Source organism: Salvia splendens, chromosome 18 (assembly GCF_004379255.2).
Source record: "Salvia splendens isolate huo1 chromosome 18, SspV2, whole genome shotgun sequence".
Classification (NCBI taxonomy): domain Eukaryota; kingdom Viridiplantae; phylum Streptophyta; class Magnoliopsida; order Lamiales; family Lamiaceae; genus Salvia; species Salvia splendens.
The window spans coordinates 19691313-19833774 of NC_056049.1; the positions used below are offsets into that span (position 1 = coordinate 19691313).

Sequence of the window (142462 nt, forward strand, 5' to 3'; positions counted from 1 at the left end):
AGAATTACCGATCTGATTCTCTAAAGAATCGTTGATTGCTTGCGGCTTCTCCACGTGATGTTCTTCGTACTCAACCACGAACCTTCTAATCTGTATTCCGAACTCAAAATCCGACCTTTGGGTGGGCAAAGCTTGTCAGAATCGAAAAGAGCTTGATTAGAAAGGAGACAAAACTCTAGTTCTGTGAAGAACTGATTTTTCCGTCCACTCCCACAGGGGAGCACGAAAATTATGAGTAAAAATCACCTTAATCTTCTTTCTAATCTCCTTTTATATAGAGTTATTATGGGCCAGGTTAGGGATCCATGGAGGTTGGACTTGGGCCAAACCTGTTGGACTTTTACTAATTAAATTGAGCCTCAATTTAATACAAGTCGAACATAATATTATTATCAGCCACTATAGTAAAATAATATTGACTGTCCGTCCAATCCCAAATTACGAGTAATCTGGACTTTACCTCTTTAATTTATTATTTCCCGTGTTTAAGATATAAATACCCATCAATTAATTTAAGCCTGCTATTTGTTTTTAATTAATTAATATCTTTTTCCAAGAGTTGTCTAGTTCAAAATCTTTATTTATTATTCTGGAATAAATTCCAACCGGTCGGGTTTTTGAATAATAAAACCTTTTTCGAACACCTCTTGAGGATATTATCAAACTGGACTCACCCAACACACGATTCATTGCAATAACAATACTAGCACCTCTAGACATTAATCACCACTACCCAAGATATCGGGATTCTTGGATTGCGAAAAATCCGCACCATTTGATAAATCAAAGTAGTGCATAATCAATATCGTATGCTCAATGTTATATCAACAATGATTAAGAAATAACAATCACCGAGACCTCGTCTTTTAGTAAATAGTAAGAAAGACTTATCTCAACTGTTAGATCATTCAGTGCTATACCACACCAGTGTTGTTTATTTTCTAAGGTAAGGAAACATGCAGACTGACACTGCAACCTTTCGCGATAGGTAGCCAAATCCTATCAAGGTTGTGAAATTCTATTTCTCTTCTACAAAGGACCGACTGCGTCACCTTCTGTGAACGTCGTTCACGACCAGTCTACTTTGCAGAAGAATTAGACTTATTTGCTTCTTATACATTTAAATGTTTGAGAAACATCTTATAAATGCATAAGCAAACACAAATGCGATAAAATTAATTCTTCTCGCCTTGGGTTAAAAGTGAATTGTAGAGTTTATTATATACAAGCAATTCTATCCGTGCAACATGCTCGAAATATGTTTTTCAGTATACCAATCCTAACACAGAGGTGCCACAAACCAGTCTAAAGCCACGAGGTATTGGAGAGAGAGACCGGCCAAGTTCAACTTCGAACAGTGGGTCGAGAATTATGGGCTGGAGTGAGTGAGAGTTTCGGCTTGGGTGATGGAGGTTGATTGGTTAATTGATAGCTTGAGTGATTATTTAAACTGTACGTTTTTTAGTAGACACATGATGGAAAGTGGACGCAGTTACCTTGTGGCGTGGTATATTTTTAACAACTTGTTATGTGCGTTTTGCTATAAGAAACTAATTTTGAGTCTATGCATTATGAATCAAGTATTTGCCATTATTCAGCAATATAGTATGTGCATTATTTGTTTGAGGCTGTGCATTATGTATAAAGCAGTTGTCATTATTTGCAATATAGTATGCATTACGATAATTATTGTGTATATGTGTGAATTGCTGCTTTTGTCATTATCAGGCGTTTGGTTTTACATTTTAAAGTGTTTTTTACATGGGAGAATAACTCGGTGGAGTATGAATGTGCGCATTAGTTGATTGACGCTGTGTATTGTGTATCAAGTAGTTGTCATTATTTGCAATGTATTAGGCATTATTAGAAGTTTTGTGTATATGGGTGAGTTGTTGTTTTTGTCATTATCATCCGTGTGTTTTTAGTTTTTTAAGTTCTTTTTTACTTTGGAGATTAACTCAGTTATTATCAATGTGTGCATTAGTCAATTAAAAATTTATATTATTAATGTTCTGGGATGCATTGTTTGTCAAGTATTTTACATTATGTGTCTGTCTACTGGCTGGTGTGGGAAAAGTGGTGAATGGAATATACATATGTGCATTATTTGGTTAAGACTGTGCATTATGTATGAAGAAGTTGTCATTATTTTGAATGTTGTAGGCATTACGAAGTAGCAATGGGCACATTGGTACTTCAGTGAGTTAATCTCACATTTATATAGAGTAATTGAAGATATAGAATCCAATAATGAACGAAAACAGTGTACTAATGCAAGAAAAATCATTAGATGAAAACAGGACGACTATGAGCAAAAAAAATAAGTGATTTTGTGTTTATCGAAACTGAGTCAAGCTGGACTCTTGCCATTCCGTGTCTCTTTCTCCATCGCCATCTCTTTAAGCATTGGACAGTTCCTGGAGTCGTGATGACCCATCTCATCGCACGTCTAAGAGGCCTAGTAGCATCCTTTATAGCCTTCTCTCGATTTGAATCAGACGGCTCGCTGAGCTGTTAGCGTGGCCCTTGGTCTTGACGATATCTGGAGGATGGATCTTAATTACTTCAGGCCTTACCATACCATAAAACTCTTCAATCATCCGTCTCTTTTCAGAGGCGGAGGTTGACGGAGTACCAGCTTGAAGAGAATTGCCAAGTTCTTCGACGCCACCTAGGAATGCACGTAACACTTCAATGTCAGTCTCAAATCTTCTAAGAAACCCATAAAACATCGAAATCGCTTGCTTAGACACAGTTTGCCTATCGTCAACACAATATACTACACAATATGTACATTATGTATATCAGTTAAAAAAATACCTACGCGCTATGCATGTGTAACCCCAGACGAATTACTGCAGCTCGTGTATTTGGACAACGTTTTTTAGACTTGGAACATACTACACCCTAGCCCCTAGGCTTATTAAACCCTTAGGAAAAACAAGAAACATTCGCCAAACATCGAAACACGGCACAACTTAAATTAAACGGGTAATGATAAATCTTCATTACATATCACAAATAATGCATTACAGAAACTAAACTACGCATTATACTCTCAATATGTAGATTATGTATATCAGTTAAAAAAACCTACACGTTATGCATGTGCAACCCCAGACTAATTACTGCAGCTCGTGTATTTGGACAAGTTTTTTAGACTTAGAACATACTACACCCTAGCCCCTAGGCTTGTTAAACCCATAGGAGAACAAGAAATGTTCGCCAAACATCGAAACACGGCACAACTTAAATTAAACGGGTCAGGATAAATATGAATCCATGACTATGTTTTGATAGATTTTCATATTTTGATTCTTATTTATGTCTTTATTTCAATCTGTGTTGGTTTTTCTAGGAAACTTAATTCGGGAATGGCCTTAACTTCAATGTCTCTTTAACTTAGAGTAGGAAGCTAACATAGATAAGGAACCCTAGGCTAAAATAGATCAGGAGATAGTCCGGGGTAGATCTTGTGTTTTGAACGTTCCTAGAGGCCCGAGCTTACTATGCGACTGTAGGAGTGAGATGTTGGTGAGTAGGGCCTAGGAGACGTTATCGGCTTATCCTAGGTGTAAAATTCCACGATCAGTGATCAGCTGCTTGAGAGTGTAAAACCAACACGATCCCGATAAATAATGGAAAGTAATTAGACTTTAGGATTCATGTGAACAAGTGACCCGAAACAAGCTAGGAGTAGTCTTCCATCTTTATCGTGATTCTCTTGCATTTTTCCTTCTCGTTACGTCCTTCACTCGCCTCTTGATCATAAACCCAAAATTAAAAATATTTTACTGCTTTTTAGTTAGGTTTACTAGTTTTAGCAAGTAATCTCCTCCATGTGGGTTCGACACCTTTTATACTGCATTGCACGTCTGTATCCTCGCAGAAGTAGTAATTTTAGGGAATTATTACTTGTTTTGTATACTTAAATTACTTTTGTTAACAATACCAAAAAAACAAATACGATTGAGCAGTGAACCTACATAATTACTATAGTATGCGTGACTTTTGTTAACAAAACCAGAAATCACATACGATTGACTAATCCAGCAAATCTGCAATCTGCGAAGAAGTAGCAGTACACAGTGTTGGAAAGAAACAATATGTACCTTCTTCTATCGTTCAATTAATAACAATCACCAATGAGGCACACCCAGAAATCGGCGACGAACGGTTGCAATAGACTGCACAACTACTGTTGCAATATATAAACGAACGGTTTTCTTCAATAACCAAAACCGACAACGAACTTCAGCCTTAATGATATTTGTGGAGTGCAGACGCATAAATTTTTGGAAGATACCACAGAATGAACGTGATCTCAATAGAGAATAACCATGATTTTGGCAGAGAAAATCATGGGATTTTCCATAACAACCACCAATGCATGTACCTAAAATAGCCTTCTAGCTTTTTTAAATGATTTAATTTAACATTAGTTGGCATTATTTGGGACCGTTAGATCTTCAGAATGAATCACCGAGATTGAAAAGAATAATAGAACAAAATATGGAAAAAGGAAATGAATACATTTATATATTAATCTATATATTAATATGCATGTATGCTTGCGGTGGATTTGTGAGAAAACTGATTAGTTTATAGGTGAACTAATTCACAATATCCAAGCGACACATATGTTGGTGGGAGTCGGTTAATGTCTATGCTAAAGCCATGCAGAAAGTTCAACTGTATGGTGGTTATTTATGGAAGAATCGACGCATCAGTTGCGGTTAGTGCATGGCATTATACATATGAAGAGACACCACCTTTCATGGAGAGACATGCATTGCCTATATATATGTGTGCTCACATCACCGATAAAGATACACATACAATAACTATATAGACAGAAAGATAGACACATATATTGTGGAAAAAAATATGTGAGAAATTAGAGGGTCCCAAAACCTTTCCTTTTCTTAAGTCTTTTGCCTTTTCAACTTAAGATAACCTCCAAGTGGTTTATGAGGATCCTTAATGCCAAGACTTTTGAAGTGGTCTCTCCTATCCTATAAATAGATGGGTTTGAGAGATGAGAAGGACACACCAACGACAAATATTCTCTCTACTCTCTCTAGTCTCTACATTCTAGTGTGCATCTTAGGAGCATTGCATTGCTCGGTTCTCGCCTCCAATTCAAGTTCGCTAGTGCCTACGAGTTTGAGGTGCTTCAACTCGGTAGGAGGAAAGTCGTTTCATCTTTGGAAACATTACGCCAATCCGTGAGCACTAGCCGGGGCGTATTTCGTCTTGCGGAGAGAGGGATACCTCGACTCGACTTGAAGAAGACCATAGTTTGCATCTTGTTCTTTTATTGTATTTACTTTGTTTTATTTACCTTCTAGTTTGTTGTTCTTTTGTGACAGCAAAAGTTTGCCCGTGTAAAGGCTGCATTATTTCCAACATATATTTGTATATATACTTTCGGTTCTTGTATATATGTAAATAAAATGGTTGATTCTTTATCCATCAAAAGAATCATTTAAATGTTGAGGTCAAAGAGAAGATAACATCAATTGTGGAGGATCCAATTAACGAGAGGACAAACATCAAATGATGGATTCAACCTCTACATCAAATGAAGAAAGCATGGATGGAGGTTGGTGATTTTATCCCTACTTATACTATAAATGTTGTGGTTGAATTAATTCAAATCTAGAGTTAGATTTCATTATATAAATAATTAAAGTTGAGATATGGCTTACATGAGCTGCCCGACTGTGAGGGAACTGAAGAAATTCGAGCACGAGCATCCCCACCACCAATCCGTCGAGGAAGCTATACACTTTTTCAGATTTTTGACAGCTGCAATTGGAGAGTGTGTACAAAAATTCCCCTTATGCATTTGAGGGCATTTTTGTCTGAAAAAGTGTTAGGCATGTATAAATGGTTTACGAGCAAAATGTACAGTATAGGAACCGCAAAAGTATATTTTAAGGTATAAAAACCTCAAATGTGTATTGGAGATAGTATATCACCTAAAAATGTAATTCAATTTATTTAATATTGAATAAAAAATGGCTTAGAGCTTTACCTGCCAAACAATGAATTGCATCCTGTCATAATTTCAACATATATAAGTGTTTTAAATTTGAGCATAGTTCCAGAGAAATATAAAACAAAATACAAAAAATATGTTAGGGATGTATTGGAAGAAGAATATAATTTTAAATAGTAATTATATTTACCTAAAACATATACCCATTTTTCTGAAATTCTCTTATGAAACATTTGTTTTCTGGCATTAGATGTTATGCAGTGTTGTTTTGTGAGTTAATAAAGAGAAAATAAAGTAAGAGAAATGAAAAAAGTAGAAATTATATTGTTTTCATTTTAGAAAATGTTTCATTTTTATGGAATAACTCAAAGGGAAAATGTTTCATTTTTAATGATATGAAGGGGAGTTATTACACAATTTGACATTATATTTCGTTCAAAACTCCTCAAAAGGTTAAGTGGGACCTACTACTACTCCATTTACTCAGTCAATAGTACTCTCTTCGTCTCATTTAAGATGACGCGTTTTCCTTTTTAGTTTATCCAAAATAAGATGACACATTTCATTTTTTAGAAAGTTTCTCTCTCCAATTAATACATCGATCTCACTCTTATTAAAATATTCATCTTTCTTTCTCTCTTTATTTTAATACTTACACTTACCTTTTTCCTCTCTCCAATTAAACACATTAACCAATAACTCCTAAAGTCTTGTGCCAGCTAAGAAATGTGTCATTTTTGCCGGGACGGAGGGAGTATTATTTAATACTCTTTCTATCCCTGAAAATTTGTCACTTATTTCCATTTTTGTATGTCCCTACAAAATTTTTCACCTTCCACTTTTACCATTTTTGGTAGTGGACCCACATCCACTAACTCATTTTCACTCACATTTTATTATAAAACTGATATATAAAAATAGGACTCATACGTCTTTTCAACCTACTTTCTATTACTCCCTCCATGTTAATTGAGTCATTTTTCTATTTTGGAAAGTTCCAAAATAATTAAGTCATTTCTATTTTTGTCAAAAAGTAACTCTCTCTCGTAGTTTATTCTCTTTTCGCTTCTATGTGCCGAAAAGAAACGCCTCTATTAACAATGAAGGGATGGAGTACATTTCTTAAAACGTGTGCCGGGTTAAATGATGACAAATTATTAAGGACGGATGGAGTAATTGATTTAAATAGTTTCTAAAACCCTAAACCCAAATGATGAAGTGTATTGTACAAAATTGGGAAATAGAAACACGATGTTGATGGGATTGTTGGAGTATATTTTGTAAAGTTGGGATTTGGTTATTCAGGCTCAATTTACCATTTTTCTCTCAATCCATTTCCCCCCTTTCCAAACTGCACAAGTCTTACCTCTATCGGTATCGTGTGTTTAAATTCCCTTGTTGAAATTTTCTCGACAACCATTCAAACCATATCTTTTGATACTTTTGCTTTCTTTTAGTTGCAGAGCTGCTGTGTCATTAATGGCTGGAAATGGAAATGGACGAGCAACCGGAATCGATTGGGGACGCCATATTCGTGTGTGGCAGCGTGGCAGCACGACCGCATTGAGATTATTCCAAAAGATCAAGGACAAAAGACCAAGCTATAAGAGAGAGCGGAGAAAGAAAAAATGGTCCGAATCTGAATATTAATCATCCCTTCAAGATCAATGTCAAATGCTTCTAAAAGACCATCATTGCATTCATCTCCGAAAGAGCTTGGCGTGGATACCTCGCACGCCTCAATCGGAGTCCAGTAGAAGAAAATACAGCTGATTTACAAAACTGTGCATTGCAGTGAAAAACGCGTGGGCCGGCGAAATTTGCCCGACCGGGCAATTTGGGGCATATCGCGATACAGAAAAAATGCCCGATCGGGAGATTTCTGAGCAAAAAAAGCCCTATCGGGCAAATGTTGTTGGGCCTGTTTTCGAGCCCTAACTATTTAAATAGCTAGGGCACGACTTCCAAAGCATCTTTTGGCATTTGGAGACATTTTTAGAGAGAGAAAGAGGCTTGGAGTCCATTTTTGGGAGGAAGAACAAGATCAAGCCTTATCCACCTAATAGCAAGTCCCATATGATAGCATTTACTTGTTCTCTTGTATTGTTGCCCATTATGAGTGACTAGATTTTAGGGATTACTTTTAGTTTGTTAGGGGAGCTTGTAAATATGAATCCATGACTATGTTTTGATATATTTCCATATTTTGATTCTTATCTATGTCTTTATTTCAATCCATGTTGGGGTTTTCTAGGAAACTTAATTCGGGAATGGCTTAACTTCAATGTCTCTTTAACTTATAGTTGGGAGCTAACATAGATAAGGAACCCTAGACTAAAATTGATCAGGAGATAGTCCGGGGTAGATCTTGTGTTTTGAACCTTCCTAAATGCCAATCCCGAGCTTACTATGCGACTGTAGGAGTGAGATGTTGGTGAGTAGAGCCTAGGAGACGGTATCGGCTTATCCTAGGTGTAAAATTCTACGATCAGTGATCAGTTGCTTGAGAGTGTAAAATCAACACGATCCCGATAAATAATGAAAAGTAATTAGACTTTAGGATTCATGTGAACAAGTGACCCGAAACAAGCTAGAAGTAGTCTTCCATCTTTATCGTGATTCTCTTGCATTTTTCCTTCTCGTTACGTCCTTCACTCGCCTCTTGATCAAAAACCCAAAATTAAAAATATTTTACTGCTTTTTAATTAGGTTTACTACTTTTAGCAAGTAATCTCCTCCCTGTGGGTTCGACACCTTTTATACTGCATTGCACGTCTGTATCCTCGTAGAAGTAGTAATTTTAGGGAATTATTACTTGTTTTGTACACTTAAATTGCACCCTCGAAATCACAACAGAAATCGCACCACGTTGTCATATGTAGCTTTCACCGCCGCTGCTAGGAATCAAGTGACTAATAATCCCTTAAACACTGTATTCGGTAAATTTAAGGATGAGTTAGCAAGATAACGCATCACAATAAGATAATATAATGAAACTACGGTGTCATGGCTGATGTCAATATAAAATAGTAATTTTCTACTCACAGCCCATACATAGTCCAATAAATCCTAGTTGATTGTTTCCAAAATCTGTCTATGCCATAGTTAATTAATAAATCCTACAAAGACTATGACAAAGACTCATTTCAATATGCATTATATAGCTGGCCTCCCTCTAGAGCTTATCGATCACTATGTTTATACATAGTTTATACTTTCGTGAATTTCTGAGTTTCCTGTTCAAATTTTCACGGTTGCAAAGAGCATCTAAACTCGTTTGCATCAATGGCCGGAAAGGGAGAAGAGCAAGCGATCGGGATCGATTTGGGCACCACATATTCGTGCGTGGCAGCATGGCAGCACAATGAGCGTCTCATTGGAGAAGCTGCCAAGAATCAAGTCGCCAGTGCTCCAAATAATACCGTTTATTACGATGTCCTTTATCAATCGTCCCCCAAAAATAGAAACTTTTTAATAAGGAACAAGTTTTAATGCAAAATTGGTATAATACGAGAGATATGAAGAAAAGTATGTTAGGGAAAAATGGATCCCCCTCATTAGAGAAATAATTTTCGTAAACTAGAACGTTTCTATTTTTAGGGGATGAATTAAAAAGAAAGAGTTTTTATTTTTAGGGTCTGATGGAGTATTATATTACTCTGTTAGGGACCTAAATCCCTAACGATCCGATAAAACGGACAATAACGAGATAAAGATAATCCATAAAGATCTGGGCGGCTGTGCGCGGGTTCCAACCCGTCGGGCAACGGCTACAGATCAGATATACGTTCCGGCTGTGCGCGGAGACCTTCCGTCGGGCAGCAGGTAGCGTAGGGAATTACAGATTCAAAGCATAACTCGAGGCATTTGGCCAAAATAATATATTCATTGATTCATTATTGGATGATTAAATATGATAACAAGCTCTCCTATTTATAATAGTAGAATACTACCCTAACTTATTGAATAAGAAAACTAAGATATGGAAAAGATTTGGTGAAATAAAAGATAACTAAATAATTGTGATTTCCTAAGATATGGGATCGTATCAACTCCCCCACGGTTGAAATCTGCCTTGTCCTCAAGGTGGAAACTACGAAGCAACGACGATAGTCGTAAGCAAAAGCTTTGGTGAGACGTCTCCTCCTGGATCAAACACATACCGAATAGTTGAATGTATCCCTCGATCACTTCCATAAAAAATCAACCAAGGAGACCTAAAGTGGCCGCCAAGATTCCGTGCCAAAATGAAAAACCTGTTCACACCTCCAACAATGCTCAAACATGGCGTGTCATTGCGCGGAGGGATCAACCTTGCATCGGTGTCGAGCGATGTTGATCGATGATTCATACTTGGAACATCACCGACATTCAAATTCACATAGATACAAGCAAGTGCATGCGAACCGGAGTGAGCATCCCCTGTCTTACCCAATTCTTCTGCTTTTAATTTAAGCTCATCCTCAAACAACCTTCGCTTCATTTCCATTTCCTCTTGACTGTCCTGTTTTTTCATATCAAATCCAGCCTCGATGTCATCAACAAGGCTCTGATTCTCCATGCTCTCTCCCTTGTTCGGCTTCTCACTCAACACACTTAAATCTTTTTCTTTCGGCTCTAAACTAGATCGAAGGGCTTCGGCTTTATTTTCTTTCTCCAGCCAAGTCGCTACATCACTTTTCATCTCCAATTCCTTATGTGTTGGAACACTTATATCATCAATCTTCTCATCATATGCCCGGACGAGCACTTGCACCGGCGTATTGTTGGTCTTGATGATTTCTTCCAGGGACTCGTCATTTGGTACAACAAGAGTAGCACTCCCATTGTGAGCAACGCTGTCAGGAACATCCTCAGCTAGATTATCGTCATAAATATTCTCCTCAAACAATGCATTCACGCAGGCGAGAAGGGCGGCTTGCTCCAATCTACAACTACGTAGCTTCTCGTTGAAATCACTTACGACAGCTAGTTGGGCCGGGCAATGCGAACGAACCTTGAGACTGGGAATATTGGGCAGACCACGCTGCTTCCCCGAATCAATAAACCTGCTGGGTCGTTGAGGCGGGTGCGTGGCAACGGCAGACAACGGAGCTGTGCGGTGACTCAGCGGTCGGTCATACTTCGTAGGCTGCAAGGTCTGCGGGCAGCGATAGTCGGGCGGATCCCAACGACTAGGCGGACCCAGTGGTGGCTGATCATAATTCGAATATCCTCGTGATGGTTCCCAACAAGAGGGCTGCCACGACTGTGGTGGGTCGTCACAAGTGACAGGCCGACTAAATTGCTGATCATACCCGCCTATTTGTTGACGATGTTGTTGATATCTTGGTGGGTCCCAACATGAACCCCTGAGATTTCTCCCCTCGCGACGATATCGATCTCTCTGCGGGCTGTCACGCGTGCCAAAATTAGGGTTTCTGGGGCGAGGCCCCCTCTCCCAATTACGTCTCCGTCGTGCCCCGTCACAATCAGAATCGTCGTCGTCATAACCTATTCGCTGATCATACCTGCGGTAGGGGTTTGGTTCAAGATTATCGAACCGGCGATCCATTTCATCCCTCCAAGAATCCCATCTGTCGAGTCTATCTATCAAGCGATCCAATTTATAACCCACGGAATCATCGTGGTCCGCATCCTCCGTTGGGCGACCCTCACGGTCCCCCTCGTCGGTCTGCTGTCGGTTGAAACCGACGTTGTCTCGGCGGCCAATCGTGTTATCACGGCGCGACGAGCCATTCGGAAAGTAGTCGGGTCGGTTTGCGCCCCAACCTTGCCTACCGTTGTTGTTGTATCGTCTCATGAGTACACAGATGAAAGCACCAGTTGTTAGGGACATAAATCCCTAACGATCCGATAAAACGGACAATAACGAGATAAAGATAATCCGGCGCCCGTGAGGGTCTGCGGAGATAAAGATCTGGGCTGCTGTGCGCGGGTTCCAACCCGTCGGGCAACGACTACAGATCAGATATACGTTCCGGCTGTGCGCGGAGACCTTCCGTCGGGCAGCAGGTAGCGTAGGGAATTACAGATTCAAAGCATAACTCGAGGCATTTGGCCAAAATAATATATTCATTGATTCATTGTTGGATGATTAAATATGATAACAAGCTCTCCTATTTATAATAGTAGAATACTACCCTAACTTATTGAATAAGAAAACTAAGATATGGAAAAGATTTGGTGAAATAAAAGATAACTAAATAATTGTGATTTCCTAAGATATGGGATCGTATCATACTCCCTTCGTTCCATAGTAGTTGTGTCATTTTGTCATTTTGGTACGTTCCATAGCAGTGGGGTCACTTCCCTTTTTAGCAAAATTCAACGTATTTTTTTCACTTACTTTACTCTCTCTTACTTTATTCTATGTTCATCTCTCTACATTATTCATTTCCTACTTTATTCTTCATTTACTTAACTCAATTAATAGAATTTTTCTTAAATGACGTCCCAAAAAGAAACGCCTCCACTACCGCAGAACGGGGGGAGTAACGCCTCCACTACCACAGAACTGAGAGAGTATAAAACTAATATACTCCCTTTGTTCTACGGTAGTGGAGGCGTTTCTTTTCGGCACGCGATATAAAAATGTGTTAAGTGAGCTAAAAGTAAAGGAAAAATAAAGTAGAAAATGAAAAACGTAGAGAGATGAAGAAGGAATAAAGTAAGAAAGAGTAAACTAAGTGAGAAGAAATGTGTTGATTATTAAAGCTAAAAAGGGAAATGAACGTATCAAAATGACTCCACTACTATGAAACAGATAGAGAATAAAGGTAGAATTCATATTCCACTCAATTTTTTTTAATTATTTTCCTCTATATTTCTTAAAACCCGTGTCAAATCAAATTGAGACGTATAATGAGGGACATATAATAAGGGACGAATGGAGTATCTGTTCATTCAAGCTATTTCATGGTGTTTTTTTGATACAAATACTCTCGAAAATAAAACTAATATATACACAAGCTAGTAAAATGAACTAAGGAAACATTTCAATCGAAATAATTAAATAACACTAACTAGCCGAGGAAACCCTATTTATGCAAAATGAAACATTCCACCTATTAGTTCCTATTAGTGCTTTCGAATTAACGTACAATCTTAAGGCTAAACGACTTCTTCGTAATATGCAGAAGCACCTCAAATACCAAAAACCTCTTCCAAGTGAAAGGCCAACGTTTTCAAAACTTTTTCCTTATCATGTTGTATTTCTGTTATGTGAAAGAGAGAATGGACTTTTATTATTACTATTCTCTTATTGTGTTATGTGAGAAAGAGATTGAATGAGAAAATTTTTATTTTCGAGTTGAGTAGCAATTCTTTTTATATCACATGCATAGTTTCTGGTGTTCTATAACTTGTTGTATTCTACTATATCACTTCTATCTCTACTCCAATTCGTTTGTAGTATTATTTCTTACTCCTCTTTAATTTACAGATGCAAAGAGGCTGATTGGCCGTAAATTCAATGATCCAACGGTTCAGAGTGACATGAAACTATGGCCATTCAAGGTCATTCCTCACCCCACCGACATCAACAAGCCTATGATAGTAGTGTCGTACAAAGGAGAGGAGAAGCAGTTTTCAGCTGAGGAGATCTCTTCAATGGTGCTATCTAAGATGAAGGATATCGCCGAGGCCTATCTTGGATCGTTTGTGAAGAATGATGTCGTCACCGTGCCTGCCTATTTCAACGACTCTCAGCGTCAGGCCACCATGATCATGTGCATGCTCTCCTTACTTTTAATTATCGTGTTGGATTCATTTTTTAAAATGTAGGGAAGTTATAACAGAATTGGAATTAGCTCAACATTCGGTTATCAGCTTAAATATTCAGTTTTAATACCATACTTAATTTGTAGAACATTATGATTGATCTTGAACAATAGTAGTACTATTTGACTTGTATTCTCTTTCTCTCTTAGTATTGTATTCTGGTAACTTCCTCGGTGTTCTTACTCCGGCGACCCAGATTGAAAACTGACTGAAAACTGATGTCGATTATCCAACAATTTACATTCTATATTCATATTTACTTCAGCATGAACTCCAAATAAATATCTCAATCTCCTTCAACACATATGGGTTCTGTCACACTCAGTTTTGGCTTCAAGTCCTAGTTTCATATCATCCGTTAATCAAGATTTTGGTGTTCCTCCATGAATATGATGCTCGAAAACTTGAAGCACCAACACCTGACTAAATCCGCTTGAAAATCCTTGGCTCCATTCTCAGCAACACCCAAATGTACAATCCTTGTTCTTGAATCTGCCAACAGAATTTTGACCTCCAATCTGCGTTAAACAATTGTCAGAGAGACAGCAGCAGAGCGAAGGCGTATGCCATCATCGTCCCATATTCTCTCGGGTGCAGTAGCTCCAGCAATTATAGCCTACAACACATACCATTAACAGGATTGGTCAATGCAATGTCAAAACATCAAAGTTCAGAGCGCGATAATCATAGATTTTGGTTAGAGGATTACGACCCCACTCTTCACAGAAAATATTCGAAAGAGCTAAACACATTTTACAAGAGATAACCAACCTTTCCACTGTTAACAGCAGCTACTATTGCTACACGCTGTTCATCTCCACCAAACTCATAAAAGTAATAATTCCTGAAGACGTCGGACATAAACAAGCTAATAAGAAATATATAAAAACACTACCTGACTTTCTATGAAAGTCAAAATGACTAGCTTACTTCAACTTCTAAAGAATTTGAAGTTGTAGTTGTTCGTTAACTTAGCAGGTTGCTCTTTAATATACTGTTACAGCAGGTTAGCAATGACATTGTTAAGGATACCTGTAACCGTCTTCTTCCTTAATCTTAAATGTCCTAGCAGAATACAACGTCGCACCAACTGTTTACACAATTTTAGGCAAAATCAGAAACAAAACTTTAAAGCCTTCTTGAGAGACAAACAGCATTCCCATCGAAATACCTGGAACAAATATTTTAGCTGCATCCTTCAGAGAACCTAAATCAGCAATGTCTTGGGCCTGTCAGAGTCAGAATAAGCACTTTTACGAGACAATAAATGAAACGAAACACTTGTAATATCTGATAGGTGAAGAGTATCACATCCGCAAACCTCTAAGAAGGTAATCTTGAGTGAATTAGATGGTCGAATAACAACACTCAGAACTTCGGATCTGTTTGACATTGGCATGTACTGAAGAGTCAAGATTCAATTACATACAGAAACACTCATGATAGATGAAATGAACAGCTAAAACCAAACATAGCCAAAGAACTTTTTCAATTAAACTAAACTGGGGAGGATTGGTACTTCTCAGCAGCATATGTAGAGGTTCTCCACTCTAGATAAATGAACTCAAACAAAGCATTTAATTTTCAGCCAAAAGCAATATGAGATATTTTTTAAATCCTTTTCCTGAATTCCTCAACAAATTAACCATCTTCTAATGTGTAATTGGAGTAGCAAGGGAAAGAAATAGCAATGTAATTCAGAATCTACCAGATAAAGCAACACAAACTCAACTTTCAGGAATATATATATAAAATCTTCATGAGTTTGAAACAATGGAGGTTACCCATCGGGGGTGGCGAAACGCGCAGCATAAGTCTTTGGCTTCGCCTTATCTCCATAGAGAGACAGTCCAGCATTATAGTCCTACAAAATTCAGTAAAAGAATAATTGAAAATTTCGTTCAATCCAATGCAAATATGCAATTATGATACATTTTCCTCAAACCTAAATTGAAAATTTCATCTTAAAATTGAAGCTAGAAAGGGGGAATTGAGAATGAAGGGAAAATGCAGTGCAGACCTCGGGTTCCATGATGTCTTGGAAGTTGGGAGGGACGCGAATTGAGAAACCATCTCCGTAGAATTGGAACCAAGACTTGGTGTTGGCGATGCCGGAGAGGAAAGATTTGGAAGGAGATTGAGCTAGTGCAGCGGCAGCGGAAGAAGAAGAAGAAGAAGATAAGGCTACAACTGGAGAAGCGAGGATTAAAGTTCTTCTAGAGATAAGAGAAGCAGCAGCATCCAGCAAGAAGGGGAAGGAAGGGTGTGGGCTCGTCGTTGGCGGAGGGGAAGAAGGGGAAGGGGAAGGGGAGGGGGAGGGGGAGATGGATAGCATCAATTTGGGCATGGTCATCGAATAATGTGGTTCACGTTCATCCCAGTTCATTTCTTCATTTTCCATTTATTTTAAGAGCATCCACGGAAGCGAGGACTTCCCCACGGACTAGCACTAGGACTTCTCAAAAACACCTTCTGTCACGTCATAAATAAAGACTTTCCACCTCACTGCCACATCACTAAGACTTCCCACTACATAATAGTGGATTAGCACTAGGACAAGCACTAGGATATCCCAACAACACAATTTCACATTTTATATACGAAATTTAAATACGGAATTAAAATTTCGACACAAATACGGAGAAAACGTGAACATTTTATATAAATAAATAAAATATACATAATTAAAAAAACATAGTTCAAAGAGAAAATAAAAAAAAAAACCATCCCCAAGCTTTGACACACGCGGCCCCTCTCTCACTCCTCGTCGTTCCCTAGTGGCGGCGGCGGAGTCCCCAGATGCCTCCCCCCCCCCCCGCTGATGGGTGGGAGCCCAGCATCACGCCTCATCAAGTCGATGACCCTCTGCATCTTCTCCTTGTGTATGGGGTCATCGGTCGCTCTCCACTCCTTGATGATTTCTATCATGTTCGTATGATGTTGGATATGGGCAATACGGGAGAACTCGGGGGTCGGCTGGAATGCTGTAGGGGCTGTCGATTGGACTTCTTGGGACCGGCTGCTGGCGCCTCCCCTACACTCCCGCATCGCCGTCTTTTGCCCAATCGGGCGGCGACGGCGACGGTTATACGAGGGAGGACTCGGGATATCTTCGGAATCGTCGGGGAGGTCGGTGGAGCCGGCGCTGCTGCTGTAGTCGTCGCTGGAGTTAATCTTCTGCCGCTTCGGCCGGCCAGCCAGCTGCGACACCCGCCGAAACTTTGCCGACTCCATCAGCACCACATAGGAGTCCCAATGGTTAAACGTGTCGTGCTTGCCGCGCTCGGGGAACTCCGCCATCGGCTTCGCATCCTCCATGGTCTGGCCACTGGTAAGCATGCGGCCGTTGTTCTCGTATAGGCCGGCAAATCGGGAGACAACGGCCTTCAGTTGGTCCCATGTCTTCCGGCACTCTTCAGCGTGTGATACCTTCCATCCGCCGGTTTAAACGAACAGTAGGCTTGGGAGATGCGTTTCCACATGTTGTCGATCATCTGGTTGCTCGACCGAATGGGATCATCGCAGACATTGATCCAGGCTTTTTACAAAGCCACACACTCCTCCTCACTCCACACGGTCCGCCGTGTCTTCTCGTAGTCGTCATCCGCCTAAGCCCCCACCTCCTCCGCCCCAGCCCTCGACTGCGAGGACTCACCCGCCACCCCCTTGCTCTTGTCGCGGCCACTGCCTCTACCCTTGCCCTTCTTCGAACCACCCCGACGGCCTGCAGCCGGTGGACTCTCAGTGGGAGGCACCCTAACCGGAGATAGACCCAACTCCTCCAATGAGAAAGTCTCAGCAGAAGTGTACTGAGACTCCAGTGGAGTACAGGTCTGGGATGCCCCTGTAAAGAAATCAATAGTGGGGCGATAGACATTGTTCCCGTGCGACCCAGCAGTTGTCGGCTGCCTCTGCATCATCCCGCTCATCTGGGCCGTGCCGGCACTCATGCCCGCCATTTGGGGCAACATCTGGGGCATCATCTCACTCATCTGGGTCATGCCGGCACTCATCTGGGGCCAAGCGTACATGTTATAGTATTGTGACATCATCCCCGACATCTGGATGCTCGTTCCACTTCCAACCGGGAACGAGGGTGTTTGTGTTTCGCTAGTGGTTGGGGAGTCGCTGTCGTGGTGTTCCATTTATCTTGAATAGAATGGGAGTAGAGAGATAGAAACTCATTAATACAAGTGGTGCAAATAAAAATGAACCGAAACGAGCCGTATATATAGAGTTTTAAAAAAAATCAAAAATTGCGGTCGTCCGTCGGGCGCCCACAATAGCGGACGAGACGATGGACACCACGACGGACGAGCACAAAAACCGACGGACGAGGGGTCATCCGTCTGGCTAGTCCGTAAGCGGGACGCCGGTCTCAATAGTGGACGAGCGGCTCGCCGGTCGCTCGTCCGCCGACTTGTCCACTATTGTAGATGCTCTATCTAAGTCTGTTGCTTTAAAATTCACTATTATTGGAGTACTAAGAATAAATCTAGTTTTATAAGTAATACTTCCTCCGTTTCTTCATAGTTGAGGCAAAACTTTTCGGCACGGAGTTTAAGAAAGAGATGTTGAATGTGTTAAATAAATAGATAAAAAAGTAAGAGAGAGAAAAAAGTAGAGAGAAAAATATAGAATGTGAATACAAATATGGAGAAACGGAGGGAGTATAAGAATAAATACAAACTAGTTTTATTTATTAAAAGTGAAATGCCACATGTGACATGACACACAAATACTACTAGGTGCCCCTAGAGTTCATTCTTTTTTTTGGATTATCAATCATGTTTTATTTGAATTCCTACTTTTTTTTAAAGGATATTTGAATTCCAGCTTAAATGTGAATTCGGTAAGAATGAACAATATATATTACTCCCGATAAAAGTTACATTTCATTATTATCATAAATGGTAAATGTCTCACATTCTGTTTTTTAACATTTTATAAAACTCATGTTCATATCAAATATAACTTTTACTGTGGGACGAATGGAGTACAATTTATGTTACTTCATGAATATAAATTGTTATTAGAAGTATTTTCACAAATATTTTAATTCATTAAATACTATTTTTTTCGTTTAGGACTATACTTTCTCATTTAAATTCCTAAATGCTACACATTATACTCTTTCCGTGCTACTCCCTCCGTCCCCAATTAATTGTCACTCTTTTCCATTTCGGTCTGTTCCTCAATAATTGTCACACTTCATTTTTACCATAAATGGTAAGTAGGTCCCACATTCCACTAACTCACTTCACTCACATTTTATTATAAAATCAATATAAAAAAGTGGGTCGCACATTCCACTAACTTTTTCAACCAACTTTTCTTTACATTTCCTAAAACTTGTGCCCAGTCAAAGAGTGACAATTAATTGGGGACGGGGGGAGTATAATAAATGTTACACTTTAATTCCTTTATAGTTTCTCCTACAAAAGATGCCACATTTTCTTTTTTTGAAAAAAAGGTTCCCTATTAGTATAAATATACTACTATTTTCTCTTTCCATCTAACACACAAAACAACATCTCCAAAATCTCGTGCAATTCTCGAAATGTACCTTCTATTAGAGCATTTACAATAGCACGGACTAGTCAATATTCTAGCACTAGGACTAACCAAAAACACTTCTGCCACGTCATTAGAGCATCCCCATCCATGCTCTTTGGCAAGACCCACATTTATTAATTTTTTACTCCTTACTCTTCCGCAAGAGCACAACACCTACATTCATGTTCTTCCGCAAGAGCATGCTCAAGGGTCCCACCATTCCATTATTCAATTTAAATACTTCAATTATTAAAAACATATCCACAATATTAAAATGCATTAAAAATACCCGATACCATTACAAATTACTAAAAAAATAAAAATTACATAATTAAAATCCTAAAAATTAAAAACTACATAATTAAAATCCTAAAAATTGAGATTGAGAGAGTTGTTTGGTATAGTGTCATTTTTTTGTGTTTGAAATGGGAGTACTTATAGATGAAAGTTTGAATTTTAGGGTAAAAATAATAAAAAAAATAAATTAAAAGTGTGGAAAAAATAGATATATTTTATTAGGAAGTGGGAAAATATTTTTTTTATTAAATCTGAAATTTTCAGATTTTTTCAAATATTAAAAAAAATTATAAAAATGATAAACTAACGGCCAACCAAAGCATGCCACATCGGCTGCTCGTGCTCTTGCCGTTGACACGGACGTGCTCTTGCCATTGACACGGACGTGCTCTATGCATCGAGCAGGGTCGTGCCGTCGGCAAGAGCACAGCGGCGGACACTTGCAAGCCGCGCCGACGGCACGGACGTCGTCCTTACTGACGAGGACTGATGGGGATGCTCTTAGGACTTCCCACAGCTTGTTACGTCACTAGGACTTCCCACAACCCAGTAATAGACTAGCCGACGTCCTAGCCAAGCAAATAAATTGACAAATACGATTAATTTGTTTTAATTATTGGTGTTTATCAAATACGTATTTAAAAAATGAAGTGCAATGAGTTGTAAATGTAGAGTATAAAAAAAATCAGCTAGCCTATCGGTGTCCGCGCAATAGCGGACTAGCGATCAGCTAACAGTTTAAGTCCGCGGATGAGAGCTCGTGCTACTTCGTGACGTCCGTCGCGTTAGCCTAACGCAATAGTGGACGTCCACACGCCCTAACCACTAGTCCGTAGTGTGCTATTGCATATGCTCTTATGGGACAGAGGGACTACTACTATTCTTAACTTTTAAAATTTGAAATTATTATTTTATGTCAATATATCATCATTGACTGAAATATAAGATGCTAACTATAAAATAGATTATATGAATTGGAGGATCGTATCTTCAGGCAGGGGGAAACCCGGCGGGGTGAAGGAGGATTAACTAGGGTTTCAGAAACCCCTATTTGGATAGAAAGATTAGGGTTTCTAGAAAAGAATATCCAAAATAAAGTTTTACTGTATTTCTTAATGACAGATGTATGCAATAGTACAATTTATAATTATAGAGGGTTACCGAAAAGAAAAGTCGAGATGGAGCTTATAATATTTGCTTGACTCAGTTACATCAATGAAATAAAATCATCAACAATATTCTTAGAATTACACACACAATAAACATATTTATTGTATCACACATGAATTAGAAAGAGGCCTAACGCCTCAAGCTTGAGGCCAACGGTTTGATGAATCCGATCTTCCATCTCCGACGTCAAATAATTCTTCCAATCTCCAACTTGACCTTTCCTAAAATATTTCGCATTGGCCGCCAACTTCTTAAGCCTCTCGAAACTGCACCTCCACAGAAGCTCCTCCACCTCTCCTTCCTCCTTCAACGGTCTCCCCACAAACTCCGCAATCCTCGAAATCTCCCTCTCGGGGTGCGATTTGATGTCCTCGTACTTGACGAACAGGACCTTCTCCGGCCTCCTCTGGCTCTCCAGCCAGTACTCGGCCACAGAGCCGGAAAAGGGCCCGCTGGGATGCACGCCCGAGCAGAAGCACTCCACTGCCCTGCTGAGCGGCAGCGGCTCTTTATCTCGCCGAAATATGAGATTGTAGAAGTGCCACATGGAGACGAGGGTGTCCTTGGGGCTCCTGGCGATGAACACGATCTTGCTGGCGGAGGAGGCGAGGCGCGGAGGCGTCGTAGATGTCCACGTTGCAGTAGTTGGTCAAGGGCTCGACCTCGGCGGTGGGGACGAGGGAGTGAGGGAGGGTTGGCCGTGGCGAGGCGATCGCCGTTTTCGCCGCCTTTTTTGAGGATGGAGTGAGAGAGCGCCATGAGCCACGTGGTGCCGGTCTTGGGGAACGAGGCGAGGAGGACGTCGTCGTCGCGGGCGTGGAAGTTTGACCGGAAGGTCATGGCGTGGTCGATTATTGAGGAGTAGACCCAGAAGCCGTCCCACTGAGTGATCAGGACGTCGGGTTCGTCCCAGAAATTCACTTTTTGGTAGATCGCGAGGATGAGTTTGCCATTTTTTTAAATTTTTTATTTACAATGCTTTGAGACTATTAGCTTTCATTTTATAAGAAAAATGTAATGGAGGTCGAGCATGTCATTTTTAAGAATTTAGTTGACTTTAAATCGAAATAATAAGTCTAAAACTATCCACGCGAAATAATAGCGCTATTGATTCTGCTTCTATCATAACGTTGGTTAATAGTATTAAAATTGATACTCGGTATCATTCCACCAACCGAATTATGTTTAAAGGAATGTGTCAAAAGTGGATTATAAATATCATATTCATAAGATCTCTGTTATCAAATTGATATTGATATCTGGTAAAATTAACATATTATAACCTCATCATAATCCTTAGTTTAGATCATATGCAATCATGTATTCTCTTCCATCCAACAACTAATTAATGTCGCTTATGACAATGAAACACAACTCAGTTGATAAGACGATTTCAATGATAGCTTGCTCTTTTTATTAGAAGTTTAATGGTAGCTAAGCATGGAGTATTTATTAAGAATTAATTAGATATTGAAAGCTGTTGTTTTGGCTGCACAAGTTGTTGCTCGAGCTAACGAAGGAGGAGAATCGAAGTGAAGGGAGCTGATCCTAAGCTGAAGAGTTTAGGAGCCGTCGATCTTAGCTCACTCGTTCAGTGACCGTAGGATTATAATTAGTTTAGGATGATTAAATCCTGACCTTCGATCCAACTAGCCGTTCGAGTCCAATTGAGATGTTTAAATTTGTTCACTCTTGCGCTTACAGCTGTTATGCTCATTTGTTACTCACGCCTTCCTCTCTCTGTCGATCGACTTCCAACATCATACTCCGACTGAGTCTTCTTGTTCTGCATTTTCGATTCCGATTGCCAACAAGTGGCGCTGTCTGTGGAAAATGCATCAAAGAAAGTAATTGAGAATCGAATCCAATTGCATCGATGGTTTGAATCTGAGAAATTTACTGGCAAGAATTGCTTGAGTTTTTGGCGTATGAAAATTCGAGCAATGTTAATACAACAAGGATTGGCATTGGCTATGTCGACTAGGAAAAAAACGGAAGTGCTCGATGATAAGGCGACTGCCAAGAGGGAAGTGATAATGGCCAAAGCACATAGTGCGTGGTTTTGTGCCTCAGCAACAAGGTGTTGAGGGAGGTTGCAAAGGAGATTATGGTGGCCGGGATCTTGGAGAAATTGGAAAGCTTATACATACAAAATTGCTTGCAAATCGACTGTTCATGAAGCAACGACTATATTCCTACATATTTCAAGAAGAAAAGAGAATAATCGAGCAACTGGAGGACTTCAACAAGGCAGTTGATGATATAAAAAACACAGATGTCGGATAAGGCTATACTTTTGTTGAACGCTATGCCTAAATCACACGATCAATTGCGTTTGCTATTATGTATGGCAGGAAGGGGACCATCACTTTAGTCGAAGTTCAGTCGGCTCTAAGAGCGAAGGATTTGCATAGGGCGGGAGGTAGAGGCCAAGAACAAGCAGAACATTAAGAAGTTCGAGAATAAGAAGGGCTTCAAGAAGGATCCTGATGGCCCTAAGCCTACAACAAAAGATCAGAAAGAGACAAGATCTTGTCATTGGTGCAAGAAATCAGACCATCTTAAAATTTTGCACTGGCTTTACATTAAACACCAATGATTAAAAGATAAAAGTGTTACATAGTATGTTCGACCATCTCATCTTATACATTTTGTTTAATTACTTTGTGTTACATAGTTTAGGTTATAAGACAGCCTATCTATTTCTTATCGTCTCCTGCTACAAACTTGTAGGTGACATAAGCACTAAAGGAGACGATTACAAGCACAGCCACCCCAATATTCACCATCAACTTCCTCTCTTCATTCAGCTCAGCCACCCCTTTCACTGCTTTCGCGATCGCTCCACTCGACTCGATTACCTCTTTTTTCTTCCCTCCTTTCACTGCCTTGGTGAAAGCTCCATCTTCACTTCCACCCGACTCGATTGCTTCCTTTTCTTTCCCTTCTTTGCCCTTGTCCTTGCCTGAAAGTTCTTTCATTGCAACTTCTTCTCTCTCGGCTCCGGCCAGCTTTGTTTTCGATGAGCTAGCTTCCCTGCCCCGGTCCTCCTCAACATGTTTGTGTTTCTCGTTTTCACGAGCCTCATGATGAGGCTTGTCGATTGTCTTTTTTGGTATTGTGATGGTGAGAGCGCCATCGTGGAACTTGGCTCGAACTGAGTTCATGTCCGAGTTCTCAGGAACCTCGAAATCCTCGAGGAAGTGGCTCCATTTGTTGCCGGCTATGAGTCGCTCCCCGCGAACCCTAACGATGTTACGGCCTTCTGTGGAAACCCTAAGTTGCTCTCTCATGAAACCTAAAATTAACAATAGTACTAACATTTAATTTTGCATAAAACCTCGTGCCAGACGGTCACAATGTACAAAACACATGCATACCAGGAATGGAAATAATGAGGCTATGGGAATGAGCATCTTGTTGCCATTCCGAGTTGGGCTTGAAATCTTCGTACACCGGCCAAACCCCAGCGACGCCTCGACCCCTCATCGCCATCCTCACTTAGCTTGATGATTTGATGTAAAATGTATGTATCGTGATTATTGGGCTATGATATTAAATTCCATAAATCTGGTATGTCTATTTATATAAAAAAATGGGAAATCTGAGAATGAAGGTATGTATATTGACTTAGGCTATGAGGAAGTAATCGAAATTGAGGTTGTCCAAAGAAATGTAAGAGGTATTTCTTGACGGCGGTGATGAAACCTAATAAAGTTCTTTATTTGCCTTATACACTACTCATCATTTACCCTAATTTTTTAATATACGTATAAAGTTTTTATTAAGTTATTCCATATTATAATAGAGTTAGTACTATGATATGGTTTTCCGAACTATTTCTCATAAAATACTCTGCTAGATTATTTCAAAAAGAAAAATACTCTGCTAGATGGAAGGTTTATAATTTTGTCACTTTTAAAATTTATATGAAGCGTTTATGTATATATAATCAATTTTGTACCCGGCGTCTGTGTAAATTGCCTCTGAATCAAATCTAGTATTTTTCACCGACAAAATTATGAAATGAAAACATCCAGAATAATAACTTTCAATTTTATGTACTAAATTTAATTTAGTATGCAAAATGTTATTTAGTAAAACTATTTAATTATATCTTATTTATTTTTATATTGAAAATTAGTTATCGGTCCTTGTCGCCGTAAAGCATTGTACATTATAAATCATCTATGATTATTATTCCACAACTATCGACAATTGGTTATCTAATTTATTCTTACTGTATAAAATAACTTAAAAAATGTGTCACGTGACATGATTTAGGCAGGCGATTATGAATTTATGATATTTCAAAAAATTGTAATTTGACATTAATCTAATATAAGATGGGATTGTTTTTTTATCCAATCTCTATCTATGTATTAATTAAGATAATGTTTCCATTAATTAAGAGCATCTCCAATGACGGCATCGTCACCGGCACGCCGATTTTTCGCGGACGCCGGTGCTGACGCCGATTTTTATTTTTATTTTTAATTTTTTGAAACACTATATATACGCGATTTGGACATCATTTTCATTCGCACCACTTGTTTTAACGAGTACTCCCTCTATCTTAATTTCTGTACAAGATCAACAACGAGAAATGGAGAACAACTACGAAGGTACTCCAGTGACGACCGGGTCTCAGACTCCCCCGACTCCCGGGGGAGGGTCTCAGACTCCCCCGGCTCCCGTGGGAGGTGGTTGGCCTCGATGACCGGGTACTACAACATGTACCCGTGGCAGCAGATGATGCCACCGATGGCCGCCGGGGGAAGTGTATCGGCTTGGCAGGGGTACCGCCGATGCAACCCCCTATGCAGATGATGTCGGGGTGGGACCCGGGATGCAGCCACCGGCGCAGCAGATGATGCCACCGCCGCAGGGGACGCCCGGGGAAAAAACGTCTATCGGCCGGCTTTTTATTTTTCCTCCGGTTCTTCGCACACATCGACCCCAACGGATGCACAGTACACGCAGTATGAGACCTTCTCCTTAGAGGAATTGAGTTTTGATATTAACGAGGTTCCGGAAACTCCCATTCAAAGCCGGGGAGTAGGGCGGGGTCGGAGCGCCCTTAAGAAGAAGGGCAAGGCCAAGAAGGGTGGCGAGTCGTCGCAGCCGGGTGAGGATAGCCGGGTCCGGAGGAAGTAGACGGACGCGGAGAACGTTGCGGTGGCCAAGGCGTGTGAGTGTCTGCGATGATCCTCTCGTTTCGAACAACCAGAGGATCGTCAACTTGTGGGCCAAGATAGCCGCAGCCTACATGGCATTTTGCCCTGAAGGGAGACCGCGCACCGGGGAGGAGTGCCGAAAGTGCTGGGACCGAATCAGGTCTGCCGTCTCTCGATTTTCGGGTTTGTACGCCAACGCCCTCCGCATGCGGACCAGTGGCCAAACAGAGGAAGACTGCAGGAGGATTGCGGAGAGAGCCTACCCGGATCCCGGGAAGTACTATGAGTTCACCTACTAGAACTGCTACCTTGTGCTCAATGAGTCGGAGAAATTCCGGGCAGGTGTCGACGCTGGCTGGCCGAAGAAGCAGAAACTGAACTATACCGATGATTATAGCGGCAGCAGCGGTGGTTCCCACGACCTCCCCGAGATGGCCCAGGAGGTCCCGACCCCTCGTTCGTTCAGTCGCCGACCTCGCCAGGTTGGCCAAAGGCGGGCGCAACGGGATGCGAGGGGGGCACCCCGAGTTCCCAGGAGGTCCAGTCGGCATCCCCCCTCGGCAGGTCCACCGAGGAGCTCAAGTTCTTCGCGCGTCAACAAACGCGCGCTCAAATGGTGAAGACGTTAGCCGACTTCCGGACAGCGGTGGACCCCGAGGAGAAGGCTTATCTTCGCGTATTGCTCCGGAGCATGCGTGAAGAATTGGAGGGGTTGCAGAGGGATACCGGCGGGAGTAGCCGCGGCGTTGGTGGCGACGGAGGCGGCGGCAGCGACGACAATGACGAAGGGCTGGGCGACGACGGAGGTGAGGACGACGGCGAGGAGTGATTTTTATGTAATTTTTTTATTGTACTTTTTAATTTTTGTACTTTTTTTTAAAATTAATGTACTTTTTTTAAATTATTGTACTTTTTAAAATTTTAATAGTATTATTCAATTTTCCTGTATTTGTCTCGTAAATTAAATTCCTTATGTTGCTACGATTGTAAATTAAATTATATAATTGTTATTAGTGATGTGGATAGGCTATGGGAGGGCTATTGCATGTCCAGTTGCTTGTCCAATTGCATGTCCATATGAAGTGGCAGGAGGATTTTAGTGCTGATGATGTGGCAGTGCCAAGGCTATGGGAGAGCTATTGCATGTCCAGAACCACTGGAGATGCTCTAAAGGATTTACGAGAAGCATTAGTTGATGAGAGATGTTATAGCAGTTTAATGTTATTAATTATTTAATTTAATGCACAAAATTATCATGTAAATCAAATACTTACGTACATTCATCGCCACTTTATTATACATAATGGATAATACGTATCACCAAAAAATGTCATTAATTAATCATAACGAAAATGGCATTCATGTTTGAGTTTAATTCAGTTGAAATTAAAACTGTTCCTAATTTCAATATATCAAAGTTATGAGAAAGGTAGTCTAAGGATGTGGCCACACCACCCTTACATAATTAATAAATTTAATTATAATTTATAAAAGCATATGATTTCCATATTCCAAATTAAATCTGATTTTCATGTATCTTCATAGCGATTGTGGACGAATTAACATAATTAGATTTAAAGGGTACTTTATAATTAGATTGGTCAGTTCAATTTTGTGAAATCTTTTGATTCCAAAAGGTTTCATTTCTTTTTCACTCTTTTACTCTATGCACAATCATTAATTCATTATAACGTATGAACCAAATGTCACAACATGCATACGTATTTTTTGTAAATTAGTAAGTGGAGTACAATTCGGAACCGCCGGTTCCGATTTTGAAAATTGCCGAACCGGAACCGAACTTCGAGGGTGTTTCGTGGTTACGGTTTCGGTTCCGAACCGGCGGGTTTTCGGTGATTTTTTACGGTTTTTCACGTTTCCGAACCGCCGGTTTTTGGCGGTTTTTCACAGTTCCGACTTGGTTCCACGGTTTTCTGCCGTTTTTTTGCGTTTCGGCACAGTTTTGGTTCAAAATTTTTTGAACCTGAACCGAACCACGGTTCAAAAATTGACGGTTTCAGTTTTGGTAAATTCTCATGGTTCCGGTTCGGAACCGTAACCGCTGGTTATAATTTCACAGTTAACCGCCGAAACCGTAAACCTTAGACACCTCTAGTTACGACTGATATATAGATATATGAAGAAAAAAGTATCAAATATAGATAGAGATAGCAATATTGGTCATGTGTTACACTCAGAGATAGAAGTAGTAAAAAGACCAATAGTCAATTTTCTATTCGATTAATAGCCAAATTTAATAATCGATCAAAAATCCTTAATTTCAATTGGAATTGCATTGATTAGAAATTGATTACCCTATTAACCGATCAGAACCAAAAAATAACCGACTTTAAAAATTTCTAAGAGGAAGAGTTGAACATTTATGCATTTTATCTGCCTGCATTGTTTATATTATAAATTGCTAGATATTTTATAGTTATATAAATGGGTTTATTCGATTCTTTAGTTATAAGTTATAACAGATTGATTATAATCGATAACCAGCCTTATACCGATATTGAAATCGAAAATTTCCCGTATCACGAAAATTTAGGGATTCCTAAAATTTCCCTAGATTTATCATATTTGAAGAAAAAAAATACACAATTTAATTAAATTAAATGCGGCGAGCTGTGTATTTCCAATTCCAACCACGTTTGAAGAAAGAATCACCAATCACATACTCCCCACCATCCACACTTTTCCCACTCCCCTCAACACTCCATCACTATTTATCTCTCTAGAAAGAGCACATTTTTGCACAGTTTCAGGCACTCATTTATTCAAGTTTGGATCTTGAGCAGAGTGTTGGTGCAGAGCAGCTGAAATATGAAGTGGGTTGGGAGGGTTTGGATGGCGGTGTTGTGGAGTGTGGTGATCCTGTGTGGTGCATTGGGGAAGGAAGAGGATTACGTCAAGTACAAGGACCCTAAACAGCCTGTTGGGGCGAGAGTTGAAGATCTTCTTGGCAGGATGACTTTGGAGGAAAAGATTGGACAGATGGTTCAGATTGAGAGGCTTTCTGCCACTCCTGATATCATGAAGGACTACAAGATTGGTAATAATAATGGGTTTTAAGCACATTTTGCTATGTGTGTGTGTGTGTGTTTCTTGGATTTTATTTACATTTGCATTTCTTGGTTGAAGCTCCTCAAGTGTGTGTCTTTTGTTTGCTTGATGGATTTAAGCCCGTTGTGATCTTGGTTTTGTGTTTTTTGTTGAGCTTATTATATTATATATGCAACATTGCTATCTGAATGTGGGCTTTCCAGGTATCATATCTTGAAGAAAATCTATAGAAAGTTCTTATTTTGTGATAAAGTAGATTAGTTTTGACTAATAAAATATAGAAGTGGGATTTCATGTTGACTGGGATATTGAAAAGGTAGCTAAATTTAGCAGCCTAAAGGAATATATCTTGACATTTTTTGATTGGAATAGTAAATAAATTTGGCAAGGAGATGAATGCAATTGTTTGTCTGTGTAAATGATATGAATGGTTAGGTTTAGGAAAGATGTGATAAGGCCTTACATTTGGCTACAAAGAAGATCTCATGCTTAAGTCGAGACTATCTTTATTCGTGATGCAGGTAGCCTGTTAAGTGGTGGTGGAAGTGTGCCTCTTCCGCAAGCTACTGCTGCTGACTGGGTTAACATGATAAATAACTTCCAGAAGGGGTCTTTATCATCACGTCTCGGGATTCCTATGATCTATGGAATCGATGCTGTTCATGGGCACAATAATGTCTATAACGCCACCATCTTTCCTCATAACGTTGGCCTTGGAGCCACTAGGTAAGTTTTATATAGCATCAGATCATCAATTGTTAAAATATGAAAACCACCTCTTTCCTTAAAGAGTCTAAGAAGTTATATATTCACGGAATATTAATTCTCTGCAACACCAGATTAAGATCGTCCTGTCTCTAACAGGGATCCTGACCTTCTGCGGAGAATTGGTGATGCAACTGCTCTTGAGATCAGAGCTACCGGAATTCCTTATACATTTGCTCCTTGCATTGCAGTAAGGAGTACTAATATTTTTCTCCCTCAGTTACAGTTTGAGATAAAAATTTCTTCTAGATACTATCTGCTTAGAGCCATCTCTTTGTACTTGGATCTGGAATGAAGTCTGACAGCTCGTTCGTATTTTTCTGCAGGTCTGCAGGGACCCCAGGTGGGGAAGATGCTATGAGAGTTACAGTGAGGATCCCAAGGTAGTCCAAGAGATGACAGAGATTATACCCGGGCTACAAGGTGAAATTCCAAATGGCTTGAGGAAGGGTGTCCCACATGTTATCGGAAAGTATGTATTGAATTGAACGGAACTAATTGCATGTCTAATTATTTATTATTTAAATACTTTGGACAAAAAACATCAGTAATTCAATCACTATAATCATCATGATTGGAAGTACGTTCTTTAGCATGATAAGTTCCTTCTTGCAGCTTAATATAACAGAATTATCAGAAGTTTCAAGAATTTCACATTAGAATTTTTCTCTCTTGATCTTTTCCCTGAGATAAATGTTCCTTCAATTTTTTCCCTTTATTGTCTTGCCAGACATTGGCTTTTATTTTTAGATACTAAGTTTTCAGTAATTTGCTGAATTCAGGGACGGATCTAGTATAGAATGATAAGGGGCAAATGCCCCACCTCAATTTTTCATAAGCATGTAGGCATTTATATTATATTACCTTAATATATGTAAATTCACACTATTTGCCCCCTTACATTTAAGAAAATAATAATTTATTTGCCCCTCTCCTAAAAACACACCACCTTGTACCTTTACATGTAATAATATAATATATTTTGTTTTATTTTAATATTTATTTATTTATATGTTAATATTTTTGCCCCTCCTGTTATAATTTTCTGGCTCCGTCCCTGGCTGAATTTATCCAAACATGAGTTTTTGTTTTATTTACTGACCCCAACGACTTTCACCTCAGGAACAAGGTAGCAGCTTGTGCGAAACACTTTGTTGGCGATGGCGGGACGACAAAGGGCATTAACGAAAACAACACAGTGATTGACATGCATGGCTTGCTTAGCATTCACATGCCTGCCTATTCTGACTCTATCATTAAGGGTGTCTCGACAGTCATGGTTTCTTACTCCAGCTGGAATGACAAAAAGATGCACGCGAATCATGAGTTGATCACTGGATTTCTAAAGGGTACCCTCAAGTTCAAGGTATCTTTTGAGACATATTATATACATGGCATGCTTTTTATCTGTAGTAGTATTCAACTTGGGTGACGATTTCTTGCTTGATTCAATATTTCATGTCATAGGAAGATGCGATGTACTCCTACTTGAGATCAGTCAGAAAAGAATATTATCTTTGATGTTGCATTAACTTTAAAAAATCTGTGATGTTGCATTAAGCTAACAAATCTCTGATGGATACAGGGCTTCGTTATCTCAGATTGGCAGGGCATTGACCGGATCACTTCTCCATCACATTCCAACTATACATATTCTGTGCTAGCTGGTGTTCAAGCTGGAATTGACATGGTGTTGTATTGTTATTTTGCAGAGAAATTGTTTCTTCTTTCCAGTAAAGTTTGTATTAAGTTCAATCTGTTCTGATGTGAAGTAATTTCTGGTCTGTGGCAGATTATGTTGCCATTTAACCACACTGAGTTTATTGACGACCTCACTTATTTGGTCAAGAACAAGTTTATCGCGATGGATCGTATTGATGATGCCGTCTCGAGAATCTTGCTCATCAAGTTCAACTTGGGTCTCTTCGAAAGTCCTCTTGCTGATCTCAGTCTGGTGAATGAACTTGGGAGCCAGGTAAATATATGATTCCATTGGGCTATTATATATATATATATCCTAATGCGTGGTATACTGAGATCCTGATATGTTAATAACAATAACAGGCACACAGAGATTTGGCGAGGGAAGCTGTGAGGAAGTCACTTGTTCTGCTGAAAAATGGGAAAAGTGCAAATGAATCACTGCTTCCGTTGCCAAAGAAAGCATCCAAAATTCTAGTCGCTGGCAGTCATGCCGACAACTTGGGTTACCAGTGTGGTGGATGGACAATAGGTTGGCAGGGATTTAGCGGAAACAACGGGACAAGAGGTAAATTCTACCTCATTCTATGTATAATAATTCAAACAGTTGCACTTGTTATTTTCATCATCTATTCATCTTACTCTACTCAAAATTCTGAAAATGGCTTGTAAACAAATTGTTTAGAGTAATTTCAATTGAAGTTTGAATGAATCTTCCCTTTGATCATCTCGATTAATCATTTAAAAGCAAACTGTATCATCACAGGGACCACGATTCTGGGTGCTATTAACGCCACTGTTGATAAGGACACAGAAGTTGTATACCTTGAGAACCCCGATAGCGAATATCTCAAATCCAACCACTTTGATTACGCTATAGTGGCTGTTGGGGAGCATCCTTACACCGAGACTGCAGGGGACAGCGACACTCTCACCATGGCAGACCCTGGACCTGATACGATAAAAAATGTCTGTGGAGCTGTCAAGTGCGTGGTCATCATCATATCCGGCCGACCAATTGTGATGGAACCATACCTTTCAGGCATTGATGCTCTTGTCGCAGCCTGGTTGCCTGGAAGTGAAGGCCAGGGAGTGGCTGATGTGCTATTTGGGGACTATGGTTTCACGGGACAACTTCCCAGGACTTGGTTCCGAACTGTAGATCAACTCCCAATGAGCGTAGGGGATTCTCATTATGACCCACTTTTCCCTTTTGGATTTGGGCTCACAACCAAGTCCGTGGTAACAAGGTAACAAACGCGATCTTAATTCTAACTGCAGCCAAATATTTGTTTTTTCGTACCACATATTCTAACAAACATAATCAGATAATCTTGATTACCTGCAACGAAAGCTATTGCCTTTATACTAATATAGTTCTTATGCCATTTGCGTTTCTTTTGATCTGATTACTGACATCGACTGTGTTAAAATTCTTGCACATTTCTCAGAAGTTGATGTTACTTCTTTCAGGTCAGTATCAGCTGGTGTTGACAGAAGGCCTTATGGAGCCGTGGCCGTCATTTTTCTACTTGTTGGTCTTTATTTTCAAGGTAAATTTTTAGCTTGAGAAGCACCGTCGTTGCAGGATAGAACAGTCGAACTAGATAGAAGAACGTTTGATGTAGGAGTAGGGATGACATTATATGCATACACGACGAATAGCTGTATGTTCTTGGCTTACCTAGATCAGTATATGTGATAAAGTGCAGACATTCATCAACAGTTGAGACAGAATAATAACACATGTAATGTAACATGTGTTCCTATATAGAGTCAGCTAAATTAGGCATAAGTAGACTTTTAAAATGTTTCACGAGATAATGAAATTGACAACACGAGAGGATATTATACAACGGGCTCCAAAGCCCTCAATCGATTTCGAATTATGGTCTTCGATGAATTCCAAACTCGTGCAGTAAAACATTTAAGTACTACTGATAGAATGACTCGTGCATTGTTAAAACCTTTCGAAAAGTGACTCTAATTTGCAATAATATCGAAAGATTTTGATGTAATAGCAATGATCTGTTTTTTTTTCCCTTTTTTCTTTGGGGTTGTGTTGAGTTCTTAGTTTCTCTATTTTCTCTTTGTTTCTTGAAAAACAACATTAAAGTAAAGAGGAAGAAGTTGGCTTGTAGCTGGTTTAGCCCTTTTGTGTTGCACCATTTTTGGAATAGCACGACGCCAAGTGGACGGGATCGAATCGAGTTACAGAAACTTTAGCAGGTTTTTTTTATGTTAAATATTTTTTATCCAATACATTTTTTCCTTAATAATGGATTTTCATTTATCCTTATAATTTGAATTTTCAATTTATTGATTATAGGAAAACATCTTACCAATTGCGTTGAGTTTCGTTATCTTAGTATTGTCCCAATTTTACAAAAAGTCGTTGGATACTTCAAAATCTTAGTTACATAGTCTATACATAAATAACTTTAATACACTATTTTATTAAATGGTGGACAGAAAATGTAAAATGAGAGCTACAATTAGATTCACTATTCAATTTGGTGATGAAACTGGTAAGGTTAAATATTGAATCCACATTCTCTATATTCATACATAATGTTATTTGTAAGTAAATAGAAGCTCATTTGGCATGGCTATCATCTGAATTTTGATTGCATCCGCTTCTCGACTTTGTGTGAATTAGTTCGTCGATGGCTCTTAATTTGCGGTGCTACAATGAAGAAGACGAAGCCATCAAAGCATAAGTACTAGGCAAGCCATATATGAGGTGAGGTCTTCTTGCATCGTTAGAAAAGAAGATCGACTCTTCCTCAACTTGGCTTAATTCACAGTATTTTACAACATTAGTTCATATCTTGTTCCCCAGGCCAAGATCAAGAAAAATACTTTTAATACTATCCACTTTGTAATTACTACTATTAGTATTATTAGAATGTAACAAAAATAGAGTGAGATTACAATAATAATACAAAGAGAAGATATATTCAAAGGATGAGAATGCATAGTTCTTCAATGTTAGGTCGCTGAAACTTTTGGGGTGCAATTAAAGAAGTTGGATATGCCATCATAGGTATAGGTATAAATTTTGATAAAATAAAATTCTTATTATAATAAGTTGTCATAATATTATTACTTGTAATTTAATCTGAACCCTAATATTAATACTTGTAATTAAATTATCTGAACCCTAATAAAATTGATGGCCCTATACATTATATATTGGGATTTTGTATAGCTAATGTTATCTTATTAAAAAGGAATATTAATTGAATTGGCCTAGGTCAGAAATGAATAAAGATAAATGTACACAATGCCCCTAACTTTTAAATTTAATTGAACTAAATTACAAGTTAATCTTGTTATTAGTTATTTTATTCTATAGCAATAAAAAATAATATGAAAAATTTATGACAAAATTTTACATGATTTCTAACTTAATTCGAAATTATCATACAATATTAAATAAAAAAAATTACTTTTTCTTAAATTTGTCAATATTAATTTTAAATTTTAATATTTTTCTATATTGTTACAGAATGTAATTTATTTCTAAATTAATTAATATTATAAATTTATTTGCAATATAAAATTTCTAATAAACCCAATTATGCATGTACAATTTATGTACACTTATCAGTACTCGACAATTAGTTAATTTTATCGAATAGTATTAATTTACAAAAGTTTACTCCCTTCTACCCATAATCACACTTAAATTTTGGTTTGTCCTAAAAAAATGTCATATTACCTTTTTTTTTTGGAAGAAGTTCTCTTAAATGAATATAAATATAATATTATTTTCTCTCTCCACTTAACACATAAAACGCAATTTTTTAAATTCTCAAATGTCATTATCCTATTGTTTCATCAATCATGGGATACTATATAAGTCTAATAAAAAGCTGTATGAACATTTTTAATGAAATTCCAACTTAGTTTAGGGCATCAGCATAAGGCGCGCCCTATGGCGCGCCACGTCATCAGTTTTGTCCTCCTACCTCCCCACCTGCAGAGGGGCGCCCTATGGCGCGCCACATCATCATTTTTTTAATATTTACAAAATCCATACGAATTTAAAAAAATTAATAAATTAAAATACGAATTTCAAAAACTTCATTTCATTTAATAAAAATTAATACATTACAATACGAATTAAAAAAAACGCAAACTCAGCGACGGCGGTTACGAGCCCACACTTCTTCAATCATGTCGCTCATGAGCGGCGCATGATCCTGTTGGTTGCGCATTGAGGTCTGTCTAGATAGAACCTCATTGAAGCCTAACGGTAACCCTCTATCGGGTGTCTCGGTCAACGTGCCGGACAAGCTAGATACACGGTCATCTTCATTCCAATCGGTGATGCTTCCGCCTTCATTCTCGACTATCATGTTGTGCATGATTATGCACGCATATATGACATCGGCGATGACTTCCTTGTACGAGGAACGAGCCGGCCCTTTCACAATTGCCCACCGTGATTGGAGCACACCAAATGCCCGCTCGACATCCTTCCGCGCCGACTCCTGCTTTTGCGCAAATAAAACCCTCTTCTCACCAATTGGGCAACTGATCGTCTTTAGGAAAACTGGCCACCGTGGGTAGATGCCATCGGCCAAGTAGTACCCCATATGGTATTGGCGTCTGTTGGCAGTGAACTCGATGGCCGGCCCGTTGCCGTTACATTGCTCGGTGAAGAGGGTGGACGAGTTGAGGACGTTAATGTCATTGTTCGACCCGGCTACGCCGAAGTAAGCATGTCAGATCCAGAGTCGATGGTCAGCGACGGCTTCGAGGATCATTGTCGGGTGGCTGCCCTTGTATCCACTTGTGAATTAGCCTCTCCACGCCGTCGGACAATTCTTCCACTGTCAGTGCATACAGTCGATGCTCCCGAGCATCCCAGGAAACCCGTGCGCCGTCTCGTGCATCTGCATCAGACCCTGGCAATCAGTGGCAGTCGGCTTGCGCAAATATGTGTCGCCATAGGCCTTTACTATCCCCCGACAAAAGCGCTTCAGACACTCGCGGCCTGTAGAATCCCCGCAGTGGAGGTACTCGTCAAAAAGGTCCGCCGTGATGCCGTATGCCAACTGACGAATAGTAGTCGTGCACTTTTGCAATGGTGTAAGGCCGGGTTTGCCACTGCCGTCCTCCCGAAACGTCAAGTATTCATCACGTGAAGACAATGTCCGAACAATGCTGAGAAAAAGGTACCGCGACATTCTAAACCGGCGGCGGAAAACAGTCGGGCCCCATCATGGTTGATCGGCAAAATAGTCTTCAACCAGATGTCTGTGAGCTTCCGGGTGGTCGCGTCGGGCATACGTCCTATGTCGAATAGGCCTATGGACTTGCTCAGCCGCCGCTGCCGCCGCCTCCTCCTCGCGCTGCATTGCCGCATAGCATGCCGCCATGGCCTCTTCAACGGCTGCATCTAATGCTTCTGACGTCGAACTACCGGACTCAGACGAACTAGAACTATTGGTGTCGTCGTCGAGATTCATTTTGGTTGGATGTTGAGACAAAATATGTAAAGAGATAGTCGATATGTTCGTATGTACAAATGAATGAGAAACGAGATTTAAATAGAAAATCAAAAACGCGTGCCATCTTCCGCAACCATCGTCCGCGTAGCCCACAGTGGGGCGGACGATGGCGCGGCCGATGGCCTATCGTCCGCGGCCATCGTCCGCGTAGGCCGCAATGGGGCGGACGATGGCGCGGACGATGGACATCGTCCGCGTTATACTCCGCGCCCTTAGTATAGGGCGCGACGATCGTCCGCGGCCTATGTCACGCACCCGCAATGGGGCGGACGATGGCGGGCGCGGACGATGCGCGCCATCGGGCGTGCCATCGTCCGCCCCATTGCGGATGGCCTTACATAAGTAGCACAGTGCTTCCTATTTAAGTGGATGGTGTAATTTTATTCCTGCAACAGGAGCATGAATTACTAATTGTAGAATACACTGTCCTGACTTGCTAAACTTAAGTAAATGGATTATCCGACTACTTGTTGCTGCCTAAATCACCTAAAAGTTTTACTCCCATTACAAAACAGAAAAAATATTTAATAATCTCAAGTAGAGATTTTAGCAGGAAACTGTTGATTTGGAGTTTCCTAGTTAGCTAATGGTATTGGTATCTGCCAAGGAAGAGCCTGCTACAGTCTGCCTCTGCTCAGGGTTCTAAAAAAAATGGACTGAAACCAAACCATCATCAGGTACAGGAGGAAAGGTGTATACCTAGCTGATGCACTCAACCGAGCACAAGCAGTGCTTCTACGAACCTCTATACCTAGCTGATGCATTGGATCCACCATACTCTAACCCCCTTTCATGAATCATTCAACCTTAGCTTTAAACTACACTCTATAGGCTGGATCGCACATTCAACATCACATTCCGTACAAAACATCATTCCTCTGCATTTCAAATAAAATGACACACTATCTTACTAAATCCAGATTTAGATAGGTCAAACTTGCCTTCTCGTTGGCTGCGTTGCCAGTCTCATGAAGCATCTATATTGGCTGAACTACCAATGGTCTGGACCTGATTAGAGCAGATAAAGCCATTGCAGACCCCAAACAACCCCGGAGCAGAAGCCGAGTAAAGCAAAAACAGCATGATGATATGTACAGTAACATTCAAGAAGAAAAAACTACTCCAATAATGTAGTAGATCATTTCAAACCTATCATAAAAAAGGAGGCTGTATTCTTCTACTATAAAATTGTACTAGAAAGCCAACCATTTAATAGGATAAATAATATATTTAGTCATCTAATTATTAGGACAACAATCTTGCACCCCAACTTATAGTAATTCCTTTATCTAAAAGCAAGTCTAAAAAAATTACTGCACAGGTAAGACCATAGTTTAGCTTAGCCTAACTTTATTGGATGGATTCAGAAAGAGCACACTCATATTGGCGCTGCACACGTCGTCCGGAAGTGGCCTGTCTGATTGCAGCGGCTACAATGTACAACTCTCTTCACACGGCCACGATCTTCTGCTCTAACACGCTTCTTCCTCGGCCGCCCAGGAGGGCGGAGTGATTTAGGCGGATTAATAGTCATTTCTGCACATTGACTACCAGTCGGATCTCCTTCGGATAACTCCATCCACAGTGTTTTATCTGGGATAGGATGGATGGTTTGTGAGTACGTCTTCCGGTAGGTAGCAACAGTGAAACAGCTCTCAGTGAATCGATGGACATTCTGTCTGCAAGAGAGCAGTGCAGCAACAGCATGCGCACAGGGAAGACCATACAGTTGCCATCCCCGACAAAGACAACAGCGGTTTCGGATGTCAACAATGTTTGTCCCCTCATGGGATATTACCTCAAATTCAGCTTCATTAGCGCGAAGAACCTGATAAGTGCGTGCACGCTCAAGAGCCTCTGCAACTCGCCTCTCTGCACTCGGCACAAGGATGGATGTCCACTGCATACTAGTCTCTCGACGTTCATTGAACCAGGTCATTAACTGCCTTCGGATGCATTCCATCATCTGGATTATTGGAAGACCTGAGGCTTCCAAGATCCAAGTATTTAGAGATTCCAATATATTGGCTGTCAAATGTCCAAACCTTGTTCCCTCAAAATAAGCTGTAGCCCATAATTTTGGGGGAATCCGCCGAATCCAGTATGCTGCATCTTGAGAAATCTCTTCAATTTCTAGAATTTTGGCTTCAAATTCAATAACTGTAAGAGCATGGGCAGCATCCCACAAAAGGTTAACAAGCATTGAATTGTTAAATTCTTTCCGGAAGCTTTCACTCAAATGACGCATGCAGAACCCATGAAAAGCAGTCGGGAAATTCGCTTCTACTCCATCAACAACGCCTTTTTGCCTATCTGACAATATCGTAAGCCTTGGCATGTTTTCAGTATTCACCTCAAGAAGGTTATGGAGCTCAGAGAGAAACCACATCCAGTTATCATCATTCTCCTCATCAACAACACCAAAAGCCAAAGGGAAAAGACCACCATCCCCATCAAAACCAGTAGCCAGAAGCAATGTACCCAGGTATTTACTCTTTAGAAATGTTCGGTCAAGCCCAAGAAGTGGACGGCAAGCATTTAGAAAACCATATATGGATGCCTGAAATGAGATGAAGAGGCGCTGGAAGCAGTTGTCAGTAGGATTTCCATAAACTGATGCAATGCTTCCTGGGTTAGTCCTTTTAACTTGCTCACAGTACTGTGGGAGGAGACGGTATCCTTCTTCAAAAGAACCGCGCATAGCAGCCATAATCCTTTCCTTTCCACGCCAGGCTTGCTTGTAAGATAGAGTGATACCATGAACTCTGTGGATTTCTTCCAAGATCTCTTTTGGCTTGCAATTTGGGTTCTCCCTTAGGCGTTGCTCCACAGAATTGGCAACCCACTGAACCGAGGCCTGCTGATGCCCCAGATGGGAAATTCCTCCGCACGTATGGGTATCGTTGATGGTCCTGATTGTGAAAGTGGGTACACCAGGAAGCTTTGCAGCATGAATGCGCCATGGACATTCCTCGCTGGCACATCTGGCAGTAAAACGAGTTTTATCTGACTTTATGGTCTGCATCTCAAAATGCAGGGCAATAGCTGTGTCCCTCAGGGCCCTTCGACAAGCTTTGACATCAGTGAATTCTTGCCCAACGTGAAGTTCGTAGCTAGGTCCTATAGCAAGGGTTCTCTGCTGCAGAATATGAGCGGGAGTAACTACTAGAGACTGGTGAAGATCCATATCGTGCATAGAGTCCATGCCCATGTCTTCATGCTGGATTACTGCTAATTCCAAATTGTCGTCAAGATCTTGGCTCTCAGACATTGCCAAATGATTATGATCAGACATATCCAACTCACTGCTATCAGCACGTAGATGCACGTCTTGGATATCATGATCAGGTTTCTCCTCCATCGACAAACCATTCTCTTGCTCATCATATTGAGGATCATCATTCTGACCGTCATGACCCTGCCCAAGCAAGGCATCTTGTTCGTGAGCCTGACCCATCTCCATGCCATCATGGTTTTGAGCAATAACTATGTTGTGATTGCGGTTTAGCACCACTGGCTGGTTATGACCAAGAGCTGCAGCGTTATTTTTCCCCGGGAGCACTTCGTGGTTCACCATCCTTATGCCTGCAGGAATTACTTCTATCTATTGCATTAGACCACTCAGTTACATATAAAGCAAACAATTCATTGAATTTGAGCCAGCAATCTAACAAATTCAATCTGTATAAGCTCAATTGTCAAGAATTGCAATCAAATTTCCTGAAAATCCAGAACCAAGTAATGAAATCAGAAGAGATTTGACATCATCACAAGCAAAGAAAGATATTTTGTCCTAAGCAGCAAATTTCACACACTACACCATTCTGTACCGCAAACCTCCAAACAATAAAGGTAGCAATATCCTTCCTCAAAACCAAACAAATCCGTTCAACCAATAAACCACAGCCAAAACACACACACAGAGAGAATCGCACCAAAAGAGGAATCTTTACAAAACAGAGCTTCAGCCAAAGACAAACAAGACAGAAAACGAAAGGATCCAAATTCGCCAGCACAAACAAAAAGGAAAGAGAAGAAAAAAGCAAAGAGAGATTCACCTGCTTATAAGAAACGAAATTGGGGCAAAAAAGTGAAATACTGATCACATCAAGTAGGAGTGATTAACAGAGAGGAGAAAGGCAGCTGCGACAACACTCTCAGTGAAGAAACAGAATCAGAATCAGAATCAGAATCAGAGAAAAGTAGATCCGCCGGAGAATTGAAAGGCAGTTAATTGGTTGGAGAAATTTGAAAGTGGCGGGGAAAAGAGGAAGAGAAAGAGAAGGAGAGAAAAGGGAAATCGGAGAAAAGAGAGAAAGGAGAAGCGAGGGCAGAAGAGGGCGATGAGAGGATTGGGAAGTGTGAAGGATGGGTATTTAGCTCAAAACTTCTCACCCTTTTCTCCTTCCTATTTTGTACTTTACCCTATTACCCCTTTTCTATTTGAAAGTGCATTATTGCAACTCTTTGATAATATACTTAACTGATAATGATAAAATTCAAACTCTAAATATTATATAAACTTCAAACTATGATTTGCATCGTTAGAAAATATCAACAAATGATAAAATAATAACAACAAAAAATGTCAATACAGTTTCAATACAATTTCAACACAGCATTAACCGTTGATATTGTGATGAATTTTTTTATTGCTATTATTATGTCACTCGTTGACATTTTCTAACGGTCCAAATTATAGTTTGAAATTTATACAATATTTAGAGTTTGCATTTGATTATATCCCTATACTTTTATATATACAATAATGCTTCATTTGATTGCAATGATAGACCATACAATATCCATGGTTCATAATGCTATCTTTTTTAATTGATAATCTTCCACATTTGATTGTTAGGCCTACAAACTAAGATTTTATATGTCACACAATATATAAGCAGTATCCTCCTCCGTACACTAAATATTGTTCATATATCCAGAAAGTGACGATTCTATTTTAAAATGTGTCATTTAGGGTAGGACAAGTAAGATGTGTCACCTAGAGTGGACTGAAAGAGTATTTATTAATCCAATTAATTTGACACACCATTATTTTTATGATATACTAATATAATCATGATATTATTATTTACTATTAATAAGAGGCTATATTGAAAAAAAGGTAGTTGGGCTTGGAATGGGCCAACACCCGGATAAGACATCACAAGATTGGGCTATTTTCAAGTAGTCTCATAATAAAATATGAACGGATCATAACTCTCCATTGATTTGAACAAATATTTTACTAAAAATGCACGATTTAGGCTGACAACATTATTTATTTGTACGGATCAACAAAACCATGCCGCTACATCATTTGTTAGTAAAATACGTATATAAAAATCAATAATATAATTTAATGTTTAAATATGATTTCATTGTAAATAATTTTTAATAATTTAAAATAAAATTTTAATTTTATGAAAATTGAAATCTAAAAAATATAGAAAAGCCTGATCACTTGATCAGTAGACATCAGTTGGTGTGTTGCTTCCGCCTTCTAGCATGAAAAAAAACATCATTTAGCATTTGAGGTGAATAAATTAGTTTAGTTGCATGGTAATAGGATTTTGTGATAGTTTTTATCCCAATATAATTATTTAGATATTTATAAATTTTTAATATCCACTTTTCGATATCAATTTATCCACATTGGCTTCCGGTGTCAACTGTTTTTCCGATATAACTTGAGCAAACACACTACTAATTGAATAGTACATTAATTTAGACAATTTTTTTTCTATTCATTAATGCTAAGTGTTATACTTGCTCGATATAATTACTCAATGCTATTCCCTTAAAACACTTGAAATTGAATGCAAGTAGACTCGTTTGTCATCTCAAATTTTTCATAGAAAGATTTCGCTTGAAAGAGATGAGATTGCAAGAAGAGAAAGCTAATGGATCGAAAAAATTGTTAGGTCCAAAAGCTTCTAGTTGTAGAAGTGACATAGGGGAGAGACGAATCGAAGCAACAACTGTTAGGTTCAAAAACTGCTTGTAGCTTCGATTCGTCTTTCCACGATTCTTGTAATAGGTCCTAGACTACAACTGTTAGATCCAAATTCATCTATAAGAAAAAATTGGATTTCTAAAATGGATTATAATCACATTCGAAACCAATGTTTGCTGTCAATTTTGGTTCATCTCTAAAAAAGTGAGCAAACTTTGATTGGAAAGTGATAAATCCAAACAACAAATGCATACAATTCTGAATTGAACTAAGTTGATTTATACAATATGAGATATAAATACTACATGGCCCCAGCTTTGTTTTACTTCACATAGAAACTTATATAATGGAAACTACTAAAATATGAATTAAATGAAAATATGTTTAGTTTGAGATACAATACAAGAATTGCAATAAATATAAAATAGACTACAAAAACAGGGCTCCATCTCCTCACTCTCACTGCTTGTTTTCAACTTTTCCATTTCCATTTGCATTTGCATTTGCATTTGCATTTGCATTTGCATTTTGTGACGCACTCATTAGGCTATCGAATTTCTCAGACTTCTCCAGCACAATTTCGATCTGTAAAATGAATTTATTAATTTTAAGTCAATGCCAACATAACCACATTGTTTGATTTAATCAGTATTATTTGAAATAGAAAAGATGTCATGAAATCACTTCCAAATTATGAGACATTTGAAAAACGTAGTGCAGTAATTAATATTTTTTTGTTGAAGTTTAATTAGAGCTTAACTATCAATTACTAAATAATAATTAGAGTAATATTTTAATATTTCCATCAATTAATACACACCCTAGCTTTCTGAACAGTGCGACCCTTGGCTACATCCTTTGTTCCAACCGTTGAGGTCAAGATACCTACAAATATTGAAACAACACCAACTACCATATTAATGCAACTCTTTATTTTCAGCCATTTCACAAAATAAATAAACAACATATACCATTTTATGCTCGAACATTTCAATTATTTACATCTTGTCATATCATAAAATATTGACAAAGCATGATCTAACATGTCAAATGAGTTTATAATAATAATGTACTGACTATTGGAATCAGACTCGTTGACAAGTTTAATGGAAATTACACACGAAATAAAAATATTGTAACGTTTCACGTTTTATCTCCTTTATTTCACATAACAAAAAATATGGAAATCTAATCACACGTACATCTTGTATTTTTTTTGTACAGTATTTACTAAGGAGAGATATCCAATCAGGCAAAAACTGCCGAGTTTGGTCAATAGAGTAAAATTGTGATGGTCATATTTTATACTAATATGCTTACATTAGAATCGAAAAATAAAAAGCAATAAGCGTTAAAGTGTTAAATGGTATTTAGCCATAAATAAATTACTTACTCTTCTCGTTAACAAATCCATTATTTTTTAGAATCTCAGATATCGTCACAACTGTTGTGATGGCTGTAATAAAAAAAATGTAACTGAATGTCAGCACCATTAAATTGATTATATAAATATTTGGGAAAAATAATGAACATTAAATTGATTATATAAATATTTGGGAAAAATAATGAAAAATTATAGGTTCCTTTGTAAGAAAGCTTGGTTTTATGTATTGTTGTAGACTAAATTTAGGCAGTTAGTTTACCCATGCCCAAGGCTGAAAGCTCAATCTCTTTATGCTGTTGTAGGTACCTCTGCATAAGGAGAAAGAAAAAAATAAAGAAAATGAAAACACACACAAACACACCCGTTTAAAATTTTTAACTCTTTCAAATAAAACAAAATTTCAAATAAAGATAATTACTTTACTTGTATTATCATTAGTTTTTTTCATGAATGCACCACACCATTTATGTTAATTAGGACAAACACACACTTATGTATATATGTAGAGAGAGAGGTATAAGTAACCTTAGCAAGATTGACATAGAAGAATAGTGGTTTTTTGGTATTGGACACCTGAATTCTATTTTTCTTGAGATTTTCATTGCCATTGAGATTGACATTGGCACTGGCATTTGCAATGACATTATCATTGGCATTGGTTGCTTGTTTGATAACAGCAGTTTCTCCTTCAATTGTCATTTTCCTTGAATTCACAAATTCCAATATTTCCTCTGCTCCAATTTTTGCAGTTCCTAAATTTCTCTTTTTGTCCACTTGAATTTGGTTAACTGTGTGTGTCTATGTATAGAGGAGAATCTGTTTGAATAACTGGTGGAGCTGCTAATTAGCATTTTGACCCAATCAAACATCTTGACCATGTAGCAACCAACCCAATTACATACATAATAATTATGTGGTTCATTTAAATTATGGGAAGTTCAAATTAAATATTGGATCTCCACTTTGTTAGGAAATTGATTCACTTAGTCCACCAAATTCATATATGTTGTCAATCATTTTGATCAACATATAAAGAAGCTGAGCAAAATGCCACTACTATTAAATGCATATATAGAAAATTTCTCCCCACTTTTCTAGCCTGTCAACGACTGTATTCTTGGATAATAAGGCATTGTTTTTGTTTAAGAAAAATAATCACAAACGTATTTTCTTTCTGTATTTATAATTTTAATTAAAGCAATTGAAAATGTAAGTGATATTTCAATTGCTTTAAAATACTCATACAAAATGATTTATATATGGTATTGGTATGCAGCATGTTGAAACTAACAATGTATCAGACATACCAAAATAGCATTAGAAAGTGATCTCCAGTGTCTCATACCTGTTATCATTCAGGATTGACATCATTCATCGGTTGGTCCTCAGCGATGGCCTCAGCAGGATCGTCATTAGTTTCATCACTCTGATCATCCAAGTATGCTTGCGAGCTAACTACTTGTCCCATCAAGTCCTTGTGCTTCAGATTGCCTAAAAATTTTCAGGACCATGACCAAATGATTAAACTATTGATGCTAGGCTAGCACACACAACAAGCTTAGTATAGTACCCATCCAGAACAAGCATCCACTTGGAGTTTTGCAAAGAAGGGCTTTGACGTGAAACAAAAATCGTTCCATAGCTCTCTTTGTCATAGGAATTTTGCCAGTTATAGCAGTTTGTTTTGATCCCTTCACGGAGATATAATTTTATGTTAAGGGTTCCTCGATAGTAAAGCTATTAGTTAGACAAAAGTCCCTGCAATCCTACAATAAGAGAATTTAAGGAAATAACCTTTGCTTCAGAGCATAGTGTTTGTATGGTTTTTGTTGCTTTCTGCAGCTCTGTAATCTGGAGAATGCCAAAAACTTGTTAGTGTAGACATTTTAAAACGGTTCTAATTAATAAGACTACTAAAAGTTTCTCACCAGGGAAAGTATGAGGTCCTTGTGCATCTGAAACTGAGCCTCTAAGAAGTCAAAAACTGGAGAGAGCTCGATTTAGGAATACAAGAAAACAAAGACAGCACAATTACAAAAACCTCCCTCTAGATGTTATTGAGGCAAACAAAATGTCCAGTATCACTTAGCAAGAACGAAATGGCATGTATGCTGGAACAAAATTTATTATCAAGAATTATAGTAAGTCTACATAAGTATTAAGTATTCATCAGTACAGTGTTCTGTTCCATTGGTCTGTAGTTTCTAGTGTAGAGATCACATCTAATGACAAATTATGCTTACCTTTCAGAAAGGTGTCAATGAACTTCCCTCCATACTTGACAGCCACTGCATGAATGCTCACCTAATTTATCAACGTATAATGTAAATATTCAATTGCTGAATAGTTCAAAAATATTACTCCTAAAAATATTTATGATACCACCTTATCATTATTCCTGCACATGTTAACCAGTGTTACAACCACATTAACAGACTGCAATATTTTGTTCAGAAGCTTCTGTATATCTTCCACTTTAGCACCACCTCTTGATTTCTCTGACTGAGAAATTTCCTTAACCTAAGCAGAAAACACATAAATTAACAATTTGTTTCTCATTCCATATTATAAAGGGTACCAAATTCATTCTTCACTGAGTAACACAGAACCACCAACTACTCACCAAATTGTTGAGTGCAGATATGTTCTCTTCATGCTGCAAGATAATGACATCAGCATCACAATTATTTGATATTTCTCAGCCACAAAAAAATAGGGAGCAGCTCACCATTACTCGGTACCAGACACTCATTGTCGCAGGGCAAAGGCTAGGAAATGTACTGCCATCCTCCATTGTGTTTGCAGAGGGCAAATCCTAATTCAATTGAGATCAAATTCATCTTAGGCTAATATAGTCATTTGGATTAATGGCATTCTATTTTCAATTCAAAGCTCATGAACTATATGGCAGAAGATTATAAAAACATTAACTGAAGCTTTCAGCAGATCCTAATAAATCAATATAAAGACTTGAACAGCAGGCTAGTAAAAAGTGTAGCACAATAGGAAATAGTAATGATTTGAATGTGTTGGATGTTCTAGGAGGAGAATGAAGCAAATATATACCATTCTCATTTACTTCAATAGAAACTTCATCACATGGTTCCAGTTGCTGCTATTGCATATCATTTCTCTAATCTAAGTCACTGGGGAACATGTATTCACAGTGTGTATACATCCATCAGAGTACTTTTGGCCAAAGAATTGGTCTATTATACTTTTTACAACATTCTGATGACATTGTTACTAAACTACACTAGATTGTAGTTTTTGGGAGTAAAGTAGTGATCATTTAATCTGTTTTTGAACCAGGGGAAATTCGCGAATAAGTATCTTAAAATGAACAAGGAATCCTCAAGTCAGAATAGAATTTTAACTCAGTACATTTTGCCATGCATAAACCAAACAACCAATTATAATAAGTTAAGCAAAATTAAAGCTTCTATAAATTCAGAAACCCTAAGACATTGAAACTCATCAATTGTCGATATATCAAAGCTGCTATTGCTGATAATGTAACCTTTTACAATCTAAACACCGTGCCTTTATTTTGTGTGTTTGCAATGTGGCATACAGTCACACAGTTATTTGAAACAAGAATGTATCAGTATTTAGGTTCTTATTTAGATTTATTTGAAAGAGAAAAATGCCATCTTGGACCATTTCAAAGTTGATAATAAATACTTCTGAATATTATTTAATTGAAGACCCTTAAAGCCTCGCAAGAGGATCAGTGCACCTGAGGAAAAATGGAGGAGGCAAGATCGTTTAGTGAATCAGAAGCTGACTGGCAGTTACCCAAATAAAGCCGTAGAATCTTTTGGATCATTTCCCCCTGCAATGACAAGTACAATTAGCATCACTATTTGGAGCTAGTGATTTAGTGAGGTTGCAGTAGTAACTAGTGAATACTCACTTTGGTTTTTAAACTACCGCCAACATCATCCCTATCACACTTGTGAGTCAAGAGCTTATGTGCATAACTCCCAAGTTTGTTGCGAAAAAAAGGAATGATTTCCTTGCTAAATCTTGTGTGAGGATCCATTCCATTTTCACTCAGACATCTAGTAAGGAATGTGTGGATGGATGTAACCATGGATTCTAAAGTCAACAAGACTTCTGAAGCCAGTGTAAATGAAAAGTTTATTGCTGCAAGAGAAATAGTTCAGCAAACAGATATCAATTTTTTTTTCTTTGTTTTGGTTTAAAATTGAAGAGACGAGTGAAACTAAAAACTTACCGACATCAAAGACACTTTCAAGAAAAAAATAAGCACCAGAATATAAATAGTCCATACTCCCAGGTGAAGGGATCAGTTGCATTCCTTGGAATAAACCCTCAGATATTTCTGTTGGCTGGAAGGCTTTAAGAAGATCTAGTAGGGTAGAATTCTCCTTCAGAAGATCTGGCAGATTAAGCATCTGCGTGTATTTATTAAAAAAAACAAGAGTGTCATCAATAGTTATTTGGAAATTGGAAAATAATGCAGCTCCGCCTTCAAAACTAATAGTACAACAAAATCAAAAGGCAAAACAATCTATATTCAAAGACTGTATCACCTTCCCAAAGCAGAGAAGCGTCTCTTTAAAAACTGAAACAGAAGTCAGAATAGGTGATACTGAAACACATGTATTTACTATCTCCGGATTTGCAGCCAAACTAGACTGGGTTATCCAGTGTTCTTGACATATTTCAGCACCTACAGCTTTATTGTGTCAGACATGAATCTCTAAAGTTGCCAACTAGCTAACAAATTTGTGTTGCTAACCTTCTCCAAGAATGTGTACCGCCCGATCAAAGTTTCTCCTAAGGTACAAAAACAAAGGTCGTATCCTGCTGAAGAATTCAGTCAATTTCATTCCCATAAACCCAGATGGAGCACTGAAGCTTCTTGCTAAAGTTTGTTTTCTTGTGGGACATAAGAGATCCAGCTTTTTATGAAGATCACACAGGAGATAGAGATGTAGTGGCAGCTAATATCATGCAACAGTCAAGTGACAGATATTAGAAACACATTTAGGAGTCATTAAGGTTAGAATCAGGATCTGAAGTTGCAAACTAAAATTACAATAACCCTTTATATGCTCAATTGATTAATTATAATACTATGATTTTGTATCTTTGAATGATTCTTTCAGGATAAGGCATTACAAAACACCATCTTCCAACTTTACCTGAATCTGGTGCTTCTTGAAATAAAAAGCAAGATCACAAGAGTAATACGTAGATCTGAACACATTCCAAATTCCAATATGAATAGTCCTCTTGTAACAATATAGTGGGGTTTTTCTAATGAAAAACCCTAGTTTGGTGGTCGATTAGCCTAACCCCGTCTTTACATCAATAATTCAAGAAAGGAAAACAGATAGTTTGCCCCAGTTGCCAATGCAAATAACAGTATCCTCTGATAAATCATTTACTTTAGAACTACTAGTGTATAGATGTTTTAACATCCTTAATATTCTTAAACATCCTTGTCCACTATAGTGTGCACTTGCTTATGCAAATGAAATTCATATGTGCCAAGATGATCCCATGATAGGTGTGCACCATGTGTATGTGTAGTTGTGTACTGCGTAGAGAAGAGAGATATACCTCAGCAGATGGGTCTGCACAGCATGAACTTTGATTATTCTACATAAAAGCAAGAACAAAAGGAGAAGAATAAGCATTAGAAGAAACACATATTCATTGAAGTCTACCTACCAGTGCCAACTGCCAAGGAACAAATAACTTGAGGACATGCAGCTAAAATATATCTGCTCTATTCCTTCAATATTATGGAAAACATGTGTAGGAACATTTTAATCTATTGTGAAAAAAAGACAATCCAGAAAGCAAAAAGTCAAGGATGGTGGAAATATAATAAAATTGTGACCTTATGATCTGGTCAATTGACACTAACAAACATGTAATGAATAAAACCAATTTCCCAGAAAACCTACAGGAATTGCATATTTATATCACATAATGGATATACACCCTCCAGTATGATAACCTGATAGCACCTTTAGAGATGACATTTTTAACATAGTGCATAGTTAACTAAAAGCTTCAAAAGAAATTTGAAAACTTCAACCTATGTTGGAAGATATAAGGACACAGTTTCTTTCATATGGATTAATGTGTGGTGAAACAAGTGTTAGAACTTAGAATAAATTAAAGAGGCGAGGGATAGAATGGGTCAGTTCAGATAGTATCAATGGCAAGTAATCTATCAAATATGTTTTGGAATTGCGGCAACTTTTAGGTATTCCGATCAAGGGCAATGAAATTTCAATTTCCTCAGAGAGCACCACATGTACAGATATTCGAAGTACCATGTGAGGGGAGGTTAAAGAAAGAAAATGGTTCTGCATCATTTTACCTTCATCTAAAATTACGGTAGTCACTTGCTTAGTTCGATAGGCAAAACAAGTTAGCTCTCGAATAGCATACAGATATCATGGGATGATTGCAATTCATATAATGCTGTTTTTTCTCGATGTATACCATGTTTAAGTGTATCATAAACAAGTGACATTTCAAAACAGGCATGAGAATTTCCATGGGGTGATAACTGTAATCAACATCATATTTGCTTGCATGCAGAATATAATATGCTGCTACTAAGAAAAAATGATACTATCCACAAAAAATCTATGTGAAATCTTATTTTTGAAACTCAGCTTCCTGATGAGGGAAGGACATAAGAAGTTGATAGCAAACAATCAATTATCAAAAGGTTAAAATCTTTCAATTACCTCCACAAACACTTCCTAACATACTCAGATGCAATCTAAAGCCGAAAATATATAAGACTTGAAAGTAGGCAAGACATAAACGAACCTCAGGACATGCAAGTATGGAAAGGCAATCAACTGGAAGTGGCCTGAATTTGTGCATTTGTGCATCTAAACACTTCAAAGGTGCAGATATTTCAATATTTAGAGGCATATTAGATTTTTCAGCATGACTTTCCTCAGATGCAGATTGTTTGGTCTTCAAGGACGCCACAGATGCATCCTCATCCGGAGTTCCTTGGCTCGGTATGCTCCCTGCTTTCCTCCATACATCAACTAATGTTGGCTGCTTGAGTTTTTCCTCAGCATTTGAACTGGCTGATGGAGTCAAGGACTTTCCTTTGTGTTTCTTTTGATTTCGGGACAAAATTTCACCCCCTTTGAGACGCTGGCTAATCTTTTCCAAGTCACCCACAGAGTCAAACTCAACAACAGGTGACAAATCCGAGTGAGGACAGAAATCAGGAAGAAGTATTGGGTGTTGTTTCAGAAAATTGTCCAATAAATATTCAATAAATCTGCACCATCAAAGCATAGTCAGACAGTCAATAATCATGTTGTAATTAGCAATATGACATCATTTGTAAGTAGCAACTCAAGGTTCATTCATAGAAGATGAATTTCATCTGCCATATAGATTGTTATGCTGTAACAGGGGGGAGGCCACTGCCCACCTCAGTCAAGCTCATATCCTAAAGCATTTTTAAGTTGTAGTATGAAAATTCTAGCTAGATGTTTATTGCAGGGTATGCCTTTGAAAAGGTTACGAGAACATACACTAGGTTTCTCAAGCGCTTTAATAGCTTAAGTACTATGTCTTCCTTCGTTGCTTGGCTTATTGTCTCACATCCGTTGCCAACTTGGGTGGAAAACACATTTAACTGCACCAAAATGAAATTGGTAGGAAATGCAGTTTAGCAGAAATAAATAATCAATTTAGAAACCAAATCTCACTGATGAATTGCTTATTTACCAGTTCCCTTATCCAGTTAGCAGCATAATAAAGAGAGAGAATACAAATCTGCTTTTGTTTCACTGTCAAAGGCTGCCATAAAATTTCAGATAACAGCTGCAACAGACAAGACCATATAACATCAGAATATAGTTTGCAGTAAAGTAGTGACCATATTAATCCTTAGCTCACAGCTTATGAAGATTGAAGGCAAGGTGATACAGGCATAGAAAATGGAAGGTCTATGAATTTTAGGATATACCAAATTTATGTAAGGTATGGAACTCATATAATATATACATTTTTGCATTTACATGTTATTAATGATGCAGAAGAAATTGAGAAGTGTGGTATTGTAATATGAGGAAACAAAAAGGTATTTCCTTTATGCATGATTGCAAAGCATAACTGCAGGAGATTTTCCAAATAGGTTAAAACCTTACAAAACCAAGAAAAATAGCATATTGACTTTGCAGTCATACGTTTTACATTAAATACTGCAGAGTGACACTAGGCCTAGACTAATGCCGTGGCCTCAAGAAGCCCCTAATATTGTTGACATAAATTATGGAATTAAAGTGACAAGAAGTTGACATGTATCATGTGATGCAGTAAAGGATAGAGACATACAGGAGAAAAGACTGTATTATTCACAGCAAAAGAGTCTAATATATATAGGGAGTAGAAAGCTAAGATTACTACTAGGTTAAATATATTCCTAAAATAAGAACAGATTAATAAGGAAAACCTAGAAACAAAAATATTCTACAACAAAATTAATTTCTGTTTATCAAAATAAAGTCCATTAGCATAAGATTACAGCCAACCTTTGTGGATGGAAGATTGAAGGGGCAACCAAGAAGAGCATCAATGCCTCCTAGAGATCCTTGGTTGGCGATTCTCTCAACCTGACAAATTTTTCCTGGAAACTATGACGTTTGTACCTTCAGTTTAACTGACTGTTTAGATGAGAAATTACACTTACCACAGAAAGTAAAACAAACTTTGTAGGGAGAATTTGTAAAGGTGAAGAGGATCTGGGACAAAAAAAAGTTACAGAATTCAGTGGCCAGTCTATATGTCATTGACAGGAACAGAGGAATATTATCTTATTTGAGTCAACTTTAATGGAAAGATACAGGATCAATGTTAGTGAAAAATCCCGCATAAGCTAAAACCAAAAATGAACATCATAGAAAGAAAGCATGTCATCTTTCTAACACACAACAGTCATGAACAGACTTTTTCCAAAAGAGCAGAAAACCAAGAAGGTGGAGGATCCATTATCAATTATAATCCTCAAAACCTCTAATAGAATATTAATCATTCCAATCCGAGTCTTTCTTTTTTTAGATACACTTGATGATGCAGGCTACTCATAATCATATCAAGCATCATGGCTTCAGCAATTTAGCAATTTCCATAATTGATTTCTTCTAGTAAGTAGCTGATAACTCAGTCTTGTTGTTAATGTTCGATTTATGTTGCTAAAGAAGTTCAATTTTACACATGTAAGCCAAAGATAGTTTCCTCTCACACCCCTATGGATAACATAATCACCCCCACAGTTGAATGATATCCCCGTTATAAATACTCTAGTATGCTGCCCAATGCACATCTACTTGGACTTGAGTTCTCTTAGAATTGATGGCCAAACACCTTTCCCACCAGTAAAGTCTCAATACATAGAATCATTGCTTGACTCTTAAGTTCCAAATGAGGAGGTATGTTCAAAATTTAATGCCATTAAGAAAGCTGGAAAGGAAAACCTCAACCAAAAAATCACAACTTACTAGTTACAAGAAAATGACTAATTACCTAAACAATGGAGAAACAAGTGGCACAATGTTTAAGCAAACGGGAGATATATCACCATCAAGGTTCATCCACAATTCTCCTGCACCAATAAAACAGGCTTCGGTAAATAACTTCCAACGTTAACCTAATTATACACAAAATTAGACCAGCTTAGCATTTTGAAGATGTAGCAAACAGAACTCTCTTACCTTCTAAACCATAAGGCATGTCTTGAACAATTAAGTTCCCACTATCAATATCAGATAGATAAATTGACTCAAATTCCAAAACTTGTTTGCCAACCCTAAAAGGAAAAATAGTCAAACTTATGGCTAAAAGAAATAATACAGCAGAGTAATAGCAAAGTAATTGTTCCGTTATACATTCTAACAGTAAGAGAAACTAAAATAAGTCATAATGAAAATCTAATCAAATTGGAAAAAAAATTTGGAACTAAAATAACAAGCAATGTATGGATGCATTTTTTTCATGCCTATGTTTTCCTATGCTTTCTACTCCGTGTGATTTTACTATTTACTTTTTATATCTGTTGTTAATCTTACTAGTGTAATTCATAACTTTATCTTGGAGCGAATGTCAGAAAGAAATGTTCTAGGTAAAGGTAGGTTCCTCCAATTGTTCTTTCAACATTGGATGGAATAATTATCATTTAAATGTGTTTATGTCAAGTGGTTAGAATACATATTTAAACTTAATGAATGATTTTGTTGAAGGCCAAATGCATGAGATTACTGTGGGCATGAGATGACAGAAACCCTAATCAGGTTGTTCTATAAATTAATAGCTAAGCGAGAAATTCTGAACATGAGGTGCACATAATGGAAGCATGATCAAATAACCTAAAATAGTTGGAATAAAGTATCAAATAAGTTGATATAAATTGTAATGCAAAAGAACAGCCTCTACAGTGCCACACACCATTCCATGACAGCTGGGTGAAGACTTCTGTTTTGCAACGTTGTAACCAGTTCTTCATAAAACAGAATCAATGGTAAGGGGAGCTGCTTGCAAGAGTCTAAAGACAATTTCAAGAGCTCCACTGCTTCCTCATAGTTTGACCTCTGCAAAGAACTTTTATTGATGAGTCCACCATACACAGTATCAAAAAAAATCTTTCAAGAGAACTGGCAGAAAGAATCATGACACAAGACCACAATAAGTAAAGAAAAAGATTGATGTATATGGATGAAAAAGAACTTTTGCTTTTAGGCTGTCCCCAAGTTAACAATTATAACAAAATCTTAGCATAACAACTTATTTTACCACACTTCTGAAGCACTTACTCATGAAATTCCGATATCAACAGAGCAAGCGATTGATATATTCTACTCCCTCCGTCCCAAGGAAGATGACCCCTTCCTTGGGCGGCACGGGTTTTTATGCATCTTTATTTTGTGTGTTAACTGGAGAGAGTAAAGTAAGAGAGAGAATAAAGTAGAGATAAAGGTGTTTCCATTTTTAGTAATGGGTCATCTTGGTTGAGACAAACCAAAAAGGAAAGTGGGTCATCTTTAGTGGGACAGAGGGAGTACCTTATTAGTTTAAGAAAAAGAAAAAAGTAGTGATATGATCATACATAGTTAACAGTTAAGCATCTTTATATACATATCACCGTTAGTGTTAGTGTTTCTTGTTAGATTATCAACACACTTGACAAGAACAGGATGACTGTAGTGACTACATCACACAGGTACGTCATAAGCTTAAAAATAAAATAAGTATGTCTGGGATTATAGAAACACATTACATGTGATAAAGGCGGAAGAGAGACGTTATTTGTATCTGCAATGTATGAGACTATCTTAAGTACTCCTATCAGGCCCATCTTCTTGTACAACAGATCTGAGTTATTGATCTGAAACATAAAAGGACTTCAGGATAGAACCCCATGAATATAAGTGAGTTGAGTACTAGCAAAATAAAGAAGATTAATTGACAATTAATATAAATGTTAGAATCTGGAAGGAGGATGCTAGATTGCCTGTTTCCTCAAAATCATTAGAATTTCATTTGCTATGGAGCATCCATAAGGTTGTGGGCAAGATTGAGCAGAAACTGCGAGACAAACAAAGATTTCATAAACCTGCAACATGAAAGTTATAAATTAAAAGTTTATAAAGATTAAAACAGCAAAGAAGGATTATCGTACGATTCGTACCAGCAGAAGTACAATGAACATACCTTGTGGAGGCTCTCAACATTGAAGACCTCCAAATAATCCAAGATGCCTGGATGAGAAATTAATTGCTTAGCAACATTCTTATAAGTTTTATTTCTACCAAAGAGAAGACATATGCATACCAGTTAAGTGAGATGAAAGCGAAGTTAACTCCTGGGACTTCCTGGAGGCCAACTTGACCAAGGTGTCTAAAGCAGCGCTTACCTCATGGCAAACGCCAGAGCCCACATGGGTTAGTAATGCTCCCAGAACCTACAAAATATCAATGAGTATGGCTATGACTCTGAGCATTAAGAAAGGAGCTATTTGTCTCAAGCTTCATGAGAAAAATAGCCAATCAAACTATTGAAAGTCAACTCACTTCTTGTCTAGAAAAAGCATCACTAGATTCTTCAAACAGAAGTATATAAATGTGGACGCCAACTTCCTGGGCTCGTTGTTCTTTGCAGGCCAGCAAGTATGCAGATAATGACAAAAATGTGGCAAGATAATCCTAGTGTATATCAAGAACAGCATCATCAAGTGAAAATATTGATGAGTAACATAATTAAGGGACCACCAAGATGCCCAATTTAGAATTGTTGTTCTAGTGCTCCAATACCTTCGGCAAATCCTTAACACTGAGAATGCACTGATCAAACATATGATCTTGAAGACAACCCTCAATAATTTTTTTCTTGAATAGTTTTTCAACACTCTTTCGCAAGGATTCACCATTCATGAATACAAGAGTAAGCAACCATATATCTACCACCTTGTGCTCTCGAGCTTCCTCCAAACTTTTCAGTTCTTTCAATAACTCCATGCACAGAATCTATAAAGAGCAGTCCATTTGATTAACAAACATACTTGCAGATTGTCCTGATGAAGAAAAAATATTACTACTTGACAAATGTAATATAAAAACCCACATTGTTAAAATGCAGACTAGATCTCAGGGCATCAAGAATCAACGCTTTTGAGTTATCTACAATATATTTTTCTTTAGATTTGCTGTGTTGTGATGTTGGTAAGTGAGGCGCTCCAACAAATTTCAGCTGTTCACGTATCTGTGAGATTATTCGCCTGGCATTTGATGCCTTTGCAGAAAGCAATACAAATCTCAGTAGGTATGGAATGTGCTCCGTATCAATTGTCCTTATGCAGGATAATGCTATCATGATCACCTTCAAAAGTTCAAAAATAAGAGACCAAAATACATAAGAAAAAGGGCAATAGGTAGAGAATTTGAACATGATAGTATGGAAAGAAACTAGCACGATCTAAAATTGTCAGCAGGTACAACTCACAGATTTACCTGTTCTTGCAACAGATCATCCAAATTGAGATTGGAAAATGAATCAAGAACAGGAACAATAATGGAAGAGTCCTCCTGGAGCATTTGTTGAAGTGAATTCACTAGGGTTTCGTTATTCTGGTCACCTACAATCTCAGGCAATGAACCTATGATCTCTTTCTTCAAATGATGGGGGCAAATAGTTAAAACTTGTAACAGTTTCTCAGCGAAAGCCTCAGAGTTTACAAGGAAATCAAGCCATCGCAACTGATTCAGTATCAACCTTGCTACATCCTCCTCAAGATGCAATGAGTATGAGCCACGAGCACTAACAAGAGGGTCCACGTCAAAGAATTCAGGAAGCTTCTCAAGCAACATGTCTAAAAGGTCTTGCTGGATCGATTTAACCAATAACAGCACTCGAACTAGGCTCTCACTTCTCGTTGATCCAAAGCCATCGCGCTGACAAGGTAACAACACCCTACATAACAAAAGGTTACACATGTTAAGTTACTTCCTCATAAAACTATAAGCAGAATATATACAACTGAATGTGATATCAAGAGAGAGAAAAAACTATATGTTTTTCAAAACTTAATATTAGCTATGAGTGTGGAAAGAAATAGCAGTTCAAAATATAGGAGATGCACAGCATCACACTCGTAATCAAACAAATTGAGTAGGTACTGTTTGTATAAGTTGATATCCACGACTTATATATGCAATTCCTCAAATCCTATATCAAATCACCGAGAAACTAGTCTGTGTAAGTCTCAATTCCAAAAGAGTTGAACGAATTTTGAAGGTTAGCAAACATTATGTGGTTTCAAGTGGTATACGACAACGTATAGTCCTAATTTTGCTTCGTCTTCTTCCAATCTAGTCAACCTAAAGCATGAATGGAAAAGGTAACGGTGACAAACCGTCGGAAATTAGAGGTGGAAGAAATGTAAACAGAGAAGCCCTGGAGAAAGAGGGAGCGGAGGGAGGAATCGGCGGAGAATGCTCCGTGGAGTCGTTGGCGGAAGGCGTAGAGATCGGAGGGGAGTAAAGGCGGGCCGGTGGGGTTGATGAGCGTGCAGTCGGAGTCGGCCAGCACGGACGCCATATTGTGAAAAAGAGTAGACTGCGTGGTTTGGGGTTGGGGTGAAGCAGGAGGTTCATCATCGGTGGGTTTGAGGAGTTTGGTAGGTTTGGGGGTGGTGAAGGGGGGAACGAAGGGTTTGGATGGCCGTTTGCGGGAGAGCATACTGTGTGTGTGTGTGTGTGTGTGTGTGTTTTGATGGCGCGAAACCTTTTCTAGTGTAAACCTCTTAATTTCGGAAGCCGCACTAATGTAGTCAATAATCCTTCGTTCATTTTTCAAGAAGACTAATGTTTCACCCGCAGAGCACATTATATATGATTTGTAATGATAATGGATATTTAATCATAAATTACTTTATATTGTTGATAATTATAATCATAAAGGAAAAAATAATAATTATTGGTCATAATTTTATACCTCTTGATATATCCAATATCCAATACTTGATGAAATGTCGCACATATATTCAGCATCAAAATTAGTTTTGTACCATGTCAATAGAACCGCAGGATGATGAAGTTACTGACAAGAAGATGCTTCCTCATATCCTTTCGAAAGAGCATTCCAACTAGTAACTATTTACAGTAAACTTAAATTTATTGAAAGCATTCCAACCATTTCCACGAAACTCAAATCCATTTTTGTGTAAAGGTCACATTAAATATGATTTTATTCCGACTATTTACACTAAACTCAAATTTAAAAGAATATTCTCTATATTATGCAACTTTTACTCATAAAATTTGAAAAAGTAGCACTAGGACTAGCCAAAAACATCATCAAGGCTTTCCCACAGCTTGCCACATCATCAGGACTTCCCACAGCCCAATAATAGGCTAGCACTAGGACTAGCCGACGCCCTAGTCATCCTGAGAAAAAAAACACCAAAAATAACAACAACGAAATGAATTAGAGAAAAAAATACATAGAAAAAATGAAATGGGAATATGATATTTTAGAAAAAATAAAAATAAATAAAAAATCAGCTAGCCGCTCTAGGGCGTTGGTTTTTCGTCCGTCGTTCTAGCCTAACGCCCTAGCCGCACGCCGGTGGCTACGTCGTCGGCTAGTCCGTTATGGTTGATGCTCTTATGGTTTTGGACCTTTTGGTTTAATGTAAATCTAAAAATAGGTATTTTTTTACTCAAAAAAATGAGATTGGTTTTGGAGTACTATTGAAGCTAATTACCTATCTCATTTTATGTCTTAGTATACCATTGAAGATGGTCTAAAAGACCAAAAAATAGGTATTTTTTACTCAAAAACCAATAATGGGATTGATTTTGGAGTACCGTTGGAGCTAATTACCTACTCATTTTAGGTTTTAGTGTACCATTGGAGATGATTTAAGCTCTACATCAGTTTTCTTTCGTGTTCATATACATTACTCCCTCCGTCCCTAAACATTTTTCACATATTTTCACTACCGCTTGCCCAACAAAATTTGCACATTTTACTTTTTAATATTTTAGTAGTGGGCTTCATACTCCACTAAATCATTACTATTTATATTTTATTATAAAACTAATATTTAAAGAAAAAGACTCACCTTTCACTAACTTTTTCAAAAGACTTTTTATTAAATTTCTTACTATCCGTGTCCTATCAAAATATGATAAAATTTAAGGGACGAGTTATATTTCTCTCAACTCTCATAACACTGCACGGATCATAAATTTCAAGTCGCGGTCCCTGTTAGTGTTACTACGGAGGCAAGGAAGTAGGTTAGCAACCAACCTATCTCCCGCGAAACTCGATTTGACATTTATGTCTAATTAATACTACGGAGGAGTACCGTAGTGGTAAATGATTTTCTCAATTAAATCAAATTTTGAGAAATTTCTGTTTTGTAGTACCAATCATATGGAATTTGGATGAACGTTGAAGTTTGCATTCGTTAATTTGTCATGATAATTGATACTCCCTCTATTCCGTCAGCAGTTTCATCGGCGATTGGCTTACAAAAAGGCTGATAAAACTGCCGATTACGTAGGACATATTTATCCTATTGCAAATAGCCTAATAACATTTTAATTTCTCTGACCAAATAGAAAAGGTCTTATCAATTGTATATTTTTCCATTCTACTTATGTACGAAGAGTGATAATAATTTAAATTTTATAATGATAAAGAAGTCAGTTTTGTCTAAATGATAAGATAAGATTCCAATTTACTTGAAGTTGTAGGTTTTGTAATAAAACATGCGAGTGACTGTGAATTATGCTTAACTAAGCATGTGAGTGGGTGTGAAATCCAATCTTAATTGTGCTTAGCTTAAGCATGTGGGCGGAAGTGAATTCCAATCTATATCAATTGATTGTTTATTCATTTTAATTTCGAGAAGGCTGTTAACCAAATACGAGTACTACTCTAGTAGACCGTTTATCACAAATTTGGATGTTGGATGTCACTTAAAAAGACATTCATACAAGCCATTTAATTGGAAATACATAAATTAGAAATGCAAGAGTTTTCGATTTAATTATTTGATGGTATTAGTAAGATTATTTTATCCTCCTTTTGGGTATTAATAGTAGACCAAAAAATTACATATAATGAATCAACTGAAATGCTAACAAATACTCCCTCCGTGCCCACAATAAAAGTCACATTTTGTCATTTCGATCCGTCTCATAATAACAATCACACTTCACTTTTTACCATAAATAGTAAGTAGGTCTCGCATTTCACTAACGCACTTGACTCACATTTTACTATAAAACCAATATAAAAAAATGGGTCTCATATTTCACTCACTAATTTTTTCAACTCACTATTCTTCACTTTTCTTAAAATCCGTGTCCTAACTCCTATTGGAATGGAGGGAGTATATACATGCATTCACATCAAGATGAATAAGTAACTCAAATATGGTAACTAGGGTATTATTTGTCCCATACCAAATTGGGTGCATGATTTTGGCATTAAGAATGTACGAATGGAGTAATTTCGTAATATGCTTAATGTACATATTGATACCTAAGTGAGAATAAATCGCTTTGGATATATTCTTCTTCGTATCATATTTTCGTATATATTATGAATGATTGAAGTTGGCCACACATTGTGACATTAGTATGCTATAATTGCACTAGATTTTCAAAGAAACTATATTAGTCAAAGGAGATTAATTGATTGAATATCGTGTAGCCGCACATGGGATGGGAGGTGTGCGGACTTTCAAGATTTGCTCTTCTAATGATTTGGTTCTCAATCAAGACCTAATAAGGAGTTCTTCCACGTGTATTTATTAATTTAACCACAAATAATTGGAAAAATCACGAAATCTAATTAATTTTGTAATATAAAAAAAGTTAATTACATTACAATTTTAACCTTTTTTTATAAGTTGTCTCATTTTTTTGGTAGTTAGAGGAATTGTGTGTGATGTGGAGAGCAAAATCCAAGTAACTTTTACAAATTTGTATATCACTTATAAAATTATTAATTTTAGTAGTATAAAAATATATAATGAACTAATTAGGCTAAAATATTTTGGCTTTTAAATCATACGGCACTACTATATATTTTCCCCACAAATATGAATCAATTGCACAATTAAAAATAATCAGAATTATAATATAATTATGAGATCGACCATAAATTAACCAAACTTCATAATCTTTCTGGTAATCTGGCATATTTTAACATGGATGGAGTAAGTCATAAAAAATTATGAAGATTACCTTGGTCTCCACACAAGTATCTACATTCAAGAAGCTACGTGTGATTTCCAGTAATTTAATTTGTATTTATTATTATGTGTTTGATAAAATTTGTACTTTAGTGCAAATAAAACATGTTTAATCTTATTTGGTCAGCAAACTAAACCAACCATGGTTGGGATTAGGGTCTGGGGAGATTAATTAAATTCGGTAAAACTGCGTCAAAAGTGTATGACTTGTTAGTGCATGGAAGGTTAATTAAATTTAATATTGTCACAATAACACAAATCGTGATCCTTATACTTTGAGAGGAGATACGATTAAAAAAAGTCTTATACGCAACCGGCTATTATAAATTTATAATGGAGTACTGTAGAAAGAGAAAACTATTGAGTCCAAATAAGTTCGTTTCTTTTGCCCCAAATTAATATGGTCATATTTGTTGCCTCCACTATTTAGAAATGCTACTGTGTGTATTACTCCCTTCTCCGTCCTTTAAATTTTATCACATTTTAATCGGGTAAGGGTTTTAAAAAATATAATAGAAAGTGAATTGAAAAGATTAATAAAAAATATGTCCTATTTTTATATATTAGTTTTACAATAAAATATGAGTTGAAATGAATAAGTGAAATATGAGATCCACCACTAAAAGTGGTAAAATGTTAAATGTGACAAATTTTATGGGACCGATGTAAATGAAAAAATGTGACAAATTTTATGGGACCGCTTTACTCCGAGATTAATTTGTCACGAACAATTAGAGAAACGCAAGGAGGTATATATCTTCTTCTAATTATTTCCTAGTTAGGTAGTGGCATATGTTAAATCTCCATTGCCTGGCTACCAACTTCCAGTATCACGCGAAGTTGGATGAAAAACACAAAGCGTTGGAGAAAGAGAAGCTCGAAGTTGAAGCTAGAAAAAAGGTGCATAAACATACATGAATATACCCTCTCCTTCTTGTAGGGTTATGATCAATATAGCCTACCTACCAGATTTTTTTATCAATAAATACATTAAAAAATTTCACTATAATGCATGTAAAATATTAACAAAATTGTGTTAATACTCTTATGTACTTGTATTGAAATATTCATGTCATTTTGTTGATATAAAAAACCACAAAAATTATCATATAGTAATAACAAAATAGTGATCTTACCCCTTTATTGATATTTTGTATATTATTTATTGAAATTCGTGAGCTTTAATTGTAGGACATTATTTATCATCATATATTCAAGAAAAACATAATTGAATATAATTAAAGCAAGATCTTCGAACAATATGTATTTCACGTAAAACCATAAACATAATAGGATCGAAATGTACCTTGACGATCCATGGCGGAAGCGATTTGGGGAAGGAGGAGGCGATTTCCTTGAACTATCTTTGATGTAGAGGCGCAGCTCCAACTCCAAGGATTTGTTTATCTCTCTTTCTCTCGTTTATGTGTTCTCGTTTGTTTATCTCTATTTCCCTCGTTTATGTGTTCTCTGTAATGTGTGTGATTTGATGGGATCACCACACTTATATTTATAGGCAGAGAGAGGATAAACCCTAATTATCAAACATTAATGCACTTTCCATCAAAGTGGCTATTAAAATAATTAATATAGACGTTTCTTATTGACCAAGAATATAATCTTCCATCAATTGATAATACTAATCGATCACAATCAATTCTAATCAAATCGTAATAATATGTACGAAAGTTTATCTCCTTAATAGCCAAATAATGAAATATTTATTGCATAAAGACTATGCAATTAATCAATCTATCTATATATATATATATATATATATATATATATATATATATAAAGTAGGGGTGAGCAAAAAAACCGGAAACCGAATATCCGAACCGAACCAAACCGAAATTTTGAAATTCGGTTCGATTATTTCGGTTTTTCGGTTCGGTTCGGTTCTGAAAATAAAAAAATTTCGGTATTTCGGTTCGGGCGAAGAAAAAACCGAATAACTGAATTTATTTAATTATTTATTTTATTATATATATGTTACTATTATTTAATTATAGCTAAAAGTAAAAGCCCTAATTGGAAACTCACGTTTATGAAAAAAACCGAATAACCGAATAACCGAATTTAATTAATTATTTATTTTATTATATATATGTTACTATTATTTAATTGAAACTATTGAAGACATTTTGGTTGATGTTTTTTATTGTGGAATGTTGATTGCATATTTGTATTTGTTGGTTGATGCCTTTGATGGATTAGGGATATTATCATTTTTATCATGTTATGTTTTGTAGGTTGAAAATTTCTAAGTTTCTGTACTGTTTTCTTTCTCTCCAGATTTTCGGTTTTTTAATTCGGTTTTCGGTTTAAGGTTTTTCAATTTTTCGGTTTGTTATATAATTTCGGTTTTTTGGTTTAGTTCAGATTTTTAAGTTCGGTTTTCGGTTTCGGTTTGGTTTTAGTTTTAGGCGAAATTCGGTTTTTCGGGTTCGGTTCGGTTAGGGCGAAAAACCGAACTGAAACCCGAATGCACACCCCTAATATAAATCCAATTCATTCCTTATAATTGGAGAAATATAATATGATTATTTAATTAATTGATAGTCAATTAATTAGGGTAAAATATGTCTTATACAAAATAAATGTATTATACTAAAACCCAATTCTATTTAAGATTCTATCACATGTCACATATGTGAGACACAAAACTTACATTAATTTCATCCACTCATCTCAAAATCTACCTTCAAGCTCTCCGGCTTCAAGCACTCCACTTTCAAGCTCTCCACCTTCAAGCTCTCCACCTTCAAGCTCTCCGGCTTCAAATTCAATTGGTATTGTATCTCCTTCAGATGCTAGTGTGCCATTACATAAGGAAGAATTGATTTATGATATCGAAAAACTTCATCATGATCCTATTAGAAGAACCGATATAATGAAATATCCTCCAAATGAGCGAGATACAATTAGGAGGGCTCGTTTTGAAGAAATGAAGACTTGTCGAAAAATAAATAGATATAATGTAGTTTATTTTTGTATTTTGAAATGTATGACTCTAAAATTTGTATATTTCAAAATATATTGCTTTTAGTATTAGTTTTTATTTTTGATATGTGATATAATGATTTATCATATGACTCGCACCCCGAATATAAATTCCTGGATCCGCCACTGATTGTAGGAAGAAGCAGCAGCTATCAAGGGAGTTGAGGAAGGCCATGGTGTACAATGCAAAACCAGTTCCTATGGTCCTCAAAAAGGTTTTATAAATTTATTTAGCCAACCATATATATCTTCCGATGGCGCAAGCAAAGCTGCTGGTAGTTTAATTGGTTTTGGTGGAATGCAGCTGCCACTGACGCAGCCTAAAATAACGAGGAGCTGCGGTGATGCATGTGGGGAACGAATTGGCGGGCAAAAATCAAATGATAATAATCAACATTAAGATAAATAAACCCCTTTTAAAGTTGTACATTTTTCACTTTCAGCATGGGATTGAATTAAAATACATATGGTGTTTGTTGAATAAAAATCATACTGTATAGTATTGAATAAATAATTTATTTATTTAAAAAGATATGTGAGACAGTTAGAAATAAAGGGTTTAATATCCCGGAATCAAAGGACTTCCCCTCTCACCTCTTCTCTTCAAACTACTACTTCTGCTCCTCCTTTCCCCATCGCCTCCATCAAATTACTAAGAAGAATTTACTACTTCTTCTTCGCATAAACCACCACCTCTACGGCGGCCCCGAGGCGGTTCCCCACCCACCTCCCGGCCGCCGCCACCACCACCACTCTAGTACACCTGATCACCCAACAAGTGAAAACGAAATTGCGACATTGGGCACAAGCGGTAGCATGCTCAGTGATGCAATCCCCAATTAGAGGCGGTGGCATGGATTAGACTATTTATTCTAGCCAGGCATAGACAGAGAAACAATTCAATTCGAGAGAGAGATTACACGATCTACCTCCCCGGAATGGCAGGCTGAATCGGCCGCAGCCTCATGCTCCGCCGCTCGATCGATTGATCGCCATTAATGATTGAGATTCGAGATAGTAAGTATTTCCTTCAACGTGGATGTATTACTCCTACTAGAGAATCGATCTTGTTGCAGCTACTGCTGCAAACGTTACGTCAATGTTGTTCTTGAAAGTGAGAATTTGATCTCTTTTTTTTTTCAATTTTACAGATAGATGAGAATGTTCAATCGATTTGTTTCCAAATATCTCTTGATTCATATCTGAATATGATTTATTTCCAATGTTATTAGCTTTTTTTTATAATATATTGCAATGATTTTATATGTGCATGGACGACGGAGGGAGAGTGGACCCGGGCCCCAACAACTTTAAAAAATATATGGAGGTATTTTTAATTTTTTATAGTACTCCGTAATAATTTTATTACTACTACTCCGTCCGTTCACGCTTTCTTTTTTTAACTTCAAAACTTTCACTCTTTAATTAATTCACCCAACCATTTTTTCTCGATCTAATTAAATATTCAATTCTTTTTCTCTCTCTATTTAATACTTATACTCACATTTTATCTCTTCAATTAAACACGATAACCAACAACTTTTAAAATCACGTGCTGATTAAGAAATGTATCATCATAGCCGGGACGGAAAGAGTAGTATAATTTTAGTATGAGTTCTACAGTTATATGTATCTCCCTCACATGTCATGTCCACTGTCGGATCATGAGTAAAACCACATCTCACATTTAGACCATTTTTAACGCTATTGTAAAACATAAAATGTAGTAGAAAAATACATTCATGGTACTGCAAAACCAATCCTATTATAGATTTTGGTAGAAAATATACATATCTTTAAGTTTACATTAAAATTATATCAAAATTTATTACATTCAAGTTCAAATTATTTTATATTTATTAAAATAAGAAAATGGAAGTAAGAGGGAAGGAAGAGAAGTAAAAATATACAGAGATAGAAAACATATAAGAAGCGTAGGCGGATAGGAGAAGAACACATAAAAATAACCTAATTTAATTCTGTTAATATTTGGTTAGTAATTAATTAATGTGGTTGGCTCATATTAGTATAATACACGTTTCATTAATTAGTTAAAAATACTACACTTTTTTCTAAATTAAAAAATACGTAGTATAATATTAATTAGTTATGCCTATTAATATTGATTAGTTATGCTTTAATAAATTACTACACAATTTGGTAGCTTTTAATTTGCAAGGGAGTGTTAAGGATTGGTTTATTTTAGTTTAAAAGTTGATAAAATCTTTAATTTAAATTAATATTTTACCTAATGCCTAATATTAAACTAAATATGCTATCAAATATAATAAATAAGTTAAACATTAATAATTAAAACAGTACCTATTTTATATACTTGAGGTATCTTTAAATTGAATTTAATTTTGAATTTTAGTTATTTTATGTGTACGTTATAATATTTTTTTAGTATTTTTATTGTATTTAAATTTTCTAAATTTGTAAAAAATTTTATTTAATAGAATTCATATATAATTATATTAATTAATAAAAGTATTATATTACTTAATTTAAGTTAAGTTAAGTTATTGACAAAGTATCATGGAGTTAGTGTGTAATTTAGATAAAATATGTATGTATGATTGAAAAGTATAAAAAGTAAGAGAGTCGGGAATATTCTTTTGGATTTGAGTTTAGTGTAATGGTTGGAGATACTCTTATTAGTCATCGTTGTCGAATCATAAATTAAACTATGACTTTCGTTTTGTATTTCTTTTACCATTGGTCAAACTACTATATACCAATAAACTCTCTCTTCTTCTCTAAACCCTTAATCATACTCCATCCATCTCATGCTACTTGCAGTTTTCTTTTTGGGTATGTAACTTAAGGATCAAGTAATTAGTGAAATTAAATTAGGATTTCAAATGTAATAAGAGAACACTTAATTAACTCTAATATCTTAGTTAAATATAAATAGTGCAACTAGTTTGAGACGGATTATAAAAGAAAAGTCCGGGTAGTAATAATTTTGTGGTTATTAAAAATGTCAAATATTTATAAAGAATTACATATTTTAATTTGAAATTTAGGTATATTATTAAAATAAACATTTAATCAATGGATTTATTCCCAAAATTTCTAAACTTATTATTAGTTTCTTCTCTATATAAATCTGTCTTCGTAGTTCTTTTTACACAAATTGTTGTTTGAATTACAATTTTTTTTATAAAAAATTATTTACTTCAAAATTTTTAACGTTTTTGTTTGTAATGATGGTGATTTCTGCTATTAAACCGACAATATTGTCTAATGTCCATGATTTTTTTATCAAATATTTATGATCCTATATAGAGCAATGGTTAATTTTATCAAATATTTATGATCCTATATAGAGTAATGGTTAATTTTAGTCTTAAATATATGATCAAAATACGAATTTGATTCAAAATATTCACTTTTTGAAAAAACAGGTCCACGACAAATGAAATTGTCGCCGAAGTAGTCCTTTTTTAACGGTTACGTAAAAAAACTAACAGTCAATGCAAATTGCACAGTGACACGACCGTTAGTTTTTTGACGGAACCGTAAAAAATAACCGCTCCTACAAGGATTTCATTTGTTATTGACCTGTGTTTAGTCAACTATATACTAACAGTAATCAAACCGAATCTGACCCATAATAGGTTGTGTGGTCGTAGGCTATTCAATACTAAGTCATCTTACGCTACTATGCACCATGATATATATTTCATTCGCAACAAAAATTGACTTTTTACTCTACTATATACTAACAGTAATAAAACTTTCAAATTTTGTATAAGTTGCAACAGCATCACCCCAAATAAGTACACAGGGTCAGACATTTTGCATATTCACCACCACTCTTCATGTGCACATAGTCACACACCAAAACTCCCATTAAAATCATTTATAGCTAAGATAGATTAAGACATTAATATACATCGCATAAAATACACAACTTCTCATACATAATTTGTGACACACGATTTTCGACAATCTCTTTACAGAAGCTTGCAAACCCACATCTCAAGAGTTTGCAGAAGTTACATTTGACATAGCAAGTCTCTTATTTGTCAAGCTCAATGTTTCACTCATTCAGGCTGCACTGAGGCAGTTCTCCCATGTTCCGTATTTTGAGCTGAAGGTCCCACCGCCACTTTGCTGGGCGTATTCAGAAATAACAGCGCGAGCACAATTATCCCAAGTTCTGGCTATCTCCTCAAGTGACATTGGCTGTGCAAGACTGCGCAGAGAAATGCTAAATCTTGATTTGGCCTTTATGGAGAGATCTTCATATTCCTTACTGTGGATGAAGCGAGAGAAGGTTTTTAATGTGCCCATTTTCACAGTGAGAAGCCTAAACAAATAAGGTGGTCCAAGGCTGATGTGAAAAACCCAAAACCTTAAATAAATTTCTTGATGCAGTCATATCTTATTTTTGGTATTTCTCTTCAGTTCAATAACCATTTTACATTTCACTATAATCTAATTCTAACCCCCAGGGTTATTAAAAATAAGTTTTTTGCTTCATGAAGAAACATCTCCAATTTTGTACTGTACTAACTTTTATAGCTGAGAAAATTGGAATGAATCTGACCCATAGTAGGTTGTGGGGTCGTAGGCTATTCAATACTCAGTCATCTTACGCTACTATGCACCATGATATATATTTATCCTTATAAATTAGGCTGCATAGAAAATACACATAAGAAAAGAGTGTATATACTTCACAAAGGTAACCTTTTCCTTAGGAAGTCGAATAATAAGAATGAAAGCAATAGAACATACGCTTGTTATCTGACAAACAGAAAACACTCTGGGTTTACATGCATCACTCGAACTTTCAGGACCAATATAACTATATAAGTTTCCTTTAGTTGTTTCTCCTTAAGATCTAACTCACAAATTAATACAAATATAAAATAATTCTGACTTCCAAATCCAGTTACAGGTTCAAGGTGGCTTAAGAAACTGGAAAAAATGAACAAAATTGCAGGCATGGAATGTCAGAAACCAGCATAGTTAGGAGGATGTGGAGAGTTAAAGGACTACCATGACAAGTTTAAAAACAGAATTTCTCGATTATCATCCTTATATACCACTATTGGAATAATTTGAACAAAAACTCATAGTATTATGGTAATAAAGAAACAAGACAATGGCGGGCAGAAAAAAGAATGTTGAATCTGTGTAACTCACCTGATTTCAGCTGGAAACTTGTCCAGAAGTATAGGAGAGCAATTTGGATAATTGTTTGGAACCAGCAATCTTAGAGGTTGAATTGGAGACTGCACTTTGGTAAAATGCAAACAATAAGTGTGTAAAATTTGGAGAAAGGCGATGAGGCTAAAGTAGTCAAAATCTCACCATTTGGGCAGAAGCATATTGTGACTTCAGATTTGGGCTAAGAGCCACAGCGCTGAAAGAGCACTTCACAATAGTTCCTTCTCCACCCTCAGAAGCAGCAGCAACTGCTGTTGGATCAACATCATCTTCACTGATATAGACGACAGTGTCTATAAGTCTTTGATTTATGTCTCGCAACTCTTCTTCAAGTGCATGGTTAGCCTGCAATATTGAAAAATCATCTTGAAAGTTAATAATACAAAGGCAACCTGTTAAGTAATCAAGTATAAGTCCAACATAGTAGATTTGATTAAAAAATAATTTAAAGGAATGATATAAGCCTAGTGAAATTCTATTTCTAAATAAATCATGCTATAGGCGTAGTGAACAATCTATTTCTAAAGAAACCAAGGAACTTTCCTTTTTTTCTACATTTCTAATCCTTCGACATTCCCAAGAAACCATTTTTCATTTTCTGGAAACGGTGATACATATCCCACATCAGTTCCACATGAAAGCGTGACATATAAGTGGGAGCCAACCCTAAATTTGACAATGGTTTTGGGATTTATTAGGGCTCCCTAGCTTATGTGCTCATCACGTAGGTCCAGACGTCCTATGGGAAGGGGCTACCAAAAGGTGTGACCAAAGGGTTCCCCCAAAGATGTGGCCAAAGGGCTATCAAATGGATGGTGGGCTTTGTATTTGGGTTTCCATCTGGTGTGTGCCATCCATGGACGTCCGGTTTGAAAGGGGGATGGATACTGTTAAGAATATTAGTATTCTGTCCCACATCGGTGATATGACATAGCCTAGCTTAGTTTCTTCTACTATATATATGTGGCCTATGTTGATTAATAAAATACACCAAATACACTACTACTTTCTCTAATGTCTATTTACTTTTCCGCTTATATCTATATTTTAATGTTCTACATGGTATAAGAGCGGATTCGAATCCGTCTCTAGAAAATTAGGGTTTCCAAAAATTATGGTTCTGCTATACCACTCTTCCCGAAATTACGGCTCTGTTATGCTCTACTCCGCTACTCTGCCCAAACTAGGGTTTCTGACGTTGCTGCACTCTGCGCTATTATTTGCTTGCTGCTTATTTGCCTGATGTTCTACTCCTGCTCCGTTGCGCTGCGCTATTATCTGTCTGCGCTCTTGCTTGCTTTTTATCTACCTGCGCTCTTGTGCTGTTATTATTCTACTCCTCCTACAGTTGTCCTCTTGCTACAGTTGCTACTCTGCTACAACTGTCACTACTACGCTGCATCTACTACTGCTCTACAGTTGCTACTCTGCTACAACTGTCACTGCCCTGCATCTGCTACTTCTGCTACAGTTGCAACAACTGCCCTACAGCTTCTGCTACAGTTGCAACAACTGCCCTACAACTGCTACTCTGCAACAGCTGATACTAACTACCATGCATCTGCTACTCTGCTACAGTTGCTACTACTGCTCTGCATCTGCTACTTCTGCTACTAATGCCTTATAGTTGCTACTCTGCTACAGCTACTACTACTCTGCCTTGCAGCTCTACTTATGCAGCAGCTGCAACTACTACTACTATTGCCCTATAGTTTCGGCTACTACTATTGCTGCCGATGTTTGAGGAAAAATATTTTTGAGAACTTTGTACCAAGCTGGACACATAGATGTTCCAGCTTGAGGGGGAGTGTTAAGAATATTAGTACTATGTCCCACATCGGTGATATGACATAGCCTAGCTTAGTTTCTTCTACTATATATATGTGGCCTATGTTGAGTAATAAAATACACCAAATACACTACTATTTTCTCTACTATGTCTATTTACTTTTCCGCTTATATCTATATTTTACTGTTCTACAAATACGAATCCCACATCAGTAACACATGAAAGAGTGCAATGATATATAAGTGGGAGTCAACCCTTTACCTTTGCCCATGGTTTTGATTAAGTTAAGGCTCTCTAGCTTATATGCTTATCAAGGTGGCAGAAGAAGGAAGGTTAGAGACCAGTGCTGATTTACTACACTGCTTAATCATATTTTTGGCACCAGTCATATTGATGCTAAAACATTGGCCTCATAATTCATACTCCCTCCGTCCCATTAAATATGCAACATTTGGTTTCCGGCACGGCATTTTATGCAGTGTTGTTTTGTGAGTTAATGAAGAGAGAGTAAAGTAAGAGAGAAGAAAAAGTAGAGATAGTGTTGTTTCGATTTTAGGAAACGTTTCATTTTTATTGGGACAACCCGAAAATGAAAACGTTTCATTTCTAATGGGACAGAGGGAGTATTTGTTTTCCATGTACTAGGCCTACTGGCTAATTTGTTACATGGGTCAACATAATACTAAGTAAAACTTATGCGCAACAGTATGTCACTAACTTCAGTGAAGGAGCAGAGAAGAGAGTTAAGCGTGTAACATACCTCAATTTTAGGGCTTTTGGCTTTCGATGCTCCAGTGGATTCTCCATCAGATTCATTACCATTTAAATACCTGATGCTATCATTGACACTCCCACTAGATGAAACAACATTACATGGCATTGCACTAGTATAACGTCTCATTTTCTTGGTACCACTAGGTCCATCTTGAGTGAAGAAATTTCTGGCCTGCAAGCGGCATTTAGTCATAGCAACCAAATCTTCACCTACAGCAGCACGTGATCCATTACCCGGAGCAGATCCCGCAATTCTGTCGACCATACTGACTACAGAGCTAATGTCACTAACAGAGGCACTTAAAGCTTTCGGAGAGATGGACTTCACCTGTCAAAAAAGGTCAAAAAGAGTATAACCAGATAAGATGCAATAATGAGGTTTTAAAACCCTTAAAGAATGTGAGGTTTTGAATTGGTTTGCCATTTACCAGGACACAAGGTCCTACATACCACTTTTATTAGCCGTTCAACTGGCTGTTCAACTACATTAGAATTTCCAGAAACAATGGTTGGCACAACACCATGAGTCACATCAGGACTGTGGAATTCTGCAAGTAAAGGCGACGCTGATATCCCTGGAGTTCCGATAGCAAGGGACTGGTTTGGCATTGACACTGTAGTGGTTGGATGATGCATGCCATTTACAGCATTTGAGATTGATGACATACCAGAATTCATTTTCTCTGAGTCCCCTGGCATTGGTGATGGAGCCATGGAAGTTGAAGGAGATGGGGCAACAAATGGTGAGTTTGCAGATTGCAAGGGAGTTCCAGCCTTGTTATGTGAAGTCAGAATATTTTGCTGGTCAATTTGTGGAGAAGAATGATGACCAATCGGTGGGGATGCTGCCTGAAGAGCATTCTGTGAAGACATGGAGAAAGGCGTTCCAGACTTCATTTGTTGGTGATGAAATGAAGTTCGTTGGCCAGAAGAGTTAGGCTGTTGAAGAACTCCAGATTTTGCACCCATCTGGTGTCTCATCTTTATATCATTTGTGTCATTCATTTGATTAAGTTGCATCATTTGCTGTCCAGGCAGCTGTCCCGATTGCTGCTGAGAAGTTTGCTGCTGCTGCTGCTGGATTAATTGTTGTCTTTGCAAATATTGTTGCTGCATCTGCCTTTGCTGGTAATGCTTTAGTTGCTGGGTCGAAAATATTGGCTGCTCCTGTTTTATTTGCTGTGGTTGAAGAATATTTGAATTTGATTGCAAGGAAACATTTGACTGGAGCGATGTCAGCCCATTTTGTGAAGATATAGAGCTAGCCATCTGCTGAGAGCCACCCACCGAATTTTGTTGTATAGGGTTCATAGCTCCTTGCTGCTGCATTTGGTTAAGTGAATTTCCCTGCCCAGGATCAGTATTTGAACTAGGCTGCAGTCCATCCAGTATACTCTGACGAGAATTCGAAACACCGGAGCTGGAGGATAAGGTATTATGCTGCAAACTGGTAAAATTATTCTGCTGTGTGGGCATTACAGTACCCTGTATATTCATTGTTTGCATCTGAGAATTCATTTGACCATCATTCGAGAGCATTTGAGGCTGTTGTTGCTGCGGCTGTTGCAAGGCAGGCATGTGAGGCTGGGTGAGCTGCCCTTGCATTGCAGGAACATGCTTTCTAGGTCTATTTGAGTTGAGAATATTCACAATCTGCTTTTCAACTCCCACAATCTTCTCCTTGTGACTGGGCTGAATGTCATTCTTATTTGTCCGCAGAAACATAATTAGCCGTTCCAACATAAGCTTAAGAAATCTTAGTTTTTCAAGTTGCTCGTTCTTTGGCTGTTGAGGATGAGAATCATGCTGCAACAGAGTTAAGACATATCCATTGGAGAGAATCAAAAATCAAGAAAAGATGCTATTTGGGTAAGGATAACGAGAGTGGTGCAATTTTGAAATTTAGCTTTCATCACGGAAACCACATTACTGTTGTAAGAAAACTAAGTAACTTGACTGCCTTGCTTTTCACCATTCAGCTAAGTCCTATTTAAGGTAACTACCTGTTGCAGCTTGGCAGCCATTCGCTGGTACATCTCATTCAGTTCAGGGTAATACATCTCATGCATGGATTTAATCTGCAACAAAGAACAGCTTATAATGTAAACCAAATTTTTAACACATAAAATCACGTAGACCCATAAGGTAAAGCACAGCAGTTTATATAAGGAAATTAGTAGAGAATCCATGCAATTAACCACCTAAAAATTCTTCTCGACTGAGAAAGGAAAGATACATCGAACAATACCTTTTGATAAATTTCCTCTTGCCAATCCCCTCCAGTTGCATTCCCAGTCTGTGAGGAGGAATCTAAAGATGCTACAGTTATTGTGGGTTAGCTAGGTGAAAAGTACACCAACTCTTACAAATAGATCGAAGCAATAGCACATGCAACGGAATTTATGATGACAAGAGAAAGAACAATCTTATTATCCCAACAACAATATATAGCTCGCATTCAATGTTTGCCTTGCAGCATACACTGAATCCATATCAATTCCTAGGAATGAATGTATGCCTATAATGCAGAATTAATTTATTGCAGCAGCGGCAAGGAAGAGCTGCAAACGGTTTGATCATCTTTTCAAGTGAACAGCTATATTTTAAGCATATACCATACAATCTAAGGCTAAAACTTTTGTTTCTTAAAGATAATATTGTGATTTTTGCATATATGTTATACAATAGATATCTTTAAAAGATTGATAAACCATTAATCGAGTAACAGGTTGTTGAGAGATGGCCGGACACAGTCTGTCTAATAGTCAAGATGCTTTTAGAGACTTCACAAATGCTCACAAAGTTTAGATCAGACGTATAAGGTAAGAGTAGTCCATAACTCAATTACTTAACAAAGCTAGAATGAGAGATGACTTTGGAAATGTATAATTAAGAGCAACCACCATAGATATATTTCTATAAAAAAGATTTTCAGTAAAATACCATGATAGAATCAACGTATAAGTGAACATGGCATCATTACATACTTAGAATATAGGACCGAAGTGGAAAAGGGGAAAAACTGAAATATCTAGTGAAAACTTACTCAATGGCACCTCTGGCATAACTCTTGAAGATTGCAACAACTGTTTCTGCTGATCGATTGTGGTTTGCTGTTGAAGCATGGGACCAGATGATTGAATTCTTTGTTGCATGTCTCTTGGTAATGTATTTGACTGTTGTTGCAAACCCATTTGTTGTTGCAGCTGCCCTGGCTGTGATTGGATCTGTGACATCAACTGCTGCTGCATTGGCTGTGACTGGGATTGTTGAGTTTGGTTAGGCAACATGTTTGTCATATTCTGCTGCATTTGCTGCTGAACTGCAACCTTGGATTGCTGTAGCATATGAACAGATTGCTGATTTGATTGTAAGCTGGAATTACCATGTTGAATTCCACCCATTTGCTGCTGTTGGAAACCCGAAATATTTGTTTGACCACCTGTTTGTTGCTGATGCATATTTGGGAGGTTATTCTGCTGACCAGTTGACTGCTGTTGATGCATGTTTGGAAGGTTATTTTGTTGATTGATTGACTGATGCTGCTGCATGTTGGAGATGTTGTTCTGCTGAGCCATGATCCTTTGCTGCTGCTGTTGCTGATGTTGATGCTGTGTGTCGAGCATGTTATTCTGTTGGGCAATCATCTGATTTTGTTGTATGTTTGCAGTACTTGGCTGCTGCGCACTAAGCTGCGGCTGACTGGACACCATTGGGTGCTGAGACATAGAACTTTGCTGCTGATGCATGACGGCAGGTTGTTGTTGCTGCTGTTGCCTGGGGATTGGTTGTGGTTGCTGTTGAAGCATAGATTGAGTTGATTGCTGAAGAGTTGTCTGTTGATTTTGAAGTGTTGACGAAGCTGATGCTTGCCTCAAAGAAGATTGCATAACTGCCGGCTGAGAGGACATGAGCTGATTCGGCTGCAATTGGTTTTGGTTCTGCTGTTGCTGCTGTAGCTGCATCTGAGATTGAATCATAGACTGCTGCACACCTCCCTGCCCATATTTTTGCTTCAAAAATTGTTGTTGTAGCTGCTGATTGTAAAGATATTGCTGTGAATTCTGAGACTGCTGTTGAGCATCCTGAGAAACGACCTGCTGCTGCCTACCTGGAATTTGTCTCTGAGAGTTTGCATACATATTAGCAGGCACACCTTGCCCCATTGAATTCACTACCGCATTGGGAGTTACATTAGACATGTTTTGCATGTTAGGATTCTGGACAGAAACATTAGACATGTTTTGCATGTTAGGATTCTGAACAGAAACATTGGGCATGGTACCCTGGGACATGCCACCAACAGGGTGCATTGAGGGAGTCAAACCAGCAGAGTTCGACACTCCAGTTGATGGGATGTTATTCTGGATATTTTGGGATAAAATCTGTTGCCGAGATTGATTGGAGACCATTGGGATTGGTAATTGCTGAACCTGATTTTGCATTTGGGACTGCATGCTTTGCGCAACTGCCAAAGAGGACAAGCATATTAACTATTTAGAGCTAGGAATCAAGTCAAGTCAATGAATACAATGTTTGTTTATGGGAAAAAATCGTCAATCTCCAAGAAAGAAGCTATAGCAACTAGACCGAGTAAGTACAGAAAGCTATATCAAATGTAAATTCAGAGTATAGGCATCTACAAGAAGCAGATGTACCAGGACAGCTGAAAACGGCCATCTATAAACAGGAATGAACCTAAGACTACAGTGGGATGTAGCCTGAACCTAAGACTGCACGGGGATGTAGTTCATGATGGATGTCGGACAGTACTCAACTATCAAACAATATCAGCCTGGTTAAGTGCTTTAGTATTAAGATATAGTACTAGTTAAGCAATCTACACAATTCTAAATGCACCAATAATAGACCAAAATGAATGACTTTAACTTTTCCCACTAAATCTATGTCATCAGTTTGTTCATCATGCCTCTCTGAATGTGGACATTGTTTCAAATATATTGCATGCTTATACACACTATTCCTACTCATCTGTTAAGGTATAAGAAATTCTAAGGACTGATAACTGAAAAGAGGTATTTGGGTCAAGCACAATATAGAAAGAATGTAGGTGAGATGCCAAGCGAGTGTTTAAGACCTTTTAATACAATTACAATTTAAACCTCATTCTTTATTCCACTATTTGTACTAATTCGACATTCAAAGACGCTAATATTTGAAGAGACTAAGAGGGATAGGAAATTAGGAACTAATAAGTCTATAGAGCCAAGCCAGCTATGCATTGCTAATTTGAGCAAATTACATGTTTAACTCTAATATGGTCATAAGCTGGGTGAGTTTCAATCCACACAGTCACTGGCTTACTACACAATATACATTAGAGGGATAACATAAAACAGTCATAAAAAAGTAAATCAATTGGTGATACGATTAGCTCTCCCAGGGAAACGAAATACTTTGAGCAATGTCTGAAATATCTAAACATGCCTATATATTTTCTCGATACTTCCCATTTTTCAGGAAAATTTGATATCAATTGATTAACATTACAAATCAGGCAGAAACATGAAAAATATATTGGAAATTGAATATGCAACAGATGTTTCATTACCAGGATCTTGGGGATTTTTGCTATTACTTGCAGCATTAGGCTGAAGAGAATTCGCCATAGGATTCTGAGATTTCGTCTCCATTGTCAACATTTTCAGAGATATTTTTCTTAAATAATCTGACTGTAAACAAATGAAATAGGTCAAAGTTACTATAGATTTTTCAGTACGAGAAGACCAAGCAGTCAAGTACAACATTGGCTTTCAAATGGCTAAAGGGAAACCATGTGCCATGTATACCTGGCTAGTTGCCGCAGTATATATTTTTTCCTCAAATCTGACGGCTATTTTCTTGAGTTCCTGCAGTCCCTCTTGTCCAGAGAAAGGAAGATGCCTTTTCAATGTCTCCATTCTAGTAATTGAGCATCACAACGTTAGTCTGAAATTGATGACATGAGCTGGAAATGAAAGCTTTGTGTAGAAAATATTTTACTGATCTTTGGGTATAAAAAATATGATGTCGACTAAAGAAGGTAAACTTCACAATAATATTGGTCAGCATAAGTCCATATCAAATGGTATTTACTCAACTTTCAGATGTTCTCAAGCATAGGCTCCATGCATTACAACCAGATACGGGATGTTTTCTCTAGACTGATCTCATCAATCGATTCTCGAAATATAAAGCAAAAGCGCCTCGGGCTTGTTAATAGTTATCTATTTTATTTAGAAAAAACACACTCTACATAATTGCGATGCCGTACCAGAATTTTAAATAAGACATCTACTTCTTCATCTCATCTGCACTTGAACATTGCATCATACCCCGTTAATATAGATCCCACTTCAACTTGCATTTTATATATGCACAATCACCATTACATCCTCCCAAGAATGAAAGAAAAACTTCAAAACTACCTATCCTATATGACAAGTGGACTATGTCAAATCCTCTATACGCCCCCTCTCCTATCCCTCCCAATTTGGACGTTTGGCAGGGAAAATTGTTGGAATTTTAGTGTATTAGCACTCTTAGTGTGTTAGCACTTTAATTCTTGGGAATTAATTCGGTTGATTCAGTTGAATTTTTCTATTCTAATCTGATTTTGGTGGCAACAGTTTTGGCAGTTTGAGACAGTTAGTAACTGTTTTGGATCAGTTTGATTAGTTAACTGCTTTGGCGGTTTAGTGGTAACTGCTTTGGCTGTTGGTTTTTTGGTTAAATACATGACAGAAATGAGTAACAATTATCTAAGAACTTAGTATTATCCGATCATTGATTTTGATACACTCAAAATACTTGATCTGAAAGTGTTCTAAACGATTCTAAGTTATCCAAGTCATTCTAATAGGATTTCCTAATTCTATATTCCCCAACAAAAATTGCAAGAGAGCACACAACAGGGACCAGATGAAGAAATCCACCACACCAGACATTCTAGCTTCAGCTGCCTACTAACTCACATTCAGTACTCAATATTATCACCATATAAGATTACATAATCCCATGATACTTACATCCTTGCCTAGTGGTTCTAAACCACAAAATCAACTTGAAGGTTATAAAACATACAGTACTAGAAGAGCAGCAGGTCCTACACTCTATGAAGGCTATAAAACATTCAGATCTCTTAATATCCTTGAACATTCTTGCGACATCTTCACATTAACTTAGAAGCAGTTGTTACTGCAACAAAGTGGTTTTGAAAAAAAAACAAGAAATGACTGACCATTAACATGGGATTTACTTCTAACAACTAAATTAAAAGGCTCTGCAATATCTTCTTACAGAAAAGGTTTTGAAGTAGTATATTTTTCGGTGTGGAAACCAAGCTAGTATATGAATGGCTTCACAAAGCTGAGAAAAAATTAACTTTTGAACTTATTAACTACTCCCTACGTCCAACTGAAGATAACCCACTTTCCTTTTTGGTTTTTCCTAATCAAGATAACCCATTACTAAAAATAGAACCGCATTTATATCTACTTTATTCTCCCTCTTACTTTATTTTCTCCACTTAACACAAAAATAAGTTGCACAAAATCCCATGCCACCCAAGGAAGGGATCATCTTCCTTGGGACGGAGGGAGTACAATAAAGATACCTAATCTAATCCGTCCTTCGAAAGAACATAATGAGAAGGAAATCCTATATAGAAAATATACATGATAAACAGATACGTACAGTTGGCAAGAGGGAGGAATGATGAGTAACATTATGTTACTTGAAAGTGTTACGGGCATTGCAAGTGCAATACAAATACTAATCATGCTTGTCTTTTTTTCCATCTTGATAAGTGTCAAAATGAAATACTCCCTCCCTCTCTCTCTGTAGCTGAGTCGTATTCCTTTTTGGATTGTCCCACTGTAGCTGAGTCATTTCCTTTTTTGGTAAAAAGCATCCACCTTTCTTCTCTCTTACTTAACTCTCTTCGACTTTATTCTCTCTTCATCCCTCTACAGTTTTCCTTTCCTATTTTATTATCCATTTACTTAATTCACTTAACACAATCTTTCTTAAATCTCGTGCCGAAAAGAAACGTCTCTACTACAGAGGGACGGAGGGAGTACTAAGGCCCTTCTTGGTACGATGGAATGGAATGAAGATAGGAATAAAATGACAATTATTTTTTGCCTTTTCATTACCTAGCAAATGAATAGAATGGAAGTAGGAATCACATTCCGTTCCATCATACCAAGAAGGGCTAAATGTTGTTTTAAGTTGATATAGATTAATGTTGACCTACCGATGATCGGATTCAAACTAAAGCAGCAGCTAAGAGAGAAAGTAAAACGATGGAGACTTGGAGCTATCTTTCGTCAAGAAGCCTAATCAAAGGTTTCATCAACTAATAAACTAGCATACAAGCTCCTTATTAAGTCCAGAACAGGTTCACCCTCTTCCCTACCGCCCAAGCCCCAACCCATCCACTAAATCCAACGTACACAAAAAAAAACGAGGAATGAAACTCGGAAGCAGGTACAGAATCTAGATAAACCAACAAAATCGGCAAGCTCGAGAAAGCCCGGTCAACACCAAAATTAGTAATTCAAAGGAAAATGGAAAATTACATCTTGTTTACAATCCTCTGTCTGGAGTCCTGCTGCAGCTGAGTCCTCCAATCGCCGCCTTCCATACCGCCGGAGGTCACTGCTTCGACGCCGATTACCTGACCGGGCATCTGAACTTGCCCTTGCGCTGTCCGCCAATTGTTGCCGTCCATTTACAGCTACGGAGTGATTCAAACACCGCCGAGAGAAGACGATTGAAAGTAGGTATTGCAATTTTGACTGCAATTTTGACCTTTGAGGATTTAGAGAGAGTCCGGCGATGGAAATGGAGGAAATACAGTTGTGGCCAAATACAATAATTGTAGATCAAGTAATAATCAATGTGATTAGTGTAGGAATTATCATTTTGATAACAACTTAGTTATCAATTTGATCAAAGTTAGAAGCTTCTTCAAATTTAGAAGCTTCTTAAGGAGTTATCACCACTTAGTTATTAATTTAATAACTACCTCTTAAGTTGTAAAATAAAAAATGATCACATTTTGTGGAAGCAAAGTTCAAGATGATTATCACTTCATCCTTTCCTAAGTCTATATATATGTGTGGAGGTTGAAGGAGAAATTAAAATAACTTCAACATCACAACATTTCCATTTCCTCTCTAAACTAGTTCTCTCATTTAGCCATTTAGGAGCATAGTCTCCTCAATTCTCGAAACTCCGAAAGTTTGCCGGTGCCTAGTGAGTTTGAGGTGCTTCTACTCACTAGGACGAAGTCGTTTTATCTTTGGGGACACTACGTCAATCCGTGAGCACTAGTCGGGGCGTAATTTGTCTTGCGGAAAGAGGGCTTTCCTCGACTCGACTTATAGTTAGTACAGTAATTTTCTATTTTCGTTGTAATTTCCATTTTACTTGTATTTGTATTGCTCTTCGGTTGTAATAGTTAGAGTACTGCATGTAAACGGCTCGGGAATTTTCCCAATTTTTAACCAACAGTCGCAAGACAAATTAGTCGTACTCTAGGTGATGTCGACCGAAGTTACGATGGACGGAAACCATGGAGCTGGAGGAAACGAACACCAACAAAATGGATCTACTTTTTCTGCTGCCAAAACATCGGTGTTGACACCTGTTTCGACCTCGAGGGTGATGCCTCAGGCCGATAAGCCAGAGAAATTTAAGGGCTCCGAATTTAAACGTCGGCAACAAAAGATGTTGTTCTACCTAACTACGTTAGGTGTTGCCAACTTCCTCACGGAAGATGCGCCAGTCGTATCTGAGGAAGAGACGGACTTCCATGTCCGGAATGCCTATGATGCTTGGCATCAAGGCGATTTCTTGTGCAAGAATTACGTCCTGAACTGCTTAGAGGATAGTCTTTATTCTATCTTCGCAGGGACTAAGACCTCAAAAGAATTGTGGGAGGCTCTTGACAAGAAGTACCGCGTCGAGGACGTCGGTACAAAAAGTATGTAGTTGCAAAGATTTTGGACTACAAGATGGTGGACTCTCGTTCAGTGGTGGTGCAAGCCGAAGAGCTGCAAATCATAATCCATGATGTCCACGCTGAAGGAATGATCTTACCAGATCAGTTCATTGTTGCGGCAATGATTGAGAAACTTCCTCCGTGATGGACAGATTTTAAAAATTATCTGAAGCACAAACGAAAGGAGATGAAGCCTGAAGACCTGATTGTTCGTCTTCGTGTCGAAGAGGACAACATGCGCTATCATCAGAAGCTGGGAAGCTCGGAAGACTCAAAGGAAACTCTGATAGAGCGAAGAAGATCCTCAAAACGTCCCCGCTCGAATGAGAAATATAGAGGGAAGGGAAGGCAGTTGCCCGAAAGTTTGAAGGCAACTGCTATAACTGTGACAAATCGGGTCATATGGCGAAGGACTGCTGAAAACCCAAGAAAAAGAAAGCCAAGAAAGACTTGAACCTGGTCGAGAAGAACTTCGATGAGGATGACTTGGCGGTCGTGGTCTCTGAAGTGAACCATGTAGATAACCCAAAGTCTTGGTTTATCGACACTGGAGCGACTGTACATGTCTGCTCAGATCGAAATCAGTTTTCAACATACAAACAAGTCGAAGGGAAAAAGCTTCACATGGGCAACCAAAACTCATCTTAAGCTATCGGCTTGGGAGAAGTGAAGCTCAAGATGACGTCTGGTCATGAGCTGAAACTGAAGGATGTGTTACATGTCCCAGACATCCGGAAGAACCTAGTTTTGGGTAGCCTACTTGTTAGTCATGGTTTCAAGTTAGTTTTTATGTCTGACAAGTTTGTATTGACTAAGTTTGGTACTTTCCTTGGAAAAGGTTATCTTTCCAATGGTCTGTTCAAACTAAATGTAACGGTTGTGCGCCGCACTCCAAAATTATCAAGTAATGAAAATGATGCATCTTCTTCTTACTTGCTTGAGTGCTCCGATTTGTGGCATTGTAGATTGGGACATGTAAATATAAATGCTATAAAAAGATTAGTGAATCTCGATTTACAAAAGTCAACAAATTCAACTCACGTGAAAGATGTGAGGTATGTGTTGAAGCTAAAATGACTAAGCTGTCGTTTCACTCGGTAGAACGGAGCACGAAACCTCTAGAGTTGATCCATACTGATGTATGCAATTTGAAAGTTGTGCAAACTAGAGGTGGTAAAAAATATTTTATCACAATTATTGATGATTGCACAAGGTATTGTTACCTTTATCTGTTAAAGATATTGAGTGCATATCCAATAAAGATACAATCAACAGTTTTGGGGCCAATTGCAACTTGTTTTGGAAGAGGCACTTCCACCTTCGCTAAACATCCCCAGACTTTGAGGTATGAATACGATGGTTTCTTTCCTTTCCACAACTCGTAAGGAGTCACACCCCTACCTTTAAGTGGAATTTTATTCAAGATATAATTTGTTGTTAACACAGCATCCCCCCACATGTTCTGGGGCAACCCTGAATTAATCAAAAGAGCATTCATCATCTCTTTCAATGTTCGATTTTTGCGTTCAGCAACGCTATTTGACTGGGGAGAATAAGGAGCCGTAGTTTGGTGAATTATACCACTCGCATGACATAATTCTGCAAACGGGGCTACATATTCGCCACCTCTATCACTTCGAACACACTTAATTTGACAACTAAGTTGATTTTTCGGCTTCAACTTAGTTGTCAAATTAAGTGAGTTCGAAGTGATAGAGGTGGCGAATATGTAGCCCCGTTTGCAGAATTATGTCATGCGAGTGGTATAATTCACCAAACTACGGCTCCTTATTCTCCCCAGTCAAATAGCGTTGCTGAACGCAAAAATCGAACATTGAAAGAGATGATGAATGCTCTTTTGATTAATTCAGGGTTACCTCAGAACATGTGGGGGGATGCTGTGTTAACAGAAAATTATATCTTGAATAAAATTCCACTTAAAGGTAGGGATGTGACTCCTTACGAGTTGTGGAAATGAAAGAAACCATCGTATTTGTACCTCAAAGTCTGGGGATGTTTAGCGAAGGTGGAAGTGCCTCTTCCAAAACAAGTTGCAATTGGCCCCAAAACTGTCGATTGTATCTTTATTGGATATGCACTCAATAACTACGTCTATCGTTTCTTGGTCCATAAGTCAGTTGTGCCTGACATAGTTGAAGGAACGACCATGGAATCAAGGAATGCTATATTCTTTGAGAATGTTTATCCTTGTAAGAAGCAAGAGGACCGTTCTAGTGAAAGAATGGTGGATGAAGCTACTAGTTCTCATTCTCTGGAAATGACGAAGCCAAGTACTGAGAATGAAGAACCAAGACGTAGCAAAAGAGCCAGAGTTGCAAAGACCTTTGGCCACGACTTTATTACTTTCATGTTGGATGATGAACCAAAGTCACTAGCAGAAGCTCTGTCTGGCCATGATGCACCATTCTGGCTAGAAGCGATCAATAGTGAAATTGAATCAATCATGAGAAATAACACATGGGTGTTAGTGGACTTGCCAGAAGGTTGTAAGCCTTTAGGGTGCAAGTGGATCCTGAGAAGGAAATATAAAGCTGATGTTACTATTGATAAGTACAAAGCTCGCTTAGTCGTGAAAGGCTTTAAGCAGAAAGAATGATATGACTTCTTTGATACTTATTCGCCGGTTACGAGAATCACTTCTATTCGGATGCTTCTTGCGATTGCTTCATTGCACAATCTTGAGATTCATCAAATGGATGTGAAAACTGCATTTCTGAACGGTGAATTGGAAGAAGAGATATATATGGAGCAACCTGAAGGGTTTGTTGTACTTGGCCAAGAAATGAAGGTATGCAAACTAGTGAGGTCTCTATATGGATTAGAGCAAGCGCCATTGCAATGGCACTTGAAGTTTGACAAAGTGATGTGGTCAAATGGATTTACTATCAACGAGTGTGATAAGTGTGTTTACATTAAAAACACAGATAATGGGTTTGTTATTGTGTGTCTTTATGTAGACGATATGTTGATTATGAGAAGTAATAATCGCATTATCAATGAAATGAAAAATCTGTTGAAATGAAATTTCGACATGAAATATATGAGTCTAGCTGATGTGATTCTTGGAATCAAGATTGTAAGAGATCACGAGGCAATTACTTTGACACAATCTCACTACGTTGAGAAAGTGCTCAAGAAGTTCCGCTCATTTGATGGTGAGCCAGCTAAGACTCCATTGGACCCAAATGTGCATTTGAGCGTGCACACGGGTGAGCCTATTGTTCAAGAAGAATATGCAATGATCATAGGGAGTATGATGTTTATCACAAACTGCACCCGACCTGATCTTGCATGTCCAGTGAACAAGTTGAGCCGATTTACGAGCAATCCAAGTAACGAACATTGGAAAGCTCTTCGTAGAGTTTTGAGATACTTAAAGTATACTCTCAACTTTGGGCTGCATTACACCAGATATCCCCAAGTACTCGAAGGGTATTCGTGACGCAAATTGGATTTCTGATTCGAAAGACTCGTTTTCAACAAGTGGGTATGTGTTCACTGTGGGGGGTGGTGTTGTTTCGTGGATGTCAACGAAACAAACCTGTATAGCTCGATCCACCATGGAATCTGAATTTATCACTTTAGATAAAGCAGGGGAAGAAGCCGAGTGGCTTAGAAACTTCCTAGAAGACATCCCATATTGGAAGAAGCCAGTGCCCACAGTAGTGATACACTGTGATAGCCAAGCGGCTATAGGGAGAGCACATAATAGTTTGTATAACGGAAAGTCTCGATATATACATCGAAGGCACAATACCGTGAGGCAATTGATCACGAGTGGTGTTATCTCAATTGATTATGTAAAGTCAAAAGATAACTTAGCGGATCCATTAACCAAAGGGTTATGTCGTGATCAAATGCTTAAGCTGCTAGAAGGAATGGGGTTGAAAACCACATCTAAAAGATGACTATAGTGGTAACCCGACCATACGATTGGAGATCCCATGAGCTTGGTTCAATGGGAAAACGAAGCTATATGGATCTAGTCGTAACACTCAGAAGATCTTAGTCTTCGCCCATTCCTTAGAAAGCATTGAGTGTTGTAACCTGCACGTGGTAAGAGGTTAAGTCTTTGACTTTTAATGATTCTTGGAAACCTCTAGGAGGTAGAGTATAGCAGGATACTAGAAAAAGAATCACCTATGTAAGTGAGAAGTGAGGGCCGCTTCAAAATATGTAAAATCACTTATGAATCCAAAGTGGTGTTCCATGGCCAGAAAAGGACACAAACGTGAGAAGTGACGAGTTTGTAAATAATATTGTGTCAATACTATTGTCTCGGTATGCACCAAGGAGGAATGGTTCAAGGCATCACGTCCACCAGGCCGCCGGTATGCCCGATCGTATTGACTATGGAAGGTTCAAAGCCCCAAGCTACCATTTCAAATGCAATATTATTTCTTGAGAATTGAGGCTAGCATCTACATACATGCATATGCATTCTTCCGATGGAAGTGTGACTAAGATGTTGGTTTGAGCTTGTGAAGCTCTAACCAATGTGGGGGATTGTTGGAATTATCAATTGATAACCACTTAGTTATCAATTTGATTAAGTTAGAAGTGGAGTTATCAATTTGATAACCACTTAGTTATCAATTTGATAACAACCTCTTAAGTAGTCAAATAAAAAATGATCACCTTTTGTGGAAGCAAAGTTCAAGATGATTATCACTTCATCCTTTCCTAAGCCTATATATATGTGTGGAGGTTGAAGGAGAAATTATAACAACTTCAACATCACAACATCACCATTTCCTCTCTAAACTAGTTCTCTCATTTAGCCATTTAGGAGCATAGTCTCCTCAATTCTCGAAACTCCGAAAGTTCGCTGGTGCCTAGTGAGTTTGAGGTGCTTCTACTCACTAGGACGAAGTCGTTTTATCTTTGGGGACACTACGCCAATCTGTGAGCACTAGCCGGGGCGCAATTTATTTGCGGAAAGATGGTTTTCCTCGACTCGACTTATAGTTAGTACAGTAATTTTCTGACTGTTGGGTAAAAATTGGGAAAATTCCCGAGCCGTTTACAGGCAGTACTCTAACTATTACAATCGAAGAGCAATACAAATACAAGTGAAATGGAAATTACAACGAAAATAGAAAATTATTGTACTAACTATAAGTCGAGTCGAGGAAAGCCCTCTTTCCGCAAGACAAATTACGCCTCGGCTAGTGCTCACGGATTGTCGTAGTGTCCCCAAAGATAAAACGACTTCGTCGTAGTGAGTAGAAGCACCTCAAACTCACTAAGCACCGACAAACTTTCGGAGTTTCGAGAATTGAGGAGACTATGCTCCTAAATGGCTAAATGAGAGAACTAGTTTAGAGAGGAAATGGAGATGTTGTGATGTTGAAGTTATTATAATTTCTCCTTCAACCTCCACACATATATATAAGCTTATGAAAGGATGAAGTGATAGTCATCTTGAACTTTGCTTCCACAGAAGGTGATCATTTTTTATTTTACAACTTAAGAGGTAGTTATCAAATTGATAACTAAGTGGTTATCAAATTGATAACTCCTTAAGAAGCTTCTAACTTAATCAAATTGATAACTAAGTGGTTTTCAAATTGATAATTCCAACAATTAGTACAAAGCAATTATTTTAAATTTAAATTGTGAGTATGGACGTTGCTAATTATGTGCTTATTCATTGGCCATTTCACCTCATGATTATGGTTTGAGGAGTCTACTGTTCTTGTTGGGGCGTTATCAAAGCAGTGGTAATTGAAATTTTCACGTCATTGTCCAAGCTCCCTGTCACGATCACGTGCGTAAGCTCGAATCTCCTCGGAATTTGATGACTCAAGGTCTCGGGAGTTTGAACTCTCACTGAACAGCTTGCGTGGTAGTAGGGATGTCAATCGGGTCAACCCATTCAGGTTGTCGGGCCATTAAGGAAGGGCTAATCGGGTTATGATTTTTTTAGGTTATGAAAGTTCAACCCTAACCCTGACCCTAACCCTAACCCTAACCCTAACTCTAACCCTAACCCTTCAGGTTTCGGGCTTACCAATCAGGTTATTCGGGTCAATGCGTATTTTTGGTTTTTTTACTATTTTCAAAAAAATAATACATATTTTAAATTTTTTTAATTATATACATATTTTTAATTAGTATTGGAACACTGATATATGTATTTTTAATTTTCTTTAATATTTTTTAAAAAAATTAAGTTTTTCAAATTAAAATAACTTATTCATTACCTATTTACATAATTATTTACAAATATCTATCAACAGTATGTTTATGTTTATATATTTAAAACATAAATCAACACTTTATTTCAAAATTCAAACATAAATCAATTCTTAGAAAATAGCCCGGGTCAGCCTGCCTAACCCGACCGGGTCAACCCGAATAGCCCGATTTCAAATTCGGGCTGCGAAATTGCAACCCTAACCTTGTATTTTATCAGGTTGTTCGGGCCGGCCCGCGGGTTGCGGGTTACATTGACATCCCTACGTGGTAGTAGCTGGCTCTCATGCTTATGTCAACTTACATGCTCTTCACCTTGGCCCTCATCAACATCTGAATTGAGATCAATGGTGTTGTCCGAGAGCACAATAGTTTCTATATCGTTCTAATTCACCACTAAACAGCATCTGGAGCAGCTTGAACTTTGGTTCTCCATTGTTTGTATATGCTTCAACAAATGCATTTTTCTAATCACAAGAAGCTCCAAAATTTTATTATTACATAAAGCATATTATCAATACATCATAACAAAAAATCGAAATAAAAATAACCTTAAGGATGATCGTCCACATCTTTTCAGATGCAAAAATGTTGTTAGACGAGGGCTCGAATCGTGTATTCGGATGCTCGACTAATGATTCGAAGGTTTGGTAGCGACGCTCCAGGAATTGCAACTGGTTATAGACGTTGTCCCTATTAACACGAGTGCATGTCTCCTCCTCGATTGTGGCTTCAGCCTTATACAAGAATTCTGGTGGGTTGAACGTACCCTCGAACTTATGCAATTGTTTCTCCTCAGAATACTACTAAGAATCAAATTGTCTAGCTCATCCCTCCATATCCCATGATAAAGATATTGTTTCTTGAGATTTGGGCTTTCGAAGCCATTTTTTATTTACGGTTTGAAGCAATGATACTCATTTGTATAAAGCTACACAAGTGACTAGAAAATAATATTCAATCCGGAGATAATTGCATTATTTGATTATTACGTTTTTTTGGTCTTCAAGCAATCATGAAGTAATAACACATAATAAGCTCTTCTTTGAATAAAGCTGCATGCAGGCTTCAACACTCATCCTAGGTTCCCAAATGTCAGCTGCCATTTGATCCCGTCTATTATTCCAATCAATTGTTGGATCAATAAATTCTACATATTCATTATCATCTTTCTCTGCAAAAATTTCATTATCAACTAATTGTTCAATTGGATCAACTGTCATCTCCACTTTATGTAATTATGTAACGGAAAACAAACCATTATCAATATAATTTGTGTTTCAATTGGATAGTAAGATACTCTACGTAGAATACCGCAACGCATCTTAAGAAAAATGAAAGCCGGTCCAATTATGTTCCTTGCACTTGTATGTCACGTATTGAACATTTCACGAGGATTCTTAGGCCTCTCAGTGCCCGAATCCCATTCCTGCAGATGATATCGAACTCCTTTGTAGGGTTTCAAAAAACATTCACTATTTGCATACCCGTTGTCACACAAATAACAATTACCTACAGTGCATAATCCATTGTTGTTATGATTTACGCTGCACGAATTTATAGATAAACATTCTACAATAGACTATTAGCCTAGACGATAGGCACATGGATTACCTTTGGGGACTTTGATATCAAATGGACGAGAAACTGCATCTCGTAGGATACGTGCATCACCTACGGACCCCTCCCAACCCGGTAAAACATACGCAAAACGCATGTCCCATGTGCACACAACCAAGGTATTTGTGGCTATTTGCCCTTTCCAAGTTCGATATCTTGGCTTGTCAGCCAATGGAACTCGGACATTAATATATGTCCCATCTAACGCATAACCAACCCTATAAGTCTACACATTATATAATTATCAATGAACACTAGACAACAAGCGTCTACGAAAAATCTATAGTATCTGATTCATGTGAGTAAATCTTAGACATTTTACCTTCAACCACTTCCACCTCAACATTGATGTCAGGTACCGAAGTTGGCTTAGATTTAAACATTGTATCCACCAGTATGATGGCTCGGAGGACAACATGGACACAATATGAAATTGTCTGACTGGACCTCCAAAAATCAAAACTTACCACCCGATTCTTTTTGTGATGTGATAAAACACATAAGAAAATAGCCACTTGTTCATCTACTTTAACAAATGATCTATCTACTAACCCAACTCCTTCTCTAAGAAGAATAAGTCTCCCAAAATAATTTTGGTACATGCGCGTAGATAAATTATGCAGTCCCGATCAGTAACACCTATCAATCTAGTAAGATGATTGATATGGGTAGGTATGTGGGCCATACGTCGAAATAAACGTCGTGTTTGGTTCTTTTTAATCCGCTTAGAACCATTATTAAGTTTCAAGAATTCACAGATAAGGATCATGGTCCGTGTGTGATGCTTTTGTAGTATGTCTTCAATAAGCAAGAAGATTTCCTCGTCGGACAATGAACTTTCATTGATAATTATATTTGATGAGATTCCGCGAACAAATTACTATCAACTGTTACAATGCTGTAAACCATTGAAGTTAAAACCAAATTCTAATTACAAAATTTTAAATTTGCATGAATTACATGTTGGCTGTAATTATGAATATTTATTAATCAAGCAAAACATGTCCAAAGCATAAGAAAAATTAAAACTGAAAGTAAATTCTTTATTCAATTGTCGCATATGCAAATAAATACCATCTCCAAATTGAAAATGAACAAATTAGAATCCTATAAATAGAGAATGATGAGTGTATTTCTCCATAGGTTTAATCATGCGATAGAGTCACAGAAACATGATTAAGAAAGCAAAGTGACAGAAAAAATTTGTCTGCATAAGAAATGAATGTTGTGGTTCAGTTTCCCCTTCAATTATCCATCGACGGAGAACCAAGCAGGGGCATGTTTGAGAGGGCAACTAAATCATATTTATGTGTGTTGTTTCAAGGACAAGTATTCAAGTCTCATCATCAACACATAAGTTCAACAGAATCCATCACAATCACATAAACCAAGCTCGATAGAGCCCAACTCTAATTGGAGGGATAACATAAAGCAGTAATCAATAAGTATATCATGAGTGGTACAATTAGCACTCCAGATACTTAGGTCATGCTTGATGGCACGATGGAATGGAATAAAGAGATAATGGAATAGAGATGCTTGATAAGTGCAAGGAATACAAAGGGTTATTCCTTAACTGATTTCATTCATTTGCTTGGTAATTACAAATAACATGCGAATGGAATGAAAAAATTGTGCTTACACGCACAATACACATGTTGTACACAACAACTAAATACACACATTGCGCACACACACAATAAGCACACAAACACACATACATAACTCGTTATATATACACACATTGCATGTGCGTGTGTGTGTTTTGTTTGAAAAAAGAATTTAATTATTAAAAATTTAAGTTTTATTATAAAATTGAGATGATATAAATTAGTTATAAAAGATGTGTGCCTTGAAGTGTACTACCAGATATTGGGCTATGATGAGTGGTAGTTTTTAAAAAAACATTGTTCACTAATTAATTTTTGTATTTCACTTCTATTTTAGGGGGTCAGAATTCAAATCACATGTTCGTAAATTTGGTGGATCTAAATTCAAATCTTATTCTATACATAAAGTTCATGACTCCCCAATCCCATTACACAAACTTGCAAGCTAGTACATAGATTTCGTATTCAAAGAAAATATATATTGCTAATTTCAATAAACAAGACACAGAGAAATTCATTTGAGTAGTGTTGGTGATTTAGAGTCTGTTTGGAAGTAGGCGAGTGCAGTATCAGCATCACAGTTGCTCCGAGTGAAGCACCTGAAAAACTCCCCATAAGTGAACCCTCTATAGACTGCAGGGCTATCTCCGGCTGGCTCAATTACGATCTCGTTCGACGGAATCAGAAACGTCCCAATCGTCGTCCTCGCCTCCTCCTGATGCGTCATCACTCTATGAATCGGGCTCCGAAATCTCCCATTGCTCATCACCTTAATCAAACAACTAGTTAATAGCCATTTAAATCACAAAGTATGTTCAGATCCGGGTCTAAGGTTTTAAAAGTAAGATTAAATTTTAAATTTTGATTTATTTCAATCATGTCATACAAAATGATGTCATCTGACGGTGATGGTCTAACAACGTTGTTTCATGAAAATAAGATAAAGAAAAAAAATACTTATTTTAACGAAACAATGTCGATGATCTAATTTTGAAACCTTGAGTTGGAGGCCAGGGACGACGAGGAATGCGGTGGGGTCGGAGGGGACGTCCATCCACTGGTGGTGGCGGAAGACATGGAGGCCCGGGACGGAGCACTGCTGCAGGATGGTGATGAGGTTGGGATCGGTGTGTTGCGGCATCCCGAGCGTGAGGCTCGGATCAGGGCATGGAATGTGATGATTCACTGACAGCAGCTGTGTTTTGGTCATCTTCCCCTCCAAGTAATCAGGTTTCAGCCCAAGCCCTTCACATATGGCTTCCAAAATCCTCACCATCAACTTCCTCGTCTCAACTGCATATTCCCCAACAACTTGTCTGCAATTTGTAACGTTAGAAATGAACCACTCACCCCCTTTATATAAAGGGGATGCTTATCAACTTTAATATAGAGGAGCCAGAATCACCATTTTTATCGAGAAATATATGATATGACATGAGCTATATGATCACTTGCTAACTAGTACTCCCTCCGTCCCATAGAAATAAGCCAGTTAGGGTTGACACGAGTTTTAATGCATAATCGGTAAAGTAAGAGAGAATGTGAAAAAATAGTTGAACTGTGTAGTAGATGCTGGGGCCCATAAATAATAAAGTAAAAGAGAAGAGAAAAAAAGTTGTCATAAATGGATATGGACTATTTTCATGGGACGGACGAAAAAGAAAATATGGTCTATCAAGACATTTGTAGGTCAACAAAATTTAGTTGACATACAAATACATTATTGTTGACATCTTATAACATATGTTCAATAGCAGTTAGCAATTTAAGATAGTTAGCAACCTAATAGGATCTTGTGATATGATGCGATACCTATAAGTGGGAGGGTGGTGGGGCCAGAGATGGATGTGGTCATGGACAGGGTGGCAATGGTGGGTGAGATTATCTCTCCAGTAATGGAAATCCTCAGAGTCGTAGTTCAAGGTGCTTGAGTAGATCCTGCATTTCTTGGCGAGGTCGGTCGAGTACAGGCTCGCCTTGTGCTCGGCCGGCCCTGAGAAGAATCCCTTCATCACCGCCATCGTCTCCTCCATCAGGCTTGCCGGGATCCCGTGGTTGATGACCTGAAAGATGCCGAAGCGTTGGCATGCATCGATGATCCGGTCAATGATGTGTTGTGGATTGGGGTGTTGAAGATCGATGAGAGGGATGTCGTTCATGACTGGGAAAGGTTGGGAGCCAGGCCTTTGGTGGGCGGGGAATATGTATTTTTCAGGTGTTTTTTCCACAGGGTTGAGCCAGTTTGACATTAGTGTCTCCATAATTTTTTTCCTTTGAATAAAATGATTGGGATAGTATTAGTATGTGGCTGTGTGTAGTTGTTGAGTTATGTGATAGAGAGATTTATATAGCAATTCTCGATTTGTCTCATTTAAAAGAATGAGTGTTTTTTATTCATGATTAACGATTAACAAAATAATTATGAATCTCGGTGTTGGTGTTAACTTTGGGACCATGATGTTGAGTGTCAATGAGAATCTATAATTAAATTATAGATGTGTTTTGACGCTCTTCATTTAAAGTGACACAACTCATATTCAATCCGAACTTCAAAATTTGCCATGTACTATGACACTATCATACCCACTCCCACGATCCCAGCAAAAAAATTAAGAGGAAACATCTTTTTAGGTTCACAAACTTTGTCAAAGTATCATTTTAGGTCCGTGAACTTTGAAAATATCATTTTAGGTCCGTTAACTACAAGTTAATATCATTTGAGGTATTTTGAACTTTTTCCGGACAAAAATGCCCTTAAGGCCTTCAAAGGGCGATTTGGACAATTCTTTCGCCACTTATCTTGCGTCAAACACCTAGAGTCCAACAATTTTTTTACTACTATTTAATTCAATTACCATCCAAATTGAATTTAAATATAATTAAAATTTGCCGTAAAAAATAGTACTATTTGTTAAATTTTCAATTATTAGATGACCAATTATATAGGGATAGTGAATTGAGACTTGATACTTTATTTTATTTTTTCAATCTAAACTGCATTTTAAGAACTTACTATAGGTGATTTGTGAATTATATTTAGTTTATTTGTCTTGAAATTAGATAGCTATTAATTTGGATGGTTAGTCGAAGTATTATTTATATGAATTTCAGAATGGAGATCAATTACCATCCAAATTGAATTTAATTAAAAAATTTGCCATTAAAAATTGTTGGACTATAGGCTTCTGACGCAAGATGAGTGGCGAAAGAATTGTCCAAATTGCCATTTGAAGACCGTAAGGGCATTTTCATCCAGAAAAAGTTCAAAATACCTCAAATGATATTAACTTCTAATTGACGGATCTAAAATGATATTTTCAAAGTTCACGGACCTAAAATGATACCTTGACAAAGTCCGTAGACCTAAAAAAATGTTCCCTAAAAAATTAATATCGTTGAACATCTATGAATTAAGACATAAACATATTAATAGGACTTTTTAATTTTTTTGCACAAAAGTGGAGTACCTTTTATTTTTCTACTCGATCTCCTTTCACACACACTTGCATTAATTTTATGAAGCTTATAAAAATTTGTAGGGAAAGAAATTCTGATAGAAATTTTTTGATTAGGTGATAATATTACATTATATTTGTTTTTTAAATTTTAATAGTCAAATTTTAGTGTAATAATAGTAATAAATACAATTTTAATACATCATTTTTTCCTTGAAAATAAGGACTTTGGAAACTGCACATGTTTTAATACAAAATTGATAAAGTTCGAGAGAGAAAAAAAAAGTGATTGGAGTGTTGTTAGTAGAGAATGAAGAAAAACTTGTTCAAAATGGAATTAGACTAATTTTTTAGATGGAAGGAAGTAAACAAGAATAAAGGGTAAGAATATCTACACAAAGTAGTTTAAAGTACTACCAATTTCTTAATTATAAATATAAGAAAATTATACTTTCTCTATTCATTAAAAATAGTTTATTTGTTTTTTTGATGTCTTGTAAAAAATAATCTCATTCGAAAAAAATGATAAGTTTCCTCTTATACTTTACTCAACTATGAGCCTATTTTTCATGGATGAGGGAGTATGAAATCCCTTTACAAAAAAAAATATTCTCTCATTCTCTAAAAAATTGACTAGTTTTACGAGTCCAAAATTAGACTAAGTCTAAAAATGAAAAGTTATCAACAAATAATAATCACACACATCATTTTTTATGTGAACCTCACAATCCATTAACACTCACTCACTACCTTTTTTCTCCCTCTATCTCTTACTTTTGTCTTACTTCTCTCTTACTTTACCAATTGTAAATTAAAATATGTGTCTTTTATAAATTTTATTTTTAGGGACGGATAAAGTATATTACTATATCACTAAATCAGTATAATTTTTTTTACTAGTTTAACTATCTCTTGGTCTTCCATGATAAGAAACAGAACAAAACAAATAGTAGTAAAATGTTATATGGAATAACAATTATTCTTCAAATGAGATTATTATTATTGTGATGTCGCCGACTATATATCATACTAAAATAGTTCATTGGTCTACATCTATAAAAAACTCTCGACACTTTAATTAAATAACATATCGTCTTTGAATTCAAAATTTGATACTATACGATTGAGGATTTTTGAGATAAGACACATACTTTTGTAATTAAATTTAATTAGTCTGTGTCGTAGACAATAGCCATTCAATAATTAAACTCATACGAGCGTGACAGCATTGGTCAATTTGTAAGAAATTGCAACCGAACAAATAATTAATCAAGTTGTATTTTTACTTGATATTATTGCATGATCAACTTTAGGGACCATTGTACTACACCAATTAACATAGAGATCTCGATGTATTAAGTCCTAATCTATATATTGGCTAATGCATGAATAATATCATGAAAGAGGTACAATTATTCAGCTTAAAAAAATAACAATAGTAATTTTAAATTATTATTAATGATAACACGTCCGCATCTACTTTTTCAATATAGCTATGAATTTATTTATAAGGAATATCACATCATTATTCGTATTTGCTTCAATAAATAACACATCGACAACGAAATAATTATTTGAAAATATTTGCACCAATCAGTATATATGCAATCAACCCGTAATCAACTCTTATGGCCTTCTCCAGTTGGAGTTATGTAGATGCCTCTTCCTTAACAATATTAATATTGTTGTACTGGATTTTCTATATTATGAAATATTCTATTTTAATGGTCCCCAAGTATATTTTTAGAGATAATATAATACGGGTGTTGAACTTCTCAATAATAAATAGTATTCCCTCCGTCACGTATTAACTGTCACACTTGCATTTCTGCACCCGTTATAAAAATGATAATAAATAATTAAAGTGGAAAAATAGTAAAATAAGAGAGAGAATAATGTAAAGAAGTCTCTCTCTTATTTTACTATTTTTTCACTTTAACTATTTATTATTATTTTTACAAAATGAGTGCAGAAACGCAAGTGTGATAGTTAATACGAGACGGGGGGAGTAGTAAGTTATAATACTCATAAGGGGGTGTTTGGTTTACAAAATTGTGTCCCGGGATTAAATATGTAGTGTGTTTAGTTCATGAGATTCAATCCCATATCTCAATCCTAGATGGATAATCATGAGATAATTAGTCATATCTATCCTCGTATGACTAAAATAATCTCACAACTCAATCCTAGATTATATCTTGGTGTTATTTTATCTTGGAAACCTTTATTCCATCACTACTTTATTCTTATGTTATCTTTTCTATTTTATTTTTCTCTCATACTCCCCCCGTTCCTTGTTAATAGAGACATTTCTTTTCGGCACAGAGTTTAAGAATAGTGTGTTAAATGTATGATGGAAAAAGTAAGAGAGATGAAGAGAGAATAAAGTAAAAGTGAAAATTACTTTTTACCAAAAATAGAAATGACTCAATTAACTTGGAACTTCCCAAAATAGAAAAATGACTCTATTAACATAGAACGGTGGGAGTACTTTTCAACACAATTTATTAATCTATGTGCCCAAAAGTCTAGACTCAACTTAGTTGAGACGGGGGAGTACCTAGTATTTACTTATTAAGTAGTACTCCCTTCGTCCACCAATAAACGTCTCATTTTGCCATTTTCGTTCGTCTATCAATAAATATCTCATTTGTTTTTTTACTATTTTTGGTAATGAACCCTGCATTCTACTAACTTTATTTCACTAACATTTCACTATAAAATTACTCCCTTCGTCTCGGTTAAGACGACACATTTCGCAGTTAGCATGGATTTGTTAGTTAATGTAGTTAATTGGAGAGAGAAAGAATGAGGGAAGTATTAAATGGAAAAAAAAGTTACATATAATTTGGATATTCAACTTTAGAAAGATTACATGGCTCGACAAAAATCAACTGAAATTTTGGGGTAATTATACTCACTTGTAATTCCATATAAAATATTTTCAAAAATATTGATAATTTAGATATTTAGTTCGGAATATTTCGATTAATATGAAAATTTCCGTTTGACATGCCTAAACAGCCTAATACTGCAAAAACTTGAGACTGGAGCAAATGCATGTTTGAATTAAACATCAATCTTCATTTGATAATCTAGTATAGAAGCTAAAGATACAGATATCTGCAGCCCTCACATGAAAGAATACTTGCAAGACTATCAAATAGTAGAACACAATGTAAGTGAGATTCATTATAACAGATCTCTGCTCAAATGGTTGATTTCGTGCAGTTTTAATCACGTGAGGTGTTGCAAATACGAACCTATTGCTTATTCTTCGACTTCTTCACTGGAGGCTTTGCAGATGCCACATCATCATCATCATCCGAAGAGATTTCTTCCAGCTCATCAGGAACGTCGTTTGGAATATTGTTCTTCGTGATGAAGTCCTTGAGGATGCTCATGCTCTGCTCCTTCACTGAAACTAATTGCTCGGAAATAGGGCCATTGCTTGCCAGAGCTGAATGCGTCTCTGAGCCAAGGTGAAGGCTGACTTTAACGCGTGCTGTGGAAGCGTCTACGTTTAGAAGCTGAGGCTCCATCACCCGACTCCTGCAGCAAACAAAACCTTGCTCAGTTTACAGATATACAGTGAAGCATTTGCAACCAAGAAGCGATCAGTAAACATCGTGACTGGAAATGTTTTCACCAAGGCGCGATCAAAGGCTCACAAAATATGCTACCATGAGAGATTCAAGGCTCACAACTCACTGACTACAAAGACCTAAGCATACTCTTCTACTTATGCTACCATGATCGTCGGGATATTACTCATTACAACTATGAACAAAATAAGGACACTCCAAGGCTACGAATTATTCGAGGCCATCAAAACTAGCTTTGCTTACCAAATGATTTAGCACATATGACATATCAGTAGATGCAAGGAACAACTCACGCCTCGGATTCTATGCAGCAAATTAAACTCTTTGACTAATCATAATGGCTCAATTTGGAGATTAATGTATAGTGAGTAAACAAAATTCAAGCAACAAGTTCCACATTAGACTCAATTGCCCCTAACTTAAGAGAAAGGCTACTTCTTCTTCTTCATTCCTTCTTAGAATTTCAACAATATGAGGCAATTCTAAATGGCAAGTAACAATTTCCATGCGTTTCAGTTTTAACAAGAAAATGATAACAAGAGCAACAACAGCAACTGGCAATTGCTGAATTTAACAAAGGTGCAGAAGTAGTCACAATAAATTGATAACAGCAACAACAAAAATACTGATAACAGGTAAACAGAACAAAAAAGGAACAATATTACACTAAAGTTCATTGAAGCAGTCCCAAAATCAGTTATATTTTTGAAAATTCATAAAAATCGACGAAAGGAAATACAAAATTAGCATTGGTGGTGTATTACGTTTAATTTTCCACTTTCCAGAAATGTTCACAGCCGATTTCAATTGCAAGAGAAAAATCGAAAAATTAGAGATACTCGTAAACAAAACACAAAGCAAAACCGAAACGTTATTCGAAGTTACAGAATGAAAACTTACACGCTCTGAATGTGGCGGCGAGATCGAAGGATGAAGTGGCGGTTGCGGCGGCCTCCAAAAACCTTTGTATTGGATTCAAGTTCAATAGGGTTACATTAATTCAAGTTATTTTTATTTTTATTTTGGAGTTGACTTCAGTTGACTTGAATTGAATTATTAATTCGTTGATTACATTCTACCTCTCGTTTTGCTATTTTAGTTCCTCCGCTTCAAATTCGTGCCTGAAGACAATGAGACTCATATTCGCGGACGGAGAGAATACTACGCAAGTTGTATACTCCATATGGACAAAAAGTTTAAGGTGGTGCATATTGGAGTGATTTTAGTGAGAATTTTTTTAAAATAAAATTTTTAAAATTAATAATATTTATATGTTAATATTAGTTGCATCACAAAATTAGTTAATGGTATTAAGTATAAAAGTAATATCCCCTCTGTACCATTAAAAATGAAACGTTTTCATTTTTGGGTCATCTCATTAAAAAGAAACGTTTTCTAAAATAGAAATAATTTTATCTCTACTTTTCCTCTCTATTACTTTACTCTCTCTTCTTTAACTCACAAAATAACACTACATAAAATCTTATACCGAAAAACAATGTTTCATATTTATTGGAACGGTAGGAATATTAAATAAAAACTTACATATTTTTTGTGATGACAACTGATATTAGTGTATTTGTGAACAGGTACATAAGGGCATCCACAGTGGGGCGGACGCCGGACGATAGGCCGCTCGATGCCTCGGGCGCGCCATCGTCCGCCACTGTGGGTGCGCGGACGACAAACGATGCGTCGTCCGCGCCCTAAGCTTAGTCCGCGGACGATAGGGCATCGTCCGCGACATTGTCCGCCCACTGTGGGCGACACGGACGATGCAACACGTTTTTGTTTTTTTTCTTCGAAATTTGTCTATTTAAACCTCGATTGTCATTCTATTTTTCATACGAACATTTCTCGCATCTCTCATTTCTCTCATCTCTCACATTTCTCCATCTCTCACAAACCAAAATGAACCACGACGACGACCGGAGTTCCTCGGAGGATGGTAGTCCGACCTTGACTCGAGCATTAAATGCAGCCGTACAAGACGCAATGGCGGAATGCTTAGCCATAATTGATGCACTATTTATTAGCACTAAAAATACCTGCAAGTTTACAGGGTAGAATTAGTATAGCTAAAGGTTAGTACCAGGATATCGAACACAGGGAATAATATTGCAACTGACTATCATATACTAAGCGTCATATACTATCTAGAGACACGGAGTTTTTATAAACTAGACATAAATATAAACAAATATAAAAACAAAATAATACAAAGCAGGCTAAAGAAGGTAGAGTTTTAGGATCCAACTATTACGACCTAGTGATGATTAATCTCACAGAACCTTTACCTTTATGTGTCTCCGGGATTATTAGGAAAGTCGCGATTTTCAAATAAGCCCTCTCTCGAGTGCACTTATCCAGTAGATTAGACTCTAACTATCAAAGTCTCCTTCCAATAGATTAGATTCTAACTCCTTAAGTTTCTAAGACTCAAGCCCCTCACAAAGGGTCCCCTCTCTCGAGTGCAGATAAACCTATGTGTTGTACTCGTTCCTTTTACCACGTAAAACTAGCTATCTCTCGATTAATCTAGTTAGACGGACATAGTTCTAAAGTTGGCCAGACAAAAGAACAATAAAAGCACAAGAACAAGCAAAACAATCACAAGAGCTAGAAAAATGTTCAATTCAATAAATCTAAACATATTCATAATAGTTTTCACAAAAAAATCTAAAAATGATGTTTAACTACTCATAGACAAGTAGTAAAATCAATAATAAAAGTGCTAGACATGAAATAAATTGATAAAACCCAAGGTTGAATCTTTAATCTTCAGTCTTCTCTTGTCTGGATCTGCAGAGCTCCGCTCTAATGGAAGATGGATGAAATATGTATGGAATATGGAATGGAAGAAAGTGTAGAGAGGGAGTAGGATTGGAGGCTCTGAGATGAAGATTATAATTTAGGTTATGGGTATTTATAAGCTAGAAAAAGATTTAGAATGATAAAAAGTATCCTCCAATTAATTGAAAATATAATATTTTCGAATCTGCAATTAAAAGGATGGATTTGGGCAATAATTTCTTCATTCCTTGAATTTTCGCCTAATTTCCGCCAGCTTTGACTGTAATGCGCAATGTTCGTAGAATTGTCATAACTTTCTCCACAGAACTCCGATTGAGACATGCAAGATATTCACGCGAAGCTCTTTCGAAGACGAAGAGAATGGCATGTAGTAAGCACTGACCGGACTTCAAAATCGCTGGCAGAATGGGCTCGAATAGAGGCTGCTGCACTTTGGCCTTTTTTCACCTTTTTCTATCTTTTTCTATCATTTATCAACAAACACGTCAAAAATACCAAATGTATAACATATGCAATTTAAGAACATAATTTGCATGATTGACATTTAAAACAAGTCAAATCTAGTCCTTAAAAACATGCAAAATCCGTGTTTGTCAACTCCCCCAAACTTAATTATTTGTTTGTCCTCAAACAAAACAAGAGAAAAACTACTAAAGAAACACGGATGCTAAGAACTAGACTTCATAGTAGCCTCAAAAATTGTAACAAGAAATGAAGAGTTTGACAAGAATACAAATCAAATCAAGCAAAGCTTATTAGTGCATTTTCATTACTAGCTCGTTGATCACCTTGAAGTACATGCACTCACAAGTGTTTAGAAGTGTGTTTATCACTCACTCTCAAAGTGTATAAGGTAAAGAATATATGCTCTCAGATCATGCAACATGCAAAGTTTACCATAGGCTTGCTCGAAGTCTAATCCCTCCTCTACTTTATGTGATTAAAATAAAAAATCCGAAAGGTCTTTATTTTAGGTTATAATGTAGGCTCTTTGGTAAGGTGAGGAAATATGGCTAAAAAGTGACTAAACCCAAACATAGCAAAAGTGATCAATTTCTACTACATCAAACTTAGCACCCCACCAACAATTCAAATCTCAGTAAATTCTAGACTTTGTCTAAATTCTTTCTCACTTCCCAAATTCCTTCGATTTTTTTTTTCATTTTTTTTCTTTGGTACATCCTTTCTTCTTTTTTTTATGCACAACCAAATATCTCATTCAAACCGCAGGTGTCTATGCACTTTTCACAAGTAAGCACACTACTTTTCTTTCTACCTTATCTCTCCAACTCTTTTCACAAAATATAAACTAAAATTCACCAAAGAGCGTATGGATATTCCCCTTTATTTAGCTTCCAACGAAAAAGGCTTTAAAGGCTCAAAGTGGCTAGCTAGGGAAAAATATTTTGAATAAGGTCATAAATTTAGATATATAAAGTAGCTAAGAAGGATGGCCTAACGTCCTCTTTTATCATTTAAACACTATGTAAACTTAGGCAGACTAGGAGCAAGTTCTAGAAACAAATACATGAATACAGATAAATCACACAAGAAATAAATTTATGGCTCAAGTCTCACAAGGTATAAGCATGATTCAAGGCAAACAAACAATTCATTATTTATGCACATTTTCACTAAACCTTCAAATCAATGCATCAAGTCAACTCAACCAACACATAAACAAAATTTTTATTATAGGCAACTCAGTCTGATGTCCCTAAACATGAGTATTTCTAAGTTTTCTTTGTTATGTTAATGACAAGATTCACCTCGGGTTTATTAAAAAAAAACTAACAAAAATAAGCAAAAACAACTAAACTCACGGTCCACCACTTCATCCCCCCAAACTTATTCAAAACTAAGTTAAGAATAAGTTTGTAAAGTCGGTAGGGACGTGAGTAAACTAAGAAAACAAATCAAACTAAATAAAAAAAATACCAATGTTGGGTTGCCTCCCAACAAGCGCTTGGTTAACGTCATTAGCTTGACGTTCTTTGAGGCTCATAAAATATCCCCCATTCTCGGGATTTTCTTTGGGATGCACTATGTACCTACAATTTCGCAATGTGAGCATAGAATGAAGAAAATTGTAGTAGAGTACAATGCATAACATGTGGCAATCCCCTAAACTTTAATCATATCAAGGCATAAAATATGCAAATCAAATTATCTACCTTAACATGATCATTTTTCATCCTCCGTAATCTTCTCTATCCCCCAATTAATTGCAAAAATTTTCAACAATAGACCAAGATCACGCAAACCAATTTAAGCTCCTAAAAACACAATTCATGCAAGATAAAATAGCCTCGCAATGCTATGAACATGAACTATGTGTATCAACAATCAAGCCAAAGTGATATTCAATTTTCATCCACCAAAGATCAAACATACTCAAGCACACCCAACAACTATTTCTCGCAAATATCCAAAAACTCACAAATTCACCAAGAATAAATCCCAATTAAATAGTCACTCATCAAACTCCTATCCAAACTCCCAATATATATATCAACAACAAAGTCATTCAATGAAAGAATTCAAGATCAAAGCTCATAAATTAAAAGAGAACGTACCTTGTGTTGATTGACAGCTAAGCACATGAATAATTGGTAGAGGACAAAGAATTTGCTTAAGTGATGTGAATTTGAAGTGTGTGATAGATTTATGTGGAGAAAATAAAATAAAATAAAAATAGGGGGAAGGAGGCTCTAGTTTTTCTACTTTTTTTTAAAAAAGATTTTCTTGAAAAAAAACGAAGAATAAGAAGTTTTAAAAAAAGGAAAAAGAAAAAAAAAGGAAATATTCAAACGGAAAAGAAAAAAAAAAGTTTAAAGAAAAGAAATTTTTTTATTATTTTTTTTATTTAATTTAAGCTTTATGGAGAAAAACTTCAGCTCTAAGGAGGAGAAAACTAAAGGTAATAAAAAAAATAATAAAAACAAGAGAGCAAGCATATTTTATATCTCAGCCACACTCTACGGAGTGTATCAAATGTTGTAGCAGATAATTGCATCTTCCATAGGAGCGCAGAGTAATCCATTGTTGTGCTTCGTGCTCCTTGCAAAACAAATACAATAAAAACAATTAAAAAAATATACAAAATATTACACTCCAAATTAGTATTATCAACCGTTCTACAATATCAGCTTAAAGCAATAATATTCCCCGGCAACGGCGCCAAAAACTTGATGCACTATTTATTAGCACTAAAAATACCTGCAAGTTTACAGGGTAGAACTAGTATAGCTAAAGGTCAGTACCAGGATATCGAACACAGGGAATAAGATTGCAACTGGCTATCATATACTAAGCGTCATATACTATCTAGAGACACGGAGTTTTTATAAACTAGACATAAATATAAACAAATATAAAAACAAAATAATACAAAGCAGACTAAAGAAAGTAGAGTTTTAGGATCCAACTATTACGACCTAGTGATGATTAATCTCACATAACCTTTACCTTTATGTGTCTCCGAGATTATTAGGAAAGTCGCGATTTTCAAATAAGCCCTCTCTCGAGTGCACTTATCCAGTAGATTAGACTCTAACTATCAAAGTCTCCTTCCAATAGATTAGATTCTAACTCCTTAAGTTCCTAAGACTCAAGCCCCTCATAAAGGGTCCCCTCTCTCGAGTGCAGATAAACCTATGTGTTGTACTCGTTCCTTTTACCACGTAAAACTAGCTATCTCTCGATTAATTTAGTTAGACGGACATAGTTCTAAAGTTGGCCAGACAAAAGAACAATAAAAGCACAAGAACAAGCAAAACAATCACAAGAGCTAGAAAAATGTTCAATTCAATAAATCTAAACATATTCATAATAGTTTTCACAAAAAAATCTAAAAATGATGTTTAACTACTCATAGACAAGTAGTAAAATCAATAATAAAAGTGCTAGACATGAAATAAATTGATAAAACCCAAGGTTGAATCTTTAATCTTCAGTCTTCTCTTGCCTGGATCTGCAGAGCTCCGCTCTAATGGAAGATGGATGAAATATGTATGGAATATGGAATGGAAGAAAGTGTAGAGAGGGAGTAGGATTGGAGGCTCTGAGATGAAGATTATAATTTAGGTTATGGGTATTTATAAGCTAGAAAAAGATTTAGAATGATAAAAAGTATCCTCCAATTAATTGAAAATATAATATTTTCGAATCTGCAATTAAAAGGATGGATTTGGGCAATAATTTCTTCAATTCCTTGAATTTTCGCCTAATTTCCGCCAGCTTTGACTGCAATGCGCAATGTTCGTAGAATTGTCATAACTTTCTCCACAGAACTCCGATTGAGACATGCAAGATATTCACGCGAAGCTCTTTCGAAGTCGAAGAGAATGGCATGTAGTAAGCACTGACCGGACTTCAAAATCGCTGGCAGAATGGGCTCGAACAGAGGCTGCTGCACTTTGGCCTTTTTTTCACCTTTTTCTGTCTTTTTCTATCATTTATCAACAAACACGTCAAAAATACCAAATGTATAACATATGCAATTTAAGAACATAATTTGCATGATTGACATTTAAAACAAGTCAAATCTAGTCCTTAAAAACATGCAAAATCCGTGTTTGTCAATAATGCAACGCGAGGAGGAGGCGGCGGAGCAGATCCTCAGGCCTATTCGACGTCGGACGTTTGTCCTCCGCGAACACGCCGCAGCTCACGAATGTCTATTTACAGACTATTTTGCCGAGCAACCACGGTGGGCCCCGACTGTTTTCCTCCGCCAGTTTAGAATGTCTCGTTACCTTTTTCTCAGCATTGTCCAGACGTTAGAGTCACGTGATGAATACTTCCAGTATCGGGAAGATGGCATCGGCAGACCCGGACTTACGCCGTTGCAGAAGTGCACAGTTGCACTCCGTCAGTTGGCTTACGGCACTAGCGCTGACATGTTCGACGAGTACCTCCAAGTCGGGGATACAACAGGTCGCTAGTGCCTGAAGGGATTTTGTATGGGGAGTTGTGGAGGCCTACAGCGACACATATTTGCGAAAGCCGACTGCTATAGATTGTCAGGGCCTAATGAGAATGCACGAGACGGCGCACGACTTTCCTGGGATGCAAGGGAGCATCGACTGTACGCACTGGGAGTGGAAGAATTGTCTGACGGCGTGGAGAGATCAATTCACTAGTGGATACAAGAGCAGCCACCCTACGATGATCCTCGAAGTCGTCGCTGACCATCGGCTCTGGATCTGGCATGCTTACTTCGGTGTAGCCGGGTCGAACAACGACATCAACGTCCTCAACTCATCCACCATCTTCACCGAGCAATGATATGGCAACGGCCCGGCCATCGAATTCACAGCCAACAGGCGCCAATACCACATGGGGTACTACTTGGCCGATGGCATATACCCAAGGTGGCCTGTTTTTCTGAAGACGATCAACTGCCCAATTGGTGATAAGAGAGTTTTATTTGCGCAAAAGTAGGAGGCGGCGGGGAAGGATGTGGAGCGGGCATTTGGTGTGTTCCAATCACCGTGGGCAATAGTGAAAGGGCCGGGGCGTCTCTGGTTCAAGGAAGTCTTCACCGATGTCATGTATGCGTGCATAATCTTGCACAACATGATAGTCGAACATGAAGGTAGGAGCATCACCGATTGGACCGATGACGAAGGTGCATCTTGCTCCTCTAGCACGGCGACCCCGCCCCCCGCTCAAGGATTACCGACGGGTTTCAATGAGGTTCTATCTAGACATGCCTCAATGCGCAACCAACACAACCATGCGCAGCTCATGAACGACATGATTGAAGAAGTGTGGACCCGTAACCGTCGTCGCTGAGTTTGGGTATTTTTTTTTAATTCGTATTTGTATTAATTTTATAAATGAAATGAAGGTTTTTTCCAATTTTTATGGTTATTTAAATATTCAAATAGAAGAAAATGTTTACGGCGCATCTCAGGGCGCCCCATTACAGGTGAAATAGAAGGAAGATAAAATGCTCATAATAGTTTATAGATTCAGACTCATACTTTAAGAATATGATACGTACTTTATAAAGAATGCAATTTATTTGAAGGAAAAAAAAACACGATAGTTTCCAACAATTGTCATGTATGGATACATCATTTTATTGATTATATATATACTATTCTTCATTCTTTCTCTCAATTTTTGTATTAACAATAACTCTTCTCTGTATTCTACTTCAATTTATCTATAAGAGCATTAGCAGTGGGGCACCCTAAGGGACGCCCTAAAGCCCGCCCTATGCATCGCCATATCAGCATTTTATCCTCTTACCCTTCCACCTGCAGTGGGGTGCCCTATAAGCCGTCCTAAAGGCCGTCCTATAGGTTTCACTATTGTTTTGTTAATTAATTTAAATGTTTTCAAATATGTCAGTGCAAAATAATTTAAAAATACCACGATTAATTAAAAACGGCAAATCCTACATTGATTAAAAAAAAGTTTTACACGAGTTAGAAATGAAAAAAAAGTTGATTACTCTACAAAAGTCCCAGTTTGCGGCGCAGCTCATCGATCATCCCCCGGAGGTATTCGGCTTTGGCCGGGTCCTGACATTGCATGAGGGCGTTGTGCGTGTCCAACAGCGTCCTCCGGTTGGTGGCCGCTGCCAACTCCGCGTAGGCAAGTGCCGCCGGGGTCGGAGTCGGGATCGGCGATGGGGGGCGCCCGCGGCTTGCGAGGAGGATGTCGCCTTCACGGTCCCTTTGTTCTTCGCAGCCTCGACGCCAATGGGACGTCGGGAAGACACCGGTGTGCCGGAACTCTCCTCCTCCTCGTACATCGTCCGGTTGAGGTCCACCGGATATGCGCCGCTTTCGTTGCTTGTGTAAGCACCGGCTTCGGTGGTCCTCGTCCTCTTTGGCGCAGCCGATGGCAGAATCCCGCCCTGGAACTTCTGTTTGTCCTTCAAGAGCGCCCAGATGTTGAAATGCTTGAAGTCGTCGTACATTAACTGGTACGACAACAAGCGCTCTATCGCGCACATCGCTCAACCTCTCGCCGCTTCCCTGATCCCTCGAGCACTTCTCGCACTCCGCCGAGAACAGGTTGACTTGCTTCTTCACCTGATCACAGTGCTTGCGGAGCTGCTCCCTATGGCACTCGGCGATGCGCTCCCAGTACGCAAGCTGCTTTTGGTTGTTCGCGAATACCGGATCCTCCGAAATATCCACCCAACACCTCGCCAAGACTAGGGTTTCATCCGGTTTGTTGTTCGTCCTCCCAGGGGCGTACTCTTCATTCGTTTCCGGAGGTGGCAACTTGTACGCCCGGTGCCGGTTCCGCTTCTTTCTGGCGGGGCGGCGGGGCGAGTTGGAGACGGCTCCATGTCAGACAGACCGTACGAATCCGTACTGAATTCGGGATCGTACTGTGTGTTGAAGTCGAACGGCTGATATTCGTCAGGGTCTGTACCCGGCCAACGTGCACCACCCCCAAACATCAGACTGTTCGGACTTGGGTATTCACCTGGATCCATTTTATAGTGTAATTTGAGTGTGGAAAAGTGAATGGAAAGGTTACAAATGAAGGTGGGGTAGATGATATTTATATAAATAAATTTTTCGGAATTAAAAAAAATAAAAATAAAAACACGTGGCATCAGTCGGCCTATCGTCCGCCCCATTGTGGATGCTCTAAGCTGTGAAAGTTCTAACACAATTGCTCTTATATTGTGTGTGTTATTATTATTATTATTATTATTATTATTATTATTATTATTATTATTTTAAAAAAATTAACTCTTATAAGAAGGAGGAAATTACAATTGATGTCAAGAGGGCTCAAACTCGGCACCTCATACAATAATGTTTAAGCTCGTTGCCGCTAGGACAAAGACTCTGGACTACTGTGTGTGTTATTATTATTATTAATAAGAATGCAATTTTTTGAAGAAAAAAAAACACGATAGTTTCCAACAATTGTCATCTATGAATACATCATTTCATTGATTATATATATACTCCCTCCGTCCCGCACTACTTGCACTTATTTCCTTTTTGGGCGTCCCAAGTTACTTGCACTCTTTCCATTTTTAGTAAAAATTTTCACCTACCGCCGTCATTTTTTACTTTCCTATACACTCATTGATTATATATATACCCCCTCCGTCCACCACCACCACCACCACCACCACCACCACCACCACCACCACCCTATTACAAATATAAATATCCGATAGCTAAGTTGTTTCTTCTATATGATGTGGCGCGCCATAGGCGGCGCGCCTTAGGGCGCCCCACAGCTGATGTCCTCATAAATACAAGGACGAGTTGTCATTTGCAACGGTGAAGGTTTAGGCTCATGGCCTTGTGCAACACAAGATCATGAAAGTCAATCTATTCTTGTAGCTATAAATCGCAATCTTCTTCATTGTATATTTCCCTTCTAACATCCTTGGTAGAAGTGTGTGACTTTTAGGTACCAAGACATATGCATCGATAGGGGACGGTTGAGACTCATGTCATGCTAATTGCTAACACCATGGTTGTCTCCACTAATCCATGTGTCAACTCATCTTCATATCTACAAATTAGACTTTTGCATTAGGGTTCAGCCTAATTTCTTTGCACCAGAACTGAGATAGATATGAACATTCTTTGTGTTGAAATTCATAAGTGATGGAGAATGTTTGAAAATCACAGTACTTGCATTGTAAATAAAGCTCCAGTATGCTATACTTACCAGTTTCCACAACATAAATACAAGCTATACAATTTGGAATGCTCAAATGTCCCTACACAGGTTGGATCAATCACAACACATTCTACAACAAACTGAGTAAAGAGAGAGCAATCCAAATCGCAACGAAGATTGAAATAACCATATCTCAATTGGATAGATCTTAACAAAGTCGGAAAATTTGCAAATTAGTCTTATGGACAGTTATGCAGACATGAAAACAAAGGCCAAACAAATTCATCAGTTAAACGCTGAGGTGTGATAAATGTAACGACCACACGAGTTTTTCTTATAGCCAAGTGTGGGGTGAGAGTTTACAACAGGAGACAGCCTTTTCAACCAATTCCTCTTCCTCTGTTTAAACAAGTTCACTGAAAATACTTCCAGGCAATAAAGATGTCCATCATCTCTTACCCATTTCCCTGGCAGCTCAGTGATCCTCGATCTTCTTCAGACCTTTCATATCAGTTGTTTCAACCCTGCATAATCCAAGCAGAAATGAACTTTATGTCAAATAATTCTAGTGACATGCTAAATACACACATATAAGCTAGCTATCTTGGATTATTTAGGCGTTCACATAGTCATAGTTGGTAGATTCCCAATCTATTTTAGGGCTAACACATAATACAGATAAGCAGGCAAAATAGATTTTTTCTTCTTTGCATTCTTTAAATTCACAAAACTTCGAATAATCTAAAGTTAGGCCCAATGAACTGGCTCGTTTGAGCTCGAGTCAAACATGTTTGCAAGCCCACAAGCTGAACGAAGCAAAGCTCGAGCACAGATCAAATTTTTTATCAAGCTCGGTTCCAGTCCCAATCTTGGCTTGTTTGCAAAACATACAAATTTTTTACACAAGCTTTTTTCGAGCTGAGCTTAGAGTAGCTCACAAGCTTCATTACATCCGTACAAATCCCTGAAGTCAGTAGCATTGCCCTAATACTATGTCACACCCAAGAATAATAGATAGTACTCCCTCGGAAGGAATGGTTGGATCTATATCACAACCAATGGAACATAATTAACTAAGCATAAATATTTCAATTGTAGTTCAGATCTTTTAAGTGAGAAGAATTTCATTTTGAGAAATGTAATTTAGAGAGTTAAAGCTATTTTTTATATTTTGAATAATGAACAATCTTTGATACCTTCCACAGAATTTATAACACATGGAAATTTTAAAATGTACAATTACCAACATTTAAACATCATTAGTCATAGGTCGTGTGTTTTGTAACTATACACCACAATCCTATACCAAACAAGGGCGACACATAGTTTCCTATTGATAAGTGGTATTAAAACACTTAGCAGCTGAATCATCTACTTTGATTCTGCAATGAATTGATAGATGATTAGATGTCCAAAGGAGAAGTGCGATGAAAACTTACGTTGTTCCAAATAGAGAAATCTTTTGAACTTTTGAAATTTCAGAACCAGATTGATTATCCTCGATGAAGATTGTCAAGCTGATTAAGAACAATTAGTGAGAACAATCACAAAAAATTGGCAGTACAATGCCCCTGAGAGTAGAGCCATAGAAATGAAAACACACCTGCGGACATTCTGAAACTTGACGTACTTCAATATAACTGGTTTTCCCTACATAGGTTTAAGCACATCCCGCATTATATTTCAAACAAATTGCAAACACAAGCAGGTAAACAAAGCTTATTTCAAGAAACAAGATGGAAATGAGAAGCACTGAAGTTTACCTTTAGGTTATCCTCAGATAAAACAATGGTATCACTTGGGGGGAAATCAGTGACATTACTGTGGACTTATAATAATCAGGAATAGTTCAAAAACATAGAGGGGGAAGCTCATCAACATAAATGATTAATTCTCATAAATACCTAAATCCCATGTGCTCCCTGTTAGCAAAAAGTTTCACCAATTTTGGACCTGGAATTTCCAAAATAGCATTAGTAAGAGTAAATACTCCGCCAATGGATCTTTCATAGATCTATAGATCTAATAAGGGACTTAGAGTGTGTTTGCTTTGAGGTATAAGGAAAATAAGGGATAATAAAATTTTCTCTATTTAAATTCTCTTTTCTTTTCCATCTTTATAGTTCATATACTCCCTCCGTCCCAAGTTACTTGAGTCGTATTCCTTTTTGGGTTGTCCCAAGTTACTTGAGTCATTTCTCTTTTTGGCTAAAAACAAAACATCTAATCACACTTACTTTATTCTTTCTTTTACTTTACTTTCTCTCCTCTCTCTAACTTTATTCTCTCTTCTACTTTATTTTACTTTATCTAACTCATTAAGCACAACTTTCTTAAATCTCGTGCCGAAAAGAAACGCCTCAAGTAACGTGAGACGGAAGGAGTATAATTAAAGATTTCAACCTTTATCATTCATTCTTTTCACTCCGTGTAGGGATAATATTATCATGACGTATTGATGTGATGTGATAATATTGTCCCTCTTTATAAATAAGGAAGGGTAAAATCCTTTTTATATAGTATAAGGATAAAAAAAGAAGGGACGGATTTAAAAGGAGAGAATTTTCTTATCCTCATTTACTTTATATCTAAAAGCAAATGCACACTTATAACGTTACAAATGCCAAATGTTCAATATATTCAGCAATATCAAAGTGGGACCTACTTTTTGGGAGAATGAAAAGGGTAGAAATAACAATCAGGCAGATTATCATTGCAAGAGATTCAATGAAGGTCACTGAAGATGTGAACTCCATGAAATTTAAGGACATGATCTTTTTTTACTGTATCAAATATAAAATGAGATTTTAAGAGCTAGTTACCTTCCTCCTCTGGCCCTTTAATTACAACGGAATGAATTTTAACAACTTGATTAAAGGGAATGTAAATTAAGAGCTGCTCGTCTGCATCACTTTCCAAGTTCAAACCTTCATCTTCCCTGTACCCCTGATACAGTTTGAAACAACATCAGCATATATTTGGCTCCGCAGTGCCCCAACACAGTCTCTCAGAGACAAACTAGGTAACCATAAACCATGTAACTGCTTTGTGCTTTAATTCATAACAATATGAACGGAAAATCTAAGAAAAATAGAAAAATTGATGAGATACGCAAGAATTGCGACAAGACAAAGAGTTGTTGGATTCAAAAGAGATGGAGGGTGAGATTCACGGAAACAGTTAAACTTATGAAAAAACCATGAGATAGTGAGGAAATCAAAGGAGTACAAGAATCGGATGTTAAAGAAGATGCCACTAGGGAAAAATAGAAGCACATCAGACAGAGCCAACAAAAACAATAAGTAGATGGAGGGACCACAATAAGAGTTTGAGTAATCTCCAAAATGTCGAAATAATTGTTGAAGACATGTTTACAAAGGACACTCGACTGACGAACTGTCTCCGGATATGTTCAGCTGAGAACTCAATAATGCAAGATTTCACAAGCTAAAAGAGCAACAAAATATAAGAACAAGAAAATCAATGTCGAGGAGAAGTATTGAGAAATATTTTCTGCGACTTAAGGATCGTCTAGGGGGAATGAGAAATTTGCTTCATTAAGGTTCTGAGATTTGCAACCTGCAATGCTAAATCAAATGAAACTTTTGGAAGCATCTAAAGTCTAAATACTTCGAGAAAGCCTTTGACCAGCCGCATTATGAAACTTACCACTATTCCGATGCACTAATAAGCTAACACCGGCTACCAACTAGAATATTCTAGGTTTGAAGTGAAGCTTATATTAGAAAGAGATGATGATGAGAGTAGTTTTATACCAGAGAAATAAGTTATCTGAGTGGGTGTATTGTAGATAGCTTTGTATATATAAATATACATACTGAGATTTAAAGTTGTCATGTGTTGTGTACAAATTATCAACAAAAATCTAATTTAGCCTAAGAAAACATCGAACTCCATCAAAATAGTGAGAATCCAACTAAAACTTGTTTAATTCTAAGGAAAAGTCATAAATGCTCAAATCCATTAACTTGAGAAAAACAGTAAAGAATCATAGACAAACGCAAATCCCTGACAAATAATTTACCTGTTTGAGAGCGTTGGGAAGGGAGTGGCTGCTGTTTTGATTCAAACATTCAACACCAGACCAGTCGATAAACTCCAGTAAATCGACCTGATTATTAATCAAAGGTTTGATCAAACAAACGCATTTTTTGTTAGGAAAAAAAAACAGCATGAATAAAACTGAGAGAATCGCATGAGCAAGTGATAAAATTACTTGATTTCGTTGAAGAGAGGAGGCTGCTTCGGCGGACATGGCTGCTGATGCTAAAAAATTAGGATGAAATTAAAAAAGGGAGATTCCCTCTCTATATTCTGACACTTAAAAACCTATCGATCCTTTGAAGCTCAAGCCCATTAAAAAACGCTAGTAGGAGTATTAAAAACGTGAAGCGCGTTTACTTAGAGTGCTAAATTATTAAGGCAAGCGTTGCTAACAATTTTAAAATCTTGATATATTAAAATGATTACTGTTATATAACGACATTATTTTCTCCTCAATTAAATAGAGAACCGTTATTGATCATCTCCGAAAAAGAAAATCGTTATACTATGGCGGCCAAGAAATCGAAATAAAAAATACTTGGATCACCAAAGTTTGAAAATCATACTACTATTTATATTGCAAATTTTATGCATTGGGCCGGGCTAGGTCGAGGCCATCAACATTTTCTATCCTTTTGGGCGGGTCGCCCAAAGCTTGATGTACTAGTTAAGTCGGACTTCTTCTTATGCATGGAGCCTAAGACCACGTTTATCGCTATGTGGAGGTCGACCTCCACATAAGTAAATGCAATTAATAAAAAAAAAACAATTCTACCCATGGTCTCTCTCTCCTCGACCCATGTCCCTCTCTCTCCTAAAACAGACCCTGCGGTCTCTCTTATCATTTCACCCCTCAGCCAATGAGATTGTGCCAAATGGCACAATTTCATTGGCTGATATTATTATTTTTAATAATTAATATATCTTTAATATATTATATTAAAAAATTATAAATTTTATATCAAAATTCATAATTTTTCTTCCTCTATAAATAGAGACCACATTTGCTATAGTTTTGCACACAAAAAAATATCATCTTTTCTCCTCCTATAATCCTTATTGTTTAGTAGAAAAATAAAGCCCAGCTTCAAAACAGAGAAGCTCACAAAGCTCTGCTAAACGATTTGGTAGAGCATATATGGGCAAATTTCGGCAATTGCAATTGAATGTCTAGTTTTCATCTTATGTATGAGCACCAATGATGTATTTTTAATTTCGTATTTCCATGATTGTAATTTATATTTTTTATTTGTTTGTTTTTATAATTTTTAGTTTGTCTTTTATTACGTACAATAATAAGTATTTCATGTAATAATAATAGTAATAAAAATAATATAAAAATAAATATATAATAGTGTGGTTGGGTGGTCATTGATAAACCATGAAAATATGTGTGGTTGGGTTGGGTGAATATTAATGATGTGGAAGATGATGTGGAGGAGATAGAAATGAATTAAATATTGAAAAAGTGGATGGTTGGGTTGGGTTGAGGGGTTGCTGATAAACATGGTCTAACACACAAGAGTTTTGCTTCTTCGCGTGACTTAGATAAGATAAGATAAGATAAGCTTTCAACATGCACGCAACCTGTAATGAATTGGGTTTGGTGCTTGTAGTGGTGATGGGTCAAATGCGTAAACATTTAATGTCTTAATATTCTATTTTGTAGAGGAGTATATATACTACTCCCTCCGTTCCATAGTAGTGGAGTCATTTTGCCATTTTGGTACGTTCCATAGTAGTTGAGTCATTTCCCTTTTTAGTAAAAGTTAACACATTTCTTCTCTCTTACTTTATTATCTCTTACTTTATTCTCTCTTCATCTCTCTACTTTCTTAATCTCCGTGCCGAAAAGAAATGCCCCCACTACTATGGAACGGAGGGAGTACTATTTTGGTCCTAAACATTCACTTTTCGAAAATTGAATCCAAAACGTACAAAAATGCTATCGTTTACATCATTTTTTTTACGGTCTACCGTCAATTAGCCCAATTTTGACCAGATTAGACTTGATCTGAGATTATTAGTAGGTTAATATTTTGGTAAATAACAATTTTTAATATTTTGAATTTGAAAAATCAATCTTCCAAATATCACCTAAACTATCACTAAGTGTTCATTTGGAACAATGAACCGTCACTCTCTCTCTTTTCTATCTTCTCTCTCGTCACTCTCCTGAGAAGAAGAACCCTAGTTCCGATTTCGACTGATTATTGTTGGTTGCCATGAGTTGGAAATCGTCATACCCAAACGACCATTCCAGCGACGTCTCGTCGACGTGAAAAATGCATATGCGAGGAAGAGGAAGTCCACACATGGACATCCATCTGACACCGATGATGGTTCGTCGGCTACTAGTAGTTCAGAAAAGAACGATTCCTCGAAGCAAAACGAACAAGGCAACAAAATATTTTTTTTATGGTCTAAATGTTCAGGACCAATTCGAAGTAGAAAATGAATATGAAAGACCACTTTGTATTGTGTTTTGTTGTCCATTTATTGGTTCAATTTGATGTTAGTTTATTAACATAGATTATTGCCTCATTATCGACGAAGAAACAATCACATAATGTATGAAACGAACAACAACTACAATATTTTTTTTGTTGCAAGTCTGCAATGGGTGTGGTTGTATCAATTTGATTTCTGCCGCCTTGTCTAAGAAGAAGAAGAAGCATTCACTTGATAAATTTGGTAACTTTTTTCAGATTTAAAATTTAAATAGGAACAAAAAATTAGGGTTTTCAAACACTCCATCAAATTACTTGAACATACAAAAAGTGTTACAACAACAACAAGACAAAGACAAAAGCCCAAAACATTCACTAATTTCTGAATTTTATGCTTAATTTCTGATAAATTCAATGTTAACTCAAAATCGGCACCATCGAAGGAGGTTGAAGAAGAACAGACACGTGCTTCGACTTCATGATTTGGCTCGCACCACTTGAAGAAACTGAATTCTTTTCTCTCACATACAAAATAAAGCTTCCCCCTCTACGGTTTGCCTTGGACGGAGACAATACGGAGTGCCGCCATCTTCTTGCAATAGCAAAAAGCGTAGCTACATCGGAGGTCTCCGAAGTCATGACCGCCGTCGTTGTCGACGGAGTCCCGGCTGCACGTCGAATGCCCCATGTTTGAAGGTGTTTGGTTGTTGCAAAGATGGAGAAAAAAAATTAGGGTTCTTGGGGGCCGGGAAGAAAGAGGGGAAGAAATAAAGATGAAATGAAGTGTTGAAAGAGAGAAATCGATTAATATTACTCATTTTCAGTATTTCATTTAACATTTACATGTAATATCCGAAAATTAAAAAAAATAAAAATTAGCTACAATGATGAAAATCAGCTAATCAGGTCAAAATTTGGCTAATTGACGGTTGACCGTAAAAAATTGATGGAACCTTCAAAAAATGATGTAAACAATAACATTTTCGTATGTTTTGGATTCGATTTTCAAAAAGTGAATGTTGTGGACCAAAATCGTAAATCAGGCATATATTTATAACCAAAATAGTACTATACCTTTTCGTAGATAGTGCAGTTTGAAAATCATGGGGCACACCTAAAATATGTGATAAATTTAATGCCTTAATATTCCTTATTTGACATTTTGGTTGATATTTTAATACTATTAATTTTCATAACTGAATCGTACAAAAAGAAAATAAAATTAAGCCTTCAAATCATAATTTGTATAAATATGTGCTTAAATTTAATTAATAACATAATATAGTTATATATAAATGAATTAAAAATTTCAACTTCATGATAAAAAAAATATTCGTGATGCTGAAACTTGCTTTTAAATTTATCAAAGTATGTTTGTGTTTCATTTTAATTTTACAAATCTTAAATTAGAGATTTTAATACATTAGGACCGATCATGTCACATTTAAAATGCATTTAATTGTCTAATTAGTGTATGATATGTTGAATAAATGGCAAGTGCCCAGTGAGTTAAAGGCGGAAAAAAGGCGGAAAAAAAGTGTTTTATTATCATAAAAAATTAAGTGATAATAATATTTGCAACGCTATATCAATTTTAAATTACGTGGAATTTACTAATATAGCCCCCAACCTTTGAAATACTCCATCCGTTAGTGAAATGTTGTCCAGTTTTTTCATTTCGGTCTGTTCGTGAAATGTTTTCCATTTTGCTTTTATTCCATTTTTGGTAAATGGACCCACTCTCTACTAACACATTATCTCTCACATTTTATTATAAAACTAATATATAAATATAAAGTCTACATTTCATTAACTTTTTTCCACTCACTCTTCTTCACATTTCTTAAAACCCGTGTCGAGTTAAACATGGACAATATTTTGTAGACGGAGGGAGTATAGAAAAAGTCAAAGAATAGTTTTAGAATTTTCCACTATTATAGTGTGGCTTTAAATAACAAACCAAACATGTGATATTAAGGATTATAAATAACATACTATTACGAATAGAAATGGAAAACTAAGAAAAACATTTATACAAAATGATTGGTAACAGGGCTAGGTGGATTGGGCCTCGCCATGCCCGTCTAGGTTGTCCAATTCTGCTGGAACTACAATCTGGTGAGGCTGCAGGAGCTGTTAAGGGAGGAAGGCTGCGACGCCAAGTTCAGATTGGAAGGCGATGGGAAGCCTTACGTCACTGATAACTTAACTACATTGTGGATTTGTATTTCAAGACTCCGATCAGGGATTCCGCCGCAGCGGGAAGGGAGGTCGCCGCCTTGGATATGGCCACCGCCGTCATTATCGCCGGTGGAAGTGGGATCACAGTCAAGACGAAATGAAGATGATGATTAAGATTTTGCGAGAATTGGGGAGTTTCAGGCATTGGTTTTGACGCTGTAACTCAGGAGCTCAAATAAATGGAGAGAAAAAATTATTTGTACACTAATTGAAGGAATAATTAATTGCCATATTTATCGAATGTCTATCGTGGATTTTTGAGAAATTTTGAAATACGGGTTACAATTCGCCGATTTTTCAGCATTTGGGATTAAATTTTGCGAACATTTTAGAACGTGGGATTGAGGCATGCCAACTTTTAGAGCATCCACGGTTGTGCGGAATTCCCGGCGAAATTCCCCGCGTAATTCCCAAAAACACCTCATGCCACGTCATAAGGAATTCTCACTACATTGCCACGTCATAAGGAATTCCCACTGCACAGTGACGGAATTTCCTGCGGAATTCCCGAAGGAATTCCCACAATTAAAAAATTCACAAATTCACAAATTAAACAATTCCCGGAAGTAAGAAATTTACGGAATTAAATAGTCGACACAAATAGGGAAAAATATTCCATTAATAAAAAAAAGAAAAGTACATTTCACCGAATAAAAAAAATACATTTCAATAATGCTTCACCCCCACATCAACGATGACCCATCCGCTGCCATACTTCTTCAATAATATCGTTCTGGAGTTGAACATGAGCTTGTTTTTGGCGCATGTCGGCGAATACACGGACTCAATCGACATCGTCATGGGGTATCCCCATGCGGACATTGCCAGTGGCCACGCCGTGGCTTGGACCCGCATCATCAGCGTCCTCGTTGGTCCCCTCAGTCAGTACTGGACCTTCATCTTCGACAATCATGTTGTGCATGATAATACATGCGTACATGATGTCGGCGATGCTGTCAACATACCACAGCCGTGCGGGACCCTTCACTGCCGCCCATCGACCTTGTAGCACTCCGAATGCCCGCTCCACATCCTTGCGCGCTGCCTCCTGACGTTGCGCAAAGTATATCTTCTTTTCATCTGCTGGGCACCTGATCGTCTTCACAAAGACGGGCCACATCGGGTATATCCCATCCGCCAAATAATAGCCCATGTTGTGCTGGTTGCCGTTGGCGACGAAGTTGACGGCCGGACCGACGCCCATGCACTGGTCGTTGAAAAGGGGCGACGACTGGAGGACATTGATGTCGTTGTTCGACCCGGCTACTCCAAAATAGGCATGCCAAATCCACAACCGGTAGTCAGCTACCGCTTCAAGGATCATCATGGGATTCTTGGCCTTGAAACTAGTAGTGTACATCCCTTTCCAGGCAGCGGGGCAGTTCTTCCATTCCCAGTGCATACAATCTATGCTGCCTAACATCCCCGGAAACCCATTCTGATTCCCGTGCATATCCAGCAGAGCCTGACAATCTTCGGGGGTAGGCTTCCGAAGATACCTATCCCCGAAAATCTCTCTAACGCCCTGACAAAAATACTTCAGGCAGTCGCGCAGTCGTCTCGCTGATGTGGAGGTACTCGTCGAACATGTCGGCCGAACCTCCGTATGCCAACTGGTTTACCAGTTGCATCCTCCCGCACCCTAAAATACCCGCATCGACGCTCCAAAGCGCCCACGATACGCATAAAGAGTGGCCGATGCATCCTAAACCGTCGCCGGAATAGGTTCTCCCCAAACCGTGGCTCTGGCGCAAAGTAATCCTCGTACAACCGCCCGTGGGCAGCGAGGTGATCCCGGGAGACTATAGTGCGACGATGGATGGGTTGAGGCACCGCCGACGCCGCGGCCGCTTGTTCCTCCCTCTCAGCAGCCTCCCGCACACGTGCGTGTATCATCCGGATTATGTGTTCATAATGTCCACCACCACCACCACCACCACCACTACCACTACCACTACCGGCCATTACGAATATATAAAAGAAATTTAGAGAGAGAGAAACTTGTTAATACAAGTGGTGCGAATGAAATGAAGTTCAACAGGATGTATATATAGGAACCGAAAAAAAAACATTTAATGCATTAAACGGGAATTCCGCGAGCGTCAACGCAATGGCGGACGTCCGCGCAGAATTCCGCCGATGGCCGCGGAACTGCGAATTCCTTCGCGGAATTCCGTATCCGTGGAAGGGGCGCGTAATGGCGGATGTCTGTTACGGAATTTCCGCACGCCGATGGGAATTCCGTGTGGACTTCCGCAATTGCGGATGCTCTTAGGAACATGGAATTTTTGCCGTAATCTATTTTTTTTTATCTTCTTCTTAGTTAACTTTCTTCCTCTCTCTACCTGCGCCGTCTTTCTCTATCTCTCACACACACACACACACACACACACACTTGGAATTACTCTCTGCTTCTACCGCTGAACTCTCTCCTGTCTATCTCAAAAAATCAATTGTGATATCAAACATTACGAATTTTTATGGCGCGGTGGTGTTTATTTATGCAATTAAATTAATATGAGCTGAAGTAGTGTGTGGAGCTACTAGTTGATATGTTCATGAATTTACAGCCGCAGTCAAATTATGTATCCAATAACAACTCCTGCTACATTTTTATGTTAAAAACAAAAGTGCAAATTTGAGGTTTTTAAAATTTTAAATATGGTTTGCAAATATGGAATTTTTTAAATATATTTGAAAAGAACGATTGCAAAAAGAAATTTTATGTAGGTTAGTTGGGCTACTTATATATTTTTGTGAGTGAATAAAAAAAAAGAGAAAAAAATAAAAAAATCTTATTCTAAAAAATTCGCTTGTCTTGATCTCATATTTTTAAAAGTCAACAAATTAATTCAAGATCAGCGAATTGAGACCCATATTCTCTTCTATTGTTTGCTATAAATTTTGATAAGCATACAAGACAACAGAAATTTGGGCAAGAGAGTATTTCGAATTAACCAGCATGGTGGTTCATTTGAAGCAAATCATTTGGTCAGTCTCCTCCTGAACCTCCTAGCTTTCAGCGATGACTATGCTGACCGTTGGAATGAGATATAGTCATCTAGCTATAAAACCCTAGGAAACCACAAAAATTATAAACTCAAACTGATGATGGCGACACAAAAAAATATATTGATCAATTAGTCAAGCAGTAGAAAAGGTCGGAATTACCCCCAATCCTACGCAAGGCAGCTGCCATCCAACCATCTATGGATAGGATAATAAACACAAAAGAAACAAATCCGGAAGGATAGATAAGTGGCATATGGCAGCTAAAGCAGAAGTCATTGCAGGCGACTCAATCTCTACAAACTTAGTCAATCACAAATTACGTGTTTCTTATACTTATATACAGCTGCAACTTCTATTCCCTTTTCTCTAACTTAGCGAACTAACTCAACGGTTGAAGCAGCATGGGGAAGGCAAGCAAATGGATTAGAAATTTATTCATGGGTAAAAGGGGAGAAGACAAGGCCAAGGCTTCATTTCCACCTGAGACCACCTCCACATCAACGTCATTCGCCACCACCCCTAAAGTGAGAAGGAGATGGAGTTTCAAAAGACCGCCCTGCGCCAAACCCGTCACTCACAAACCCAGCAAATCATTCGACTCTATCTACGTGCCCAACCAACTACTGGACTGCGAGGCTCACCAGCCGTTAAATGCAAATGCAGCTGCCACCACAATACAAGCTGCCTATCGTTCTTATTTGGTACGCGAATATGCACTCAACTTTGCCATTCTACTCCCTAGACCTGTGTGTGTTCGCGTGTTTAAAGTATGCACTTACAGGCGAGGAGAGCACTGTGGGCGTTGAGAGGGCTGGTGAAGTTACAAGCCTTGGCAAGGGGTTACTTGGTCAGGAAACAAATGAATACCGTACTTAGGTCGATCCACGCTGTGATGGCGATTCAAGTTAGAGCCCGGATTCAACGGATCCAAATGGGGGAGGAACCTCCCGTCGTTGTGGGAAGGAGAAGGTCTTACACAGGACCATCATCAGCATCTGATAGACAGCTTGGAAAGGAAATTAGTGTGAGCCATTTCTTCAACTTCAAAAGAATTTAAGTTCACTATGCTAAGCAATTGAAACAGAAATAACTCAACATTTTGGACATTCATGAACCACATTAATCTCCTCAATGTAACAATTAATGCAGGGAAATACATGTGATGGGAACACTTTGGCAACAAGCAGAGGTTTAAGAAGCAGAAGTGGGCGTGTGTATCAAGTACCTGGTGAGAGAGTTGAGTATGGGTCGAGAATATATAGCTCTGGTCGCCATTCAGTCTCTCAAAGAGAACACCAGCTGAAAATGAGTCCCAGTCCATCAACACTGTCCTTCACAGATTCAAGCTCCACAACCTTTGATGGCCAACTAGAGGAATTTTCATTAAAAATGGCAAGAAGAAATTCAAGACGATACTCTTGTAGCTCAGAAAATAAGAATTCATTCATACCATCTTCACAGAGCCAAGATCATATGCCCTCTAACTCCACTTTGTTTCCAAACTACATGACCAATACAAAATCATCACAAGCCAAGGCGAGATCACATAGTGAACCGAGGCAGCGCCCTAAGCAGAAAGGCAGGAGGTCATCATCCATGGACGCGAAAAATGATAAACAAAATGAGTACCCTTGGCTTAGCAAGCTGTATCGTTCTGACAAATCCACTGATGAAGGAGACTGTGATTCCACTACAGATGCAATGGCTGCTCTCTCCAAACATATGATGTCGTTAGTCCAATTTGAAGGGGTACGTGCTCTGTCATTTTCTTTTATTGGACATCTTGCACTGTTTATAGACTTGATCTTCAGATTTAGCTTGGTCTCTGATTCAATTAATTAAAACTGCAGCCTCCCATGAATTTGTATTGATGCTTCAGTTTCATGGTCAAGAGCGGGATTTTAGAAATCAAAATGAGAGATTAGCAGAAATTCAGTCGCAAGCATAGATATCAAGAACTACGTCCGCAGACTCCAGATTGTTGCCCCTGCATATTCCATTATGCAGATCCTATGTTTTTTCAATTCTTTAGCTTCTTTTTGGGCTAGAAGTAGATGGTCTGATAATTTCCATTAGCAACGAAGACTACAAATAATTCATTTATGACATGATTATTGAAGTATAACAGAAGATAAACATATGTTCGGATTTGTACTTGGGGGCAGCCTGAACTTCCAGAGTAGTTCTCTTTATCAAGATTATCTGCATATAATTGTGTATGTCAGCTGACATCAATGAAAAGCTGTTCCAAAGAAAGAACTGCATACCTCAGTTTTTGTATGCAAAATTGGGACATGACGCCGTCATGAAGGCTTGAGCTCAACAGTGGACATGATGAGCGCCATACTACTGAAAATAAAAATCAGTACAAAAATAGCAGAAACTTCTCAAAGATTATAGCGGATCAATAATGTTCTCTGATATTAATAGTTGGCACCAAATCTGCAGAAAATGTCAGACAATGGGTTTCCTATCTAACCCAGTACTTGAAATTGGCCTAAACGAATTAGGAAACTATAACATGTTCTGCCTAAACAAATTACATGCCAATAATTTGGAACATTAAAAAGTCATTCCACAAATATATTCTATACATGCAGGCTGCTCCTATGGCAAAGATCTTCTGGCAGGAGGGTATTTTCTTTGAAGCTCTTGGACAACCAGATTGCAGTTTCTCTTGGAGACGCTTTTCCCGGACCAAATGGCCTTATCAAAACCCCAAGTTCCTCAATTTTCGCTTCTTGAAATAACCTTGCACTGAACTCGAGCAAGCCTTCCAGTGCTTCAGCTCGTTGTCGGTAAGAAGACATGTCAATTCTGCGGGGTCGTTGGTCCGAGGATGTTCGGCTTGAGGCACCAGCAGTGGCATTATGATCTGAAGACTCACTTCCATCTTGCTTATCATTGTGTAGTGTAGAACGAACTCCTTGCCAATTATTGAAGCTCAATCGACCTGATTTATCCAGGAACTCAATGGTATATCTATTTTTCATGATAGAACGGTCACCTTGTGGGTATCTGGAGGTGAACGAGCTTCTGCGGATACCTAAGGACCCCACATAGGACCCTAAAGGAAGTTCAAACATCTTATCGATTCGAGGGGAATTGACAGAAACATCTGGAGACTTGATGCTGCCAATGATTTCAAGAGGACCAAGACTGGGCACACGACGACAATGATCTGCACCTTTTCCTGGCAATGGAAGAGAGGCTCTACGAGTGGTTGAAACAGGTCTCTTAACCACGCTTTTTGATGCTTGAAGCTGAAAATAGCATTTCTTCAGTTTGTTTAGCACATAGAGAGAATTCATAGATCATCCTATACTAACTAATATTGTTCGGATATACTAGGGAGAGAGAAGAATGATTTTTTTACAAAAATAAATGAGTTCAAGCATATGAAAGTTAAGTAAATGTTTAAAGGTTTAGAGATAAATGGCATCATTTACTGGGATAAAAAGTAACATGGGGATGCTTACTTACAGTATTATGCAATAAAAACAGCTTCCACAATACATGCAAATTATATAAGAAAATTTGGAGAGCAATATATGGAAAGAACATACTTGCAGTTTGGGGCTGGTTTTGGTCTTTTTTGTTAGGAAATATGGCCAGGACCTGCTATTTCTAGGACATGAGTGAACTGTTCCTGAAAATCTCATATTTAAATCCATATGTATAGAAAGTTTCGACCATTTTTCTAACAGAGCTGTACACCTCTTAAGTATTACGCAAACAAATATAATTTTCTACAGTCATAGACCTTTGTTTCCAACAGTCAAACATATACCATGAGTGGAATTGAACAATAAAAAAAAAGGAATGTAAAACTATTATATATTGGGTTAAAAGCATAGAACCAGTGGTAATTCAAGGCAAGACTGCATGGCAAGATAAAGAGACTAGGAATGTGATGGTAAATATTTTTATATTTAGAAGAGAGTTGCTTCAAAACAAGCATCTGAACAAATTATCATGACAGAAGAAACAAGGACTGTATGCATACAAAAAAGTTTTGTATGATCTTACCAGTTCATTATTCTTTGAGAGCTTTGACTTTCTTTTTGAAACACTGGAAGCTTTTGTTTCTGTATCTTTCTGTTTTGTTGAGATTTTTGAGGTAACAGTTTTTGTAATGACAGTCCGTTCATGCGTGCTTCCAGAAAATAATTCTTTCGTTCTAGGATGCAGATTGGAAGGATTGGTTGTTTCAGTTATCCTAGTGAAAGAATCATAACTTGGCTCAGCTCCAGATACATTTGGATTTACAGTCCTGTCATTTCCACATGAGGATCGTCTCTTGCTATATGCTGGAGGTGGACCACGGGAAGACTCTGAAAATCTAATTGACCTAGTGTTATCCTTTTCTGTTTCAGCCCATTCGCTTGGAAAACTGGTGCGCCTGGGGGAATTGAGCTTAAGGTGAACATTGAGTACATAGGGTTGAAGGTGTTGGTGCCAGAGAAGTGCTGCAGCCTGCCATGATTACTTTCATGTATTAGTAATGTGAATAGAATAAAAATTATTTCCAAGATGATATGCAAGTGAGGGGCATGCATAATACATTCTTCATACATACATGGTCTACAAAACTAAAAAGATCAACGTAGAGCAGATCTTGCAATTGCGGTTGGAAACAATATTAATACTTTTTCCCCTCACTACCTTGTCTCCCTCGATAGGTCAAAATAGATAGAGAATTAGCTAGAATGTGGTTATTGGCGAATTGAAGTTTCAACTTGAATAGCAGCAAACAAAAATACAGGATATCAACCGACTTAAATAGCTACTACTTAAGTACTTGTGCAGTTAAGAGATATGTAATAAACGAGTGCAGAGCTTACACTAGGACGAAGTTCTGGATTCCTCCTCAGCATGCTTTTCACCAGACCTCGGCTGTAATACAAGTATCATAATCATAGTAAAGTCAATCAGCTAGTTAAGGCTAAAAAAGATTGTCAATTTTCTCATAATAAACCATTATAATAACAATCATATAGCGAGACGATGAAAACTTTTGAGCAGAGAGAGAGAGAGAGATTGACAGACATGCAGACACGGGAATACATTTAAGAAATAGGAGAGCAGAGAGGAACTCACAATGAACCAGAGTATTTGGCGGGCAGTGGAGCAACTATAGACTTGTTTATTTTGTTGATGAGAGCTTGCATATCCTGTCAAAAAAATGTGCAGAAAATAAAATACAACTTTAATTTTTAAGAACTTTACTGACCAGAAGTCAACACCAATCATACCATTCAGGGAAAACATAAATCACAACAAGCAAACAAGGTTAAGCTGAACCCAAAGTCCTGTTTCTAGAAACATTCCTACATGGTAGTCAGCTAATGAATAATGATTAACTAGTCTTAATGTTTATGGTCTAATAAATGTATGACATTCTCATAAATAAAAGCCGGTAGCAAGAATTCACACTTTAGCAGATAATCGGCTGATTTCTTGTGTGAGAAATAAGATTTCAGGCTGTAGACCCACAGGGTTAATCTACTTCAGTAGTAGAGTTCATGGTCAACCTCAGAATAGAGAACATAAATTCATGGAGTATCATTGAACTTCATGCAGAATAATTGACTATTACGGCCAGTCATTCTATTTCCACTACCAATGAGCAAAACTCAAATTAGTATGGTAAAGAAATTGTGTAGCAGGTATGTGAAAGTTTTGAAGTACTTAACTGCTAGCAACAACCAAAATCTTAGTCCAAAAATGTTAGGGCTAATGCAGAAAGGAAATTCAGTACAAAGTTGGCCAACAATCATGTTAAGTCGGCAGCAACTTACAAATGCCTTGAAAGCTGGTTTAAGGGATGTCATTTCATACATGCAGCATCCTGGAAGATATTAAATAGCAGGATACATCAATTTGACATGGACTAGTGCAAAATAGGCTTAACTTAATCCGGTGTATTATTATAATCTTTATAATGACACCATGTAGCAGTAAAATATTTCTCTTACCAAGTGACCATACATCTGATTTGGAACCATATGGTATATCTGCAAGTAGCTCAGGGCACATATAACTGGGAGTACCAACAATCTGAGGAAGAAACGAGGTATGAATAAGTCATATGATGATGGGACAATGATAGAACTGAAAAACGGCATATCGTAACCATAATGCTTACCGAGGAAGCCAGCTCATCTGAACTCAACATTTTGGCAAGTCCAAAGTCACCTGGAACAACCCCATGTAGTTTAGAAATTCATTCCAAATTCCAGGAAGAAAATACAAGATGATGGCTTACCAAGACGAATGTCGTGATCTTTCGTCAAAAATATATTTGAGCACTGCAGAAATTGAGTGAACATTAAACTGAAAAATCATGAATTTCATAATATGTATCATAACTATCAAGGAGGCAGTCTGACAAAACATACCTTGACATCACGATGAAGGATATGGTTCATGTGTAAGTACTCCAGTGCTATGAGTAGCTGAACAAGCCATATACAGAGCTTCTGCAGAAACATAAGAAATAAAGTTATTTAAACATGGAGTAATGAAGTGGCTGGCTGTGGGAGAAAAAAGAAGTATATGAAAAAAAACTGATCCACTAAAGAAACTACCTCTTCAGGAAGATGGACACCATTGGCCATTTTTATGGCTTCTGCCCTACAAATAAAAAATAGGTAGGCAAGGTTAAAGACGTGTCTTTGTTCCCTTTACAAAGATCATATTAAATGTGGAAAACTGCTTACATATCTCCACCTTCACAGTAACCTATGACAATGCAGACATAGCAGCCCTGAGATATAAGCAACATACGTTTTTAGTTCAATTGATTTTAGAAACTGGCAGAGAAAAACTGTTTGAATATACTGATATGTGACATTTCTAAATATGGGATTCCCATCAAAACTTGACTTCTTTGTGTTCCTTTTCTGGTGGAAGCCACCAATTCAGTTTCAATAACAGCAATCAGGGACCAACAGAAGATACCTTGCCAATCAGAATCAGTTGAAGGAAACTACTAGAGGCTTGCCCATAATAAAGATAGCAGAGGTTGTGTATTTAATCATACAGCATTCTGCTAGGTTGGCTGTCGATCAGCAGACTTAATGATTCTAGGTATATTTCAGTAGTTTGGTGTCCTAAATCATTTTAAGTTGCTTGAGACCATAATTGCTAAGTCTAAAGTTTCATCAGACTTATTTCATTTCTAGTTTGGCAAACTACAGTTTAGAAATTGATGGAGTAAAAACAGTAAGAAGCTATAGGTAGATTAAATTAGAAAAATTATTCTAATGGTCCAGCTTGAGAGCCATCCCCATAAAGATGCGACAGGCATAACTTTCTTACCTTCTCCACCTATGAATCTTTGTGCTCCACTATAAATGGATTTTGCATGTTCGAAATAAGTTCCATCTGCATAGTATCACAAAGCTACTTAGGTTAATACAGAGAGTATTTACTGAGAAATTACTTAAGAAAGAAGAACTGACCTCCTGATGTGCGGATCGCCGTGTCCTGTTGGTTTGGTGGGCAAGACGAATCTTTTTTAACACATACCTTAACATCCAAGCCAAGGAATTAAGTGAAAAATGATTAGTAAAAAACAAATTCACCATGATAATCTTGCAGTCATGATGCACACATGAAACCAATATAAATATGATGAAGGCATCTTTATTTAGCTCTCACTTCTTCTTTTCCTGCTTATGCCTCACAAGAAGCGCAGAACCGAAAGCACCCTTGCCAATCTGTTCCAGTATCTCGTACTTGTCCATTGGATGTGAAGTTACTTCGTTCTACCAGGCCACCAAGGCAAAAAAACTAGACTCCTGCCACAATGAATCAACAAAAATAAATATTGAGGGATATATATATATATATATATATATAGGCGTGTGATCAAATACTAACTTTTTATATTTTAAAAATATCAACACAAAGACATAAATTTATCAATCTTATTGTTTTGATAAACTTAGGTCTTTGTGTTGATATTTAAATTTACATGTTGTATTGATAGAATTATATCTCTGTTTTGATAATTTTAATACACAGAATTGAAAGTTATTAGTTATTACTGTAAATTAGTTAGCACACTGCCGCAACCCTATATATATATATATATATATATATAAATATATATATATATATAGGTGTGATCAAATACAAACTCTCTAAAATACAAACTATACAAACTATATCACCGGAGTGTACAAATTCTGTCACCGGAGTGTACAAATTATGTCAACGGACTGTACAAATTCTGTCACCGGGGGTCGATGTCAACGGAATGTACAAATTATGTCACCGGGGGATGTACGGAGTGTACAAATTCTGTTGACGGGGGTGTCCAAATTCTGATTTTTCGATGTCAAAATGTTGACATTAGAAAAATCTCTTATATTAACCGTTGATTAATTGTATTAAGTGAGTATGATTAAAGTTTGTATAGTTTGTATTTTAGAGAGTTTGTATTTTATCACACCCCTATATATATATATATATATTTAACCCTATATATATATATATTTTTTTTCAATTCGCGTAGTACTTGAACATAAATTACAGTTAGAGCTTATAATTCATTCAATACTGAGAGATGCGAACATCAAATCAGGAGGAATCTCGCAGCAAATTAAACTATCGGTTACTAAACATGAAATAAAGGCATTGATGTCATACATTCGAATTACAAATCAACACTTCAGTTTCAGTCCATCCAGTAAAATGCACCATAATCCAAGCCTTGATTCACGCAAAATTAAACCACCGCATTTAAGTTCTGTACGCAAAAATTCAGATGAAGATAAACACCAAAAACTAAAGAAGAAAAATCAAATTCGGTTCGCATTTGACTGTCAATTTCAACAGATTCATTCATAGATTTCAGCAGCCAAAAAAGCAAAAGGCGCGAAATAAAACAACAGTTAAGAGTGAAAAGTGCAAAACAGCGGAGAAGCTAAAGAGAGACACCTGAAATGCGTGCTTCTTCGAAGGTAGAGAAAGAGCAATGCAGGAAGGTAGGACTCCAACATCAGCTACAGTAAAAGCGACGGCGCTGTAATGGTGGCGATATACGCACAGGAATTAGAGCATGAATAACGCTACTGGACGGGCCGCAAATCGCGAGTCCCGGCCCGTCCCACGCGTTAGACGGACGAGCGGCACGGCCTGGGCCGGTCCCGGGGCCGCGTTCCCGGCCTGGGACAGGGTTACGCGGCTCGGACGTGACGCAACGCGGCCCGGCCCAGGGTTATTTGTGTTCGGGCCTGGCCGCAACCTTTTTTTTTTTAAATTTGAAATTTTTTTATAAATACTACTCCATTTTCAAGCTTGAACGCTACCAAGCTGCTATTCAAGCTTGAAACGAACAACAAACCCGGGTGCTACGTACCCGGATATATATTCACCAAGACCGTGAACAAGCTGCCTTGCGGCTTTTCACGGATTATTTCTCTAGAGATCCGCGATGGAGTGATCAGATGTTCCGTCGCCGGTTCCGGATGCGGAGACATTTGTTCCTACGCATCGTCAACGCAGTTGTAGCTCATGACATGTATTTCAGCCAAACTACCGATGCTGTGGACCGGCAAAGTATATCGACGTTGCAGAAATGCACGTCTGCCATTCGTCTACTCGCTTACGGAACTACATCAGATATGTTCGATGAATATCTCCATGTAAGCGAGCCTATTGGACGGGAGTGTCTCGCTAGATTCTGTCGGGCAGTCATCGAAGCATTCAAGGATACGTACTAGAGAAAGCCAACGACCGACGACGTTAGGAAGTTGGTCGACATGCACGAGCGGGCCCACGGCTTCCCGGGGATGCTTGGAAGCATCGACTGTATGCACTGGCAGTGGAAGAATTGTCCAACGGCTTGGAGAGGACAATACACTAGCGGGCACAAGGGCACACATCCCACGATTGTGTTGGAGGCCGTTGCCGATTGCAAATTGTGGATCTGGCATGCCTACTTTGGTGTCGCAGGGTCCAACAACGACCTCAATGTGTTGAACGAGTCTCCATTGTTCAACGACTTGTGTGCCGGGCGAGCACCGAACGTAGAGTTCACGGCCAACCACCGTCAGTATAGTATGGGGTATTATCTGGCAGACGGGATCTACCCTCGATGGCCCGTGTTCGTGAAGACTATCACAGCTCCGACAACCGATCGGAGGGCAATGTTTGTCCAAAGGCAAGAGGCGGCTCGGAAAGATGTCGAGCGTGCATTCGGAGTCCTCCAAGCACGGTTGGCTATCGTGAAGGGAGCGGCCCGTGGTTGGCAGCGGTCACACATCGCCGACATCATGTATGCATGTATCATAATGCATAACATGATCGTTGAGGACGAGCAAGATAACGTCTCTTTGTGGAGCGACGATCCGCTCGCCAGCACCGGGAGTGACTACGTTGTCACCGAGCCGCCCGTGCAGGGCCTTCCTCCCGACATCCGCAATGTCATGGCCCATTCAGCTGCGATGCGCCAAGAGGAACAACACACTCGCCTCCAAGCCGATCTAATCGAAAAAATTTGGACTCGCACCAACGTTTTCCAGCATTGACGATATTTTATTTTATTTTCAGTTTTAAAATTTCTATGTTGTAATTTTGCAGTATTCGGTGAAATTAAATTTTCCGTGTTATAAATTTTCGGCGTTTTTTATTTTACGTTTAAAATAGGTTGGAGCTTTGAATAATGTCATTTATTAGTTGCGGCCCGAGTTGTGACCTGCAGGGTTAGAGGGGTTGGGGTCTGGGCCGCAACTGTAGAGGAATGATGACGTGGAGGGGACTTGAGGCCAGAAATGGAGACGTGGTTATTAGGGGCCAGAAATGGGGACGTGGTTATTCATGCCCTTAGGAGCGGATATCCCTCTAGGCTCTACCTTCCTCCACATCATAGATTCAGAGTGCAGCAGCACACTCTCTTTACTGATTCCTGTTTCCTGTTTCCTGTTTCCTGTTTCCAAGTCCACCAACACACACATGGAGAGAGAATATAAGTACTATCAAAAGGCGACAATTTAATTGTGATTCAGAAGCAGACAAAATGTACAGATAAGAGAGATAAATTTGAGTCGTGTTTAGGAACCAACTATTTATTTATTGTATAATCAATCACATTCATACTCTCCCGTCCCCAAAAAAATATACATTTTACATTCGACACGAATTTTAATACAAAGTTGGTAAAATAAGAGAGAGGTAGAAGTGGAGAGAAAAAGTAATTAAAATATTGTTAGTGGAGAATGAGTCTCATCTTAATAGAGGGAAAAGTGTTTCTAAAATTAAAAAGTGCATATTCTTGTGGGATGGACTAAAAATGAAATAATGTATATTATTGTGGGATGGAGTATTTGCAGGCAACATGTGACTCCTTTCCACATCTCACGATCCTAGCAATATGTTGCAATCTCATTTTCTCTTAATACTCTCGTTCCGCGGCAGTGGATGTATTTCTTTTCGACACACAATTAAAAAAAATTGTGTTAAATGAATTAAATAAATGAAGAATAAAATAATAAATAAAAAAATAAATAGATAAAAAAAGAATAAAGTAAGGCATAGTAAACTGAGTAACAAAAAAGAAAATAACTCTACTACTAAGAAAAATACTAAAATACCTAGTAAATTGACTCAATTATTTTGGAACAAATAGAGTAGTAGTATCTGATTTCTCTTTTCTAGGTAAGGTAAAAAACACAAATATTTATGATAAGGCGTATATCTTTTTCTATATTTATTGATTATATATTAGATTAGAAATAATACTGCTTCTATTTATCACTAGTAAATATCGATGCATAAATTAAGAGGATCTTTTTCTCTAGATGCAATTAGGGCTGACAATTTTCGACACGACACGATAATCTGACACGAATCCGCACGAAATTATTGGGTTGGGGTCAAGTCTTATTGGATCCGTGTCCTTATCGGGTTGACCCATTAAGAACCCGATAATTTCGGATTGGGTTCGGGTCGGATGCGGGTTGGATACGGGTAACCCATTAAGAAATAATATTATTATTTTTATTATTATTTAAAAATATATATATATATATTACTTTAATTTTTTAATTTCTTAAAAATTAGGTTTAAATAGTATAAAATGAATTTTAATTGTGTAAATTAGGTTAAAAATTAAGGTTTAATCGTGTAATATCAAGTTCGGGTTGTTATCGTGTCGTGTCAACCCATATTATATCGTGTCGATAACGGGTTCGTGTCGGGTGCGGGTCGTGTTCGGATTTGAAGGTAGCAGGTCGGGTTCGTGTTCGGATTTACAGTTTCCTTAATAGGTCGGGTTCAAGTTATGCCTTATTGGGTTGAGTCATTATCAGGTTGACCCGATAACGACCCAATCCGCACGATTTGCCAGCCCTAGATGCAATGGCCTTTTTGCTTGAGAAGACATCATATTTAAATAAGTATCTTTACTACAAGTGAAAATTATTAGCACATCCATATCGTCCGTCACTGTGGCTCCGCGGACAAAGGACGATGCGTCGTCCGCGCCCGACGCTTAGTCCGCGGACGAAGCGCGGACGATAGGGCATCGTCCGCCCACTATGAGCGACGCGGACGATGGCGCGGACTATGCAAGGCGTTTTAGTTTTTTTTTATTCGAAAATTTTGTTATATATACACCTTAGCTTCACTTTTCATTTGTAACTTTTCGATTAACTTTTAAACTCTCAAATTACGCTATAAAATGGATTCCAGTGGATACTCAAGTCCTAGTAGCCCGATGTTTGGAGATGGCGCAACGACCTCGATGGCACGGACGTTGTTGGATAAGCACAACGCCCTTATGAAGTGTACGGATCCGGCCAGAGCCGAATTCCTCCAGAGGTTAATCGATGAGTTGAGCCGGAAGTTGGGGCTTTTGTAGGATAGTCAATTTTTTTTATTTCTAACCCATGTAACTTTTTTTTTATAATCAATGAATTTTTTGTCGTTCTTAGTTAATCGTTGTGTTTTTTCTAAGTTTGCATTTATGTATTTGAAAACATATAAATTAATTAACAAAGCAATAGTAAAATGCTTAGGGCGCCTTAGGGCGCCCCATTGCAGATGGAAGAGGAGGAGGATAAAATGCTGACGTGGCGGTGCATAGGGCGGGCTTTAGGGCGCCCCGTTGTGGATGCTCTAATATATTTCCTAAAGCTTTAGAGCATCCGCAACGGTGGTGGGGAAGAAGGCCGCCGTCCGTGCCAGCGGCGAGGACGAGGCTCGCCGCCGCTGCGCTCGCGCCGCTCGATGCATCGAGCAGCGCCGTGCCAGCGAGCAGTCAACGTGGCGGCACACGATTGGGCAACGGCATAGCCGTTGCCTTTGAATAATTTTTTTTTAAAAAATTCATTAATTAATTTTAAATAATGATAAAAAAAATGTTTTCCAAATCCTAAAAATATGGCCGTTTTTTTGCCCGTTTTTCTGATTTTTTATATTTTTTTCTCCAAAATCATCTATAAATACACACATTCATCATTCATTTATCACATCAAATCATCTCTCATTCATCTCTCATTCATAATTCTCATACAAACTATCAACCACATGTGGATGAAATTCGGCAACGAGTAGTGGTTTTTTAATTTTTAGTATTTTAATTATGTAATTTTTAATTTTTAGGGCTTTTAATTATGTCGTTTTTATTTTATTTGTCATTTGTAATTTTATTTAGGTTTTTTTAATGAATTTTATTATTATGGAAATGTTATTGTTTAATTGAATTTTAAATTAATTGTGCTCGTCCTTGCGGAAGAGCACTGCTGTGGATGTTGTGCTCTTGTTAGAGAGCAGGCAGAAAAAGTGGGGTCGGGTCCACAACCGTGCCGCTGGCAAGAGCACGATTGTGGATGCTTTTACAATGGCTCACATACCCATATTTTAGATTTTTTAATAAAACAAACCAGCTAACTTTTTCTTTTGATCGTAACTCAAATTTTCATTATTTTCACCTAGCTTTTTCTTTTTGGGAAATGTTGTCTTCTTTTCATTTTTCCGTAAAATGACAACTTTTCACTTTGTATCCCAAGAGCAAACGGAGTACAGAGTAACTACCTAAAATGCACTAGCACATCGTTCTTAGTAATCAAAACTAAGAAGTGCTAACAAAAAATACTCCCACGGTCCCTCATTAATTGGAACAGGTTGACTTGGTACGAGTTTGAAGAAATATAGTGAAAAATAGGTGGAAAAAATTAGTGGGATCTGAGTCATATTTTTATATACTATATCAATTTTATAATAAAATGTGAGTGAAATGAGTTAGTGGAATTTGATTGCATTACTAAAAATAGTAAAAAAGTAAGGATGTCAATTAATTGGGACGAACAAAAAAAAATTGGTGTCAATTAATGGGGACGAAGGGAGTAGTATGTCAATAGGCTAATACACTGACTTAAAAAAACTGCAGTGAGACCATGCTTATGGCTCGAATTAGCTCACTAGAGATATACTCCCCCTGTCCCATTAGAAATGAAACGTTTTCCTTTTTGGTTTGTCCCATTAAAAATGAAACGTTTCTAAAAATGGAAATAACACTTTCTTTACTTTTTCTCTTCTCTTATTTTACTCTCTCTTCAGTAACTCACAACATAATACTACATAAAACCCTGTGCCGAAAAACAATGTTGCATATTTAATGGGACGGAGGGAGTACGTTTTAGGCACAAGTGTGATGCTTTGGGAAGTGGGCTTTTAGCAGGACAGTGAGTTACGACCCTCCACTTTAGCGGGTCACTGAGTACCCTGATTGAACACCCCTCATAATATTGTCGGACTGGAATATGGGGGGCCATTGGGATATGAGGTTTCAACCTTTAATTTTGCAAGAATGAGCAAAAATTGCAATAAGTCAAAGCTCTAATTCAACCAGTCAAACCTATGACTTTTTAATTCGTTTTTCAAAATCGAAATTGTACTCTCTCTTTAGTGTAAGAAATCGGATACCATAGAACACACTTGACACTACCCTTACTTTAATCGACGTGTGGAAATCTTAATTCTCCGATAGTTAGTAAGCAACAACTAGGTTAATGCCAACTCTTAAGAGAAGTCTTAAGTTAAGTCTACACTAGAAAACCATGAAAAGTATGTGTCAAGTGACAATCAAGAGAAAAGAACACTGTGCATGCACACACAATAGGAAGTACTACTCCCTCCGTCCCGCTTTAGCAGTCCCGGTTACTTTTGCGCACTCATTTTATAAAAATTATAATAAATAGTTAAAGTGGAGAAATAGTAAAGTAAGAGAGAGAATAATGAAACGAGTGCAGAAAAGTAACTGAGACTGCTAAAGCAGGACATGGGAGTATTAAATTTCACAAAATCTAGCACGCAAGTACCCAACGCACCCAACATTGAGGAAAAGAATTAGGCGTAGAAAATCTTTAATGATAAAAAAATCCAAATAAAAAAACAAAATATATTAGAAGAAACTCAAAAAAAATTCGTTGGATTGCCTCTCAAACTATTGTCTTTCTTTAAAGTCTTTAGCTAGATATCTTTCAATTGAGCTACATAATAAATCAATCATAACCAACATCATCATTGAATTTCCTTGAGCCAACATCATCATTGAATTTCCTTGAGCATTGCTCACCCTTTTCTGATTTTCATTTCCCTTGTATAGACTCTTAGAGGCTTTAAGTCTAGATATATATATTTAGAGTTTCTCTATTCTTTTTTAACCAATGAGCCTATTTTCTTCTTTGGGTTGAGCCGAGTTGGGATCATTATTGGGAATGTCTCCTGGCCTTTCCCTTGTGTAGTGTCGCGGGAATGGAACGCTCGCAATGCATCCCCTAGTCCCGTTACTTTGGGACATAACGGATCATCCGTGTTGCGATCCGCCCTAGCGACAGTGTATCACATATGGTTTACAAATTACAAGCATTACAATATTTGTTTCTATATTATTTGAGGAATTAGAATCTTTGATTCTATATTATTTAAGATGAAACTGAAAATTTTGGTACCAAATTAACTACCATGTCATAAAGATTACAGTATTATTGTATAAAGTGCCAAAGATTGATGTACATCAGATTTATTGCATTGTATACTTATAATACTATACTGATGCTTGCAGCAGAAAAATCTCATACTAAGAATAAAATATGCGGTTTGTCCATAAATTAATCATTTTATTAATTTTGAAATTAATGAAGCATGTTATGGTTGGTATATCTAATAAATAATGGGTATGGAAAGTTCTTAGATCTGCCATAGCTCATAAGCATTAATTTATATGTTGCACTGGCATGCATGGCGTTTGGGAAATAAATGTACGATCATTGCAATTTTCATTTGTCAAATACATCGATATTTTATACTCCTATATGAAGTATATTACTATTATATGAATGAGCCTTCCTAAGAAAATTTGGCCTTAAATGCATTGCACACTCTTTGTTATAAATTCCATTTCCTCAAAAAATCAACCATCTTTGCAATTTTCCTCTGTCAAATACATATGATATTTTATTTATTAAATACTATGAATGACTGAATGAGCATCGCTAAGGCCATCCGTAATGGCGCCTAGCGCACCGCCTAGCCGAGCGCCGGCGCTAGGCGGTCCATTGCAACCGCCCAGCGGATTTCGGAATTAAAAACCGCCGAGCGCTCGGCGGTTTCGCGGCGCTAGGCGGTGCGCTGGTCGATCCGCTCGGCGCTATTGCAGCGCCCGGATCGCCTAGCGCACCGCCGAGCGGAATTTTTTATTTTTTTTATTTTCGAAACACTATATATACGCGGTTTGCACGTCATTTTCATTCGCACCACTTGTTTTAACGAGTACTCTCTCTATCTTAATTTCTATACAAGATCAACACCGAGAAATGAAGAACACCAACGAAGGTACTCCAGTGACGAGCGGGTCTCAAACTCCCCCGGTACCCGTGGGAGGTGGATGGGGTCCGATGCCAGGGTACTACAACATGTACCCGTGGCAGGGGATGATGCCCGGGATGGCAGCTGGGGGGAATATGCCCGGGATGGCAGCTGGGGGGAGTATGCCGGCGTGGCAGGGGGTATCGGGGATGCAACCCGGTATGCAGATGATGCCGGGGTGGGCGCCCGGGATGCAGATGATGCCGCGGGGGAGGGGGGGAAGGCGATGCAGCCCCCGACAGGGGGGTACCGGCGACGCAGGGGACGCCGGGGGAGGGGGACGTCTATCGCCCCAGTTTTGATTTTTCGACTGCTTCTTCGCACACATCGACCCCAACGGATGCGCAGTTCACACAATTTGATACTTTTTCCTTAGAGGAGTTGGAGTTTGATATTCTCGGAGTTCCGGATACTCCCGTTCAATCGGGGGGAGCAGTGCAGGGTCGTGGTGCCCCAAAGAAGAAAGGCAAGGGGAAGAAGGTCGGGGAGTCGTTGCAGCCGAGTGAGGACGACGGCTCGGTACGGAGAACGTTGCGCCGTCCAAGGCGTGGGTGAGTGTTTGCGACGATCCTCTCGTTTCTAACAACCAGAGGATCGTCAACTTGTGGGGCAAGATAGCAGCAGCCTACTAGAGATTTTGCCCGGAGGGGAGGCGACGCAACGGGGAGGATTGCCGGAAGGGGTGGGACCGAATCAGGGCTACCGTCTCCCGATTTTCTGGTTTGTACGCCAACGCCCTCCGCATGCAGAGCAGTGGCCAAACGGAGGAAGACTGTAGGAGGATAGCGGAGAAAGCCTTCCCCCAGCCCGGGTTGTGTAAGGACTTCACCTACTGGAACTGCTATCTTGTGCTGAACGACTCCGAGAAGTTCCGAGTAGGTGTCGACGCTGGCTGGCCGAAGAAGCAACGACTGAACTATACCGGTGATTTCAGCGGCAGCAGCGGTGGTTCCCACGACCTCCCTGAAACGGCCCAGGAGGTCCCGACCCCTCGTTCGTTCCCTCGCCGAACTCGCCCGGTTGGGCACAAGCTGGCTCAACGGGAGGCGAGGGGGGCAGCCGGGGGCCGAATGGCGGGCAACGGTGGACCCTGTGGAGAAGAGTTTGCTTCAAACATTGCTCCTGAGCATGAAAGAGGATTTGGAGCATGAAGGAGGATTTGGAGGCGGCACAGAGGGAGACCGGCGGGAGTAGAGGCGGCGGCGACGGTGGCGACGGAGGCGGAGGCGATGGTGGTGACAGCGACGGAGGAGTCGACGACGGAGACGAGGACTGAATTATTGTACTTTTTTTTTAATTATTGTAATTTTTTAAAATTATTGTACTTTTTTTAAATTATTGTACTTTTTAAAATTTTAATAGTATTGTTAATGTTTCCCGTATATGTCTCGTAAATTAAATTCCTTATATTGTGTGATTGTTAATTATTTCATTTTTATATAATTGTTATTAGTGATGTGGCTAGTGATGTGGCTAGGCTATGGCTGGGCTATGACTGGGCTATTTGCTTGTTTTGATGATGTGGTAAGGGGATTTTTAGTGTTGATGATGTGGCAGAAGGAGTTTGTGGCAAGGCTATGACTGAGCTATTGCTGGGCTATTCCTATTGGGGATGGCCTAAGCAAATCTGGCTTCACTCTTGATATAATTTCCCTTTCCTAAAAAACCAACCATCATTGCAATTTTCATCCGTCAAATACATTCCATATTTTATTTATTACTATGAATTAGCGAGGAAATTACCAATCATCATTGCAATTTTCATTTGTTAAATACATTCCATATTTTATTTATTACTATGAATGAGCCTAGCTATGCGAATTTGGCCTTTGATTGTCTACGAAAAATAAAGCACATTTAAAAAAGGAAAGTTTTTAACAACTTCTCTTTTACGTTTTTCCTTCTCTCTTACTAATAATATGGACCTCACATTCCACTAACACTACTTCTCTCTTATTTTTTCCCTTCTCTCTTATTTTTTCCCTTTTCTCTTACTAATAATATGACCCCACATTCCGCTAATACTACTCATCTCTTACTTTTTTTCCTTCTCTTTTACTTTACCAATTCCATATTAAAACCCGTGTCATTCACAATATGTCCTATTTTTCGTGGACGGAGGGAGTAGCAAATAAAAAAATGTGTAAGGATATTTTTTTAGTCAAAGGAAACAAATTTTTGTTTCTAAGTACATCACAAACGAAAGCGTCCAAAAAGCATAAGATTAAGGTCTAGTTAGATAATTGTGTTATCAATTTAAGAGTGTTTTTCTTTGCGCTATCAATTTTGACTATTTTTCAAAATTTTCTAATACAAATAATTATGTCTTTAATTTTGTGCCTTTATAAGATAAGTTTGTTATAGATATTATTATGGATTTATACCATGTGAATTTATTGGATTCTTTAGCCAAAATGATTCTATTATGTCAAGGGGGCTGGTAACACATTTTTTGCATTATATGGAATATTTGTGTTTTTTTATAATAAAAGAATTGATTCGTACCAACTAGGAGTAAATTTGTTTTTCTAGGTTTAAGAAAATATTTCGATCCCTTCCAACACGAAGAACCTCTAAAAATATGCAGTCCAAGAATTGTTTAATTATTAGGCCCAAGTATGTTGAATTTGTTAACGTATCTGAATTTTCGGCCTATTGCAGTGGACTTCATTTTGAGGGATGTGAATTGAAATTCTATTGGTAAATGCAAACAAGATTAAACCTAAATTTTAAATCCAATTTACACGATAAAAAACAGTTTTACATGAAACTAGAGAATAAAGCTAAAAAAATAATTTTTTTATAATAATTAAAATAATAATATTAATTTAATGAGTCACGCGAACCCATCCCAAAATTATGGAGCTTCGAACAGGTCAACCCTATAAAGGCACGAACTCAATAAAGTTTGACTAAAACCCATAATTTCGTGCGTGTT

General features: G+C 37.7%; 12 protein-coding genes and 1 pseudogene across 18 annotated transcripts; 3 read left to right on the forward strand and 10 right to left on the reverse strand.

Moving 5' to 3' along the window:
• Positions 1-5702: 5702 nt before the first annotated feature.
• On the forward strand, positions 5703-13853 carry LOC121776872 (heat shock cognate 70 kDa protein-like). Its single transcript, XM_042174027.1, has 4 exons — positions 5703-5824; positions 8861-8943; positions 13449-13734; positions 13790-13853. The coding sequence occupies exons 1-4, from the start codon at positions 5703-5705 to the stop codon at positions 13851-13853; spliced, it is 555 nt and encodes a 184-aa protein (XP_042029961.1).
• Positions 13854-13983: 130 nt separating this feature from the next.
• Positions 13984-16150, reverse strand: LOC121775783. Its single transcript, XM_042172828.1, has 7 exons — positions 15807-16150; positions 15571-15650; positions 15108-15168; positions 14958-15015; positions 14819-14876; positions 14558-14630; positions 13984-14402 (listed from the first exon to the last, which is right to left on the reverse strand). Exons 1-7 carry the CDS (start codon positions 16137-16139, stop codon positions 14310-14312), a joined length of 756 nt encoding a protein of 251 aa, XP_042028762.1. The 5' UTR covers positions 16140-16150; the 3' UTR covers positions 13984-14309.
• A 4765-nt stretch (positions 16151-20915) lies between these two features.
• On the reverse strand, positions 20916-22526 carry LOC121776873 (annotated as a pseudogene).
• An 862-nt stretch (positions 22527-23388) lies between these two features.
• Positions 23389-24341, reverse strand: LOC121777638 (inactive protein RESTRICTED TEV MOVEMENT 2-like). Its single transcript, XM_042174954.1, has 2 exons — positions 24190-24341; positions 23389-24107 (listed from the first exon to the last, which is right to left on the reverse strand). Exons 1-2 carry the CDS (start codon positions 24302-24304, stop codon positions 23509-23511), a joined length of 714 nt encoding a protein of 237 aa, XP_042030888.1. The 5' UTR covers positions 24305-24341; the 3' UTR covers positions 23389-23508.
• Positions 24342-28627: 4286 nt separating this feature from the next.
• LOC121777637 (beta-glucosidase BoGH3B-like) lies at positions 28628-33345 on the forward strand. Its single transcript, XM_042174953.1, has 10 exons — positions 28628-29044; positions 29577-29781; positions 29920-30010; positions 30147-30292; positions 30943-31186; positions 31406-31510; positions 31613-31795; positions 31885-32089; positions 32288-32771; positions 32995-33345. Exons 1-10 carry the CDS (start codon positions 28816-28818, stop codon positions 33089-33091), a joined length of 1989 nt encoding a protein of 662 aa, XP_042030887.1. The 5' UTR covers positions 28628-28815; the 3' UTR covers positions 33092-33345.
• Positions 33346-38237: 4892 nt separating this feature from the next.
• Positions 38238-41439, reverse strand: LOC121777595. 2 transcript variants are annotated; one of them, XM_042174898.1, is made up of 2 exons: positions 41102-41439; positions 38238-40628 (listed from the first exon to the last, which is right to left on the reverse strand). In XM_042174898.1, exon 2 carries the CDS (start codon positions 40618-40620, stop codon positions 38422-38424), a length of 2199 nt encoding a protein of 732 aa, XP_042030832.1. In that variant the 5' UTR covers positions 40621-40628; positions 41102-41439; the 3' UTR covers positions 38238-38421. The 2 variants fall into 2 exon arrangements, with proteins under 2 accessions (XP_042030832.1, XP_042030831.1); XM_042174897.1 differs by having other exon boundaries at positions 38238-40643.
• Positions 41440-43804: 2365 nt separating this feature from the next.
• On the reverse strand, positions 43805-45082 carry LOC121776874 (uncharacterized protein At2g34160-like). The gene is made up of 4 exons (XM_042174028.1): positions 44909-45082; positions 44643-44691; positions 44393-44455; positions 43805-43884 (listed from the first exon to the last, which is right to left on the reverse strand). Exons 1-4 carry the CDS (start codon positions 45080-45082, stop codon positions 43805-43807), a joined length of 366 nt encoding a protein of 121 aa, XP_042029962.1.
• On the reverse strand, positions 43856-58727 carry LOC121777249 (Fanconi anemia group D2 protein homolog). 4 transcript variants are annotated; one of them, XR_006045448.1, is made up of 34 exons: positions 58314-58727; positions 57412-57871; positions 57026-57280; positions 56716-56928; positions 56476-56607; positions 56237-56366; positions 56117-56163; positions 55917-56018; positions 55683-55790; positions 54854-54996; positions 54124-54218; positions 53936-54014; positions 53103-53154; positions 52945-53025; positions 52139-52234; positions 51943-52046; positions 51212-51683; positions 49979-50017; positions 49152-49356; positions 48943-49082; positions 48624-48804; positions 48300-48532; positions 48123-48218; positions 47112-47198; positions 47007-47039; positions 46769-46903; positions 46627-46687; positions 46312-46367; positions 46178-46234; positions 45954-46074; positions 45729-45874; positions 44643-44691; positions 44393-44455; positions 43856-43884 (listed from the first exon to the last, which is right to left on the reverse strand). XR_006045448.1 is itself a non-coding variant. In XM_042174437.1 (32 exons), the coding sequence occupies exons 1-31, from the start codon at positions 58637-58639 to the stop codon at positions 45735-45737; spliced, it is 4479 nt and encodes a 1492-aa protein (XP_042030371.1). In that variant the 5' UTR covers positions 58640-58727; the 3' UTR covers positions 44473-44691; positions 45729-45734. The 4 variants fall into 4 exon arrangements, 2 of the variants coding, with proteins under 2 accessions (XP_042030371.1, XP_042030372.1); XM_042174437.1 differs by lacking the exons at positions 43856-43884; positions 44393-44455 and having other exon boundaries at positions 44473-44691; XM_042174438.1 differs by lacking the exons at positions 43856-43884; positions 44393-44455; positions 44643-44691 and adding an exon at positions 45088-45211.
• Positions 58728-69027: 10300 nt separating this feature from the next.
• LOC121776035 (mediator of RNA polymerase II transcription subunit 15a-like) lies at positions 69028-81888 on the reverse strand. Of its 3 annotated transcripts, none has more exons than XM_042173149.1 (11): positions 81504-81888; positions 78732-78843; positions 78494-78614; positions 75968-77389; positions 75170-75231; positions 74925-74999; positions 73372-74727; positions 72908-73249; positions 70503-70703; positions 70335-70423; positions 69028-69492 (listed from the first exon to the last, which is right to left on the reverse strand). In XM_042173149.1, exons 1-11 carry the CDS (start codon positions 81653-81655, stop codon positions 69231-69233), a joined length of 4194 nt encoding a protein of 1397 aa, XP_042029083.1. In that variant the 5' UTR covers positions 81656-81888; the 3' UTR covers positions 69028-69230. The 3 variants fall into 3 exon arrangements, with proteins under 3 accessions (XP_042029083.1, XP_042029082.1, XP_042029084.1); XM_042173148.1 differs by having other exon boundaries at positions 75170-75240; XM_042173150.1 differs by having other exon boundaries at positions 69028-69438; positions 75170-75240; positions 81504-81886.
• Positions 81889-92747: 10859 nt separating this feature from the next.
• Positions 92748-94684, reverse strand: LOC121776384 (hyoscyamine 6-dioxygenase-like). The gene is made up of 3 exons (XM_042173555.1): positions 94192-94684; positions 93377-93695; positions 92748-93148 (listed from the first exon to the last, which is right to left on the reverse strand). Exons 1-3 carry the CDS (start codon positions 94638-94640, stop codon positions 92894-92896), a joined length of 1023 nt encoding a protein of 340 aa, XP_042029489.1. The 5' UTR covers positions 94641-94684; the 3' UTR covers positions 92748-92893.
• Positions 94685-111038: 16354 nt separating this feature from the next.
• Positions 111039-115230, reverse strand: LOC121775778 (PITH domain-containing protein At3g04780). The gene is made up of 8 exons (XM_042172822.1): positions 115113-115230; positions 114921-115007; positions 113698-113821; positions 112780-112828; positions 112639-112696; positions 112479-112525; positions 112315-112392; positions 111039-111399 (listed from the first exon to the last, which is right to left on the reverse strand). The coding sequence occupies exons 1-8, from the start codon at positions 115149-115151 to the stop codon at positions 111351-111353; spliced, it is 531 nt and encodes a 176-aa protein (XP_042028756.1). The 5' UTR covers positions 115152-115230; the 3' UTR covers positions 111039-111350.
• A 7643-nt stretch (positions 115231-122873) lies between these two features.
• Positions 122874-124835, forward strand: LOC121776410 (protein IQ-DOMAIN 19-like). Its single transcript, XM_042173587.1, has 4 exons — positions 122874-123344; positions 123425-123667; positions 123793-124392; positions 124494-124835. Exons 1-4 carry the CDS (start codon positions 123045-123047, stop codon positions 124512-124514), a joined length of 1164 nt encoding a protein of 387 aa, XP_042029521.1. The 5' UTR covers positions 122874-123044; the 3' UTR covers positions 124515-124835.
• Positions 124836-124930: 95 nt separating this feature from the next.
• Positions 124931-130336, reverse strand: LOC121776409 (serine/threonine-protein kinase Nek1-like). The gene is made up of 14 exons (XM_042173586.1): positions 130309-130336; positions 130110-130176; positions 129967-130032; positions 129366-129412; positions 129234-129279; positions 129045-129125; positions 128912-128954; positions 128792-128841; positions 128622-128703; positions 128445-128494; positions 127744-127817; positions 127488-127539; positions 126673-127119; positions 124931-125906 (listed from the first exon to the last, which is right to left on the reverse strand). Coding segments are annotated over exons 4-14 (1602 nt in total). The 5' UTR covers positions 129368-129412; positions 129967-130032; positions 130110-130176; positions 130309-130336; the 3' UTR covers positions 124931-125231.
• Positions 130337-142462: the final 12126 nt, after the last annotated feature.

Excerpts from the sequence above, each read along its gene's own strand:
- LOC121775783 (XM_042172828.1), bottom strand. The coding sequence starts at position 16,139 with ATGACCATGCCCAAATTGATGCTATCCATCTCCCCCTCCCCCTCCCCT. Across the intron at positions 15,169-15,570 it reads CGTTTCGCCACCCCCGATGG|ATCCGAAGTTCTGAGTGTTG; the intron begins GTAACCTCCATT and ends AATGTCAAACAG. Across the intron at positions 14,403-14,557 it reads CTGCTGTTAACAGTGGAAAG|GCTATAATTGCTGGAGCTAC; the intron begins GTTGGTTATCTC and ends TATGTGTTGTAG.
- LOC121777249 (XM_042174437.1), bottom strand. The coding sequence starts at position 58,639 with ATGCTCTCCCGCAAACGGCCATCCAAACCCTTCGTTCCCCCCTTCACC. Across the intron at positions 53,155-53,935 it reads CTTGTTTCTCCATTGTTTAG|ATCCTCTTCACCTTTACAAA; the intron begins GTAATTAGTCAT and ends TTTTTGTCCCAG. Across the intron at positions 51,684-51,942 it reads AAGCGCTTGAGAAACCTAGT|ATTTATTGAATATTTATTGG; the intron begins GTATGTTCTCGT and ends TTGATGGTGCAG.
- LOC121776874 (XM_042174028.1), bottom strand. The coding sequence starts at position 45,082 with ATGACAATTGAAGGAGAAACTGCTGTTATCAAACAAGCAACCAATGCC. Across the intron at positions 44,692-44,908 it reads TCTATGTCAATCTTGCTAAG|AGGTACCTACAACAGCATAA; the intron begins GTTACTTATACC and ends CTCCTTATGCAG. Across the intron at positions 43,885-44,392 it reads TGGATTTGTTAACGAGAAGA|GTATCTTGACCTCAACGGTT; the intron begins GTAAGTAATTTA and ends CAATATTTGTAG.
- LOC121777595 (XM_042174898.1), bottom strand. The coding sequence starts at position 40,620 with ATGGTGAACCACGAAGTGCTCCCGGGGAAAAATAACGCTGCAGCTCTT.
- LOC121775778 (XM_042172822.1), bottom strand. The coding sequence starts at position 115,151 with ATGTCCGCCGAAGCAGCCTCCTCTCTTCAACGAAATCAA. Across the intron at positions 112,829-113,697 it reads TAAAGGGCCAGAGGAGGAAG|GTCCAAAATTGGTGAAACTT; the intron begins GTAACTAGCTCT and ends TGGAAATTCCAG. Across the intron at positions 111,400-112,314 it reads ATTTCTCTATTTGGAACAAC|GGTTGAAACAACTGATATGA; the intron begins GTAAGTTTTCAT and ends TGGATTATGCAG.
- LOC121777637 (XM_042174953.1), top strand. The coding sequence starts at position 28,816 with ATGAAGTGGGTTGGGAGGGTTTGGATGGCGGTGTTGTGGAGTGTGGTG. Across the intron at positions 30,293-30,942 it reads GTCCCACATGTTATCGGAAA|GAACAAGGTAGCAGCTTGTG; the intron begins GTATGTATTGAA and ends CTTTCACCTCAG. Across the intron at positions 32,772-32,994 it reads ACCAAGTCCGTGGTAACAAG|GTCAGTATCAGCTGGTGTTG; the intron begins GTAACAAACGCG and ends TACTTCTTTCAG.
- LOC121776384 (XM_042173555.1), bottom strand. The coding sequence starts at position 94,640 with ATGGAGACACTAATGTCAAACTGGCTCAACCCTGTGGAAAAAACACCT. Across the intron at positions 93,696-94,191 it reads CACCACCCTCCCACTTATAG|ACAAGTTGTTGGGGAATATG; the intron begins GTATCGCATCAT and ends TACAAATTGCAG. Across the intron at positions 93,149-93,376 it reads TCCCTGGCCTCCAACTCAAG|GTGATGAGCAATGGGAGATT; the intron begins GTTTCAAAATTA and ends TGTTTGATTAAG.
- LOC121776410 (XM_042173587.1), top strand. The coding sequence starts at position 123,045 with ATGGGGAAGGCAAGCAAATGGATTAGAAATTTATTCATGGGTAAAAGG. Across the intron at positions 123,345-123,424 it reads CTGCCTATCGTTCTTATTTG|GCGAGGAGAGCACTGTGGGC; the intron begins GTACGCGAATAT and ends ATGCACTTACAG. Across the intron at positions 123,668-123,792 it reads AGCTTGGAAAGGAAATTAGT|GGAAATACATGTGATGGGAA; the intron begins GTGAGCCATTTC and ends CAATTAATGCAG.
- LOC121776872 (XM_042174027.1), top strand. The coding sequence starts at position 5,703 with ATGGCTTACATGAGCTGCCCGACTGTGAGGGAACTGAAGAAATTCGAG. Across the intron at positions 5,825-8,860 it reads TTGACAGCTGCAATTGGAGA|AAATCGCACCACGTTGTCAT; the intron begins GTGTGTACAAAA and ends AAATCACAACAG. Across the intron at positions 8,944-13,448 it reads TCCCTTAAACACTGTATTCG|ATGCAAAGAGGCTGATTGGC; the intron begins GTAAATTTAAGG and ends TTTAATTTACAG.
- LOC121776409 (XM_042173586.1), bottom strand. Across the intron at positions 127,818-128,444 it reads AACCAGCTTTCAAGGCATTT|GATATGCAAGCTCTCATCAA; the intron begins GTAAGTTGCTGC and ends TTTTTTTGACAG. Across the intron at positions 127,120-127,487 it reads ATCCAGAACTTCGTCCTAGT|GCTGCAGCACTTCTCTGGCA; the intron begins GTAAGCTCTGCA and ends TAATCATGGCAG.
- LOC121777638 (XM_042174954.1), bottom strand. The coding sequence starts at position 24,304 with ATGGCGATGAGGGGTCGAGGCGTCGCTGGGGTTTGGCCGGTGTACGAA. Across the intron at positions 24,108-24,189 it reads CCTCATTATTTCCATTCCTG|GTTTCATGAGAGAGCAACTT; the intron begins GTATGCATGTGT and ends TGTTAATTTTAG.
- LOC121776035 (XM_042173148.1), bottom strand. The coding sequence starts at position 81,655 with ATGGACGGCAACAATTGGCGGACAGCGCAAGGGCAAGTTCAGATGCCC. Across the intron at positions 74,728-74,924 it reads TGGCTGCCAAGCTGCAACAG|CATGATTCTCATCCTCAACA; the intron begins GTAGTTACCTTA and ends ACTCTGTTGCAG. Across the intron at positions 73,250-73,371 it reads TTGAACGGCTAATAAAAGTG|GTGAAGTCCATCTCTCCGAA; the intron begins GTATGTAGGACC and ends CTTTTTTGACAG.